Below are 116,159 nucleotides of genomic sequence, written 5' to 3'. Positions count from 1 at the left end.
ACTATTGATCATCTATTGATCACTATTGATCATCTATTGACCACTATTGACCACCTATTGATCACTATTGACCACTGTTGACCACCTATTGATCACTATTGACCACTATTGACCACCTATTGATCACTATTGACCACCTATTGATCACTATTGACCACCTATTGATCACCTATTGATCACTATTGATCAATATTGACCACTATTGGGCACCTATTGATCACTATTGACCACTGTTGACCACCTATTGATCACTATTGATCACTATTGACCACTATTAGGCACCTATCGATCACTATTGACCACTATTGAGCACCTATTGATTATCTATTGATCACCTATTGATCACTATTAATCATCAGTGTTCATCAGTATTGATAAGAGCGACCGTATTGATCAGGGCAGGCTCACCTCTCCCAGTGGCTGCAGACGTTGGGATCCTCCAGGTTCAGGCAGGAAGCCATGTGAGGCAGGAAGCAGAGCGCCACCGTCAGGAGGACTGTGGACAGGTGGCGCCACATTGAAGCCATCGCTCAGAGCTGCTCCTCTGATCTGTGGAGAGGAAACACACGAGTGACCTGAAGAGTTCAACAGAAGATCAACAAGGTGGATCTGACCCAGCAGACCTGAGATTTCTCACATCTCTTACTGTGTGTTCATGTGCTCATGTGTTGCTGTGGAGCTGGAGGAGACCAGCACAGCAACTCTCCACCACTAAATACACTCTGACTCAGACCTTCAGTTCGGCACTTCAGCAACGTAAATGTTTGATCTGAGCCGTATAATCAACCGGATTAACTCCTACACTGATCTGTCTGCTCACCACGGCAAAGCGTCTCCAGACAGAGCAACTATTCCTGAATGATTGGTGTCGATCAGGACGACAATCATTCAGTTTCAACATTACCTCCACCTGCAGACAACAGACACTAAAGTCCAGGACAATGATTAGAATCTTTTCAGTCCTGACAGACAGCAGCTAACGACGTTCAGATACGAGTTCTGTTACCATGAAGACGAGCAATTTATGAGAAGCACAAAGTCAACAGACGTGAGCAAAGAACCTGAAATGACAAAGTCAAAAAGCTGCAGCTGGAGAAGAAAGAAGCTGCAGAGTTTGATGCACAACGTGTCTCCTGTTGTCGGCACTAAGGAAACTACAAGTTCAACCTGGAAACTTCCCGGTCAACTAGGAAACTTCAAGGTCCATCTGAGCATATTTTCAGCCAGACTGTGGCGTTGCCTGTTGGCCCTGTGGTGTTGCCCCTGTGGCATTGCCAGTTGGCCCTGTAGCGTTGCCCGTGGAGCTGCCCTGTGGCTTTGCCCCGTGGCGTTGCCTGTTGGCCCTGTGGTGTCCTGTGGTGTTGCCCTGTGACATTGCCCATTGGCCCTGTGACATTGCCTATTGGCCCTGTAGTGTTGCCCCATTGGCGTTGCCCGTTGCCCATTGGCCCTGTGGCATTGCCCCGTGGTGTTGCCCTGTGGCATTGCCCATTGGCCCTGTGACATTGCCTGTTGGCCCTGTGGCATTGCCCGATGGCACTATGGCGTTGCCAGTTGGCCCTGTGGAAATGGTAAACGGACTGAACACAACTCCATGAAGATTTCCTTAAATCATACGGAAACAAACATTTTCATTTTATTTACACTTCAATTTTGCAGAAAGACTGAATGTTTTCCAAAGTCTCCACTTGGTAAAATCTCCAGGATTAAAACCAGAAAAAGAAAAGGACTTTCAGCAGCTGAATCACCTGGCGCTCAACTCGCAACCTGCTGCGAGGCTGAAGGGCTGGGACTGATGAAACTCAAATTATTATTTGAGTATTATTATATTATTATATATTACTCAAATTATATTATTATTATTATCAAATTAAATTTATAAACACCATTATAATTATAACTTCAATTAAAGAGAACATAAAGTATTAATAAAGGACATGATGTCAAACTATGAATAAAATGTCAAAAAACATGTAGAAGTAGTAGTAGTAGAAGTAGTAGCAGGAGAAGTAGTAATAGCAGTAGTAGTAGTAGTAGTAATGGAGCAGTGGTCTGAAGTGGTGCTACAGACACTTCTGAACTATAAAGGTGGTAAAACGTAATCCCAGTATCAAGCATGAAGTAATCTGAGGGTTTTACTGTCACAGGAAGTACGTCTAGTCGTCTTCCTGAACGGTGGCAACAGCTGGAGGCTCTTTACTGCTCCAGCTGCTGGTGACGGAGGAGTCTGCTGGTGATGGAGGACGAGCAGAACGCTGTGAGGTCAGTCAGGCTGTGAAGTCAAAGATTAGCAGCTCTTCTGATTGGCCTCCAGTGAAAATCTTGTTTTGTGGAGGAAACCTGAGATGTGCAGTTTGTGTCTGCAGACACTTTATGGAGCTGCACAGTCGTCGTTTCACTGAGCCGAGCCGGAGACGATCTCGCTGCAGCCGGTGGCGGCGAGAGACGACGTGGATGCAGCCGCCAAGAGCGAGAGATGACGTGGCTGCAGCCGGCGGCGGTGAAACCTCCCCCTCTAACTGTACTGCTGCACAAACAAGCCACACTGTTTGGGTGGAGGACCTGCAGACAAAAGTCCTGCTGCAGCCCATCAGACTGGGCAGCACAGCTCCATCACCTCCATCAGCCCCATCACCTCCATCACTTCCACCAGGTCCTGACTGAAGTCCTTCCAGAACCAGACACACTGACAACCAGGATCTGGTGGTTTTCTTCATTTCAGGAAGAACTTGAAGCTAAAATAAGGCTCAACAGTATTTTCACTTGCTGCACAGTTTTTCTGTTTTAAATGTCACACTGCTGCCAGGACACGGTTGTTTGTCCCCACCCATGGAGCGCTGAAACAATCTGAATGTGTCTGAAAAACAATCTGAATGTGGCTGAAGCCTCAGCATCTCATTACAGGAACATTGTCACGTGTCTGGTCTGAACACTGAGTCTCTGCACGTCATTTCTGAGCAATCAGATGAGTCCTCATGCTCTCGGGCCCTGCCCACCAGGTAGATGCGTGTGTGAGGTCAAAAAGTGTGTCGAGAGTTTAATGACTTTTACCTGCTCCACCCGCATGAAGCAACTTTAAACCGCTCCACCCGCATGAAGCAGCTTCGACTTGCTCCACCCACATGAAGCAACTTTAACCTGCAATCATATGAAGCAAGTTTAACTTGCAACCACATTGCTGTTAGCTGCTATCTGGCTCAGGCTCGTTGGAGGAAATAACTCAATAACTCAGCTCGTCACCACAACGAGCTCAGAGATCTGCTTCACTTCCCTGATTGAAACTAAATGCTAAATGCTATCCTCCAGAGTCCTGCAGGGACAATGCTAATGCTTAAACCCAGAGCCCTTCGGGGACAATGCTAATGCTAAATGCTACCCTCCAGAGTCCTGCAGGGACAATGCTAATGCTTAAACCCAGAGCCCTTCGGGGACAATGCTAATGCTAAATGCTACCCTCCAGAGTCCTGCAGGGACAACGCTCATGCTAAATGCTAACCTCCAGAGTCCTGCAGGGACAATCCTAATGCTAAATGCTACCCTCCAGAGTCCTGCAGGCAGTAAATACTTTTGAAATCCGACACGTCCCTGGAGACTGTGACTAAAGACTTCACATTTGGGGAGAAGGTTTGAAACGCTGAACAATAAATGTTTATATTTTTAACTGTTCCTGAGCTTTGTCGTGAGTTAGACGAGTCAACGAGTCTGAATAAAAACTTTCACTGTGCCGACAGCAGAGTGAGTCACCAGGAGCGTGGTTCAGGATGGTCAGTGTGTAATCATGGTGGTGGTGAGATGATGGTACTTTCCCATCGTAACTGGATGGTTGTGAGAGAAAACAACAGCTGAAGCTCCTGAAGAGGCCTGAGAGCTGGACGCTGAGGGAGCCTGACAAAGTGCAGACCGATTACAGAAGATGTGTCTGACAGCAGGGTGTTGACCCCGACGGGCCGGGGTGTCCCAGAATGACCCCCCCCCCCCCCCCCCCCACACACACACACGCACACAACTCAACACAATACGACACAACAACAAAACCCAATAGAAGAGGGCAGGCAGAGACAGGAAGTCTTCGCAGGAGAACCTTCAGCAGCTGCAAGACAAAATAGTCCAACATGTCGAGTGACGACAGCCTCAACTGGTTGAAATGTCTCTCAATTGTTTACAACAAAACATCTGTCACATCTTCTCTCTCTCTCTCTCTCTCTCTCTCTCTCTCTCTCTCTCTCTCTCTCTCTCTCTCTCTCTCTCTCTCTCTCTCTCTCTGTGTGTGTGTGTGTGTGTGTGTGTGTGTGTGTGTGTGTGTGTGTGTGTGTGTGTGTGTGTGTGTGTGTGTGTGTGTGTGTGTGTGTGTGTGTGTGTGCCAGTCAGCTGTGAGTCTCCTGCACTGTGAAATAAGACTTTCACTGGGGAACTCAGCTGTTAAACTGTTAACCTCCGTTGGAAGCTTCCAGAACTTCTGGGTTCTTGAATCGTTGCCGCGGAGATTCTCTTCAGAGGGTAAGACTTTGTCTTATTCCTGGTTTGAAGTCGCTCTCACGGCTTTCACTGCAGCTCGCCACAATCTGACGACCCGCTCTCATTACCTCTTTTATATGTTGTGTTCCATCTGTTTCTGTCTGTACTCTGTGTTCAGTACGTCTGTGTTTCTGTCTGTACTCTGTGTTCAGTACGTCTGTGTTTCTGTCTGTACTCTGTGTTCAGTACGTCTGTGTTTCTGCCCTGGAAGCTAACAGACACAGACCAAATGTTGACCAAATGAACCAGCGATGGCCTTCGGGGGCAGTGTTGAGTCCTGGCAGACCTGGAGCTGTCAGTGTGTGTCTTGCTGGACACTTTTTAACACTTTGAACACACGAACAAACAAAGTCTGTGACGTTTACTCAGGATACGTGGAGCATGAATGAATGAATGAATGATTTTAATCTGCAAATCCTACGCAAACAGAGTCAAATTGTTGCTGTGAGTGTTTCTCTCTGGCAGCTGCCGCTCGCTCTTCATCACATGAACTCTACAATCAATCCTGAGTCACTACAGAGTCACTACAGAGTCATAATAAGTCACTATAGAGTCATTAGAGTCACTATAGAGTCATTATAGAGTCATTAGAGTCACAATAGAGTCATTATAGAGTCAATAGAGTCACAATAGAGTCATTATAGAGTCTCTATAAGTCACTATAGAGTCACTACAGAGTCATTATGGAGTCACTACAGAGTCATCATAGTCATTATAGAGTCACTATAGAGTCACTACAGAGTCACTATAGTCACTACAGAGTCATTATTGTCACTACAGAGCCACAATAGAGTCACTACGGAGTCACTACAGAGTCACTACAGAGTCAGTATAGTCACAAGATTCACTACAGAGTCACTATATAGTCACTACAGAGTCAGTATAGTCACTAGAGTCACTCCAGATGAGATGTAGAGTCACATGTGGCAGCAGGTTGCACACTGCTGTTAAAGTACTCTTGCAGTTGGTTGTCTGGAGAAGTGTGTGTGTGTGTGTGTGTGTGTGTGTGTGTGTGTGTGTGTGTGTGTGTGTGTGTGTGTGTGTGTGTGTGTGTGTGTGTGTGTGTGTGTGTGTGTGTGTGTGTGTGTGTGTGTGTGTGTGTGTGTGTGTGTGTGTGTGTTCTGACAGGTGCTGCTCCTTGTAAAGCCTCTCAGCCTCTTTCCCTGTCGTTCCTCGGCGACTCTCCAACAGGTGCTGCATGTTTTCATTGCATTTAAACAGAAAGGGAGCAGAGCGACCGCTAACAACAGCTCTGCTTCTCACGATTCAACCAGGCAGCGAAGATTTCTACAGAAGCCCAGTAGTAACAATGTATATCACAACAGCAAGAATAATCCTACAAAACTTCAGAAAAAACTCAGCATGCTGAGAAAAAAACCCCAAAGCCTGCAAGTGAATAAAAAGTGAAAGTCTGGTTGATGAACTGCATATAGGGCTGATTACACTAGATTCATTCACAGTGTTGAAAAAGAAGATTATGGCTGAGAACTGGGAACCCACGAGGATTTCTGTACATCTCAGTCGTTTCTCCCTGTTTCCTGCCATCATTTAGAATCTTCCTGTTTCCTGCCATCGTTCAGAATCCTCCCTGCTTCCTGCCATCGTTCAGAATCCTCCTGTTTCCTGCCATCGTTCAGAATCCTCCCTGTTTCCGGCCATCGTTCAGAATCCTCCCTGTTTCCTGCCATCGTTCAGAATCCTCCCTGTTTCCGGCCATCGTTCAGAATCCTCCCTGCTTCCTGCCATCGTTCAGAATCCTTCCTGTTTCCTGCCATCGTTCAGAATCCTCCCTGCTTCCTGCCATCATTCAGAATCCTCCTGTTTCCTGCCATCGTTCAGAATCCTCCCTGTTTCCGGCCATCGTTCAGAATCCTCCCTGTTTCCTGCCATCGTTCAGAATCCTCCCTGTTTCCTGCCATCGTTCAGAATCCTCCCTGCTTCCTGCCATCGTTCAGAATCCTCCTGTTTCCTGCCATCGTTCAGAATCCTCCCTGCTTCCTGCCATCGTTCAGAATCCTCCCTGCTTCCTGCCATCGTTCAGAATCCTCCCTGCTTCCTGCCATGGTTCAGAATCCTCCCTGTTTCCTGCCATCGTTCAGAATCCTCCCTGCTTCCTGCCATCGTTCAGAATCCTCCTGTTTCCTGCCATCGTTCAGAATCCTCCCTGCTTCCTGCCATCATTCAGAATCCTCCCTGCTTCCTGCCATCGTTCAGAATCCTCCCTGCTTCCTGCCATCGTTCAGAATCCTCCCTGCTTCCTGCCATCGTTCAGAATCCTCCCTGCTTCCTGCCATCTTTCAGAATCCTCCCTGCTTCCTGCCATCGTTCAGAATCCTCCCTGTTTCCTGCCATCGTTCAGAATCCTCCCTGCTTCCTGCCATCGTTCAGAATCCTCCCTGCTTCCTGCCATCGTTCAGAATCCTCCCTGCTTCCTGCCATCGTTCAGAATCCTCCCTGCTTCCTGCCATCGTTCAGAATCCTCCCTGCTTCCTGCCATCGTTCAGAATCCTCCCTGCTTCCTGCCATCGTTCAGAATCCTCCTGCTTCCTGCCATCGTTCAGAATCCTCCTGTTTCCTGCCATCGTTCAGAATCCTCCCTGTTTCCTGCCATCGTTCAGAATCCTCCTGTTTCCTGCCATCGTTCAGAATCCTCCCTGCCAGGAAATCTCTCCTCACCAAGGTTTTTCACTCAGACGCTGGAAGCTGGAAGAACGACTGCACCCACTTCTATTCCCACAAAACTGTGGCCAACATGTTCCGTCCCAAAATAACAGCTGAACGCCCTCTGTGGCGAGGAGCCGCCTGCACTCGGTCTTTAGTGGTGGACGCACAAGTTCTCCAAGCTTTGCTCCCAGGAAGCAGGAGTTCAGGTCATGAGCTGTGAGATTCTCATTCGGGCTCCATCACTTTTCTTTCAGCAAAGCTCGCAGAGGAAAAGCTGCTGCTGCGGATGTGAGATAAACAACGTGGGAATCCAGAAGCGTCTGATCGGAGTGGTCTCACACCTTCAGCTGCTCACTTTCTCAACAAACACATATTTTATTATATCAATGCAAAGCCAAATGAAGCTTCCATTACTCCCCGTCAGGCAGGTGACTATATCGAGTCGCTCTCAGTCTTTTTTTTCGGAGCTTAGAACATGGAGCTGATTATTGAGGTGGTTGCTTTTCTTTGGTACTCTTCATAGCAACATACACTTCATACTGGTGATCTGCTTTCTTTGACAAACTATCCCTCAAACCATCAGCGTAATGATGGACTAATCCTAAAAATGTGAGAAACACAAATCTACTGACACACAAACCCTGTAAGTCACGTGAAAACAAGGCTTTGTCTTTGGGAGACGCTGGTTTTCATCCTGGTTCTAAACTGACTGATGATATTTACAGAGTACATGATTAAACAGTTTGAAAGGATCAGCAAACAAACAACACTTTGGTTTAAACGAATCAGGATTCCAGCTGAAATTATAACACCGTGTTTCATCCCGCTGTAAACGCAACGTCAGTTTTTATTGTAATGTCCACTTCAATAAAACTCAGTGAGAAAACATCAGCTTCAAAATACTTTCAGCAGATTTTACAGTAAATATTTAGTCTCTGTCAGACTATATGAGTGTGTTTATTGAAAGGAACATAACTGTCCATTTCCAAACATTTCAGTGTAGTGCTGTGGAGAGGCTGCGTCCAGCCTCATGGATGCAGTAAATACACAGTAAATACACAGTAAATACACTGTAAATACGCAGTAAATACAGTGCAATTATAGTGTAATTACAGTGTTATGGGACAGACTCACCTTGTGTAATGCTGAAGAGAAATTGTGTCCAGACTCATGGATCCAAGCTGCTGCTGCCAGAAATTAGTCTACAGCTTCAACTACTGCTGAGTGAAGAAAGAGGCTGGAGTCTCCTGAAAACACACACACACACACGCACGCACACACACACACACACACACACTGCTGTGTGGAGCCTGAGCACCAATCACAGCCTGCAGCTCTCTCTCTCTCACACGCACACACACACACACACACACACACACACACACACACACACACACACACACACACACACACACACACACACACACACACACACACACACACACACACACACTTAACCCTTCGCACACTGTGAACCTCTGGTCTATGTGAGAACTAGAAGCATCACTTTAAAAACGACTATATTCACACAGATCTCACGATTTGTAGTTTCAAGTGTTTTTGAAAGGAAACATTTCTCACCACGTTTCCAACACTCGTTGTTTATTGCTCTTGTGAGAGTTTTGATGTGGTGTGATTTTTCAAACTAACTGACATTAGAATGAAAACTGATGTTCACAGTGGCATTGATCATGATGTTATAATATATGTGAGGAGGGGACGTTGTTCATAAACGGCTGAATGCACTTTAATTAAGGAACTTTTTACAGCTTCAGTCTCATGTGAATGATTTCTCCAATGACTGAAACAACGTTTATTAACAGGTTCTATCGATATGTAAATATAACTATTTATATGTAATGTTAGTTTTGCATGTTTAAGTCCAAAAACTGAAAGACAGAGTATATTTTCGCCCTGAAGCTGATTTTATGAGCATTGACTCTTCTGCCCCCTGCAGGTGAAACTGTGAAGGTACATGATCTCCTGTGATAAAGAAGCCGCAGCTCTCTGCCTCTTTCTGTGTGAAACGAGCAACAGACTTGATCTGAAGACTGAAACACGTTGTTGTGCTATTGGCAGAGCTGCTGCATGTTTGTGGAACTGAGAACAAACTGTGAAGACTGCTTGTAGGTTCATTCAACCTGCAGACGAACCGTTCAGCTGTGAGGGCGGATGAAAGTCAGATTCAAAGTTTTAAAAGTTTTTATATTTATGACTTGAAAATTAGAAATTACAACAAAAATAAAAAGGTTTTAAGCGTGTCAGAATATTGTCAGAGTAAAATAAATAATGTGATCTTTATTTTAAGATAGTTTTTCTGATAATCTTTATTTAAAAAAATAAGTGAGACTTTATCAAATAATTTTCCATCAGAACATCAAATGGTTTTGGAATTCAGACTTTTTTTTTAAATGTTTGTTTTTTCAAACCAGATTAAAGTTTCAACCCTGAATTATTTTTCCACACGTTTTAGGGTCAATAAGAAAAAGTATTTACTTTAGTTTTTCTTTGTTTATCTGTTTTATTTTGCTTTGTTTGTTTGTTTTGGTAATTTTTGTTTACATTAAACAATCATACAGAAAACAGAAAACCTTCTCAAATAAAAGCAGCTGTATTTGTGGAACACCTTCGAGCATCTGAAATGAAAGAAATTGTCTTAAATTAAATTCGAACATTACATTTCCACAATTTATTCATTTATATTTAATAAAAAAAAAAAGGAGTTTAATTATATCTGTGAGTTGAACTTCAGTGAAAGTGACGGAAAGAAGGCCGGGCTCTTATACTGAAAGAAGAGACGTGTTTCCGGTTTACAGAGGAGTTTCCGGTTTACAGAGGAATTGAGGTGAATCAGCGGGAGCTCGCGGACACTGCAGTCGGGACAGATGTTCTCAGAGCGGGTCAGGAACACAGCCTGACCCCGGTAACCCCCCCGGTGGGTCCGGAGCAGGATAAACCCCCCGGTGACCGGCTGGCTACCAGCTGGCTCCCGGTGTTACCGGAGGATCGTAGAGGAGTTCCCGGGTGAGGAACAGCTTGTTGGCAGCCCGCTGAGCTCCGTGGTTCCCCCGCCGGGATGAAGCCCGGCTGAGCAGTGAGCGGACCTCCGGCCCGGTACCGGCACACGCACCGGTACCGGCCCTCCGGCAGAAGCGCCGCGGGCGTTTATTACAGGGGGAGAAGTGGAAGTTTCCGCGTCCTCAGGGCTCCATGATGCCGCTGCATCCACGTCAGCAGCCCCGCAGACAACGGCAGCATTGATCGGTCGGTGAGTCCCCGGGGACCGCGGAGCATGGCGGTGAAGGCCCGGAAGCCGTGGACCTCGCTGCTGCTCGGGCTCTTCCTTGGCTTCACGGCGTCCTCCTGGCTCCTGGTGCCGCAGGTCCTGGACGGGAAGCGGCAGAGAGCCCCGGGATGCCTGTACCGGGACCCCCCGCCGGGCCGTAGCCCGGCCCCGGGGAGTGAGCGGTTCGGCCCGGAGGCTGGGCCACCCGGTCCGGGGAACGGCTCCAGGCCGCCGCTCAGCCCGCCCAGACATTTCCTCTATGTCGGCGTCATGACGGCCAAGAAGTACGTAGGAACCCGGGCCGTGGCAGCCCACCGGACCTGGGCCCGGTCCATACCGGGGAAGGTGGAGTTCTACTCCAGCTCAGGCTCCGGGGCCGTCCCAGTGCCCGTCCCCCTCCCGGTGGTCTCCTTGCCCGGGGTGGACGACTCTTACCCGCCGCAGAAAAAGTCTTTCATGATGCTCAAGTACATCCACGACCATTACCTGGAGAAGTACGAGTGGTTCATGAGGGCAGACGACGACGCCTACGTCAGAGGTGTGTGTGTGTGTGTGTGTGTGTGTGTGTGTGTGTGTGTGTGTGTGTGTGTGTGTGTGTGTGTGTGTGTGTGTGTGTGTGTGTGTGTGTGTGTGTTCCAAAAGTGCTGCTTGAACGCAAAGCAACCAAATGAAGGGGTGAACTCCCCCCCCCCCCCCCCCTTTCTCATTTGAATGGTGGGGTTCACCCCTTCATTTGGTTTTATACCAGAAGCAGGTCGCAGGTGCAGGAGGAACGTTCAGGGGAACCTCCATGTTCAGAGGACTGGTGTGGTTGTGGTGTTGCAGGTGAAAAGCTGGAGGCCTTCCTGCGCTCCCTGAACAGCAGCAAGCCTCACTACCTGGGCCAGACGGGCCTGGGCATGGCCCAGGAGTTGGGCCGGCTGGCCCTGGAGCCCGGCGAGAACTACTGCATGGGGGGTCCGGGGATGATCTTCAGCCGGGAGGTGCTCCGCAGGATGGTCCCCTTCATCAACACCTGCCTGAGGGAGATGTTCACCACCCATGAGGACGTAGAGATCGGCCGCTGTGTGAGGCGCTTCGGGGGGACTCAGTGTGTGTGGTCATATGAGGTGAGGCCTCTGAACATCTCATCCTCAACATCTTATTCTCATCCTCTCGACATCTCATACTCATAATATCAACATCTGAACCTCTCATAACATGTTCAGAGTGTGTTGTTGTTGCCTTGTGTTCAGAGTGTGTTGTTGTTGCCTTGTGTTCAGAGTGTGTTGTTGTTTTCTTGTGTTCAGAGTGCGTGTTGTTGTTTTGTGTTGAGTGTGTATTGTTGTGTTGAGTGTGTGTTGTTGTGTTGAGTGTGTGTTGTTGTTGTGTTGAGTGTGTTGTTGTTTTGTGTGTTCAGAGTGTGTTGTTGTTTTGTGTTGAGTGTGTTTTGTTGTTGTTTTTTTGTGTTCGGAGTGTGTTGTTGTTGTTTTGTGTGTTCAGAGTGTGTTGTTGTTTTGTGTTGAGTGTGTTTTGTTGTTGTTTTTTTTGTGTTCGGAGTGTGTTGTTGTCTTGTTTTCAGAGTGTGTGTTGTCCTGTTGTCTTCCAGATGCAGCAGCTGTTCTCAGAGAACTACAAACACAACCGGAAAGGTTTCATCGAGGAGCTCCACAGTCGGAAGATCCTGAATGCCATCACGCTGCACCCCAACAAGAACCCGGCCTACCAGTACCGGCTGCACAGCTTCCTGCTGGGCCGCCAGATCTCCCGGCTGCGGCACCGGACCGTGGTTCTGCACCGTGAGGGTCTGACCATGAGCCACCTGAGCGACTCCGAAGTTCTGTGGGAGGACCAGCAGCTGGGCTCGCCTCCGTCCTACATGCGTTACCGGCCCCACGACAGGGACGACGTCCTCTCCTGGGGCTTCCTGACCGGTCGCCATGTTTACTCTGCCGTGGTGAACAAGATGGCCCGGCAGAACCTGGGGAACCTGCTGCGCACCACGCTGGACGACGTCATCCTCCAGGTCATGGAGATGATCAACGAGAACTCCAAGACTCGTGGCCGCGTGATCGACTTCAAGGAGATCCAGTACGGGTACTACAGAGTGGATCCCATGCACGGGGCGGAGTACATCCTGGACTTACTGCTGCTGTACAAGAAACACAAAGGTCGTAAGATCACGGTGCCGGTGCGGCGGCACGCCTACCTGCAGCAGTCCTTCAGCAGACCCTTCGTTGCCGAGGCTGAGGAGATCGACGTGGCCCAGCTGGTGGCCGCCATCAACTCTGAGTCCCAGTCCATTTCCTTCCTGTCCAACTCTCTGAAGTTCCTGTCCCCGTTCCAGTTCTACGAGTCCACCAGGGAGCTGTGGGAGCAGAGCCAGAGGAAGGTCAACATCCTGGTCCCGCTCTCCGGCCGCCATGACACCTTGGTCCGCTTCATGGAGAACTTTGAGAAGGTCTGCTTGGTGCCGAAGCAGAACGTGAAGCTGTCTGTGATCCTGGTGGACGGCGACGGGGAGGGCAGCAGGAAGCAGGTGGAGCTGCTGGAGGAGTACAGCAGGAAGTACCCCCGAGCAGACCTGGCCGTCATCCCCGTGACGGGGAACTTCTCCCGAGGCCTGGCGCTGGAGCTGGGCTCCTCGCCGCTCCACAACGACTCCTTGCTCTTCTTCTGCGACGTGGACCTGCAGTTCAGCGCAGACGCACTGCAGCGCTGCCGAGATAATGCGGCGCAGGGCCGCCAGGCCTACTTCCCCGTCGTCTTCAGCCAGTACAACCCCAAGATCGTGTACGGCGAGAAGCCTCCTGCCGGCGACAAGCTGGTTCTAACCACCAAGAGCGGCTTCTGGAGGGACTACGGCTTTGGGATCACCTGCATGTTCAAGAGCGATTTGGTGAGAGCGGGCGGCTTCGACATCTCGATCCTGGGCTGGGGCCTGGAGGACGTGGACCTCTTCACCAAAGTCATTAACGCTGGTCTGAAGGTGGTGCGCAGCCAGGAGCCCGGCATGGTGCACGTCCACCACCCGGTGCTCTGCAACGCCAGCCTGGAGCAGAAGCAGCACAGGATGTGCGTCGGCTCCAGAGCCGCCACGTTTGCGTCGACGATACAGCTGGCGGAGATGTGGCTGGAGAAGCACGCCGACAACGGCTACAACCGAACCTCCTCCTGATGCTGAGCAGCGCCGGCGGCGACAGACCGACTGTAACACACATCAAAGCCAAATGAAGCGACGGCCACACGTCTCTGGTACCGTCCAATCAGACGGCCCTGACCTCACTGGACATCCGGTACGCAGTCATGTTCTGAAGCTATAATGAGCCGAGAAGAATCCAGAACCTCCCGTCGGTGTTGGGGACGGTTTTACTTTGAGTATGACCCATAATGCACTGCTGTCACTTCCTGTCTGGATCCTTCCTCTTGGACAGACGTGTTGGTGGAAACACCGTCGCTCAGGACTCCTCCCTTTCTGTGTCGCCACTTTCTGACGTCCACACCCACGCTCCACACACACACACTGACTACACACACACGCGCCACACACTGACTACACACTCTACACACACTGACCACACACACTACACACACTGACCACACACACTCTACACACACTGACTACACACGCACCACACACTGACTACACACTCTACACACACTCTACACACACTGACTACACACTCTACACACACTGACTACACACTCTACACACACTGACCACACACACTGACTACACACTCTACACACACTGACCACACACACTCTACACACACTGACTACACACGCACCACACACTGACCACACACACTAACTACACACTCGCCACACACGGACTACAGACTCTTCATGAGCAATCTGATTGGTTGATTAGATTGAGTGTTTGCTGCCCGAGCACATGATTCGTTGCTCTTCCAGTGAGTCATCAGGAAGCCGGTGCGTCAACGTGATGAAGATGAAAACGGTGCGTCGACGTGATGAAGATGAAGCTGGTGCGTCGACTTGATGAAGCTGCTGGCGCGTCGACGTGACGGAAGATTAAGCCGGGGTGTCGACTCGATGAAGAGCAGTTTCCTCCACATGTTGTGCAGCTGCCGAGTGAAAGTGGCCGCAGGAGCAGAACCTGCAGTTCTGATCAGGTAAACTTCGTGCTTTCATGTTTGTGTTTGTCCTCGCGGCCCCGGTGGCAGCGACCTGCTGGACAATCAACAACTTCCCTCTGCAGAGAGCAAATGAGTAGAGACACAAGTCAAGGTAGAAGCACCGGGGGGGGCAGAGAGGCTGTTCAGGTTTCAGGACACACACTTCATGAGTTTCCTCTCCTCCACCGTCTCTCTCATGTTGACTCTGGAATGTGAAGGAATCAGACCTGAACACAACTTTGATCGCGCTTCTTCTCCAAAAAGCTTCCAGGACTAAACAGGATTTCCTCTCGTCCAATTCCATAATCCAGCTGCTTACAGAAAATAAACAAACACTTCTGTCTTCAGTTTCAGCCAAAGGTTTGTTATTACCAAACCAGATTTGACCAGGACCAGGTCACCTGACCAGGACCAGGTCACCTGACCAGGAGCAGGTCACCTGACCAGGAGCAGGTCAACTGACCAGGACCAGGTCACCTGACCAGGTGCAGGTCACCTGACCAGGAGCAGGTCAACTGACCAGGTCGCCTGACCAGGTGCAACAGCAGCTCTGTCACACAGTGAAACACTGGGATTCAGAAATGTTCAGATTGTCTATTGCCATGCACCGAACACAACCAGGGGATGTATTTTGTAATTTCTTTTGAATATGTGGAACCATGACTTCCTGTTATCACTCCACTTCGTCTCCGAGCTCTTCAGTCTGATTGGCTTGATTCTGTTGTTTCCGTTTCTGCTGCAGTGCAGCTCTGTGAGCTGTAATCTGGATTTCCATCGATCTGTTCCAGTCAGTGACTTTAACCCTTTATCAGACGCGTGACAGCCTTTTGTCATTTCCCCAGAGTCACACCTGTAAAACACCCGTCGTGTCTCAGAAGTCCTATTTAAAGTACGTTTCCTGCACAGCCTGTCGATATGACAGCAGCAGCCTGGTCCAACCTTTTACAGACGATCTGCAAACTTCAGAAGCAGTTTTAATCAATAAATTATGAAAATTGTGGGATTTTGGTGAGTTTGGCCTTTTTCATCAGATTTTATTTGTATTGAAATACACACCTGTTTTTTGTCTTTTCATTTATGTTTACACATTTTGTGTTTCTGAATATATTTATTTCAATGTGTATCTTTTGATAATGATGAGTTTGAGTACTTCAATGGTCTGATAAAGGGCTAAAGTCTGCCAGCAATAAAAAAAAAAAAGGCTGTATTAATATTTAATGCTTTGATAAATCTTTAAATCCTTTATTGATTATTTGTGTGTGTGTTTTCTTCTCACAATGTACAAATCAATTCTGCCGAGACAAAGACCTTCCACAGACAATATGTCTGAACTGAAAGAAGAGGTGTGCTTAAAAAGCAGTGGCGGGCCGTCGGGGCCTGCAAGGCCTTCTCTGAAGGCCTAAGCAAAAATATCAGTCACAGACTGATGCTGATTATATTTTGTCCATGAATACTGATTAAATAATTCCAAATGGTCTGTCGCTTCCTCTCATAGCTTCTTCCCTGGCCGGCTGTGCTGCTTCCAGACGCGTACTTCCATATTAAAGCTTTTAACCAATCAGATTTCAGCCATCACCTGTTGCCAGGGGTAAAGAAATCCGCCTTAGGCCTTCGCTTTCAATTCTGCAGGCGTCTGCAGTGTAAAATAAGTGTCTGTGATGCTGCTGCTTCAACCAATCAGATTTTGATATTGGCGACTCAGGGCCTTCTAGAAGGCCTAGCGTGATGTCAGTGTATTCTAGCCCTGTGATTGGATCATCAGAGAGTTCACTCTCCAGCGCTAGCTGACTGTAGCTGTAGCGAGCTGCAAGAACAAAAATATAGTTTTGTTTTTTTTATAGCGGTTTTATCAACCCACAATGACTAAAGGAGAAGATGAAGACATTTGGCTGCAGATTTTCCGTCAAAACTATTTTCAAGATGGATTTTTCCAATTGGTCATTGAACGCACCGCAGCACTCAAGCGCAGAGGTCCGGTGCAATTTAGCTACGCTCACTACAAACTCAATGGCAGGATTCAGGATTATGTTATTTGCCATTATATTATTTTCAAGACCACGAAAAGCTGACCTTTGTCACCGTCCTCAACCCCCAGTTTTGGGAAAAGCAGCCGCTATTTTATGCAGCTGCAGCTGAAGGTGAGACTGAACTTGGATTTTCTTTTTATTCATAAAGGTATTTATTCTGGTTATACGAGTATCTATCTGTAATGCAAAAGCTTTTTATACTGCATTTCTGCACGGTAACATGGTGTTTGGAGCCATAAATAAGTGATTGAGGGGTGGATTGAGTCAGACTAGAACTCGTGAAGGCCTCGGTCTGAAATGCATGGTCCGCCACTGTTAAAAAGTATGAACTGATGTACACTTTAAGATTTAAAAAATGACTAATCAGAGACAATGTACAAATAAAATTCCACACAACTACTTGAAATATTTTGCCCCATATTAGTAGGAAATAAGATTGGTTCATGATCTGTGAATGTTTGCGAACTGAAATAATGTCACAAGTAAATTTTTTGCTTGGCTGTGTTCAACATATTCACTTCATTCTTTGACAAAGCACTTCTCAAAACCGAATTTACCAAGTGCTTTATAGAATTTCTCAGGGATTATAAAGGGTTTCTATTACATAACATTAGTAGAAAGCCCCCTGAACGCAGCACGGAGAATCGGGTGTCCCACCCTGCCTCTGGACCCTGGAAGCAGCACGGAGTCGCGAGTGTCCCAGCCTGCCTCTGGTCCCTGAACGCAGCATCAGGTGTCCCACGCTACCTCTGGTCCCTGAACGCAGCCTCACTCCAGGAAGAAGCCGGATAAACATGGCGGCGGGGCAGCAGTGGGTGTTGGTGGAAATGGTTCAGGCTTTTTACGAGGTGGGTGTTTGTTCTTCTGATCCTGGTGAAGGGAGTCCGTTTTCACGGATCCATCCATCTAAAACCATCTTTAACTTCATTAATCCTCCGGAGCTGAATTATGTTTCTCGTCTTTCCTCACCGAGTCCACAGTTCTCTGCTAGGTGATTGACAGGTGAGCACAGCCAATCAGGTGCCCTTTCTCAGCAAGCCCCGCCCCTCTGCTCCCGCATTGACCTATCAGCTTGCAGAACGCCACAGCGCGTGAGTCGGGAGATGTAGTTTAAAGCAGAATAAACGTATTAATAACTATTTTGTTTCCCAAATATGAAGTGGAAACGGTCAGAATGACGCGTGGTGTTCCAGGATTCTATTTGAGTCTCAGCATGTGACACATGAACTGTCACTGCGAGGAGCACATTGTCCTGACCACTTCCGGGTTTGAGACCGCTACACTATGTCACGTGACTCAGGCTGGGGACCCCCCCCCTCGGAGCAAAACTGGATCAATTCAACTTTAAACAAATATGTTGCGCCAAAAAATATAGGGAACATTCAAATAGCACATCCTAGATCTTAATGAAATATCCTAGTTGATAATCTTTTTTCAGTACATAGTGGAACAAATTAACATTTTTCATTTTCATTTCCAAATTTATTTCGAGCTACACAACACACAACATGGAAATTATCAATGTACATGATGATTTCCCCATGGAGGTCAGGATTTGGGATCATACACAAAATACAAGTGGAAACTCACATTATTAGCTGATCCAGCTTCAGTGGAACTTCCTCCACACCAGTCAGAACCAGGCCCAGCAGAGGGTGTGGCCTAAACATGCCTGTACGACCTCCCTACAAAGCCTGGGACTGCTGATGAGACGGCGCATGTTCTGAGGGATCTCCTCCCAGACCTGGGTTAAAGCATCAGTCCGCTCCAGGGGCCTGGACTATGAACCGTAAAAAAAACATACCCAGGATATCTCTGTTACCGGGATTAAGTCACCCAGACATTCTGGATCCTGATCAGCATTAACATGAAGCAGGTTATCAACTCACTAGTTCAACCCAGAGTTTCCCTTTAGGATCAGTGCGTTCTTATGAAAGGGGCGGAGCTTGTAGCATGTGACCACACAGGGAGAGACTCTGCAGACCAGCTAATACTATCACAGAGGATCAGTTATTCTTTGAGAATATAAAGAATTTAAACACATCCAGCAGCCAAAAGTAACACTGCTGCTGCAGCCAAAGCCAGAACATTCCTGACTTGTTAATGCTGACTTGGTGAGATTATAGCAGATGAATTCATGGGACAATATAAACGGACGGCACTGTGATCACTCAGTTTTACTTTATTCCAGCAGAAACATTTCAGGCAGAGCTTCCTCACTGCTCTTCTTTAAGTTTACATTTTACATCCAGTTGTTCTGAGGCTGAGTTTCCTCCGTGTGCGTGAACCAAATAGTCTCAGATTTAATGTTGATTCTACTCCAAAATTTCTAGTTGTTATGAGGTCATTCCACGTCAGTGATCGTAGACCATCCCAAGATACCACTCATTTAACGTGAAGGAATTCTGATGTGCAATTTCAAAATGAAAGAACTTTAAAAAGTTCTTTTATTTTGAATTGGCACAATTCTCTAATATTAACTGGGCGAGACCCTACTAGAATGCAAGAGATTATTATTATCATTTTACTTTCTTCTTGCAAACTGTGCAAACTGCTGCCTTTCTGATGGCCCAAATGTACTCAAACCTTGTTGAAAATTCACACATGCGCCAGAAGTGTTAAAATTTACACATTTAAATGGTATAAAACAATTTTGTTATTATAAACTAACATAAAAGAAAAAGAAAGAAAAAAAGAAAAGAACATAAAATCAAGAGAGGTAAAAAAGGGAAAGTGCATACATATTTATAACAACAGTAAAAGGAAATAAAAAAAATGTACAGAGTTAGTTATGTTCAGTATTCCCTTCATCAAGGGGTATTTGTAGTTCTGTGAAATAGTTTAAAAAAGGGTCCAGGTCTCTGAAAATAGTTGAATTGTCCTTATTAAAGTAAATCTTGTTTTTTATTTTCCAATTTCAGAAAGTACATGGTCTCTCTTGTCCATCTAGTAAAGGTGGAGATTGTTGTTTCCAGTTGAGCAGAATGCTTCTCCTGGCAATGAGGGTAGTGAAAGCGATGACATCACGCGCATTGCTTAGTAAAGGGCAGGTAGATGGGGTAATTCCAAATATAGCACTCAAGGGATTACTGCTCACTTTTTTCCCCAAAGATTGTTGTAAATACCTCAAAAATATCAGACCAAAAAGAAGAAAGTGCAGGGCATGACCAAAGCGTGTATATGGTCTGCTGGTTGACCCTTACAACGAGGGCAGGAGGGGTGCGTGTCGGGATACATGCCTGCCAGCTTTGCATTGGCGAGATGAGCCTTTAAAACCACTTTCAATTGTATCAGACAGTGACACACGCAGATTGAGGACCCAGGTATACGTCTAAGTATGACCTCTCATGTTTCATCATTAATTCTCAAACCCAAATCAACTTTTTGATTTCTTCAAGTGAAGTGGGGCGAGCACCGTTTAATAATCTGTGCAGGGCGGAAATATTTTTTTTCTTTACAGGTGACAGTGAAAGAATATTGTCTAAAGTACTTTTATTTGGTATGTTCTGAAAGGAAAACAAAAAATTAACAACATTTTTTAATTTGTAGATATCTAAAGAAATTTGACTTTGGAAGGTCAAAGGTCTCACTGAGTTCTGAGGAGAAAAATTGCCCATCTAAAAACCAATTAAACAGAAATTGAATGCCTCTCGTGTGCCATAGTTGAAAAGATGCATCCAAGGAAGCAGGTGGAAAATTCTGATTTCCTCATATAGGGGCATATGTAGAGGTGTTTTTTAGGCCAAAGTGCCTCCGAAACTGCGTCCATATCTTAACAGTTTGGTTAACAATGAAATTTGACTGTATTGTCGGAGGTGCTGAAGCAGCGGATACCAATGAGCCAAGATGCAGTTGACTAGTGGCGTATTCTATTGACACCCATCAATCGCATTTGTCTTTGTTGAAATGAACCCAATGAAGAATTTTGTGTATATTTTAAGCCCAGTAATAATAAATAAAGTTTGAAAGCGCTAATCCAGCCCTACTTTTTTGTCTCTGAAGAGCCGTTCTTTTTATTCAGTGAGATCCACCTTTCCAAATAAATATGCCTATGAGCTTGTCAAGCAGATTAAAGAAAGATTTTCTGTTTATAAAAATTGGAATATTTTGAAAAAGATAAGTAAATTTTGGTAGTACCACCATTTTAATTATATTGACTCTTCCTGTGACAGACAATAATCTTGTAACCATAATAATTTTACAAAATGTAACCCCCCCCATATTCCCCGCAGCATTAACTCCCAACGTTAACCCCCCAATGTTAACCCCCCATGTTACCCCCAACATTAACCTCCCATGTTACCCCCCAACGTTTAACCCCCATGTAACCCTAACGATGACCCCCAATGTTAACTCACCCCCCATGTTACACAGACAATGTTAACCCCCCCAATATTACCGACAACATTAACCCCCCATGTTATCCTCCAACATTAACCTCCCAACATAAACCCCCCCATATTTTCCCCCAACATTAACCTCCCAACATTAACCCCCCCCATGTTATCCCCCAACGTTAACCTCCCAACATTTATCCCCCCATGTTATCCCCCAACGTTAACCCCCCCATGTTATCCCCCAACATTTACCGCCAACGTTATCCCTCAACGTTAACCCCCCAATGTTACCCTCCATGTTATCCCCCAGTGTTGACCCCGTTAACCCCCCATGTCACCCCCCAACGTTAACCAACCATCTTACACCCAACGTTACCCCCCCATGTTACCCCCCCCCCCCAACGTTACCCCCCCCAACATTAACCCCAAAATATTAACCTCCCAACCTTAACCCCCCCCCCCCTTAAACTCATTCCTAGACGTTGGCCTTGCCCTTAGAGCTGGACCTTGGTCCTGGTCTTTGATGTGGTCCTGGTCTGCCCCCCAGGCTCCGGCTTACCACCTGATCCTGGAGGGAATCCTCATCCTCTGGATCATCAGACTGCTTTTCTCCAAAACCTACAAACTGCACGAGACCTACAGGCTGACGGAGAAGGTACAGTCGCACCGTCACATTCACACGTTCACACTTCCACACATTCACACACATTTGTTGTTCATGTTCCAGGAGAAAGAGGACCTGATTGAGGAATGGCAGCCGGAGCCTCTCGTCCCCCCGGTGTCCAGAGATCATCCGTCGCTCAGCTACGACGTGGTCACAGGGTAAAACATGCAAACACTCTGGAATGATGTGAAACAATCTGAAAAGCCGTGAAACCATCTAAAACACTATGAAAAGATCACACGTTCAATCTTAACGCGTTCAATCTTAGCGTGTTCTCATCAGCGTCTGACATATTTCTTCTATATCTCAACATGGAAATAGTAACAACCAATAAATAGATCAATAAATGACTGATTAGCTGCCAGTGATTGAAAACAGAAGATAAATAACATTTAGTCTAAAAAGTCTTTTCATGAACCTTCCAAAAAAACTCGGCCCCTCTATTCTCACCATTACGGTACCCGAGTCAACTGCTCACCTGTTGATGTTCAGGGGCCCCATTTATAAAACCTTGCATAGGATTCCAATTTTAAATGTTCGTGCGCCCCAAAAAATTTGCATCTAGAAAACCGTGCGTACGCACATCTGCACACACTTTCCTTTTATAGACCTCAGTCCACCTGCAAGGTTGACGGTTCATATCCCTCGTCAACACGCCCACTTTCTACCGTAAATGGTCAATCAAAGCGCCTCGTCAATGTTTTTGCATTTTATTCAGCCTGTTGATCACCAGCATTTGACACTAAATCCTGACAGAGAAGATGAAGAAAAAGAATTTTACGGAGAGAGAAATAGTCATGGAGGAGGTGGAGGTCAGGAGAATGATATTATTTGGTGTCACGGTCGTGGAATCACTAATAAAAGAAAATATAAGTGATTGTCAGCGCTTCGTCACTGATGGAAATAGTGTGAGAGTCACAGGGAGATCTGAGACTGTAGAGGTGGAGAAGAAGAGTCTGATCTGAAGGTGGAGGCCAGAGGAGAGTGACATCAAGGGGGACAGCACCCAAGCTCACTGCTGGACACCATAACAGCCCTCATGGTTGTGACGGCCAGAGTGTGTGTGAGTGTCGGAGAGGGAAGGAGACATTTTGGTGGAGACAGAGCAGACCGATAAAGTTCAGTTTTATCTGTTTATTTAATGTATAAATTAAATATTTGAACAGGGACTTGTAAAAAGGCTCGGAGAACATTCTTTTATCCTCAGTCACTCGAGTTGGAGGCGGAGGGTGGAGGAGGTCGTCTGTCTCCAGCAGCAGTGCTTCTCGAGCGCATGACTGAACCACAAGCTGCCTTTATCAGGATTTACAGGATATACTAAACTGTATTACGGATGTATGACGATAAAATAAGCAGCTCGTTTCTCTGCAACCAGACAGCCCCATCTAGGGGTGATGGGAGGCATGACACCCCAATTGTCCCGTCTGCTCCGTTGGTTTAGTTTTAGTTGCTGTCGCTGTGGAAAACCCTGCTTCACACAGAGGGGACGTGGGAAAAGCTTCCCGTGACTTTGTTTGGCTGTTGCCACGGTTACGAGCCGTAGTTCTGTCTTTCAGTTTTGGCGTTGGTTGTCGTTGCTTTATCGTTTTATGTCTTTGTTGGTTTTATTTAGTTGCATTCTGTGTTGCAGTGTGAGTTAAGGAGAAGCTGTGGGGGAGGGCTTCCCTCTGTGCTCAGGGTTTGTGTGACTGTCAAAATAAAGTTCAGGTCTTCTTTCAGCTATTATTTTGGCTCGGCTCTAGAATATGAAATGGTTTTACCTCCAGGAAGGAAATGGACGTAGGTGAGATGTGACGGGCCGAGAGGATCCGCGACTTTCCAAAATAAAACATTGTTCAGATTCAAATAATAAATTAAACCGAAGTACTGTAAGTTATGAATTCTGTTTGTGCCGCCCGGTACGAACTGCCCTGGGCGTCGGGGACTACTGCTTTAATCTGATAAAATATTGACACTGGTGCAACAAAAGAAGAAACAAGTTTTGTTCTTTATCGTCTCAGCAGGTGAATTTGTAGAGAAATCAGGCGCTCAACAGGCTGATTTAATCCCACTGACATTTAATCCCACTGACATTTAAACCCACTGATTTGCTCCCCGCATCGGTTTTATTCTGATTTCCTGCCACAGACCTCCGAGCCATAAAATCATCATCAACGGAAAAGAGTGCATCAACTTCGCCTCCTTTAACTTCCTGGGTCTGCTGGACAACGAGCGCGTGAAGGTCGGGATTAAACGCTGACGTTTCAAACGGGACGTTCATATATTAATCTGGTTTCTTCTTCCTCTCCTGGCAGGAAAAAGCTTTGGTGTCGCTAAAGAAGTACGGCGTGGGAACGTGTGGACCGCGAGGCTTCTACGGAACGTTCGGTGAGTGAACCTTCAACCTGTCATCAGCTGCTTCCCCCCAACGCTCCGTCACCTAATCTCAACTTTAATCCAGGCGTTTGTGGACTTTCTCCTTAAGAAGCATCAAACATGAATATTAATGAGGGTCAGATTGAGTCTGTATATGAAATAGTAGAGGAGAGAAAATGAGTGTAAATTTTAGCGCTGGCGCCCCCATGCATGGTTCTTTAATAAAGTGGCAGAAGTCTTGTATCGTCACGTCTCACTCACACAATTTGGAGGGTCCCCCATCTAATCTGTAATCCTGTATACAACAATAATGATAATCCCGTGTGGTTTTCCATAATAATTAAGGTTAACACATTAAAATCAATAAAAAATCTGGGGCCTGTACTACGACGCTGGATTTTCTCTTATCGAGATAACTTCAAGGATTAACTCTGGTTTTCTGTACTAGGACGCTCGCTCACTTCTCACCAGGATAAATCACCATGGTAACTGACGCTGAAAGTCTAACCTGCTCCGGAGCAGGATATGTTCTCGATAAGAAGTCAGAGCTCCGCCTCCTGACCAATCAGATCTCTTGGAAAATGACCCGCCCATTCTTAAATGATGGTGATTGGTGAGCAGGTTCAGCGCTGAGCTGCAGCGGAGAGGAGATGGGAAAGTAATTTAGAGTAATCTTTTTTTACATAATAAAATAAATCCTGGTCACTGAGGCTCTGAAGGATGTTTTTGTTCTTCACTTGTTCCAAGTCTGTTGATCTTTATGAGGTTAATGATCACAACTGACAGAACTGCAGAAACATGAATTTATGGAACGCAGAACTACTCCTGTCGTCACGGTGATGAATTAATATTCCAATACTAGAGAAACTCAGCCTCTAAACAAGTGGATGTAAAATGTAAACTAAAAGAAGATCAGTGAGGAAGTTCAGCCCGACACGTTTCTGCTGTTTATATTGCAGATTAATTAATCTGCTATAATCTCTCCAGTCAGCATTAACAAGTCAGGAATGTTCAGGCTTTGGCTGCAGCAGCAGTGTTGAACCAGCGAGTTGATAATCTGCTTCGTGGTAACGGTGATCAGGAATCGCGCACGTCTGGATAAGTCAACCCAGGAAACAGAGAGATCCTGCATATGTTGATCACGATTGGTAGTTCAGTATTTGAATAATCTTTAATCCTATATTACATTTAAAAAGTTCACATTGGATTCTGTCCTTTATAATCCAGATTACAGGTCAGGATGACCAGCAGCGGCAGCATTCTGTGTGAACAGATGAATGAATGAATGCTTTGCGTTTTGTCCTCAGACGTTCACCTGGAGCTGGAGAGTCGCCTGGCGGCCTTCATGAAGACGGAGGAAGCCATCATCTACTCGTACGGCTTCGCCACCGTCGCCAGCGCCATTCCCGCCTACTCCAAGAGGGGCGACATCATCTTCGTGTGAGAGCCGCTCGCTTCCCCGTCAAACTCAAACACGCCACACGTCATCTGGGCGGAGCTTCAGTGCTCTGTGGTTTATATATTTTATAATGAATTGAATAAACTTTCTGTAAATTCTTGATTCTGTCAAAACGATTGTATTTGATCACATCTATTGTTTAATCGTGATCAATAGCGCCACCATAAACATTTATAGGTTATTACACATTAGTAAGGGTATTTGTGTGTTGATAACAGTTTGAAGCTCTGATGATTATTAATGAAGGAGACGAAGGTCTGATCCTCGTCTGCCTCTTCTCTTCGTGGAGCAGAACGTTCTAGACTTAATGAAGTGTGTGTGTGTGTGTGTGTGTGTGTGTGTGTGTGTGTGTGTGTGTGTGTGTGTGTGTGTGTGTGTGTGTGTGTGTGTGTGTCTGCGCGTGCCTGTGTGTGTGTGTGTGTGTGTAGGGATGAAGCAGCCTGCTTCTCCATCCAGAAAGGCCTCCAGGCGTCTCGCAGCTTCATCAAATACTTCAAACACAATGACCTGGACGACCTGGAGCGGCTGCTGAAGGAGCAGGAGGTGGAGGACCAGAAGGTCAGAGCGCCCGCCTTCCGGGGCAGAGGAGCAATAAACTCTACTCGGTAGAGCGCACACCTTCACCAACGCCACATTTGTTTGCGGAACTGAGGTAGCCTCGCTAGCAAGGTAGCTCATATTGATGCTAACTAGGAAGCTACAACACTGTGTTAAACCTGACTTGTTGCTATGGAAACGGCTCAGCTACCAGGTTCCAGAGAAGCTGCAAGGCTCTCTGGGAGATGTATTGGTGCTGCTATTACTAGAAACGTTTCGTGGGATTTGATGAAGAGAATGTATAGAACATTTTTTTTTCAGTTTTTTGGGATTTATTTAGAAACAGTTAGCCGTTAACATCCCAAACTCTACGTGATTGGTCCTTGGATAATGACAAATTGTCCCTGGAAATTTAATGTAATTCGGTTGAGTAGTTTTTGCGAAAAGTTGGTAAAATACATACATACATACATACATACATACAAACAAACAAACCAATAAATAAATATATACATGCAGACCAAATCATAACCTTCTTGGCCAGGTTCGTTGGTCACCTAACTTCCGTTGGTCAGCAGGTAAGCAGGGCTGCTGCTTCAGCTTTCTGGTATTCATGAACTCATGAACCCAGGAGAGGCGGGGAGAAGCTCCCTGAATGGATGTGTGAATGGGGTCAGCTGGGGAAACATCTGAGGGGGTCAAAGTTCATGTCGGTCCGCCTCTCAGCATCAGGACTACAGTCTGTAGAATAAATCAAGAATTCTTCGCAATTAACTGTGTGTGTGTGTGTGTGTGTGTGTGTGTGTGTGTGTGTGTGTGTGTGTGTGTGTGTGTGTGTGTGTGTGTGTGCGTGCGCGTGTGCAGAATCCCCGTAAAGCTCGAGTGACGAGGAAGTTCATGGTGGTGGAGGGTCTCTACATGAACACGGCCGACATCTGTCCCCTGCCGGAGCTGGTGAGGATCTGCTGCTCACCACTGCTGCAGAACAACAGGAACTAGCCCAGTAGAAAGGACGGTGTTCTAGAACACACCTGGTGGTAAAGCTACAGTCTGAGACGCTGTGCGTTGATGGCTCACGTGACCTCCTGACCGCCTAATCCTATTATTGACCCCGTTTGACCTTCAGGTGAAGCTCAAGTACAAGTACAAGGTTCGGATCTTCCTGGAGGAGAGTTTGTCTTTTGGCGTTCTGGGGGAACACGGCCGAGGAGTCACCGAGCACTTCGGAGTCAATGTGAGTACCTGCAGGTACAGGTACAGCTACAGCTACAGGTACCGCTACAGCTACAGCTACAGCTACAGCTACAGCTACAGGTACAGGTACAGGTACAGGTACAGGTACAGGTACCGTATTTTTTCCATTTAAAGTAGGTATGTGAAGATCTCAGCCGATCGCGGCCGTTATTTTCTTCCCGATTCGTCTGCCACATTTTGGACAGGGACACACTGCGTCTTACCCGGAAATTCTGCATTTTGATTGGATAGCGTCGCGTAATTCCTCGGGATTCCCTCAAATTACGTAGTCGGGGAAACTCCTCGTCGTCCGCCATTTTTAATTTTCACTTCCGTCAATATTCAGATTCTCCAGAACGTATTAAAAACTCACTGGACTTCAACACATAAAACAACTTCAACGGATGAAGTGACGCTTTTGAAAGGTGAAACAACGTATTTGTTATTATTTTGACTTTCTAATCCTGAAGATTCATAACTTTATGGTTCAGAACAAAAGTTGACTGAGCAGGAATAGGAAGAGGAGGAGGGACAGGGACAGGATTTGATCTGTTATTGACCAATATAATAAAAATACATGACACACATTTACCAGGTTATTAAAAAAAAAAAGTACATGGATAAAAAGTGAGTAATACAATAAATATGGTGTGGTAGTAGGTAGTATGTTGTCATAGAGTGTGGCAGCTCCAATCTTAATACTATCAAATTTATTCCAGACGAAGAACAAACTCAAAATATATATTATTATTCCTTCAGATTGAAGAGTATAAAGAGATATACCTTTTCTGAAAGTTTCATTGAGACATCTTGATTATTAAAGAAACTACAAGTGTTTCTATGTAAGAAGTTTTTGGTCCCAGATTTGTGTACTAATTACCTTTAAGAAAACTGCACTAATTCGTAAACCTCTTTTGCCTATAAATTCCTTATTTGTTATCTCTGTGTCTCTGCAGATCGACGACATCGACCTGATCAGTGCCAACATGGAGAACGCCTTGGCGTCCATCGGAGGGTTCTGCTGTGGACGCTCCTTCGTCATCGACCACCAGGTGGAGACGTAGAGCTCAGAGTGATGGGGTCGATCCCTCATCAATACGTCTCGGCTAATATCGATAAAGATCCGACTGAAGGTTTAGATTCCTTCCAGACGGTGTTTCCTCTGGTCCCACTGCTCCGATGAAAACATGAAACCAGAGTCTGAGGACTGGAAACCTGTAGAACCAGGGTCTGAAGACCGGAAACCTGTAGAACCAGAGTCTGAAGACTGGAAACCTGTAGAACCAGAGTCTGAGGAGGAGGAACCTGTAGAACCAGGGTCTGAGGACTGGAAACCTGTAGAACAGGTCTGAGGAGGAGGAACCTGTAGAACCAGAGTCTGAAGACTGAAAACCTGTTGAACCAGAGTCTGAGGACTGGAAACCTGTAGAACAGGTCTGAGGACTGGAAACCTGCAGAACCAGAGTCTGAGGAGGAGAAACGTGTAGATCCAGAGTCAGAGGACTGGAAACCTGTAGGACCAGAGTCTGAGGAGGAGAAACCTGTAGAACCGCAGGAGGAGTCTTCCTGCTGTTCCAGTCGGGGTCAGAGGACCAAAGGAGAAAAGGGGGACAGATTGTCGGGGGTTCAGGCCCTTTTTCAGGTCTGGGGAGGGACTGTCCACTCAATTCAGCAGACAAAGGTTCTGGTTCTGACTCAGGATGTGGTCTGTGCACAGCGTCTGTCCGGTCAGGGTTACTGGTCCTGACTGGACACACCAGAACCTCAATAAGAACCAGAACCAGAACCTGGACCAGGACACACAGCACCTATCTGGTCAGGGTTACTGGTCCTGGTCCTGGTCCTGGTCCTGGTTCTGGTTCTGGTTCTGACTCAGGTTCTGATCTGTCCACAGAGCCTGTCCGGTCAGGCTTACTGGTCCTGGTCTAGGTTCTGGTTCTGGTTCTGACTTAGGTTCTGGTTCTGGTTCTGGTTCTGGTTCTGGTTCTGGTTCTGGTTCTGACTCAGGTTCTGATCTGTCCACAGCGCCTGTCCGGTCAGGGTTACTGCTTCTCCGCTTCACTTCCTCCCATGTTGGCTGCTGCCGCCATCGAAGCTCTGAACATCATGGAGGAAGATCCAGGTACCAGACCTGATCCTGGATCCACAAAACCAGACCTGCTGCACCACGTCATTACATTACATTAGCTCACATTACATTACCTTAGATTACATTACATTACATTATAATACAATACAAAATCTTACATTAGATTACATTATCATCATTATTACATTACATTATAGTCGCTACAGACCCCCCCACAACAGTTCCAACCACACCCAGTGGACAAACCACACACACACACACACACACACACACACACACACACACACACACACACACACACACACACACACACACACACAAACACACACACCTTTTCACTCCTCATCAATGAGATGTGTTGCTGCCATCATTCGTTCCTGCTTGATAATCATGTTCCTGTCTAGATGGAGCTGCTCAGGCTGGTTTAATCTAACAACAGTCGGAAAGTATTTGGATCAGTGTGATAACTGTAAATACTATTTGTAGCACTAACAAGAGTATTGTATGTACGAGATTGTGTATTGTATGAGACTCTTAGTCTCTTCCTGTTGCAAGAGCAAAATCTGTTCTGACACCGGAAGGCTCTCAATCACATCATATTGTTTGCCCAAGCTGCCGAACAGGAGAAGGGAAGAGGAACAAAGTGAAGAAGGAAAAAAAATCTGCAGTAAATTGTAACGGTACTTTTCCAGTTTGAGGTGAAACGTTTCAGTTTTAATCCTGTTTGAAGGAAACGTCACATGAAGCCGCTTCATCTCCTGACGTTTGTTTCCTGCAGACGTCTTCAGCCTTCTGAGGCAGAAGTGCCGGCAGCTCTACCAGGCCTTACAGGGGTGAGTGAGTTCACCTCTCTGGAGCTTAGCATTTAGCATTAACATTGTCCCTGCAGAGCTCTGTAGCTTAGCATTTAGCATTGACATTGTCCATGCAGAGCTCTGTAGCTTAGCATTTAGCATTAACATTGTCCCTGCAGAGCTCTGTAGCTTAGCATTTAGAATTAGCATTGTACCTGCAGCGTGTATTTAGTTTCTCAATTTCAAGTATGCAAGTACATACTCGCAAACTTGGTGAATACGTACTACGAGCTAGAACACATCTGGGTGTTTCATCCGTACTCTGTTTGTACTGTGAATTGGATCAGTACTTGATTTTCAACTGATGATTTTGCTCAAGCACACCAGAACTGAAGTACATACAAGTTCACATGTTGAGAAACACTGAATCTCAGAAACCACGCTGTCCTCCAAACGCTTGTTAGCATTAGCTTTAGCTTTGTTCAGTGATCAGTCAGGAGGCTAAAGGTCAACATTGAGAGCGCCCCCTGTTGGGTCACACATGACATTGCTCCTTCAGAGACATTTCAAACTGTGTGTGTGTGTGTGTGTGTGTGTGTGTGTGTGTGTGTGTGTGTGTGTGTGTGTGTGTGTGTGTGTGTGTGTGTGTGTGTGTGTGTGTGTGTGTGTGTGTGTGTGTGTGTGTGTGTGTGTGTGTGTCAGTGTTCCCGGTCTGAGATTAGAGGGCGTCCCGGTGGCTCCTGCTCTTCACCTCCAGCTGGAGGCGCCGTCGGGCTCCAGAGACGGAGATATGAAGCTACTCAGGAGCATTGTGGACTACGTGAGTAGTTCACGCCGTCTGAGCTCCGTAACCATGGCAAAGGAGGCGAAAACGAAACATTACAGATCATCAGAGTCTTTAGAGACCAGGGCCCGGTTGTTCAAAACTGGGTTATTTTAACCACTGGTTAAGCCCTAACCGCCGGTTAAACCTTTAGCCAGCCGTTAGCTAACCGATCGTTAAAGATGCGTTATTTAAAACATGGTTAGTCATCCCGTTCGCTCACATTGCCGTCAAAGTTAACTGTGAAGTTAACAACAGTGGTTAGCGTCTCTCATAGTAACTCGGTGTGCCGAGTTACTAATTTGAGGTTACTACTTGTTATCTAATTTCCACACATTATATATATTTATTTTTAATTTTTCAATTTTTTCTATTCCTACTCTGGGGCTCTGTAGATCAGTGTTTTTCAACCGCTGTGCCGTGAGAGGTCGTCAGGTTTGCCGTGGAAAATTATCCAATTTCACCTAACATTTTTTGAAAACAAATAATCATCTGCAAATAATATGCCATTGTCGAGCGTCTGCGCTGTTGTAGTGACTGGCAGCATGTAATACTCTTCCACATCACTAGGTGGCAGCAGGTAGCGAATTGCATTGTACGTTGAGACAAGAGAATTAGTGATGCATGAATGCGACAGGTGGCGGTGACAGCATTGTGGTGAGCAAGACTGTGGTGACAGTGATGGAAACGTTTTTTAATAATAATAATAATAATAATAATGGCTTAGATTTATATAGCGCTTTTTTTGCACTGACTCAAAGCGCGTACACTACAGAGACCATTATTCATTCACACCGGTCCCACCAGTGATGGTAAGCTACGTTGTAGCCACAGCCACCTGGGGCTGCTGACAGAGGCGTGGCTGCCATTTTGCGCCAACGGCCCCTCCGACCACCACCAACACTCATGCACCATTGATACCCATTCATACGAGGCAATGTGCCTGGCCCAAGGACACAACAACAATGACTGTTTTGATAGAATTCGAACCGCCAACCCTCCGGTTATTGGACGACCGACTCTACCGCCGAGCCACCATCGCCCCACGAAGAGGAAAAAACTCTGAACTGGGCCCTGGACAAAATTCCGACCCGGATGAAAGCTTTAGTATGAGTGGAGGTCAAAAGAAAGCAAAGACGGTGAGCTGGAGGCAATACAGCCAGAGTGACCTTTCATTTGGATTTACTTTCACCGGGGATGCAACGACACCGATTGGGTTGTGCTCGGTGTGTGGTGACAAGCTGTCCAACAGTGCTGTGGTACCAAGCAAGCCTAAACGCCGCCTCTAAACCAAACACCCTTTGCTTCAAAACAAGAATGTGGACTATTTTGTTCGAGAAATAGGCAACATTTATGAGAAAAACCACAAAGGTAAATGAAAGAGCCCTTAAAGCCAGCTACCACGTAGCCCAATCAAAAAGGTCCCGCACCGTGGCAGAGACGGTAATGTTACCCGCCTGCAAAGCCGTTGTAAACGAGATGCTCGGACCTTAAGCGGTTAAAGAAATAGTCCCTCTCCCAGATAACATGTCTGCAGGCAGCCAAAGTGTGGTTTTGGAAAAGATCCGCATCAGTGAGGAATTTTGCGCTGCAACTTGACGAGTATACCGATATTAGTGGACATGCTCGACTCTTGGCCAGTGTGCGTTTTGTGGATGGAGACGCAATCAGAGAAAACTTCATGTTTTGCAAGACACTGCCAGAAAAAAACAACGGGACAGGAAATATTTCGGGTCACGTCAGAATATCTTGAACAAGAAGGACTTAAGTGCACGAGTGTCAGCGCTGATGGAGCCACAGCCGTGGTCGGGCGCACTAAAAGCTTTGTTAGCAGAGCGATGGGAATAAACCTAGATGTGATTGTTACGCACCGTTTCCTACATCGTGAGGCCCTTGTGGCCCAGACTTGACCAGCAGACCCAGCCCCTGCGTTGGAAGATGTTGTAGTGAACTTTGGTAAACACGGTAAACTTTGTAAAGACACCACCTGTGAAAAGCCTCATGTGTGTGAGGGAATGGGAGCGGAGCATGAGGCCTTGCTCCTCCATATGGAGGTCCGATGGTTGTCGCTTGCCAAGGTGCTGGCCCGCGGGTATGACCTGCGGGAGGAACTCAAAAAGTGATTCTGACAAATGAGGGATCCGATTACGCAACGCCGCATGCAAGTGATGAGTGGTGTGCAAAGGCTGGCGTGTCTGGCGGATTTTGTTCATCATCTGAATGAACTGAACACACGAATGCAAGGCCGAAAGGAAAAGCTGCTCACAAGGACGGATAGAGCAACCTTGAAATGTTCCCACTCGCCAAGAAATGGTAACGTGTTTACATCGCTGCACTGTGTGAGACGATGGTAAAACTCTCCAGGAGAAGATGTCCTCTTATTTCTCTTCGGCCTCCACTGACAGTCTTGACTGGGTTCGGGACCCAGACAGCTCAGCAGGAGAGACTAACTGAACTGAGACCAAAGCCTGGTTTAAAGCTTTGCTGATCTACCGTTGGACATGTTTTTCGGTTGACTGCGTCCAAGGAGTTCCCCATTCTGGCAAACAAAGTTATTTTGACGTCGCTCTCATTTTCCACTACATATCTGTGTGAGGCGAGCTTCTCAAGCCCGACTGCCATAAAAAGTATAAACAGAGAAAGACCGAGGCTGTTCAGGAACAGCTTTGTGTGTCTTTCTTCAATCCCTGCCAGGATATCGGCACTGTGTTCATCCAAACAGGCGCAGGTTTCACACTGAGTGAGTAAAATACACTGAGATTGACATTTTGTACGAGCAACTCTTCATGTTTCTCAGTGTGGAACAGTGAAATCTTTCTCAGATATTATTCCCTCTGTCAGAATAATCACTATGATTCCGTATTCCTAATAATAGAAGCCTTTAGACAGAATTAGAATTTGCAAAACACTTTGAAGTTTCCTACTACCTTTAAGACCACATTGTTGTGGCATTTATGTTGAAGCTGTTTATTTAAAGTGGACATGTTTAGTGCACTTTTTATTTGAAAGAAGACATATGATAAAGTACTTTTTTGGTTGATTTGATTCCTATTCGAGACATTTTGATGAGAATGGCTATATTGTTAATTAAATTGCACTTTTTATTTGAAAGAAGAAATATAAACGATGATAAAGTACTTATTTCTTTGTGTTTATTTGATTCATATCCAAGACACTTTGATAAGAACGACTAAATTGTTAAAAAAGGCTCCAGAGTATCATTTTCTAACATTGTTGGTTGGTGGTGTGCCTCGGGATTTTTTCAATGAAATAAATGTACCTTGGCTCAAAAAAAGGTTGACAAACTCTGCCGTAGAGGCACAAGTCTTCATCACAGTATTGACTTATATCAAAGTTCAGTCCACGGTCCAGCCTGTCCTTCCTTAGTTGAGCTGGTATCATGAACGCAGCGCTGCCAGTGAACGCCATGGTGAGAGTTAACCACTGTTAAATAGTTAGTGGAGGTGCGTTAACTTTAACATCAAGATAACACCCGGTTAAAGTTAACCCAGTTTTGAACAACCAAGATAACAGTGCTGTTAAAGTTAACCTCCATGATCCTGGAGGTTCTCCCAGACCTGGAGGTCCTCCACGGTCCTGGAGGTTCTCCAAGACCTGGAGGTCCTCCACGGTCCTGGAGGTTCTCCACGGTCCTGGAGGTTCTCCTAGAACTGAAAGTCCTCCATAGTCCTGAAGGTTCTACATGGTCCTGGAGGTCCTCCGTGGTCCTGAAGGTTCTCCGTGGTCCTGCTGAAGGTCCCACAGGGTCCTGTTGTGTGACACTCTCTGTTTGCTCTGCCAGTGCCTGGACCGGCAGGTGGCTCTGACTCTGGCTCGGTACCTGGACAAGGAGGAGCGCTTCCTGCCCCCCCCCAGGTGAGACTCAGCTCCTGATCCTGGATCCGCGAGGTCCCAGAGACGAGATCTCTGCTTAACATACCAGGATATCTCTGTTACCTGGTTTCTCATCTCCTCAGCGCTGAACCCGTGCACCAATCACCATCATTTAAGAATGGACGGGTCATATCCCATGAGATCTGATTGGTTAGGAGGCGGAGCGTTACACTCAGCTGTGATCTTATCCCAAACATATCCTGCTCCTGAGCACTTAGACATTCAGGGTGATTTATCTACCACAGTGATTTATCCTGGTAAGAAGTGAACCAGGGTCGTAGGACAGAAAACCAGAGTTAATCCTGAAGTTACCTCCATAAGAGAGAACCAGAGTTAATCCTGAAGTTACCTCCAGAAGAGAAAATCAGGTGTTGTACTACAGGCCTCTAGAAGGTCAGAGTCAATCTGACCTTTCTGTTGGTAACCCCCCCCTTTACTCCCCCCTCCCAGTATCCGTGTGGTGGTCAGTGTGCAGCAGACTGAAGACGACATCCAGAAACTTGTTGGTTCTATCAGAGAAGCAGCCGCCGTCCTGCTGAAGTGACGACAGTGGATCTTCTGGAGGGGTGGGGGGGTGGTTCGGTGGGGTTCTGGTGGGATTGGGAGGGAGGGAGGGAGGGGGGGGGGGGGGGGGGGGGTTGCAGCAGTGATGAAGACTGAAGCCTTCCTCATATGGACACAGACCAGATGACTGACGGTCCAGCTGCTGACCGGAGGCTCCGACTGGCCTGCAGCTCGGGGGCTGAACACGATGGTGCTTTTACCTGCTGACCAATGTTTTCCTGCGAATAAAGACATTTTACACCCAGAACGTTTTGTGTCTTTACTCCCACTTGGAATCAACATTCCCTTTGATCACGTTTGATCTGCTCCTCCCCACTTCGACTCAGCGCGGTCAAACCGGTGGCTCCAGGGTCAAACCACAGAGCGAGGAAGAGTGTAAAAGTAACTGCAGTTACTGATTAATCTACTCTGGCTCACACCATGTTGGTTGGAGCTGCTCAACGTACTGAAAGGTTAAAATGCCCGAAACTGATGAAATGTGATGTCTTAGTAAAATATATGGAATCATTCAGGATGGACACGCACATCTTGGGAGACGGGGGAACCTGACGGCGCTGATGGTGAGGTGGAGAATTGAAGCCAGATTCACCTCATACATTTAACATCTTCATCTTACAGATCCACATAATCATAAACAGCCGAGCTGCAGTGGTATAGATGTTTCTTTAGTGGAACATTACTGCTGAATCAGCAGCTCGACGTTCATATGTCAAACTTTCATCTTCAAATGATCCAGAGCGGTGGATAGAACTGACTGATTATCAATCGTGACAAAGTGAGTAAGAATCAGTCTAATTTCAGAGTGAACACAAACAGCATGGTGACAGCCACAGTGGGTAAAGCTGCAGTGATGCGCCGGTGTTGAGCAAAAAGTGATTCTCGTCCACTGGAGGACACTGTCTGTCTGTCTCCACTGGAAGACACTGTCTGGCTGTCTGTCTCCACTGGAAGACACTGTCTGTCTCCACTGGAGGACACTGACTGTCTGTCTCCAGTCACTGGGGACGTCTGTTCTGCTCCAGCTGCTTTTATTAGGATTTACAGCTATAACGTACAAATCTACTAAACTGTATGTACACGGTAACAACTAACGTGAGTCTCTAGTCTCATGTAAAAAAAAACTGCAATTGAGATGATTTACCAATGGGTCACATGTAAAATAAAGAAATTATAGATTTTATATTGCTTATTTTATCATCATACATACGTGATACGTGATACAGTTTAGTATATTTTTACGTTATGGCTGTAAATCCTGATAAAAGCTGCTCGCGGTTCGGTCATGTGCTCGAGAAGCACTGCTGCTGGAGACAGACGACCTCCTCCACCCTCCACCTCCACCTCTCGAGTGACTGAGGATAAAACACAAAGTCCACTGAGCCTTTTTACAAGTCCCTGTTCAAATATTTAATGTATACATTTAATAAACACCAGTTTATACCAGTATTCCAGGTTCAGAATTATTATTACAGAATTATTAGTCAGTAGTTATTAGTTAGTTATGACAGTGTTTAGTCAGTAGATAGTAGTTATTAGTCTGTAGTTATAACAGTGTTTAGTCAGCAGATATTAGTAGTTATTAGTCAGTAGTTAATATGCAAGATATTTAGCTAAAGTGATGAAGATGAAAGGTTTACCAGCCTGCCACTCTAACTCACCACCGAATGGAAACACAAGAATGTCCCTGATGGAGCCTCGACAGCCGCAGGAAGCAAAACACACAGCAAGTTTTCATTCAGGCCTCACATACTAAGACACTAACTCCTGCTGCCAGCAGTGGCGTTTCCAGATGTAAATACTTGGTGGGGCACGATTTTACTTCAGGTCTAGTGACTCCACTGAATTCCAAAGTAAAGTGTGTGCACAACCTTTTAGCCACAACATCATAACAACCATATAGGCGTTGATCCCGTCAAAATGTTGAGCCATGGGAGAAAGCCGATAAAAAAATAAAAAAATATTCCAATAAAAAACAAATAATGATAGGATTTGAACCGGGTCATATTGTTTGAAAGACGGCAGCTCTGCCGCTCAACCACTGGTAAACATTCAAATCCATGAGATTCTGAAAAAGTGTTCCTCACCACGTCACACAGTTTATAACTAGATACTTTCATTTTCTTTGCTAAAGTTTCAAACTCGTACTCGTAAACTATCAACCTAATTAATTTTGACTCTTAACTGTTTGTTAGCTTTAGCTGCTAACAAGTTGGTATTTGTTACGACTCGCTCTGGTTCAGTGAAGCGGTGACTAAATCAGCGCCAGCCAATCAGCTCCGAGCTTCTAAGGGGGCTTTTCCACCAGAAAGAACCAGGTGCTAGTTCTGGTCCAGGGCCAGACTTAGCACCAGTTATTTGTCTTTCCACTGCCACGCTGATGCTACGCTGGCGCCACTTCGTTGCGGTGCTAGAGCGGGGCCAGAGCGGGGCCAGAGCAGGTCCAGACGCATCATCAGCTGGGGGCGGAGCTATCGCTGCAGTTACGCTGAACCGGCTTTCTGAAATCTACAGCGAACACGGAGCCCTAGAGGGGTTGTAGAGAAAATAATAGTAATTTGTGGGAACAATATAACAAGTCGTTCCCTCAAGTTAATAATACGAAGGAACGAGATGATTTAATCCTCGATGGCGTAGCTGGAGGTTCTGGAGGTGCAGAGCTCCTGCTCTGTCTTGTCAACTGTGTCGGATATAGAATTTAGAAGCAGATTTCCATTGTGGTTTTTTTCAGGCTTTTCATGGTGACATCACTGTAACTGACTTCACGTCCAGGTCTTGTATGGCGTTCTGACCGCAGGCTGAGGTCTGCGTGAGGCTGCAGGGGGCGCTCCGCTCAAGACGCTCCACTATTTTCTAACCCACAGAACTTCTTTATAATGAAGCCGTACTTTTGGTTCATCAGTAACTACAAAACAAACTACATACTACTGTAAATGAATGCTTGGATTATTTAGCCATAAAATGAGACTTTTACTGGCTTCATGTGAAAGAGGACTTTAATCCAACATGTTTATGTAGGTTACCATGGAAACAGCTTTTAGAGCTGCATTCTATCATTCTACACCTCCATTATATAATGTCCAAATGTTGAAAAATAAGCCTCAAGCTCATTCACGTTATTATTATTATTATTGTTTTTCTCTCTGGCCACTCCGGGGCTCCAGACTAAAGCAAGATGGACGTGAAAAAACACCAATAGAGCAACGAGGAGACTCAATGTCTTCTGGCTCTTTGGTCTGCATCCGAGGTTCAGGCCAGACTAGATGGAGCGACCCGGACCAAACCAGTGTTACAGTCCGTCTCCTTGTTCCTGGATGCTGCCGGCACTACGTTGGTGAAATCAGTGACGTATCACGTTTTGGAGTGACGCAATGACGTGGCTCTCACTGGTTCCGTTAACGATGGAAGAAGAACCGGTTCTTTGGCGGTGCTCGTTTAGGAACTGGCCCTGAATTGAACACCTGGTTCTTTTTGCTGGAAAAGCCCTATACATGACGTTGTTATTGGGGCTTCAGGCTTCGAGCCCCACTCGGCATCAAACTCATCTCAACTAAATGAATGGAGCCACAGCCTGAGCATGCGCACTTGCACTTTACTGCATGCAATACACACTGCATGGTGAGAGAGGGGCGAGCTACACTCACACACTATTGGTGTGGATCAGGAGGAAACAACCTGAAACAGCAAGAGGAGACAAGAACCAGGGAGTACAGGCCTCACACAGTAATCATGTGCTATATAGGAGGAAGTGTTATTCACAGACAAGATATGAATATCTACAAAATATTGTAGATGACCTTAAAGAATTAATAGCATACTTTGCATGCAGTCCTTTCTGATGACACCAGGTGGGGCTCAACCTCCACTGAAAGAAAAATATTTGGTTCAATGGCTCTACTGTCATATTAATAAACACTGCATAGAGAAAACCAGGACTCAGAATTCGCATCTCAAACACGGAATAGGCAATAATCATGCACTCACCATGAGAGGTCATAAGAAAACGATACGTCGGTTGTTGTGCTTTAGAGCGAACGCATCAGTGATTTTGTCGCTTTTTTTTTTTTTTTGCAAAAGCACTCCATGTTTCATTACTAATTAGTAAGTTATGCAGTCACCAGAAAAAATGCGCTCAATAACAGGAAGTTGTAAGTTCAAAGATTAATGCATGGGCTGAATCACATTACACTGTTTTTTAGTTTGAAAAACTACCACAAATACATGTTTTATTGGTGTATTTATCAATTAACCAGGCAACAAGTTGCCAGCCCCATGACCCCCCCCCCCCCCCCCCCCCCCCCCCCCCGGCGCCTCCAATTGATATCAGTGGTTAATAGTCATTAGTTATTAGTCAGTAGTTATTACAGTGCTTAGTCAGTAGTTACTATAGTGTTTGGTCAGGAGTTAAAAGTGTTGATTAAGTTGTTGTTACACAGCTCGTCCAGCAGATGGAGCCCTCCAACCTCCCTCCCGCCTCCCGGTCGCTCCGCTCGGACTCTTCTCGGTATGAACGCGCCTTTGTTTCGCTCTGACCCGCATCAATCCCGCAGCTCGGAGCCCGCGTGCGTGAGGACGTCCAGTTGGAGGAGCAGTGCGTGGCGTGCGGGCTGCTGGAAGCTGCACAGAGCGGCTGGATGAGAGGGTGAGCTGCTGCTGCTGCTGCTGCTGCTGCTGCTGGATGAAACTCTCCCCGGAGCTGTGAAACTTTCTCCCCGGCTCGGAGTGCAGGAACTCCGCACTGATGGCTCCGCTGCTCCCGGCGCTGCTTTGGATCTTCTGCGTGGCTCCGAACCTCCCGGCGGACGGTCAGTTTCTCTCCCGGCCCTCAAGAGCCGCTTGGTCTTATTCTCTTCACTTTCCTCTGGTAAACCTGGAACAAGCTGCTCTCAGTCCTGCAGGCTGAAAGTCTAACCTGGGTCCGCAGAAACAGTCTGAAGAAACAGTCTGAGCTGCAGAAACAGTCTGAGCTGCAGACACAGTATAAGAGTTTAGAACCCTCCTGATTGATTGATTCCTGTTTCAGAGTTAAAGTGGAGTTTCTCCTCCACGTTTCAGCTTCAGCCACTTTATGTCTGTTCCTCCTGCAGCTTGTTGACCTGTTTCTGCCTGGGGGGGGGGGGGTCTGGATCGGACTGAGAGTCTCTGTGTCTTTGTCATGTTAATTGATGAATAGCTGGAGGTGACCAGAGTCTTTGTCAGTCCTGCTGATTCATTTAGGGCTTGGTGGTGGTGGTGGTGGAGGAGGGTGGTGGGGGGTGGTTTCCTGTTTGTAGGACCCACCATTTGGTTTGAAGTGAAAGGGGCTGTGGGGGGTGGGGTGTGGGGGACCTTTACCACCTCTCTGCTCCTCTGGTCTGCAAACAAGCTTCTCTTTCAGTGTTTCAGAGTTTCAGTTTTCCTGCTGAGTCGTTCAGGAGTCTGAAGAAAAGTCATGTTTCTGTATCATGTGGATCGTTTGACGTTCTGCTGTTTGCATGTTCTTCATTTGCCGGTGTTTGGATTTGACTCCTTAAAAACCTTCCTGGTGCCAGGTCTGGGGAGCTGGTGGCCCCTGTCCACACAAACATGGCGGAGCCGTTTGACTCACGGTCGTATTCTACCCACTGAGCAACAGCCGTCCAAATCCCATCTTTAATGGGCCTTTCACGTTGGATAATCCAGGACTCGGTTCACTTGGGAGGCGGAGCTGACATTGTTCACCCCTTCGTTTGGTTCAGGTGTAGTTCACGTTCACTTTTGAGACCGGATCGAACCTCATCATGCAATTACACTAGCCGCTGTTTGGGGGCGCTGTCGCCTGAAAGAAACATTGGCCAGAGAGGAAGTAAAGAAAAAACAAGGCTCATTGATTGGTTTGGATAGAAAGAGGAAGTCCCGCCCCTTTAGCCTGTGGTGGCTCGGCGAGTTAGCTCATGTCCAATGGGAAGCCACAAAAAACCTGATATCGAGTCTTCAGACCAGATATCAATGAGTCTTCCTCTACTTCCTCCTCTCTACTTCCTCATCTCTACTTCTTCCTCTCTACTTCTTTCTCTCTACTTCTACTTCTTCCTCTCTACTTCCTCATCTCTACTTCTTCCTCTCTACTTCTACTTTTTCCTCTCTACTTCCTCCTCTCTACTTTTTACTCTCTACTTCTTCCTCTCTACTTCCTCATCTCTACTTCTTCCTCTCTACTTCCTCCTCTCTACTTCCTCCTCTCTACTTTTTACTCTCTACTTCTTCCTCTCTACTTCCTCATCTCTACTTCTTCCTCTCTACTTCCTCCTCTCTACTTCTTCCTCTCTACTTCCTCCTCTCTACTTCTTCCTCTCTACTTCCTCATCGCTACTTCTTTCTCTCTACTTCTTCTTCTACTTCTTCCTCTACTTCTTCCTCTCTACTTCCTCATCTCTACTTCTTCCTCTCTACTTCTTCCTCTCTACTTCCTCATCTCTACTTCTTCCTCTCTACTTCTTCCTCTACTTCTTCCTGTCTACTTCCACATCTCTACTTCTTCCTCTCTACTTCTTCCTCTCTACTTCTTCCTCTCTACTTCTTCCTCTACTTCTTCCTCTCTACTTCCTCATCTCTACTTCCTCCTCTCTACTTCTTCCTCTCTACTTCCTCATCTCTACTTCTTCCTCTACTTCTTCCTCTCTACTTCCTCATCTCTACTTCTTCCTCTCTACTTCTTCCTCATTACTCCATATCTGAACGCAAGATATATTCAAACCTTTTCTTTCAACATCTGTTACTGCTGATTCACGCAGCTCGCTTTGTTTACTACCCAGAATGCATTGTGCACTACGTCCCGTCCTCTCACCCTGCCTGCTCGAAATTTAATTGGTGAACAAACCGAGACCTTTGTTTTCAAGGGGACCAGAGATGTCGTTAGCTCCAGTTCAGGATTCGTGGGCATGTTCATGGCCAAACAAAAAGTTTCATCCCCAAAGAGAACTGTGGTCTGGACCAAACAGGAGAATGTGAACATGCCCTTAGACGTCCTCTCTATACCTCCAGAAGACGTCTCCAGGGAAGCCCTAACCCTAACCTTAACCGTAACCCTAAGCCTTTTATTTATTTTGTTCATTGTGTCACGACATCCGGAGGTCTTGTCTGGACGTCCATATGATGTCCAGACAAGACGTACGTGTAATGTCCAGGAAAGACGTACAAAAACCTTTCATTCTGGCTTCCCTGAAGACGTCTTCTGGAGGTATAGAGATGATGTCTTAAAGACTTGGCCTGCTGTTGCTCAGTGGGAAGTTTTATTGTCCATATCAGTAATTTAATAGTTGAGACTCTCCCCTGATAGCCTCCGATTTCGCATCAGTCCACTAGAACGTTGGTTCTCTCCATTTTATTCACGTTTATAGCGTTTTGTTCTCTGCACACACGTCTGTGTGGTTTCATTATAAAAAAGCGACAGCGCCCTCCTGTGGACCGGCAGACTAACTACATCACCAGTGTGCCCACTGCTGCACTTTTCTATAATGGATTAGGTCTTGTCATGTGAAACGTTGTCATGGAAATGTTGCCTAAATCTTAACTCCGTGTGAGACGATGATATGTGGGTGTAGTTTGAGTCCAGACCACTAGGTGGTGTTTGTTGACACCTGGTCCCATCTGATCGTCCCCCTCCTCCTCCTCCTCCTCCTCTTCCTCATGAGAGTCAGCAGGACCTTGAGGAAGACCTCCATCATCTCAGAGGATCACAGCTGCAGCTCATCATCTTGTCATCATGATGTTATTTCATCATAAACAAAAAGTGAAACACACTGTTTACATTCCTCTCAGGCTGCAACACACACACACACACACACACACACACACACACACACACACACACACACACACACACACACACACACACACACACACACACACACACACACACACACACACACACACACACACACACACACAATGAACAAGGAACAACAATAAACAACAGCAGGAGCAGTTGTTCATAACTTCATCCTCACAAACACTGGTTCATGCTCACGAAGGTCAAAACTTCCAAAGCGCCGTGAAAACATGAATGGACGAATCGGCAGAAGCAGCAGGCGCCATGTTGGGGACTTGAATTCCCGTTTCCATGACAACGTTTCAAGTGAAGACGCATTACTTACGCTTTCCTTTCAGAAACGTTTCTTGTTTACACAGCATTGTTTTGAAAACGATTTGTGTTTACATGGCAACAGCAGAAACACTGAAAACGATGTAGTTTTGATGTTGATCCACTAGTTGGTGCTGTTAGTTGTTTTTGTGATGAAAACACACATGCAGCAGAGAACAAGGGGCTGCGTCAGTCCTCTCATGGTCTTCTCGTGGATTTCTTCTCATGGTCCTCTCATGGTCTTCTTATGGTCCTTATGGTCTTCTTCTCATGGTGCTCTCAGGGACTTCTTCTCGTGGTCCTCATGGTCCTCATTGTATTATCATGGTTCTCGTGGTGCTCTCATTTTCATCTCATTGTCTTCTTATAGTCCTCATGGTCTTCTTCTCATGGTCCTCATGGTCTTCTTCTTATGGTCCTCTCTTGGTCTTCTCATGGTCCTATTATGGTCTTCCCATGGTCCTCTCTTGGTCCTCTCATGGTCCTCTCTTGGTCCTCTCATGGTCCTCTCAGGGTCTTCTCATGGTCGTTCACTCGGTGCCTCATCACAGAGCTGCTTTGTTCAGAGCTGCAGCTCATTGCAGGCTGCCGACACACTCAGGAGTGTGAAGCCACTAAAGCACGGCTGCACATACACAAGCACACGCACGCACGCCCGCCCGCCCGCCCACACACACACACACACACACACACACACACACACACACACACACACACACACACACACACACACACACACACACACACACACACACACACACACACACACACACACACACACACGCACGCACACGCACACGCACACACACAGTGAGTTTGAGTTTTTGAGGGGCTGCTGGCAGCAGGCAGGTATGTGTTGAGGAATGTGTTTTCTTGAAGTGCAGTGAACACTCAGGTATCATCAGTGTATCATCACAGAACCAGTGTGTGTGTGTGTGTGTGTGTCATCATGTATTACTAAATAGCACAATGGGAATGATCCAATCTGATTAAACACTGCATCCATCTGCTGTCACTCAGCATGGAAATGAGTCCACACAGGAAGGAGAGTAGGGACTCTACAGGTCATACATGTACTACTGCAGGTCATAAATGTACTACTACAGGTCATACATGTACTACTGCAGGTAATACATGTACAGTCTCCAGTGGAATCATAGTGAGAAAAGCTGCGAGAAGCCAGAAGTGTGAAAATGATTGTAGGAAGAGTTGAAGCTGTTATTCATTTCTAATTTCAGTATCTGCTGTCCAGAGATTAATTCTTTCACCTGTAAGTATTTCACTCCCAGTATATATTTAAGAAACACATGCTTCAAACTCCAAACACTTGAACTTTTATATACTATTATTTTACTTTTATTGTAAAATACCAATTTAACCCAAATATTGTGGAGTATAAGCAACAGAAACTCTTAATTTAATTTTTTTTCTGTTTGAACTGAAAACAAATGATCATCTTGTAAATATTAGAAGGTGCTGCGGTGTAGTAGTGTGTGTGTGTGTGTGTGTGTGTGTGTGTGTGTGTGTGTGTGTGTGTGTGTGTGTGTGTGTGTGTGTGTGTGTGTGTGTGTGTGTGTGTGTGTGTGTGTGTGTAATCTCCACCTGTCCAAGTGTCGTTGGGCAAGACGTTGAAAGGCGCTATAAGTGAAGTCCATTTATCATTTGTCCGTTTACATGACAGAGTGTTTTCGAAAGTTTGTTTTTTCAGTGACTGTTACTGTGTGAAGTGATACTGAAACACAAGGTGTAGTGTTTTCACTTGAAGTACATGGGAGGGGTCATCATGGTGATGGAGGAGTGAATGTGTTAGGCCCCGTGGAGCCAATGAAGCTCTTTGTTCTAGTCATTTGGAAGACTTTCTACTATGTAACTGTGTGGACCCCCCCCTGGGTTTATCAGTTGTTTGAACAGGAAGTAGTCCCCCTCACCTCTTGAACTGGGTTATATAAACTGTATAGTCTACCAGGAGACCCCTCACCCTACCCCCGCCACGTTCTTCTTGACCTCTGGAGTGGGACTGTGGAGGTTTTGTCTGCAAGAGAAGTTCCCCGGTGCTGCTCACTGTGTTTCCTCTTCTCACTGTGTTTCCTCTTCTCACTGTGTTTCCTCTTCTCACTGTGTTTCCTCTTCTCACTGTGTTTCCTCTTCTCACTGTGTTTCCTCTTCTCACTGTGTTTCCTCTTCTCACTGTGTTTCCTCTTCTCACTGTGTTTCCTCTTCTCACTGTGTTTCCTCTTCTCACTGTGTTTCCTCTTCTCACTGTGTTTCCTGCTCACTGTGTTTCCTGATCACTGTGTTTCCTCTTCTCACTGTGTTTCCTGCTCACTGTGTTTCCTCTTCTCACTGTGTTTCCTCTTCTCACTGTGTTTCCTGCTCACTGTGTTTCCTCTTCTCACTGTGTTTCCTCTTCTCACTGTGTTTCCTCTTCTCACTGTGTTTCCTGCTCACTGTGTTTCCTGCTCACTGTGTTTCCTGATCACTGTGTTTCCTGCTCACTGTGTTTCCTCTTCTCACTGTGTTTCCTCTTCTCACTGTGTTTCCTGCTCACTGTGTTTCCTCTTCTCACTGTGTTTCCTCTTCTCACTGTGTTTCCTCTGCTCACTGTGTTTCCTGCTCACTGTGTTTCCTCTGCTCACTGTGTTTCCTCTTCTCACTGTGTTTCCTGCTCACTGTGTTTCCTCTTCTCACTGTGTTTCCTCTTCTCACTGTGTTTCCTGCTCACTGTGTTTCCTGCTCACTGTGTTTCCTGCTCTGGACTAGAGCAAGACCTGCAGCCGTGTGTCGAGTCTGTTAGTAATTATCCTGTTACAGCGTAGCAAGAAGTGTTCTCATGTTTTATTGTACATTCTTCTCTACCGGTGTAACTCTATTGTGGAACTGATTGCATTGAAGTTGACATAACAGTGGAGCTCAGCTCACATTCCTGTTTTAACTCTCAAACACAGTTTACTCAACCCGTGAGACTCTGCTGTCAGTCCACTGCTCTGTCAGTCCACCGCTCTGCTCCATCCACCGCTCTGCTCCATCCACCGCTCTGTCAGTCCACTGCTCTGCTCCATCCACCGCTCTGCTCAGTCCACCGCTCTGCTCCATCCACCGCTCTGCTCAGTGCACCGCTTTGCTCCATCCACCGCTCTGCTCCGTCCACTGCTCTGCTCCATCCACCGCTCTGCTCCATCCACTGCTCTGCTCAGTCCACCGCTCTGCTCCGTCAACCGCTCTGCTCCGTCAACCGCTCTGCTCAGTCCACCGCTCTGCTCCATCCACCGCTTTGCTCCATCCACCGCTCTGCTCCGTCCACTGCTCTGCTCAATCCACCACACTGCTCCATCCACCGCTCTGCTCCGTCCACTGCTCTGCTCCATCCACCGCTCTGCTCCATCCACTGCTCTGCTCAGTCAACCGCTCTGCTCCGTCAACCACTCTGCTCAGTCCACCGCTCTGCTCAGTCTTCCACACTGCTCAGTCCACCGCTGGAACTTAATCTGCACCTTGGGTGTTGAGCCTGACACTGATGCAGTTTCTTATTAAGTCACTGCTGCAGGAAGAATCACGGCACAGTCTGTTCCTCTCTGGACCTGCTGGAACAGACTCACATGAACTGATTACAGTTGTTTTCTCTGAGCTGCAGTGGAAACATTCAGATTTTTGATGGAAAAAACAGCCGATGTTCTGCTGACTGGATTCAGTGATTCTCCCAGGAGCTGCTCAGCTGCTAGCTGGTGAATTATTACGGTCCGTGCAGTGGTTTAGTACCCAGTCTGGACTGCCTCATTGACTCTGGACTGTCTCATGGACTCTGTACTGTCTCATGGACTCTGGACTGTCTCATGGACTCTGGACTGCCTCATTGACTCCGGAGTGTCTCATCGACCCTGGACTGTCTCATGGACTCTGGACTGTCTCATTGAGTCATCTCGTTACAGTTTGACCCTGGACCATGTCGTTTCAGACACAGGCTGGTAAAGAGCCTGGACCTGCAGGTTTTTACAGTCTGATGCTCCGTTAACAGAATAACAGCATAACAGAACATCGTCCTGCTGGCACGTCTCATCCTCTCATCCTCTCAGCCTCTTATTCTCAGTTCCTCTCAGCTTCTTATCCTCTCATCCTCTCACCCTCTCATTGTCACAGCCTGTCATTCTCTAAGCCTCTCATCCTCTTATTCTGTCAGCCTCTCATCTTCTCATCATCACATCCTCACATCATCTCATCCTCTCAGCCTCCCATCCTCTCAGCCTCACATCCCCTCATCCTCTCAGCCTCTCACCTGCTCATCCTCTCAGCCTCCCATCCTCTCAGCCTCTCACCTGCTCATCCTCTCAGCCTCCCATCCTCTCAGCCTCTCATCCACTCATCCTCTCACCCTCTCATCCTCTCAGCCTCTCATCTTCTCATCTTCTCAGGATTTTCGATGCCCCCCACCTCCAACTTGGTTCGTGTCTCATCTCTGTGCCTCCAAATGGCAGAACATCTGAAGGGAAACGCTAATTTTTATGAGAAGACTGTTCCTGTTTTTACTCAGTCATGGGGATTATGTTACCCTGGGGGGTGGGGGTGGGGGTGGGGGTGGGGTACCATCTGAGGACCTGTACAGGACCCAGAGATGTCCTGATGGTCAGTAGTGGGAGAAGATTCTCCACGCTAATGGATTCTTCTAGCATTTAGCAGATCAACCAGCTTCACTTCCTGCACATTCAGCAAAAACTGAGGGATCATCCTAAACATCACCAACGTCCTGAACCTGGACTCTTAATGAGCATTAAACTCTTAATGAGCATTACATTTTTAACCCTTCGAGTCATGTGGACTTCTAATATCATCCTGAAGACGTTCTGTTCATCAACCCTCCTGCAGGGTTCTGTCATGTTCTCACTGCTTATCTGCTCTGGAAATGAAATTGTGAATGGTTTTCCATTGGTTTGGTAGAGTAGGAGGGGGGTGGAGGATGAGGAAGGGGGAAGGGTGTAGCAGCAGGGGGAAGGGTGTTGCAGGAGATAACGTGGAGATGATGAGGTCAGAGGTCTGACCAGGACTCTGAGCAGCAGCTCCATCCTGTGGATTCTCAACATTCATGGACTGATGGAGCCTCAACGACTCACAGGATGTCTCCCCTCTTTCCTACAAGGTTTTTCACTCTGGTTCAATAAAAGAGTCGAACTGCGTCACAAACGTCTGAAGGAGGATGAAGAAATCAAACTGCCTCTCTGCAGCGTTCAGCTGCTCGGCGCTATAAAGCTTTAACCGCCGCAGGGTTACAAAGATCCAACTTTCAGGACATGAGAGACTTAAAGTTCATATGAAGTCCGGTTCTTACAGCTGGAGTCATCAGGCACAGGACCCAGCTGGAGAGCAGAACCAGAGACACAGTCAGAGGGAGCAGACACATAAGAACAACCTCTACAGTCTGGCAGGAAGTAAGAAAGTGACAGGAAGTAACTGTCAAATAGAGAGGAAGTAACTGTCAAATAGACAGGAACTCCGGTTCCCAATAGTCCCTCCTATTTTCTTTACTATCCACTTCACCTCAACCCCGTGGATGACATCACAGGGTTAAGGAAAGGTGTTGGGAGGCTTCCTAAAGGAGTTAGGAAAGTAGATCTTGTTGTTGTAACAATCGGACCGCACTTCCACTAGGTGGCGTAATGTTCATCTGACAGCGGTGCAGGTTAGTGACGTCAGTCATGAAAAAACAAAAAATTTCCCAAAATTACTATATAAAACACATTTCTACCATATTCCCCTGAGGCTCTAACCACTGATATAATCTAAAATATCTCAAGGTCTGAATGTAAATCAAAGGAAAAGAGGAACTGAAGGTAAAGAACCAGGTGAATAAAGAACCAATCTAACTGAGAATAGGCTGTATAAAAACTGGACTTTACCGTGTTGGTTCTACAACATCCAGAACATTCCTAAATTGGGATCTGGGTTCTAGATGATTTAAAGTTGTTCAAGGCAGATTATTGCTTTGGTAACTTACATGATCTGCTCCCTATTCAGTCATCCTGAGTTAAATGTTGTCGCCGCAAGGAATTGTGGGGGAACATGATCTGGTCTCCTTCGGTAAAGGAAGCATCAGTGTTTCCTAGGCTGAAGGAGGTTCTAAAGGAAGCATTGAGCCTCCGTTCCTTAGCTTAATGAGAATTCCAATGCTCCTTATTATGGCCGCCACTTAAACACTTCTGGGGTTAAGGAGAAGTAGATAGGAAAGGAGATAGGAGGGACTATTAGGATGCACCCAAAGTAACATTTAAAAGGACAGGAAGCATTAAGGCTGAAGGAGAACCTGCGTTAGGCTGAAGGAGAACCTGCGATAAGACTGAATGAGAACTTGCGTTAAGGCTGAATGAGAACCTGCGTTAAGGCTGAAGGGGAACGTGGGGCATGGGGGTCAGTCTGGGCTGTTTTCACTGGAGGGGCTTCAGACAGTTTGACCTTTAAACTTTACGAGGGGTCATAACTGCAGTGTGTCCACAGTTTGTTGAAATACCAGTCACATTCCTGCAGGTTGCGTTCAGAGTTTCCAGCCGCTGTTGTCTGGCCTGGGAGAGTAATCATATAGGATTTCCGTCTCGTTTTTCATTTCGTCTGATTGGCTTGAGTTTGTGTGGCCACGGCCCGGCCAGCAGGACGGCACGCGAGCTGCTTTTGTTTCTGGAGGAGCCGGTCAGCTCTTCGTTCCTGGGCTGTTTCTCTGTTTCCTCGTCACACTGGGAGCTGCTCAATTCTGCTCCAGATAGAGATTCTATTGGGGAGGAAGGAGGAGGCGAAAGAACTCGTTCTTGTCTCAACACGGAGAATTCGATTGTCTCAGGAAATTAAAACGGCGGTAATATATGGCTTTTTTTTATTTATTAATTTTTTCCTTGTCCAATTCGGCAGCTTGGTCAAACAATATGATGTGATTGAGAGCCTTCTGGTGTCAGAACAGATTTTGCCCTTGCAACAGGAAGAGACCTGTAGTCACACTAGCTCCTGGAGCTTAACTCCCCCCTCATCCCTCCCCTCTCTCATCCCTCCTTCTCCACCTCCGTAGGAACTGGACTGCTTCGTTCACTTCGTCCTTCGTCTTCCAGCCTGAAGCTCAGGCTGACTCGATGTGTAGAACTGAAGCGACGAGGCTCCTGTTGAATCTCAGTGTCTTTCTTTACTGCACTTAACTCTGTAACCTGAATAGGTCCCGAGAGAGAGAGAGAGAGAGAGAGAGAGAGAGAGAGAGAGAGAGAGAGAGAGAGAGAGCGGTCTGACGCTGATCACAGACAGGAGCTTCACTACTCTATAATGAATAAGATTGAAGATTAGAAAGATGAACGTGGTTCTCATCACGATGTTTTCAGATGATGTCAACCTTCACAATAAACATCATGTTTGTCTTCGAAGAAAAACAATAATAACCAAAAACAGACAATGTTTCTCCGGCGCGATACGTCCACGCTCTACAAATTCAGGAATGACATAAATAACCTTCGAATCTGAGAGCAGCTCTCAATTATTATTGAATTAAAACATTTTGCTTAAAGTAAATGCTGAAGGCGCTTTGCTTTATATATTGTGTTAATTTAAAATTACTTACGATTTCCATACAGGCTACTTTTGTTCTATAATGTATATATTAATGTGTCTGACACTGGCCAGTACGCTGTGAAGCGCCCGGTAGTTTGGGCTCTTTTTTTAATGTGAGCAGCAGCTTTGGAGGTTTGAACAGGCTGGATCGTAGTGCTCCACAGTATTACTGCACAGGGTCGCCTGATATCATCCAGCTCCGATCACAACAGTCCTCATCCAGCAGCATCTGTGCTGATGTTCACCTGAGACAATGGAACGGAACCAAACAGAACAGAACAGAATAGAATGATAAAGATATCAAATGACTCAGTATAAGAATAATTCATATTCTTACATGTACAGGTTCAACTAATATAAAGATAGAAATGTAATTGATTAGTCGAAGTGAAAATCTCAGCTCGAGTTATTAACTATATTTCCATGTGTTTAGTTTGGCTCCATCATGCAACATCGACAGAAGAGAAGCAGAGGTTATGTTTACCTGCTGCTCTACTGCTCCTCTACTGCTGCTCTACTGCTGCTTTACTGCTCCTCCACTGCTGCTCTGCTGTGGCTCTACTGCTCCTCTACTGCTGCTTTACTGCTCCTTTACTGCTCCTCTACTGCTGCTCTACTGGTGCTTTACTGCTCCTTTACTGCTCCGCTGTGGCTCTACTGCTCCTCTACTGGTGCTTTACTGCTCCTTTACTGCTCCTCTACTGCTGCTCTGCTGTGGCTCTACTGTTCCTCTACTGCTGCTCTACTGTTGCTCTACTGTTCTGCTGCTGTCTATGAACCATAAAATCAGGCCACAGTCCATTCTGGCACACACACACACACACACACACACACACACACACACACACACACACACACACACACACACACACACACACACACACACACACACACACACACACACACACACACACACACACACCGTTTCACTACTTCACTGTAAATCTGTCAACACTTCATCACTTTCAGATCTAATTATTTCTGTAACGAGGACTAACTTTTGTTCTCCTGTAGGAACACGCAGGTCCACATGATGATTTTGCAAACAGAATTAGGTCCCTACAACGTCAGAAATACACGCATGCACGCACGCAAACACACACATACACACACACACACACACACACACACACACACACACACACACACACACACACACACACACACACACACACACAAACCGCAGCGTGAGCACTTTCACAGCGGAGAGAAGGAAAGTGTTGAGGTGTGCCAGGATGCCTCAGTCAAATGCCGGTCGCTGCAGCGGCAGCTCGGCCTCGCCGCTCTCAAAGGAGTCTTTCATGGCGGAGGCAGCAGACTGCAGGAATGCAGCAGGCAGCTCCACATGGAAAAGCATCCTATTGCCTTCAGTCCGCTGCTTTACGAGGCTTAAGAGGAATCGCAGCGTCCACTTTCCTCTGAATGCACCATACAACAACATCACACAGTATCTGGAAAAACCTTGCTGATTCAAATGGGAGGTGCGTTTCTGATGCTGGTGGATCTGAATCGAGCTATTTGGTGTTTTAACGCGACGCTTCGGCTCAATTATAGGCCGAAGCTTCACAGCCGCTCTAGGAGAAGAAGCTGCTTTGGCCTTATTTCAACGAGATCCTTCATGAAGTGGCTGATTTACACACTTACCGATATGCAAGTAGATTATGGTCTCAGTTTGTTTGTTTTGTGGCTGCCCGACTGAGACTGAGACTACAAGTCAAGTATTAGAGCGGACGGGAGGAAATTAGGGTTCAGCTGCGTTGTTGCTTACTCAAAGTCCAGTTTCTCGTCGTTTCTATAGCAGAAACATCGTTTCTATGATGGAAACATTGTTTCTTCAGCAGCTTCATGAGGAGGAAACACAATATTGTTTCAAGGTTTTTCACCCACGCGACAAAGTGATGTCATAAATCGTTGGTGTCGGTAAACACAATGAATCACAGCAAACACTTTGATAACACAGCGGTGAGCAGGAGCGATCAGGAGCGATCAATGTATTTTGTGTGTTAAAAGTTCCTCGCCCAGAATGCCCTGGGAATGAAAACTTAGGATCCAGTTGTAGTTGTTGATGTTCGTCTCTAACACGTCGTCAAAATCTTTCTGAAGGAAATTCCCCATCAAACTCGGACAAATTTGTATTTCCAGCATTTTATTTTGGCGGGACATCCCCAGTTTATTGACGTCTCAGCATCACAGAAACTCCTGAAGATTCCCGAGGCTTCGTGTCACAAGATCCTGTTTGTCCACTGGATCTCTCCACATCTGGATTCTCACTGGAAAAACCATCAGCCATCGGTTTTACTACATTTCAGACTTTTCTCGTTGTTCGAAGACTCTTTCTTTGAGAACGTCTGGATTTGTTTCACCCTGAATCGGTCAAATGTTGATATTCTGGCTGGAGCTGCCGCCACGCCACCTTTGATATCCCAGAAACCCTTGCGGCAGGTTTCCCAAGATGACGTCAGTCAGGAAACATAAACGGGTTGATGGATACAGATTCTGGTTTGTCTGTAAACATCTGGACTTTGGTGTGACGGATTTGGGAAACTGCAGGTTGAAATGAGAGTAAATGAGAGGAGATGGTCTGGTTTTGTGTATTTGGGGGGTCAGCAGACATTCTCTCCAATGTGAGTTGATCCAGAAACTAAGTTTATGTTTAGATTATCTTTGGACTCCCAGTTCATGAGGAAAGAACATTTTTTGCAACGCTTATGGAGACCAGGAGCATTAGGACTCATTTCTCTCTCTTTTAATATCTGTGAGATCACCTAACAGGCAAAGTGCAGGTGAGACCCAAATAGGGTGGCCCAGGCGATGGAATAGGGTGGCCAAGGCCCTGGAGTAGGGTGGCCCAGGCTCTGGAGTAGGGTGGCCCTGGTATAGGGTGGCCCAGGCTCTGGAGTAGGGTGCCCCTGGTATAGGGTGGCCCAGGCTCTGGAGTAGGGTGGCCCTGGTATAGGGTGGCCCAGGCTTTGGAGTAGGGTGGCCCTGGTATAGGGTGGCCCAGGCTTTGGAGTAGGGTGGCCCTGGTATAGGGTGGCCCAGGCTTTGGAGTAGGGTGGCCCTGGTATAGGGTGGCCCAGGCTTTGGAGTAGGGTGGCCCTGGTATAGGGTGGCCCAGGCTTTGGTGTAGGGTGGCCCTGGTATAGGGTGGCCCAGGCTTTGGAGTAGGGTGGCCCTGGTATAGGGTGGCCCAGGCACAATGACAGGTCTTCAGGAGATTCTTGGTTTGGGAGTCTGTGGTAGGGGTTTGCGGTTTGCTGTGGAGGACTGATGATGACGTTGATGGAGAGCAGATCGGAGCAGCAGTGACTAGGATCAAACATCCCAGCAGCTTGAAGCTTTTGCTCCGTCCTTTTAACGTGGCTGTCGAGGTTTAGGAGCTTTGCAGCGTCTCTTGAAACTGAGTCGAGTCTCATGCTCGTCCCAAAAAACAGGTCAACAGGGACAGACCAGAGACGTTCTGACTGAACAGACACGGGAGGTTTCCCTGGGTCTGCAGTGTACCTGTGTCTGCAGTGTACCTGTGTCTGCAGTATAGCTGTGTCTGCAGTGGACCTGTGTCTGCAGTGTATCTGTGTCTGCAGTGGACCTGTGTCAGCAGTATAGCTGTGTCTGCAGTGGACCTGTGCCTGCAGTATAGCTGTGTCTGCAGTGTACCTGTGCCTGCAGTATAGCTGTGTCTGTAGTGGACCTGTTCCTGCAGTCTCGCTGTGTCTGCAGTCTGCAGGCCAGTGGCTCCTCCAGTGAACGCTACACGCTTTTCCTCTCAACCCTTCAGCGCCACACCTGGGAAGCACATGCTGTGTGAGGAGCAGCAGCCCACGCCAAGCAGAGCGGAGCTAAAGCCTGATTCTGATTAGTTCCCAGAGAGATCTGCAGCCAATCAGAGGAGCAGCCAATCAGAGGAACAGCCAGTCAGAGGAACAGCCAGAGTCTCGGTTACTCAGAAGAAACAGCAGGAGGGATTGTAGACGGCACAAAGCTCGGCCGAGGACAGGAAACACACGACATTTCCCAGAATTCTCAAAGTCCAGTCACCTCTGAAGACATTGTTGCTGCTGTGCTTGTGGACTGTACTATCAGCCAAAACATTAGAACCAGGCTGGATGCTGGTGAACACGTTAGCTCAGTGCCACGGGACAGAAACCGAGAGAAAGTGACAGAAATCTGGTTTGACAGTTTGCGACTCCGCTGCGTTTTTATTTTATCTCCATCACACATAACTGTGGGCAGTGAGCTGGTTCTCATCAAGGGGTACTCCAAGTGAGGGATCCAATGTGATTAGTGAAACCCGTCAGAGCTGAGAAGAGTGATATAAGACCATGGTTCAATCTGGGATTCAATTGACCGTGTGCTGTTAGCTTTTGTAGAATGCTCTACGAGAGCTCCACCACATGTTGAGTGTTATCGTGATTGTTGTCAATGACTTTGAGCTCCGAGGCGTTTTCTTCTCGGTACCAGTGCTTTTTTTTTTTGCCCCTAATTTGCACTAACTGGGATTTCTTTTTGTTTTTGTTTGCTTCATTCTTTCTGTCACATGTTTGTGTGATTGCAGTTTCCCCCAGCAAAGCATCGTTCAATTTGCTGTTTTGGGTTTTTGGTCATATTTCCTTGGTTTGTGTGCTCCTCTTTCTGCTCTGTGGCCACCAGGTAGAAAACAATCGGAGCTGTCAATGCATGTTTAGAGTCCGGTTTTTCTCTGCTGCGTGGGTGTGGTTTCATTACGAAAACAAGTAACAGCACAACTAGTGGCCTAACATGAAAACTACATTGTCTTTTCAGTGTTTCTGCCGTTTCCATCGAAGACATTATTTGTGTTATATGATCTGATTCTTCCTGCATTCATACGTAAGATTATTTATTCTCTCAGCCTCTCAGGTGAACTAGAAGTCTAAAACGTCAGCAGATTGATTAGTAATAAAGGCTCTGGACACGTTCCCTCTCCCGGCATGTTGAGAAAAGCCTTGTGAAGCTCTGTTCTGTTTTTGTTTGAGTAGAAACCTGACAGATTCCATCCAGAAACACTGAGGAGCAAACTGAGGTTATGGCCTTCCCAGAATCCCTCCAGGGATTTATTAGTCTCGATGTATACAGTGTCTGTCGACCCCCCATTCCTCAGCCCTGGGTAGTCAGTCAGGGTGTAACAGGCAGGCGGCCCTGTACAGTCACTGCACTTGTTTATGCTTGTCCGTCCTCGTATTAATGTCTGGTGGGTTTTTCTTGCCCGGCGCTCAGACTTACACATGTTTGGTCCCTGGAAACTCTTCCTCCTGCCGTCTCCTTCAGCCCAATGTGTTGTTATGTTGGAGGTCTGCAGTCTACAGGGCCTCTAGGGACTCCATGGGACTCCAGGGTCTCCAGAGTCTCCAGGGGCTCCAGGCTCTCCAGGGTCTTCAGGGTCTCCAGAGTCTCCAGGGGCTCCAGAGTCTCCAGGGGCTCCAGAGTCTCCAGGGGCTCCAGGGGCTCCAGGGACTCCAGAGTCTCCAGGGGCTCCAGGGGTTCCAGGGGCTCCAGGGGCTCCAGGGACTCAAGGGTCTCCAGGGTCTCCAGGGTCTCCAGAGTCTCCAGGGGCTCAAGGGGCTCCAGGGGCCGCTGGGCTCTGTGTCAGCCTGCTGTGGTTGTGGTTGTAACTGTGTCCTGTCTGTTCCTGCAGCTGACCCGGGCCTGTCGCTGGAAACTGACGGACTCCTGGAGGCTCAGAGTGGAGCTGCTCCCACGTCTGAAGGTCGATAACTCTCCTCTTCCTCCTCCTCCCCCTCCTCCTCCTCCTCCTCCTCCTCACCCTGTTCCTCTATGACGCTTTACAAAAGACGGCTTTGAATCGTCAGTCAGCATTAACAGCAGCGTTCATCCATCGGCTCGTTATGATGCTGAAACAGAAGCGTTACGGACTGAAGTGTTCGGCATCTTCATGAAAACTGTTTTCTAACATCCCGTGTAAATCCTGCTGACGTGACAGAAACAGTCTGTGTTCGGTTTGTACTGTGTTGGTGATCAACTCATGATGCAGACCAGAGGAATCAGACTAGAGAAATCAGACCAGACTGTTGCTGCATTAGTGCTTGTTTCCGTGCAGTGATTGGCTGTAGCTCTGAGTCTGTACAGCACAGGCTGATGATGATAGTATGGAGCTAAATGAGCTGGACATGAAGTTAATGGTCTCATATTATATTTTAGATTTTCACCAATTTCACACTAGTCTCTTTTGTTCAAAGACTATTCAGAGTTTATTGCCTCAATAATCCAGCATTTCTTTGATTTTCAGCCGTTTGAATGGTCGATCCTATGATACATTATTGAGAAGGGCTATGGCTATCAGGGAAGAGGAGGAAGTGCCTCGTGTCAATGTTTACAATCCATTGTAGAAACGCTGTCGTTCAACCAGTTTGAACCAGAATCTGACCAGAAGGACAAGCTCCTGAAGAAGTTCAGATTCTGCGGCTGCAGCGGGACGTTTCAGAATGTTTAGTTAAAAATATTAATGATCTGAATATGTTACTTAGTTTGGTCGTGTGTTTAGTTACAGTTACTAGCAAGCAGCTACCGCGAGTCCCTGCTAAGTGTTATGGTTTTCATATCACACTGAATTTATTCAGCCTGTTGCTCTGCATAGAACTCAGAGCTTCTTTTTAAGAAGCACAACACACATCTTATGTTGAATGTCTCCTGATATTATTTACTCTTGCATACTATTGAAGGAGCTACGTTAGCCGCAGTGCTAATGCTACAGGAACTATCACACGGAGTAGACTAGCACAGTAAAGCAAAACAAAACCAAATAACTTACAGCCCCATGTTCGGAGTTTTTTTTTTTTTCAATCAATCTTTTTTATTATTTCATAATACAGCACCACAAAGTAAACACACACAAAACATAACAAGACCAAACAAAACACTAATACAAAATAACAACAACAACAACAACAACAATAATAATAATGTTATGTACTCACCAAATATGAAAATGAATAAATTCATACAATCCCTTATTCTGTTTTAGCTGAGAGTTCGATCCAAATCACTTTTTTTCATTCCTCCTTAAAGTATAGAGCAAGGGGAGACCAATTGTTTTGAAAAGAATTCAGAGACCCTTTAAGTACAAAGGACAGCCTTTCTAAAGGTATTACTGAGAAGATATTTCCACGCCACATCCGAAGATGTGGTGGTTCTTCATCTAACTATCTTCGTAAGATTGCGTAGCGGGCAGCAAAAAGTAGAATTCTCAAGATATATTTATGATGAGTAGTTGTTTCCAACCCTAGAACCATGTGACACGGGTCAAAGGGGATATTGATAGCCAATACTTGATTAATCTCTGATTGGACAGATTTCCAAAAAGTATTGAATCCAAGAGCAAAACTACATTAAATGACTATATGTTCCCATACTGCTTTTGCATTTTGGGCACAAGGGGGAGCTCTCTGTGTCATATTTACTATGTATCACTGGTGTCACCTGAAGTCTGTGAATCATTTTATATTGGGTGTAGTATGATTTATTTGAACATGTGATTTTCTTTGCATTTAAATATATGTTTTTCCATCCTATGTCATCCAGGTGAGTACCAAAGTCCTCATTCCGAAGATTTTTAGTTTTCATCAAGGCAGGTTTCCAATAAATTATAATTCGGAGCTTTTCTATATGTTAGACTGAATATAGTTTCTGATTTGTAAATATCGAAAGAAGTGCGTCTATGGAAGATCATATTCAGTCCTCAGTTGGGAGAAAGATTTTAGGTTCTCACCTGAAAATAGATTATGAATCTGAGTTATTCCAGCCTACAGTCCTACAGTCCATCGATGCAGGAAGGAAAAAAGTCAGGATTTTCATAGATGGGAGCCAGAAACGAACGAAGTTCTGGTGTTCCAAAATGACGTTGCACTTGTTTCCATGTTCTAAAAGTATTTTTAACTTTTGCATTATCATTGAGCTCATTCATTAGAGAAGTCTTCTTTATAAATGGGAGAGTTGAAAGTCCTGTGTTTATTGCCTCTGCTTCAAGGTCGAAGTAAGAAGATGCACCATCACTTTTGAGCCATTCCAAGATGTATTTAATTTGAGCAGCCTGGAAATAGCCTTTAATATTTGGCAGTGCTCAGCCTCCTTCATCCACTGGTAGCTGCAAATTATCCAGTTTCATTCGTGGACGTCGACCGCTCAAAATAAATGTTCTTATCAGGTGATGTATTGACCTAAAGAACATTTCTGGAACTTGGATAATAACTGCAATGGGTATAATAATCGTGGCAGTATATTCATTTTAATGACAGCCACTTACCGATCAATGATAATGGCAACGGGGTCCATCTTTGTAAATCATTTTTAATCTTTTTCATGACTGAGGTCAGATTCATTTCTATTAATTCATCAATTCTGGGTGAAGTGTTAAAACCCAGGTATTTAAATCCGTTGGTCGATAACCTAAAGGGCATTGATTTTGTTAAATGAGAATATTCCATATTCCCCATTGGTAGAGCCAGAGATTTCTCAAAGTTTACTTTATAACCAGATAACTGTTCAAATTCATTTATTATTAGGGATGTCCAGGTCACACTTTTTTGCTCCTGATGCCGATCCGATTTTTCAGAATTGAGTATCGTCCGATACCGATACTTTCCCGATCGGATACTTACGTTGCTTTTGCAAATATACTCAATAGTCTATTTTTGGAGCAACTAAGATGTCTGAAGCTAAAAGCAGTATTGGCAGAAGCTTCGTTTAGCTAGAAATTGTTGTAAAACTCACTTATTAAATCAAAATTCTTCTCAGAATGACTTAAGAACTTATTTAAACTATATTCAGTCATTACAAAAACAAAAAACCAATTACACTCTGCAGTCTTGTATCTCTTATTTATGTTAACTTAAACAACTTCACCTGGATTTTGTGGCAAATTAAATTTTTTTTAAAGGAAACCCAGTGAATCAGTTTGACTAACGTATAAACTATAAAAAACTACAACATAAACAGTATTCAGTAAAACCAATTAGAAGAACCCAATTCCACTTCAAAGTGTATTTGGCTGGTTGGGTTGAAAAGAAGTCCTAAAAAAGTGCAAATACAATAATAAAAATAAATAAATAAATCTTAAACATAAATGCTCTTAGGCTCTAATGTAACTTCTTTGTGTATTACATTTCAGTTTCCCTTAAAGCAGTATGAGACGTTTGACCTGAATTGTCACAAAACATTTACATTTCAATGTGAATTATAAACACTTAATTCCTCTTCAAAGTGGTAAAACCTGTTTGACAAAAGTAGTCTGATCATAGTTCTCTCAAAAACTTAATCAGAATACGATCTTTGTCCTCCCTGGCCTTCTCCCAAAAAACTCCCGTCCACACCTCACTATGAACACGGGAGGAAGGTTCATAATCGGTGCGATGTGATCTGGGTGACGGTGCTCGGACTGCCACCCCAACGACCCGGAAACGGATAAGAGGGAGAAAATGGATGGATGGATGGATGGATGGATGGATGGATGGATGGATGGATGGATGGTACGGGAGGGAATAGTTCATTCTTTTTATTTGTTTGTTTTATGCGTTGTACTCATAACAATGTGTTTGTACATTATGGTATCCAGTTTGTTTGTCATACAATGGTGTCATGAGCAGTCCCGAGAGCAGCTCTGATGGAAATAACATTATTCATTTAACTTCCTGGAATGTCAGAGGTTTGAATAACCCAGCCAAAAGAGCCAGAGTATTTTCTAATCTACAGAACCTCCATAGCGACATTGTTTGTACAAGAAACACTTATCAAGCATAAAGACGCCCGAAAATTGAAATGTGCTTGGATAGGACAATCCTTTCAGTCAACTTTTTCAGCTAAAGCACGTGGTGTAGCCATACTAATTAAAAAGACTATTCCTTTTCAACACAAGACCACCAAAACCAATCCTAAGGGCCGATTCATAATTGTGACGGGCGCCATTTTAACACACCAGTTCACCCTGTTAAACATATACGAGCCGAACTCTGATAATCCAGCCTTTTTCTGGGGTGTGTTTAAGGGGGGGGGGGGGGGGGATTTTAACTGTGTCTTAGACAAATTTATGGACAGATCCTCCCCTCGCCCCGCCAACCTCTCGAACTCCACGGTTGTGCTGAACAATCTGATGACGTCGCTTAACCTCATTGATATCTGGAGAATACAACATCCCACCGAGAAAGAATACTTCGTTTTTTCCCCAGTTCACAACACCTATACAAGAATTGATTATTTTCTAATCGATTCTAAACTAGTGTCAGCAGTACCTTCATCAAAATATCACAATATCTTGATCTCAGATCACAGTCCTGTTACTATCGGCCTGGATGCAGGATAGAAGAAGGCTCAGTACTACGGGCGATTTAATCCCAACCTACTTAATAATGATATATTTGGCGAGAAATGCTCAGTCTTTATCAAGGAATATGTGGCTTTCAATGACACAGGGGACGTCTCAGATTCAACTCTGTGGGAAGCCTTCAAAGTGGTACTGAGAGGGTTTGTTAATATCATATGAAGCTGCACAAAAAAAAGCAAAGGAGACACAAGCTGGTGGAAATAGAACAACATCTTACCTCACTGGAAAAACTGTATAGAGAATCTCCTACTCCACCTGTACTTAAGAACATTATAAAACTAAAACATGTATATAACAGTATTATTTCTAAGCAAGTTACCACTTTGCTTCTTAAAGTAAGACATAGGCAGTATGAACTGGGAGATAAACCTGGTCCGCTGCTCTCTCGGCAGCTGAAAGGTGCACAAGCCAACGGCCATTCATAAGATCCAGCCTGCCTCAACCGCTTTAGTCACAGACCGTGTTGAAATAAACAATTGTTTCAGGAATTTCTATGAGGGGTTATATACATCCCAAACTCTTACAAAGGAAGAAGATATTCTTCAATTCCTGCGATCTGTTCCGCTCCCCAAACTAGATTCAAATGCACAAAATGAGCTTAACTCGGACATTTTACTACAGGAAGTACTCACAGCAATAAAAGAGTTCCCAAATGGGAAGGCAGCTTGCCCAGATGGTCTTGGTATTGAGTTCTATAAGGCATATGCAACTGACGTGGCCCCTTTACTGCTAAGAATGTATAACGACTCAATTAAAAACGAAAAACTGCCAAAGTCACTATATACAGCAAATATCTCCTTAATTTTGAAAAAAGACAAAGACGAGACTGATCCATCATCTTATCGGCCCATCGCTCTCCTGTGTAGCGACTTAAAAGTGATCACCAAAATCTTAGCCAATAGACTAAATAAACATATATCAACCATAATTCACCCAGACCAGGTGAGCTTCTTCCCTAGAAGGTTCTCTTTTTTTAATACTCGCAGACTATTAAATATTGTATACAATAGACAGAATGTCCCAAAATGTGGAGTCCTTACACTTGATGCACACAAGGCATTAGACCAAGTGAAGTGGAGATACATGCTGCTTACCATAGAGCAATTCGGTCTGGGCAAGAACTTAAATGTATGGATAGAAATGTTATATGCCTTCCCAACCGCTTCAGCTCTCACTAACTCAGAGTCATCGCTCCCTTTTAACCTACCCCCGCTTTACATAGCCCCAAAGCGCTATGTAAAGCACTTTGGGGCTGTTGTCAGCTAAAAAGCGCTATATAAGTTAGTCCATTTACCATTTTTACCATTTACATTGTTGGGTTTTGGCAGGGCTGCCCTCTAAGCCCCCTGCTGTTCGACATATGCATAGAACCCGTGGCTGTCTGCATCAGAAACAACCCAAAAATTTCTCCCATGGACCTTGGACAAATAGACCCCCATATAGCTCTATATGCTGATGATATAATCTTGTTTTTCTCACAATCTGAAACCTCGATCCCATCTCTACTAAAACTTGTGAAAAAGTTAGGAAGGTTATCAGGCTACACTATAAATTGGCAGAAATGCGAATTTATGCCTTTGAGCCAGGACCTTGACCCTGACTTCCTAAGCAATCTTCCATTTAAAGTCACAGACGACATAAAGTACCTTGGAACCACAATTCTGAAAGTCAGACCTGCTTTACAAATTGAACTATAAAGTGATGATTGATAAAATTAAGAACGATATTGACCACTGGCGGACACTTCCTTTACCAATGATTTGCCGAATTAACGCCATAAAAATGGTGACTCTATCTAGGTTCTTGTACCTATTCCAAAACATACCCATTTTTTTGGCCAAAAGCATTTTTCAAGTCATTGGACTCAGTAGTTATGCCTTTTATTTGGGGGTACAAAACACACCGTTTAGCTAAAAAACACCTTTGCAAACCTAAAGATCTAGGAGGACTGACTCTACCTGTTTATCTGCTCTATTATTGGGCAGCCAATGCTCGTGCGCTAATTTACTGGCATGACGCATATCCTGATGGACTCAAAGAATCAACACCACCATGGGTGGCCATAGAGCAGAGGATCACGGGCACTTCTCTCCCAGCACTACTTAATGCGGAAAGTAAACCTCTAGGATCATTCAAAGGGAAAATATGGTATCGAATTAAGAAAAACTTTAAATTGCCCAAAACCTCTGTTTTAGCGCCTATCTATCACAACCATGCATTTCTCCCCTCTCGGTTGGATGCTGTCTGTTCAACGTGGAATAGGAAAGGTCTTGTTACAATTAAAGACTTATACACTAATAAGGTATTCTCTTCGTTCACCCAACTCCGAGATAAATTCACTCTGCAGCCATCTAATTTTTTCAGGTATCTGCAGATAAGGAACAATGTCAGAGGAAAGATTTCAAATTTTGAAACCCACGATCCCCCCAACGACTTCCTGTCCCTGCTAGTAGCTAAACCGGATACTACAAAAACTCGTCTCTAAGTTTGTAGTTGTATTTGCGTCAGACCACCCCACCTACCCAACACTTCAGGGAGTCCTGGGAAGGTGAATTTGTCGTGAAAATCTCGAGGCCTGGGCTGAATGTCTTCACGGAATAAACTCATGCTCAATTAATTCAAGGCATCAGTTAATTCAATATAAAGTCATACACAGGCTCCATTACTCGCGTGTTAAATTACATTCTTTCTATCCATCCTCTTCTCCACTCTGCATTAAATGCAAACACTACGACGGAACCTTAAGCCACATGTTTTGGTTTTGCCCCAGGCTTAAGAACTTCTGGTCAGGCATCTTCCATTTTTACTCAGAAGTGTTTGGACTTGACCTCCACCCTGGCCCAGAGATAGCCATTCTAGGCTGGTCACAACAGCTATTAACTTTAAGCCGTTGGAAAATCCAATCGATCCCATATGGGATGGTAATCTCGAAGAAAGCCATTCTTAAGGTCTGGAACAAAGGAATATCCCCGTTTCGCCACTTGGCTCATAGAGTTTTCGAGTACTTTATATATGGAAAAAATCCGATATGAGACCTGTGGGAACACAAATAAGTTTAAACTAATTTGACAACCTTTCCTTGACTACATCTCAGACCATAGAGGGACCACATGACACCTGGAAGACTCATTTTTAACTAAATGATTGCTCTTGTTTCTTGAAAATAATATATCTGAATTAATGGATGAACCATATAAACTCATGTAGCAGAGTACGCCACCCATTTTTTTTTTTCTCCCTTGTTGTTGGATCTGTAGGGTTCTCATTATCATGTGGTGGAAACTGTTTTATTGTTCTGGATTTATTCTGTCATACTCGTACTGTCAGTCAACCAGCTTGCACACAACACGACGGTCAAGCTGTTTGACACACACACACACACACACACCTTCAGTGAACCAGGCTCAACGTGTTCAGTCCTCTCAACAATCTGCTCCTCAGAACAAACTTTAGCTGATTATCCACCTGTGGTGAGCCGGGAGACCAACTCTGCAAAGAAAGAACAAGAAACAGGAAAAAAAACGCTAAAGTCTTCAAGCAGATTTGTTTAGATTTCTCTTTAAATAAACATTTGTGCTGGCTGTCAGCAGGTTTTGGTTTGAACTGTAGACAGAAAGTCGTCTTCCTGCAACACTGAGATCCTCAGATCAGATTCCTGCTGCCTCTCGTCTGGACCAGGAATTTCTGGCTTGTATTACTCTTGTGTTTGTGGCCCACAGACTTCATTTAACATGCCTCACTATTTACAGTGTGGTGAAGCAAATATCAAACACGTTTGATTACAACTGCATGCAGGGATCTTGGTTTACCTTAGTTTACCGTAGAGTGTTGATTACAGTATATTCCCACGTGATTGCAAATAAACCCAGTCTGTGTAATCACATCAAGGCTAAGAATGGAGGGAACAAAAACTATTTGTTTGTTGTTGGTTGGGGGCGTCACCTGAAGCGTGTTGGTCCACTAGTTGGTGCTGTTGTTAGTTTCAGTAATGAAACCACACACACATGCAGTAGAGAACAATGGGCTCTAAACATTAACACTGGGAGAACATGGACATTCTAGTGGACAGACCACCATGTTGGATTGTATTACGGTGACTGTCAAAATAAAACTACCAAGTTGGATTGTTATTACAGTGACTGTCAAAATAAAACTCCCAAGTCCCAGGAGAATATGGACTGGGTGACATGACACCACAGAGGAAACATTGTTCTGGGGCCCTCTGGTGGCAGCGGGGCCCTCTGGTGGCGGCGGGGCCCTCTGGTGGTGGGGCCCTCTGGTGGCAGCGGGGCCCTCTGGTGGCGGCGGGGCCCTCTGGTGGTGGGGCCCTCTGGTGGCGGCGGGGCCCTCTGGTGGCGGCGGGGCCCTCTGGAGGCGGGGTTGTTCTTGCAGTTCGTGGGTGTTCAGCAGGCCTCTTGGCCTGCAAGCATCAATCAGGCGTTAATTTGAGGGGACGCTCCGGCGCAGCAGCAGCAGCTCAGTTTAATACCAGGGTGGGAGATGAAACGGCGCATTGTGAGGAGAGTCTGACCAGCAGCCTGCCGCAGGCTAAAGAGAGCAGCCGTCCTCAGTCGTCACTGCAGAGCTCTAGTGATCACTTCCTTGTTGTAATGATTATTTAAGGTGCCGTTTGAAGCACTGATGTAACTCTGTTCACTCAGGAATGAGGCTGGTGTGTGTATGTAGGTTATGCAGCTCACTTTGTGCACAGGATGGAGTTTTCCTCATGTTGGTCTTAGTTTCTCTGCCCAGATGTAAAAGCAAAGCTGAACACAATTCGCATGCCGACTTCCTGTCATTTCAGGGATGTGTGTGATCTTCTCATTAACAAATCAAACCTTCATAGTCTGAGACTTCATTCACACTTCTACTGTTTCCCCTCACAGTCAGACTCATCTGAAATCCATTTCTGTTTCATTTGGAGCAATTGTTTCTTAGAAAAACAAGCTGGTGGTCCTGGTGGGCCAGGCTCTGGAGGGACTGGAGGAATTGGGGGCTCTGGAGGCATTCCATCCATCCAGCCAGCCAGCTTGGAGAGAAAGCTGCTTTTCATTACCTCTATCTCGTGGGGATAAGACTAATCAATCAAGCACTTGGGCCTTGATATTTGAGACAGCCTCGCTTTAAGTACCTCGCTGGACACAAAGTAGTTTGCACTTGGACCAGGAAGGATGTTTTCAGAATCTCACAGTTGATCAGTGATTGTGAGCCGATAATACACGCAGGCATGCTGTAGTTACTGCGCTGCATCGGGGGGAACAGACGAGGTTTAACCCAGGCCACCTTTTTTCCAGGAAACAAAGAGTCACGGTGACCAGCCGGAGGTGACGGCACACAACAAACCACTAAAGTAAGACTGACTGTGAATTATGTTCTGACAAAATGTCAAGAGGAGAAAGATAGTTGGTACAACAGCAGCAACTTCACCACCAGCAACTTCATCACCAGAAGAGTTAGCCCAATGTCGCTCAATATTTTAACTGCTCAGTGGATCGAGTAGCGCCAAGCCATAGGATGTAGGATGTAGGGTGTATGATGTAGCGTGTAGCATGTAAGATGTAGGATATAGCATGTACCATGTGGGGTGTAGGATGTAGCATGTACCTTGTAGGGCCTACATGGTACATGCCACATTCTACACCCTACATCCTACATGCCACATCCTACATGCTACATGCTACATCCTACACCCCACATGGTACATGCTATATCCTACATCTTACATGCTACGCGCTACATCATACACCCTACATCCTTCATGCTTCATGCTAAAGAGCTTCAGCTGTCACACATGCTGAACTTGAGTGGCTGACGTGGGGCCGAGTTGCTGCTCCAGCTTGTTGTTTTATATTAGAAGCGTGTGTAGCATCGACGCAGAAGCTAGTGGCGGTTCACAGCAGCGTCGAGCCTTCAAGTACCGTCTGCGTACGGAGTGTGAACTACGCTGACGTGATGCTGCCGTTATTGGACATTTCGAACGATAAGCCAGCTCCTGACTCCAGCAGGACGTCCAGACCCGTTAGAACAGGATGAAATAACGTGACGTGCGGAGGGCGTTTTCATTCAGTTAATAAACTGGGTGAGGGGAGGAGCCCTAAACAAAAGACACAAGATCATCAGATTCGGCTCTCAGACAGGTCGCAGAATCATTTAACAAATACACAGTAACGAAAGAGATCAACACAATAAAACCTGTTTGTACGAATACTGTACACACTGTGTATTTAGAGCCCCTGTTTACTTCCTTGTTCTGTTCTTCTTTATGGTTTTTGTCCAGTATATCGATTCGGAGCAGCGCCTTCTTGTGGTCTGAATGCCAGTTGCTCATTTATCCATTGGACCCTCCCAGTAACTTTTTCACAGTTTTCAGTGTTTTTACGGGACCACAGATCATAAATGATTCTTCAGAGCTGCAGAGATCTTCTCCGCTGACGACTCCATGGCAGAGCAACACTCCACCATCACTCTCCTCATTTTATGTTCCCGTCTTAGGAACGATGAGTGGAATGGAAGCACTACGCCAGGGCTAACACCTACTAAAGCTGTGTAAGAGGTGTAGGTTTGATGAGCCGTTCAGGGTGTTTAGATTATCATCGTCTTCTACAACAGAAGTTTCCAGAACACGTAGAAACATCAGAAACCTTTGTGAGCCGTTATATCTCCTGAACTGACTTATGGTTCCTGCAGGTCAGTAAGATACCAGTTTTAGTAGCTGGTCAGCTGTTGGATGTTTTGGTACCTCCCACAGTCAGCGAGTCGCAGAGCGGCTGAAGACTTTATAATTACAGACTGTGTGGTGACATGAGTCATGATGAGCCGGCTCTGAGCGGAGCTCTGCTGAGCCAGGGCAGGAATCCGGCCACACTTCTCTGTTTTTCCATTGCGTAAACTCCAGAGCGACGCTGCTGCTTCAAACGCAGATGTTCGCCAGAGCCACAGGACTTCTGAGCATCTGCGAGTGTTTATCATCGCCTCTGCTCATCAAACCGCTGCGTTATTCCCTTATACAGTCATACGTGCAGCGAGAAGAAGAACATCAAACAGGCCGGAGGAAAATTCCAAACTGTGTTACAGCTGTGAGGCTTCACCTCACTGAATGACTGAGGAGGCGAGTTTCACTCATCTTACGATCCTCAATGCAAATCAAACCCACATTATTCGGCTGCAACAAGAAAATATAATCATAAAGTAGTTATATGTTATAAAGTAATGAGCCTTGTGTATGTGTCTGTCTGCACGTCCATTGAAAGCAGATTAGTTTGAATCACTAGTCGTTCAGTCACCAGTTCTGCCTCCGGCCGCCACAGAGAGGAAACACTTTCCAGCTGGAGCCAAGTGGCCTGCTTCACGTTACCTTGGCTTTTCATTGCTCTGCCCTGGTGCCTCCCTCTCTCTCTCTCTCTCTCTCTCTCTCTCTCTCTCTCTCTCTCTCTCTCTCTCTCTCTCTTTTAGTCCATCTGTTTTTGAAACATGTTTCAACAAAGTACAAACACATTTGTTTGTCACAGATTTGGTAAAGGAGAGCTTAACCTCAACCCCCCACCCCCCTCAACATCCACACACAGGCCCCCCGACATCTGACCCCCCCCCCATACAAACATTTTCCTTCATTATTTATTTATTAGTTATTTACTTTTTTTTAGACAATTCAGCTTTTTTTTTGTAGAAAGTAGCAGAGGCACTTAAAAGAGTAACTGGTTGGAAAAGTAACTAGTATGTTATGTTCCATTTCTTCTGCAGGGTTTTGTTAGTGAGTACGAAGCTGTACGGTCGTTGTTTCTGTGACATGATGTAACAACAGGCGTGCGAGCACACCGCGTGCACACCGTATGCACACTGTATGCACACTGCATGCCCATTAATCAGAACCACGTGTGAACGTCAGGGCTCCATCCGTCCTGCTCCTATCAGTCAGTGGCTTGTTCCCCGCAGTTCATCTCGTCCTCAGTGCCCGAATGAAGATCATCATAGCAAACGGCACAAAACAAACAAGAAGGAGAGGTGTGAAGCAGTGGAGGAGGAGGGAAATCAAACAAATCTGTTTTCATGTGGGACTCCATCACAGGAAGGAAACATTTACTCCATCATGAAAGTAAATCCAGCAGATCCTTGTCGTCCAGACAGAAACGACTGCAGGACAGAGATTACGCCGCAACAGGAAGTCCGGGCTTATTAGTGGTGGACTATGTGGCGACTGTAGACTGGAACCAGTCTACAGTCACCACATGGTCCACCTCTTGAATCTAGGTGTAAATATTATAAGTAAAAAAAACAAGAGAACAATGGTATGAACAGTACCTCTGCAGCTGGAATGAGATGGAGGATTGCAATGACGTGACGCGATTGTGTGTCCATGAGAATTTTAGGTGTTTTTCATGTGATGTAGATCAGAGCTTCTCAGTCCTGCTCCTGGACCGAGTCCTGATGTTTCACACATCTGGCGGCTCCAGTTGTCCTCCACCTGTACATGTGATGGTGGAGGTAATAGTAGAAATGTCCTCCCCCCCTCACAGGTGATGGTGGAGGTAGAAATGTTCGCTTTGTTGGAGAAGGGCTGTTAAATTCTAACAAACGCTGAATCCTTCCTGAGCAGAAGGAATATTTACTGCGATGGTGGAGCTCCTGTTTGGGTTTTCCCTGTTTAAACTGAGCTGTTTGGAAAACGTTGCACTCTGGAAGTGTTTTTTAGAGACTAAATCACTTTTTTGTAAATGAAAACTAACTGACCTGAAACCAAAAGCTGCGTGTTACCAAATAACCCGTGGAACTTCCTCTACACATGAGACGAGGTTCTCTCCTGACCGGAGGGGCGGGTTTCTACCTGGAGCACAGCAGAGGCTCCCCAGTTCGATTCCCAGCTGAATGTCTGTCCTCACTGAGTAAATCTTCTGAGGATCTGTGGCGCTCTGGTCTCCGTTACAAACAGCTCGTAAATAATCTCACGTCAAAAAAAGCCTGAACTGTTTCTACGGGAGCAGAAAGTCTGAAGAACAGGATACAGATGTTTACTGAACTGCTGTTTCAGGCGAAATTCACAGAATCGTCCTTTAGATATATATCATTGTGGTGATGACTGAGTAACAAGCAATGGATTACAATTCATAAACCGAGGGCAGAAAAGTTCATTACATGATATGTACTGTCTATATGTTGTTAAACTGCTTTTCCACCCTGGCTGTATTTTCACAGTAAAATGTCTCATATTCTGTTTGTGCAGTTTTCTGAGGATTCATTCCACCTAGAGGATGGAAGCTGCATTCCATTGATCTGTGGACAGGAATCATTTCAGTGTCATTTTGCAGGCAGCTGTTTGTGGTGACGTTCAATCTCCAGTCATGTTGTCCTTAAGTTTTGAGCCAGAGGGTTTTAGGCTATGAGCAGATGTTCAAACCAGCAGCTGTCGAGGTTCCATGTGACATTACACTGTGCATCATCACGGGGGTTCATATGTACTGCCAGATTTTATATAATATTTTGCATTCATATATAAGTGAAGGCCTCACAGACTGCTGGAGTCTTTTCAGCATGGCAGCCATCTTGGATGAGGACTCTTTATTTTCTTCTATTGAAGAAGGTTGTCTCTTGACACACTGAGTTGTGCATACAATCTCACCTGGTTTGGTTTGTTTCGAACTGCAGACTTGGAAGTCATCATCAAGGTGAAAATATCATATTAATTCAGTGAGTTGTGAATATTTCATTGTGTGAGAAGACCTTAAGCCAAACCGTGCAGTACGTGCCGGAGCACTATGGAATGGCAAAACGCACCCAGACCCAACTCTGTCGCGCGGTCTCACCGCCGAAAGTGCAGTTAGGATGTGGGCGGGTTTGTGAACGATGCGTCGAGCCAAGAACACGGAAGCTCTGCGGCCGTCCGTAAAAGTCCGTGTACCTTCCAGCCATTTGATTTCGTTTTTATATTTGATATTTTCCATTTTAAAACGAAAAACCGGAGACAGCTCGTCTCCCGTTTTTCGTTTCCCAATACCAAATCCAAAAACAAAAATCGGTTTCCGGTTTGTCGTTCTCTGATATCAAAACGAAAATCAAATGGCCGGAAGGTACACGGACCCGTAAAGCCTTGATCCTCGCTCTCTGTGACACCGTTTGAATGTTGTCGTTGTGAACAGCAGCGTCCAGCTCCTGCTGAATCTCATTCTCTCCTGTGAGAGGAACGTCTGCACCTCGTTGAAAGACGCAATGTCGGATGGTTTGAATAAACCCCGGTTAACAAAACAACACGTGAGGACAAAGCAGTGTTTGTAAACAACAACGGGAGGGATTACAGCCGACGAAATATTGAAATATTGCGGGCAAGTGGAGCGTGACGATCGTCACTACCAATCAGCAGATGGCTGCGTTATCACTCCCCCTCACAGACCTGTCCCTCGATGCTGGGTACCTCAACGGAGCGGTTGCAGAAAATCGTAGCCGGTGGTCGTGTTTTCTTCCGTACCATCCACAACTTTTTCGGTGGGACCATGCAGAATAATTGTGGATGGTCCCGGCACAAAAAGTGCGGTGGGACGGCGACTTTTGATTCATATGTGCAAGGTACCCGTCCCTATTACACCCACACACGTACATTTCATTGGTCGGTTGGTTGCTTTGTTGTTTGGTTGCTTGATTGCTTGGTTGCTTGGTTGTTTGCTTCATAAACAGAATAACTCAAAAACATTTGGACAGATTTGGATTTTTTAAAAAGCAGGCTGACCGTTAATACAACAAGGACGAACTGACTAAATCATCTGGTCGTTTTCTCTTGGGGGCGGAGCTTCAAATTCTTCTCTCATTACCGTCACGGTTGTACTGATCATGATGACGTCGTCAAAGCTGCACGGGTTTTATGTCAACAGGAAACATCTGAGACGAAAAGTCTCTCCTTGGATTCTTGCTGCATGCGTCCTGTTACTGCCATTTCACACATTTAACCACGGCTGTTCAATCTCAGTTATCTCTACTGTTTCTTTTAGAAAATTAAAAAGGTCTGTTTGTCTACATTCAGACCCTGATTGGTTCAGATGAGGCGTGGAGCCGATCCAATCCCTGTGCAGCTCATTGTGCTTCCTGTTAATGTGTTCATGTGACAGTAACATGTTCACTCTCCCAGGTTTAGTTATTTAGAGCTGAATTCAAAGATTAATGTTATTTAAAATTTAACATCAGCTCAGAAGTGGAAGAAAAGTGACAAATACTCAGATTACTGTTATATAGTAGATTTCCTCCTGTATATTGTACTCATAGTTACATTCAATATAAACCGTGTAATCTCATAAAATTGGCTTCTGAGTACAATTTAATGAAATTCAAACTTCATGGAAACAATTAGTTTGTCAATCTGAGCAAGAAGAGGGTCTTTACATGAAGATTAGTGGCAGATTTCACGGAAGCAGAGTCGAGTTTAAAGTGGAGAATGAATCTGTCTTTAACAGAAAGCATCAGGATGAGAAGCTCTGTTACTACATCAGTGGATCTGTGTGGATGTGAGCAGAATTGACCAATTAATGAGCCTGGAATGAAGCTTGAACCAAGTTCTGGTCTGAAAAATCCCAGTGATCTCCTCCGTACCTGTTCCTCAGCCAAACACAGCTTTATCCTCATATCAACATATGCAATATACAATCACAAAAGATTGACTGAACATGGATCTATCATCTTTACATAACAGTTTTAAAAAACAGTTTTAAATATGAGAGAAAAGTTTAACTTTGAGCAATCAGAAAAAAATTAAAGGTCAAAAACATTTCAAGAGCACAAAACTGACCCAAAAGAACAAAGTCAAGTGAAAGTGGTTTGAGGTACAGACGCACGCAATGAAAGAAACAGGATACAGGAAGACTTTTAAAATACAACGACTGATCAGGGTCTTCGTATTGACCTCAAATCATGTTGTTCTTACAACAATGGCCATACTGTAAATACATATCAGATGTAATCCTGCAGCTCACTGTTCCAACCCTGTCACCTCCTCAGGTTACTTCCTGGAGTTCCAGGAGCCCGTCAACAACATCACTCACTTCCAGGGCCAGACGGCCACGCTGCACTGCAAGGTGAGCGGACACCCGCGGCCATCCATCCGCTGGCTGAAGAACGACGCTCCGGTGGTCCAGGAGCAGGGACGCATCACCATCCGCAAGACGGAGGCAGGCTCCAAGCTGCGCATCCAGGACCTGGACACCACCGACACTGGCTACTACCAGTGCGTCGCCGCCAACGCGCTCAAGGTCATCTCCGCCACCGGAGTGCTCTACGTCAAGCTGGGTGACTCAAACTGAAGTCTTCTGTGTCTTTGAGTCTCTTCTAAAGTAAGAATGCGGACTGGAGCTAATGCTGGTTGTGTTGTGGATTCACAGGACAGATGCCCACACAAGGCCCAGATGAGCCGTAAGTCACCCGCCGCCATGCTTTAGAACAACCCGATGGTCATGTGTTCACTGCTTATCACAGCCCTGCTGACTGAGACTGTGAGGAGGCTGGACGCCGTCTAGCCTCTTGTGTCTGCTATCAAACTCTGCACGTTGAGTATTTGAGGTATTTCAGTTGGTTGTCAGCTGACGGGCTGCAGACGTGTCACACAGTCACATGATGATGGTGATGCGTGTGTTAAACAGAAAAACACTCTTCCAGGACGCCATGCTCAGGGACAACTGACGCCAGGGGTCAGCGACCTTTTTTAATCCCAGAGACGCTTCAGTGGTAATGACATTAATGAGTGGCCTGTATATGTAGAGTAGCGTGGTTAGAACCTTATTGACAGTAAAATAAGTGTTAGTTAGCAGGGGTTTAACACGGAGGCGTCAGAAATAGTAGAATATTCATTTTCTTTCAATATTTTAACGTCGTTGATCACACCTCAATATTATTCTGTAAATATCTTTGTTGATAGTTCTTTGAATAAGTCATTTTATTGTATTTATTCAAACTGTGGCAAAAAACGAGCAGAAACCAACCTGACATCGACCATCACTGACATCTACTGCCTCTTAATAATGAAAGACTGAGTCCCTGTCCACATCAGAAAAACCATCCCTTTTCTCCCCAACGTTCTTGGCCTGGCATTGGTCCTAGGCCTATAGGGGGCACTGTAACGCTGCACAGAAATACACCAAAAGCAGAGAAGAAGAACATAAAAAATCCTCGTATTGGAGAAATAACGTGACCTTATTAAAGCGACAATCAGCAACTTCTGCAGCTCCACCTGGAGAAGGTAGTCCGCCATGTTGATGTTCAGTGACATCACATAGAGGGCGGCAGGGTTATAGGTCGAGAGACGAGCGATGACATCATCGTTTTGAGCTAATGAGACTTCTGTGTCTGGACTGGCCTGTCCTCCACCGCTCCGTGGTCAGGACAGGTGGAGACTCCTCCACCTCACCATCGTCTGGACCAACCTGTTGTGAACCAGAATGAGTCTAGTGCTCAGTCCGACCTGCAGTTTCTCAGTATTTCCTGAAAGCAGCCCGTCAGCCAATCACAGGACAGATCTGTTTCCTCGTGTTCGGGAGCAGCGGCCACATCTTCTCTTCAAACGATGAGATAGCAATTATTGAGAAGTGCTGGAGTTCAGTTCTGAGTGCCGATGTAGTATGTACAAATGTAGCATGTACAGGTGTAGCATTACAGGTGTAGCAGGTGAAGTATGTACAGTTGTAGCAGGTGCAGGTGTAACATGTACAGGTGTAGCATTGCAGGTGTAGCATGTGCAGGTGTAGCAGGTGTAGATGTAGCATGTACAGATATAGTATGTACAGGAGGTGTAGCAGGTGAAGTATGTACAGGTGTAGCATGTAAAGGTGTAACATTACAGGTGTAGCAGGTGTAGCATGTACAGGTGTAGCAGGTGAAGTACGTACAGGCGTAGCAGATGCAGGTGTAGCACGTGTAGTATGTGCAGGTGAAGCATGTACAGATATAGTATGGACAGGTGTAGCAGATGCAGGTGAAGTATGTACAGGTGTAGCAGGTATAGCATGTACAGGTGTAGCAGATGCAGGTGGAGCAGGTGAAGTATGTACAGGTGTAGCAAGTATAGCATGTACAGGTGTAGCAGATGCAGGTGTAGCAGGTGTAGCATGTACAGATATAGTATGGACAGGTGTAGCAGATGCAGGTGTAGCAGGTGAAGTATGTACAGGTGGAGCAGGTACAGGTCTAGCAGGTGGAGCATGTACTTGTGTAGCAGTGGGTGCCATTTCAAACAGGAACCATCTAACATGAGGGAGGTCAGGATGGCTACAGGCCGGTGTGAACAACCGAGAGCCTGAGTCTAGATCAAACTGAGAGAAGAACAAAGTCAGTCCACTGAGCAGGACCTGCAGTCCACCGTGTCTCTGGATGGACATGAACTCACTGTTTACTGTCGGACTGACTGAAAATATTTTCACTGAATCTGCGGCTCAGCAATCAAACAGGCTTTTCTCATTGAGAAGAGAAACCGTTTCATTAAGGTCCAGAATCATCGGCCTTCTCTTCTCTCTTCCTCGACATCCTGGACTTCCACTGTAAATCAACTCAAATCTTAGAATCCGGGATGTCAACTTCTCTCTGACCTCTGACCTCGTGTCTTAGTGTCACGTTGTCTGTGGTTACTTAAGCAGTGGAAACACTAAACCCTCAGCCTGCCTTCCCTTGACTCTGTTGGCCTGTTCCGGGCAGCCGGCCTCGTGTTGGACACCGAGCGTCTGGAAGACGTCCAGCTAATTTGTGTGGTTTCTTCTTCCTGCTGTTGGTTGAAATATATGTTTAGCTGCTCTCACGTGTTCAGAAGGAAGAATCCTTCATGTTTTTATTAGAAACTGGAGTTTGGTGACACGGGTGTGTGTGTGTGTGTGTGTGTGTGTGTGTATGTGTGTGTGTGTGTGTGTGTGTGTGTGTGTGTGTGTGTGTGTGTGTGTGTGTGTGTGTGTGTGTGTGTGTGTGTGTGTGTGTGTGTGTGTGTGTGTGTGTGTGTGTTGGTTCTCTACCTCGGCTTCTCTGTGTTTGTTTTGTGGATTAAGACTTAAGTCCAGCCTGGGAAACTAAACCTGCAAAAACAGGACCTGCGAACTGACCTCAGGGAGGAAGTTTAAAAACCTTGGATCAGACGGTGAACAACAACTTCCTGTATGTGGAGCTGTGACCCCCCCAAAACCACAACAACGTCCTGTATGCAGAGCCGTGTGGGCAAACTACCCTCCACCACCTCCAGACCCTCCACCACCTCCACCAGATGATCCACCACCTCCAGATCATCCACTACCACCTCCAGATCGTCCACCACCCCCTCCAGAACCTCCACCACCACCACCTCCAGACCATCCACCACCACCCCCAGACCTTCCACCAACACCTCCAGATCCTCCACTACCACCAGATGCTCCACCACCACCTACAGACCCTCCACCACCTCCAGACCTTCCACCACCTCCTTCAGACCCTCCACCACCACCTCCAGACCATCCACCAGATGCTCCACCACCACCTACAGACCCTCCACCACCTCCAGACCTTCCACCACCTCCTTCAGACCCTCCACCACCACCTCCAGACCATCCACCATCTCCAGACCCTCCACCACCACTCCAGACTCTTCCACTCCTCCAGACCCTCCAGACGGGCTCCAGGGTGGTACCGGTCGACTCTCAGAAAGTATTTTTGAACATGTTTGTTTGGATCTTCACTCCAGTTTAGTCCTCTGAGGGCCTGCCAGGGTATGTTGCTGTGCTGATCACTAGACCACTCCTGACCCCCAGAGGGAGGAGCTCCACCCTCCAGGAGGAGCTCATGGTGGAGCTGCTCCACCTCCACACTGAGAGGAGCCAGAGGGAGCTGAGCAGGGTGCCCCCTGGTGGAGGAGACCACAACAGCTGCTGGAGAGATTCTGTCTGTGGTTAGGGTGTGTGAAGCGGATCTCTTGAAGATCTGCAGGAACTAGCAGAAGAAAGGAGGTCTGAACCTCTCCGCCCTCCGATTGGCCACCACGGTCCCTCGTGGAGAGGACCTTTCCTCTGCTGCTTGTCCTTCACACTGTAGTGTGTGAAGCTTCATGGTTGCTTGTTGAGGTCAAACACAAGCTGCTGGAACTTCTCTGATGCAACCGAGTTTCAGTACAAACCAACACCAGTCCAGCAGATCAATTCCACCCACTGTCACTCTGCAGGACACATGTTGGACCGACTCTCTGGTGGAAGATAGAATAGAATAGAATAGAATAGAATAGAATAGAATAGAATAGAAGCAATAAAAACATACATAAATGAAAATTGAGCAGCTGCAGATTAAAGGCCTGCCTAAATAAAAACATTTTTAACTGCTTCATAAAAGTCGCACAGGAGTCGACAGATCTCAGCTGAAATGGAAGAGAATTCCACAGCTTTGGTGCAAAAGCTTCAAATCCCTCGTCACCTGAGGATCTGAGCTTCGTCTGTGGGGCTGCAAGCAGCTTTGGTTGTTCAGACTGAGTCTCTATTTGGGTGAAGGACGTTGGAAATATTAAAAGCTGTTCGCCCTTTAAAAGTTAGAACTCGTATTTTAAAATGAACACAGAAGGTAACCGGGAGCCAGTGAAGAGAGGAGAGGATGGAGTGATGTGGAGGGAGGGAAGGATGGAGTGATGTGGGCTCTCCAGGTTGTTCCTGTTAAAACATGAGCAGTTGCCTTTTGGACGGTTTGAAGGCGGTTTAGAGAAGAACTGGTTTAAACGGCTAAAAAGACGTTACAACGAGATAAAAGCAGTAAAATCTTCTCCAGCTCCACTTTGGACACTCTTCCTTTTAGTAGCAATGTTGCTTTGGTGGAAAAAGCAGGAAGGCGTCAGCAGGCTGACATGGCTGTCTATCTAATGGCCCAATATGCTGCATCCAGTTTTGGGGGGGAAGAAGAAGAGCCTCTGTTTTGCTTTTGTTTAGTTGAAGGAAGTTGTCAGACGTCCAAAGTTCGATGGCCTGGAAACAGTCATTTAAAGTGGAAAGTTTATTGCTCGCTTTGGGTTTGAAAGAGTCATATAACTGAAGATCATCTGTATACAGATGTATACAGAAATCCTACTAGAACTGCTAATTATTCAACCCAGAGGCAACAAGTACAATGGAAATAGTAATGGGCCCAGGACAGATCCCTGAGGTACACCACAGGACAGAGGGACTGTGTTGGACATGAACTGGCCCACTGGAACAGACAACGTCCTGTGGGAGAGGCAGAACCTGAGATACCCCCACCGGCCTTCGTCTGTCCAGCAGAATACGGTGATCCGCACTGTCAGAATACTGTAATCCAAAGTGTCCGAATACTGTGATCCACAGTGTCAGAATACTGTGAGCCACAGCGTCAGAATACTGTGATCCACAGTTTCAGAATACTGTAATCCAAAGTGTCCGAATACTGTGATCCACAGTGTCAGAATACTGTGATCCACAGCGTCAGAATTCTGTGATCCACAGTGCCAGAATTCTGTGATCCACAGCGTCAGAATACTGTGATCCACAGCGTCAGAATACTGTGATCCACAGCGTCAGAATACTGTGATCCACAGCGTCAGAATACTGTGATCCACAGCGTCAGAATTCTGTGTTCCACAGCGTCAGAATACTGTGATCCACAGCGTCACAATACTGTGATCCACAGTGTCAACAGCACAATAGTGTTATCCAAAGTGTCAAAATACTGTGATTCACAGTGCGGAATACTGTGATCCACAGTGTCAGAATATTGTGATTAACAGTGTCAACAGCAGAGCTGAGGTCCAGAAGTACCCGTATGAAGTATTTCCCATCATCTGCTGCCGTCAGAAGGTCATTCGTGACTTCAGTCAGAACAGATTCTGTGGAAAGTAGTTTACAGAAGCCAGATTGAAACGGGGCGTACAAACCATGTACGTCGAAAGCAGATGGAAGCTGCGTGGCGACAACCTTCTCCAGTATTTTAGAGACAATGGCAGTTTGGAGATTTGGCCAACGGTTCAAATGAAGGGTCCAGATTTGTTTTGTTCAGCAGAGGCTGGATTATAGCTGCTTAACAGTGTAGAGACAGAGCCTCTGTTGATAGGGAGAGATTTATTACATCGACAATGATCCTGTCTCTGGTGGAAGATCTGTTAAACTCACATTTATTTGCTGTAATGTTGAGATGTTTGATAACTTCCTGAACCAATGTGACCCCTGAACCAATGTGACCCCTGAACCAATGTGACCCCTGAATCAATGTGACTCTTGAACCAATGTGACCCCTGAACCAACGTGACCCCTGAACCAACGTGACCCCTGAACCAATGTGACCCCTGAATCAATGTGACCCCTGAATCAATGTAACCCCTGAATCAATGTGACCCCTGAACCAATGTGACCCCTGAACCAATGTGAACCCTGAACCAACGTGACCCCTGAACCAACGTGACCCCTGAACCAATGTGACCCCTGAATCAATGTGACCCCTAACCAGTGTGACTCCTGACCTGACCTTTAGTAGGTGTAGTGGGTTTAGCAGGTGCAGCAGTTATAGTAGGTGAAGCAGTTGCAGTAGGTTTAGTAGGTGCAGTGGGTGTAGCTGGTGCAGCAGGTGGAGCAGGTGTTATAGGTGAGGTGCAGCAGGTGTTTTAGGTTTAGCAGGTGCAGCAGGTGTAGCACCAGTGTAACAGCAGTGTCTCCCTGCAGGTCTGGTGATAAAGGCTTCTGCCAGCCGTACCGCGGCATCGCCTGCGCGCGCTTCATCGGGAACCAGAGTATCTATGTGGAGTCTCTGCAGATGCAGGGCGAGAGCGAGAACCGCATCACGGGTGAGGACTCTCTCCACGGCAACTCTCCACTTCAGCTCTCCACTGCAGCTCTCTCCACTTCAGCTCTCTCCACAGCAGCTCTCTCCACAGCAGCTCTCTCTACTGCAGCTCTCCAATTCAGTTCTCTACTGCAGCTCTCTACTGCAGCTCTCCACTGCACCTCTCTCTACTGCAGCTCTCCACTGCAGCTCTCTCTACTGCCACTCTCCACTGCAGCTCTCCACAACAACAAACTGTCTAACGCTCTCTCTTGTCGCTTCCAGCTGCCTTCACCATGATCGGCACCTCCACCCACCTGTCTGATCAGTGCTCCAAGTTTGCCATCCCGTCCTTCTGCTACTACGTCTTCCCGCTGTGCGACGAGGGCTCTCGGGTTCCTCGCCGCCGCCAGCTCTGCAGAGACGAGTGCGAGGCGTTGGAGAACGACATCTGTCAGGCGGAGTACACCATCGCCCGATCAAACCCCATGATCCTCATGCAGCTGGAGCTGCCCACCTGCCACCTGCTGCCCCGCCCCGGCACGGCGGACGCCGCCTCCTGCATGAGGATTGGCGTTCCCTCCGACAAGCTGGGGTCATGTAGGTGGAGCTCCGCCATGCCACAAACACATACAAACACACACACACAGGCAGAACTCCACGGCCACGTGGTGCAGTGGTTAGCACCTGTCAGAGTGTAGAGTTGAAGTCCGGGTCAGGAAGGCTCCCACTGAGGCCTCATCATCATCAGATCACAAGTTACATCGCTGGTTTATCCTGGTCGCGGAACACTGGACCAGCTCTATACTCTCCACCTGGTACTCGAGGGCTCATGGGAGTTCGCCCAATCAGTCCACATGTGTTTTGTGGACCTGGAGAAGGTGTTCGACCGTGTCCCTCGGGACATCCTGTGGGGGGTGCTCCGGGAGTATGGAGTCCAGGACCCTTTGCTAAGGGCTGTCCGGTCCCTGGACGCCCGGAGCAGGAGTTTGGTTCGCATTGCCGGCAGTAAGTCGGACCTGTTCCCAGTGCACGTTGGCCTCCGGCAGGGCTGTCCTTTGTCACCGGTTCTGTTCATAACTTTTATGGACAAAATTTCTAGGCACAGCCAGGGACCGGAGGGAGTCTGGTTTGGGGACCACAGGATCTCGTCTCTGCTTTTTGCAGACGATGTGGTCCTGGTGGCTTCATCAAACCTGGACCTTCAGCGTGCACTGGCGCGGTTCGCAGCCGAGTGTGACGCAGCTGGGATGAAGATCAGCACCTTTAAATCTGAGGCCATGGTTCTCGACTGGAAAAAGGTGGCTTGCCCCCTTCAGGTCGGTGGAGAGCCCTTGTCCCAAGTGGAGGAGTTCAAGTATCTCGGGGTCTTGTTCACGAGTGGGGGGAAGATGGAGCGTGAGATCGACAGGCAGATCGGTGCAGCGTCTGCAGTTATGCGGTCGCTGTATCGGTCCGTCGTGGTGAAGAAGGAGCTAAGTCAAAAGGCGAGGCTCTCGATTTACCGGTCGATCTTCGTTCCTACCCTCACCTATTGTCATGAGCTTTGGGTCATGACCGAAAGAACGAGATCCCGGATACAAGCGGCTGAAATGAGTTTCCTCCGTAGGGTGGCTGGGCGCACCCTTAGAGATAGGGTGAGGAGCTCAGTCACCAGGGAGGAGCTCGGAGTAGAGCTGCTGCTGGGTCGCGGGGGTGTCAGTCTGAGCACCGTCACCCAGATCACATTGCACCAATTAAGAACCTTCCTGCAGGTGGTGAGCCCACAGGAAAAAGTCAAAGCCTCTTTTGAAATTTAACACAAAAGATCATGGTTGATGACCAAAGGGCTCATCCGGGAATTGAACCCAGGACCTCTCGCCCGCAGAGCAAGAATCAGACTCCTCGACCAACGAGCCAGTGTGTATCACTGGTTTATTCACTTCATAATGTGCAGGTCGACATGAAATATGAAAATGGGAAACGTCTGATGAGTTGAAACCTTTTTATTGGCAGTGTCCAACATTGATACGTCCTGGCTCCTGCTTTGTTTCGATCCCGACTCGCTGTTGGTGAACGGTGGGACATTCAGGCCCCGTTGCCACGGCGATGGTTTCAAGTGGAAACGCAAAACATCGAGTTTTAGGTCTGTTTACAACAACGGAGCTCAGAGCCACTAAAAACACAACTTTTGAAAACGCTCCTCCTCTGGTCCTGGTCCTTGTCCTGGTCCTGGTCCTGGTCCTATTATTGTTCCTGGTCACTATAGTAACTAGTAGTTTTGCACATGCTCAGTCAGAACAATGTTTTCTCCATGGTGTCATGACACCCAGTCCATAGTGTCCTGGCACTTTTTTTTTGTTTTTTTCGACAGTCACCAGAATAACTATCCAACTTGGTAGTTATATTTTGACAGTCACCATAATAACAATCCAACTTGGTGGTCTGTCCACTAGAATGTCCGTGTCCTCCCAGTGTTAATGTTTAGAGCCCATTAGTCTCTGCTGTATGTGCGCGTGTGTGCTTTCATTACTAAAACTAACAACAGCACCAACTAGTGGACCAACATGGAAACTACATCGTCATCATCATTTTCAATTTCTCTGCTGTTTCCATGGAAACATATGTTGTTTTCAAAACGTTGGCGTGGACACACAAAACTTTTCTGAAATGAAAACAAAGCGTTGTGTTTTCATCTTGAAATTCCAGATTAACCACTGCCAACTCCACGAAAGGTGCAGTGGTGTGCAGTGGTTTGCACAGGGATGTCACTGCTACAGGGAGTGTGTGATGCTGGACCTCAGTGTGTGTGACGGCGTTATAGTGCGGCCTGACCACTGCACCACCGTGCTGCTTGACCACTGCACCACCGTGCGGCCTGGCCACTGCACCATAGTGCGGCCTGACCACTGCACCACAGTGCGGCCTAACCACTGCACCATCATGCTTCTTGATCACTGCACCATCATTCTGCTTGACCACTGCACCACAGTGCGTCCTGACAACTGCACCACAGTGGCTGACAGATGGACGGGTCCTGGAGGAACAATCAGTGCTGTGAGCTGTGTTTCCATGACGACCCCTTGTGCTCCACAGATCCCCCCTCAGAGTTCACCTGCTACAACGGCAGCGGGGCGGAGTACCGCGGCTCGGTCAGCAAGACGAGGTCCGGTCTGCACTGCCAGCCGTGGGCCGCTCAGTACCCCCACAATCACCACCTGGCCAGGGACTACCCCGAGCTCTGGGGCAGCCACAACTTCTGCCGCAACCCTGGAGGCCAGATGCAGGCGCCCTGGTGCTTCACCCTCGACCCTGACGTCCGCCTCGACCTCTGTGACCTCCAGCCCTGCAGTGAGAGCCGTCTCTCACACACACACACACACACACACACAAACACACACACACACACACACACACACACACACACACACACACACACACACACACACACACACACACACACACACACACACAGAGGTCCAGTTGTCACAGATACAGTAGATAGAAGCAGTTTTACTCGTCAGTAGCAAAAGCTATCAAACGTTTCAGAGCTGATCTGTCCACTTAAAGCTGAGAGGAGATGAGATTCAGAAAGATCCATCGACCATGTGATCGTCTCACCCCGACCACTCTGCTTCTAGAGCCAAGCCAAATTCACATTGACCACTCTGCTTTTAGAGCCGAGCCACACTCACCTTGACCACTGTTCTTCTAGAGCCGAGCCACATTCACCCTGACCACTCTGCTTCTAGAGCCGAGCCACACTCACCTTGACCACTCTGCTTCTAGAGCCGAGCCACACTCACCTTGACTACACTCTGCTTCTAGAGCCGAGCCACACTCACCCTGACTACTCTGCTTCTAGAGCCGAGCCAGACTCACCCTGACCACACTCTGATTCTAGAGCCGAGCCACACTCACCCTGACCACTCTGCTTCTAGAGCCGAGCCACACTCACCCTGACCACTCTGCTTCTAGAGCCGAGCCACACTCACCCTGACCACTCTGCTTCTAGAGCCGAGCCACACTCACCCTGACCACTCTGCTTCTAGAGCCGAGCCACACTCACCCTGACCACTCTGCTTCTAGAGCCGAGCCACACTCACCCTGACCACTCTGCTTCTGGCTTCTTCGTGGATCCACTGAGTTATTCTCTGTCGGATCATCCACAGTGTGTGAAAACAACAAACCTGGAGTTGAAAGTGCAACTTTAAAAAGAAACATGAGGAAACACTGATCAGCACAATCAGATGTTTTCCTTCCAAATCATCACCAATAAACTGACATTTATAAAAAAAAAACAAAGAAAGAAATAGATTGCTTCAGGTGGTTTTTCACCCTTGAATGTCCTGGCGTCTTCATGAACAGAGATGACTGCTCTGATTGATGTTATTCTCTTTCATGGAGACGAACCCGAGCAGTTTGTGTGCTGGCAGATGGAAGCTGCAGCTTTACTGCCTCCTGATCTCCTCGGTTTAGTGTTACCGCTGGGTTGTGTCTCACTGCACAAACTGAAACTGCAGCTTCAGGAGCTCCATCACTGTCGGATCGTCATTGTCTGCAGGAGAACTTAGAGCTCATCTTTTGTAGTGAATTAACCGGCCGGTTCCGTCAGAGCTGGAACAGGATCAGCGGTGTAACTTGTGCTCTAACGGTGTACGCCGTGACGGGCTGTCTGATGTGCAGGGCAGTTATTGGAGGTTGGACGGCCTGTCCCAAGTTGAATCTCTCTGTGTCAGACGGTTAATGTTCTCTGACGTTTTCACTTAATGTCCGTGGAAAGAAAACCTGAGGCCACCTCAGATGTTTGGAATGCTGTAGTTTTTAGCAGTGAATAGTGCTGACATGTGATTTGATCGACATTACATACGTATAGGCGGAGAGAGAGCTGTGACTTACGGAGATCCTCCTGAAGGTTGGCTGAACTGCAGGTTCACACATATCTCAGTGCTTTCTGCAAGTGATTCACTCAGAGGGACACCCTGAGGGACACCGAGCCCAAACAAGAGCGTTTCGTGAGGGCTTCGATTACATCAGGACTGTGTGACTGACTGACCGTCTGATTGTGTCGGACTCAGTGTGTGTTACTGTGTCAGACTATGTGTGTTAGCAGCTGCAGGATCGTGAAGCGTCTGTTCACACACACAACTTCACTGGTTTAAGTTTAATGGCTTTAATTCGCCGCCACACAATGTGCTCGGAGGTCAATTAACACAATGTTGTTGTCAACAAGCGAGTGGCTCAGTGGAAACCAACTAAAGTCATTATTAGAAATGTTTCATTCAAGGGTTCACAGTGAAGTGACACTGCCAGAAATCAGTTCATCAGAGGTCAGAGGAGTTCTCTGTACATGTTCAAACATGGAGTTAGTGAAAGAGGCATTGTTCATGATCAGTCAACCTGAGGAAAAACAACAAGATCTGTGTAAACGTCTCTGAATTCATATGAGCAGATTCTCCGTCTGAACCTTAAAACTTCGCTCTCACATCCATTTGACTTCTTTATTTAGCATCAGCTAAACATTTAGAAAGGGCTTGCATGCTTTCCGTCACTCATAAACTCTGGTTCAAACTATACGATCTTTCATTGGGCTCACCGCTTTCATTAAAAAAGGCCTTAAAGGAGCAGCTGTGACTTTCAGCAGCAGTGAACGTTGCCCTGAAGCTGCTGGTTGACTTTAGCCTGCAGCGCCGCAGTGAAGTGACGACAACCTCTCCGGTTGCTTTATACAGATCCTCCTGAAAACCCTCGGAACGCCATCCTCCTCATCATGATCCCCGCCATCTTGGCCCCGCTGGTCACCGCCTGCCTCCTCTTCCTCGTCTGCATGTGCCGGAATAAACAAAAGGTTTCGACGGAAACGCCGCCGAGCTGCCAGCGCAACAGCTCGCCGACACAGGACCTGGAGCTGTCGCTGCTGGGCCAGCAGAAGAACCAGGTAACACACCAGGTAACACACCCAGCAGACGCCGTATTTCACATCTTGTGTGTCATTTTAAAGTCACGGCTTCACACCCGCCCCACAAACCCATGAATCTTTGCATACATTTGTCAGAAACGGGCTTTTTTTGATTGTTGTTCTGTCCACACGGTGTCGCCACTGAGCAGATTGAAACTGATATTTTAAGAAACGGTTTCCACTCCCAATGTGAATTCATCTCAAAACATTCACTCAGCTTTTTAAAAGCACTGACATCTTCGCCTCTTTAAACTTTCATGAGTTTGCTTCATGTCCGTCTCTTTTTGGAGTTTTTGTGTTTTTCCAGCTTCACTGCAGGTCTGATACAAATACTTGGTCCATGGTCCATGGTTTTCTGTAATGTCGATGTTCTCGAGGTCTGAGGTAGAATCTCCTAAACTCAGAAGTGAAGGTCACATTTCAATAATGTGGAAGTTTAAAAAAGCAGCTGCCAACAGCTGCTGAGTAATTTTCATAAAAACATGCAGGCAGAAACTTTAGGTTCTTCATAAAAGGTATTCTAACCATCCTCATATGCGGCTACACGTTCTAATCCTCCCGATGCTGTGTGAGGGTCTGACCCACTGCGGTCACACACTGAGTTTAGTGTAACAGAGGAAAGTTGAAGTTCTGGGACTTTGGCCTGATACAGGAAACCCTCAGCAGGCAGATGAAAACAGAGCAGATCTCCCAGTCAGAAGTGTTACAGGTTTTATTGCTGCTCGTACACTTTGATGACGTGTGTCCGTGTCTCTTTGCCTGCAGCCGAAGCTCCGGGAGATAAACATGTCAGCCGTGCGATTTATGGAGGAGCTGGGCGAGGACCGGTTTGGAAAGGTTTACAAGGGCCACCTGTACGGCACCGCCCCCGGCGAGCAGACCCAGGTGGTGGCCATTAAGACTCTGAAAGACAAGGTGGACGCCACGCTGTGTGAGGAGTTCCGCCACGAGGCCATGCTCCGCTTCCACCTGCAGCATCAGAACGTCGTCAGTCTGCTCGGCGTGGTCACCAAGGAGCAGCCCATGAGCATGGTCTTCACCTACTCCAGCCTGGGAGACCTGCACGAGTACCTGGTGGTTCGATCCCCCAACTCCGACGTGGGCAGCTCGGACGACGACAAGACGGTGAAGTCCACCCTGGAACAAGCCGACTTCCTCCACGTGATCACGCAGGTCGCTGCCGGGATGGAGTACCTGTCCAGTCACCAGGTCGTCCACAAAGACCTGGCTGCTCGAAACATCCTGGTGTTTGACAAACTCTCCATCAAGATCCTGGACCTGGGCCTGTACAGAGACGTCTACTCCGCTGATTATTACAACCTCATGGGAACGAGTCCGTTTCCTATTCGCTGGATGTCGCCAGAAGCTCTCATGTATGGGAAGCTGTCCACCGAGTCCGACATCTGGTCCTACGGCGTGCTGCTGTGGGAGACCTTCAGTTACGGTCTGCAGCCGTACTGTGGATACTCCAACCAGGACGTGATTGAGATGGTGCGAAGCCACCAGCTGCTGCCTTGCCCAGACGACTGCCCCGCCTGGATTTACACCCTCATGCTGGAGTGTTGGAGCGAGTTTCCCGCCCGGAGGCCTCGCTTCAAAGACATCCACGCACGCCTGCGCTCCTGGGAGAGTCTGTCCAACTACAACAGCTCCACCCAGACGTCGGGCGCCAGCAACATGACCCAGACCAGCTCCCTCAGCACCAGCCCGGTGAGCAACGTCAGCATGAGCACCGCCAACACCTCCCGCTACGCCAGCCCCAAGAAGAGCTCGCCGTTCCACCAGCCCCAGTTCATGCCCATGAAGGGTCCGATGCACCGGCCCATGGTGCCCCCCCAGCTCTACATCCCCGTCAACGGGTACCACCCCATGCCCGCTTACCCGTACCTGCAGAACTTTTACCCCATGCAGATCCCCATGGCCATGCCCCACCAGCAGATGCACCAGCCGCCACACCTGGTGAACAAAGCTGGCTCTCACCACAGCGGCAGTGGATCCACGTCTACCGGCTACGTCACCACCGCCCCCTCCAACACGTCCGCCACCGAGCGAGCCACCCTGCTCGCTGAGGACTCCAGGACCACCGAGGGAGAGGGTGCGGACCGGGGGTCCCAGGAGGAGGCGTCCCGCCTCCAGGACACGTCTGTGCCTGAGACAGAGCTGCTGGGCGACAGCGAGGCTGCTCAGACTGACGACTTCCTGCTTCACACGTCCCCGGACACATAAACCGTCGCGAGCGGCTTCCGGTGAAGCAGCAGAGCCTCAGCGTCTAGTTGGTCTTCCTTAGATAGTGTTAGCTGCTTCATTCTCAACCCGTCGCAGATCAAACTGTGCAATTCCTCTTCACGCCTTGTTTTTTATACGTCGCCGTTCAGACGTTGCTGTGCAACACAAAGCTTCTTCTGGACTCCAGGAACCTTTTTGTCCAGCTTTCCTTTAGTGGCTCATCAGTGAAGTACTGACGGAGTTAAAACCTCCACAACCAGAACCAGAACCGGTGACCGGGCTCAGACACACTGGGTGGACCTGGTACCGGCGCTGGGTAAGAAATAGAACCAGAACCAGAACCGGTGTGCTCCCCTTTGTGAGAAGAAGAAACGATTGAGAGGAAAAGGATCAAAATGAGCCGACGTGTTTAATGTTTAATGTTCACCAATCAGCAGGAAGCGCTGAGCTCGGTGTTTTTAACTCTGAATCCATCAAAACCATTTCATTTGTCATTTCTGCACTTTGGTTTGAACTTTTTCTTTGTTTGAAGGTTGCCAACTGGGTGTTTATACGATGATGTTTTTTGCTGACATGTACTGAAATAATGAATAAAATCTGTGTTTTTTTTAACGTCACCTGTTGCTTTGAATTCAAAATGATCATTATCAGTGTTTAAATCAAATTAAATTCATCTGGAGCCACAAGACAGGTTTCATCTTTAAAACATGGCTCATAGAGATTTATTTATAGTTTTACTCTAAAAACTGAATCTCACATTGCATTTATGAAGTTTGGTAAATACAATTTAGTACAATATTCAATAACAGCAGTTTAGAGCTTTTCTTTAAAAAAAAAAATCTGTTTTACTATTTTTATCCATTTAAGCTCAGTTTTCTTGATAGACACCATTGCTAGTGTTGTTACGCTGTTTTAGCTGCCATCTTTTTTAAACCATTTTTGTTATTTTTGCTGATTCAACTTTTTAAGGGTTTTTAAGCCATTTCGCCCTTTTTGGCTGTTTCATCTTCCCCCCAGTCATCGCCAGTGTTTCATTCCTTCCAGATGTTGGGCAGTGGTGCCCTAGAGGCTAGGGGATGGGACCGCTGTAGGTCCCCCCCACCTTTGACCCCCATCAGCTCCTCGGAGCGCCCTCATGTGGCCGCTCACCTCACCATGGAAACAGAAGGAGTCGATGTGGAAACAAGGAATCTTCCCAAGGGGCTTAACAAAGTATGATGAAATGAAAACAACAAACGCTTCAGTAGTTTAGTTCTCATGTCAGAGCTGCAGGTGAAAGTTACTGTGTGAAACTAGATTTTCTATATTTAGTCCCGGTGATGTCAGCTCCAGGCTGAGGTGAAAGGCAGGAAGAGGATCAACTGTTCAACCTCTCTTTACTTTAAATGAAACATTTGAAGCTTCAGCTGGAGAGAAAACACATCTAGAAAGATAGAAATGTTCATCCTGTATGAATGAGTGAAATCTTGGAGCCTCTGTTGGAAAAAAGGTGTTACAGATCTTTGCTTTACACCGAAGCCCTGCGGTCTGAGTCTTCATGTTTCAGTTCGATGCCTTCAACACACACTGCTACGATTGTGCGGTGGATTATTGGAAGTCTGACCTCTGAACTCCAGTACTCACCAAACACGCCGACTACCAATAAACAAACCGCACCGACAGACTGAAAACCTTCCAACCAGCAAACTGCTCAAACTAAAACCTTTCAAACCAAAGAACCAGACAATATGGGACAAGTCATTCAGATGGAGTCAAACTCGTCTGTAGGATCAGATGTAGAGTGAGATTCACTCAGGAACAGGATGCCAAACATGTGAACACAGTCGTTGCACGACTTTACAGCCTGCAATGATTAGAAATACACATAAAAGATGTTTTTAAAGTAACAGCATGTAATTAGTTCTCCGGGATCCGTTTCAATGAGCCAAATGATCAGTATAGAGCCGCTTCTCTAAAAACAGCTCATTGCAGCCAGACCGTCAGTGTGAGGGTGAACTGGTGAAAACATGAGGAACGTTTTCCTCCAGAGGAGAGACGAGTCAGGAGGACGAGGTTTCAACTGAGGAAGACAAATAACACTGAGGAAGACATCGTTGTGAACACTTCAGTAGATATTGTTTAAAATGACATTTGTGGAAAAGCTTTTGTTACCATTCGCTTTGTGAAATGATTACCGTATTCTCCAGGATATAAGTCACAGCTCAGGAAGTACATCAAGAAGAGAAATAACACATTTATTCTCCAGATGTAAGTGTGACGATCCAGATCCAGCAGCTTCCAGAACCTTCTGTGTGTTTCCTCCTCAGATTTCCGTCCACGTTCGTCTTCTTCGTTTCTTCATCACGGCAACAGTTTCATTTCTCGTCCACAAGTTTCTCGCTTGTCTCTTTTTCTGCTGCTTTCTCTGTCTTTAATTCTGCTGTAGGTGATTTTCTTTCTGGAGACGTTTTTCTTTCTGGAGACGTTTTTTTTGAGACAAGACAGAGACTTGTTCTGTGAGTCATTATCTTTTATCATCATTTATAAAGTTGTGACCTTTAGTCCAGAATATATGGTAATGTTTATACCGTACCATAACATGCTGAAACAAGTCATTAATTAAAGGAGGAAGCTTATTTTCATGGGTTTATTGTTTAACTATTATGTTTAATAGCACAGCTTATTGTGATTCTCTTTATGGGTTATTATGTCCAAATTCATGTCTTGCTTGTTTTCACAGGTTTTGAAGCCTGTGGATTTATTTATCTGTGAAAGATTGTTATTCATATATTCTGTGCACATTCCTGGGTTATAGTGTGTTTATTCATCGGTTTGAGTTTGTTTGTTTCTGGTCCGTTCCACTGAAGTTGAGGCTGCACTGCGTGTGGTGAAATCAGATTGGTGTTTTAAACTGTACAACGAGCAGACATTCAGGAGGGGGGCTCAGGACCAACGTTTCCACATCATGGAACAAGCAGCAGTTCATCTGTGCAGTTCATGAGGGCCTGGTCCTGCTGTCAGTGAGCAGCCTGGAGAACCCCAGAGCAGCACAGCGAGGAAACAACACCACACGGTTTCTTTTGAGGAATGCTCTTGTGGTTTATTCCAACGACCAGAAAATATGTCTGAGGATGTGAAATCTCAGACGTGGGTGATTTCTGTCGGGTAGATAATCCGAGGTTTATTCAGAAGAGGACAGATGATTGAAAGTTAAAGGGCCTCGGCACACATCAGATAAAAACACAATACGAGCTCAAACTGCTCCTCTGAACCAGGACACATGATGGGATCCCCAATGTGTAACACAACTGAATGTAACACACCTGAATGTAACACACTTGGTTGTAACACACCTGATTGTAACACACCTGAATGTAACACACCTGGCTGTAACACACCTGACTGTAACACACCTGGCTGTAACACACCTGATTGGAACACATCTGACTGTAACACATCTGATTGGAACACATCTGACTGTAACACATCTGATTGGAACACATCTGACTGTAACACATCTGACTGTAACACATCTGATTGTAACACATCTGACTGTAACACACCTGACTGTAACACATCTGACTGTAACACATCTGACTGTAACACATCTGACTGTAACACACCTGACTGTAACACATCTGACTGTAACACACCTGACTGTAACACACCTGATTGTAATACACCTGGCTGTAACACACCTGGCTGTAACACACCTGACTGTAACACACCTGATTGTAATACACCTGGCTGTAACACACCTGGCTGTAACACACCTGACTGTAACACACCTGATTGTAATACACCTGATTGTAATACACCTGGCTGTAACACACCTGACTGTAACACACCTGATTGTAACACACCTGATTGTAATACACCTGGCTGTAACACACCTGACTGTAACACACCTGATTGTAATACACCTGGCTGTAACACACCTGACTGTAACACACCTGATTGTAATACACTTGATTGTAATACACCTGGCTGTAACACACCTGACTGTAACACACTTGACTGTAACACATCTGAATGTAACACATCTGAATGTAACATATCTGAATGTAACACATCTGATTGTAACATATCTGAATGTAACACACCTGACTGTAACACACTTGACTGTAACACATCTGAATGTAACACATCTGAATGTAACATATCTGAATGTAACACATCTGATTGTAACATATCTGAATGTAACACACCTGACTGTAACACACTTGACTGTAACACATCTGAATGTAACACATCTGAATGTAACATATCTGAATGTAACACACCTGAATGTAACACACCTGATTGTAATACACCTGGCTGTAACACATCTGAATGTAACATATCTGAATGTAACACATCTGACTGTAACACACCCAGATACCACACATTCACTATTTACACAGTAAAGAAAACAACACGGTGCAACAGAGACAGGAGGTTTTGTTCCAGTTAATCCAGATTCCCTCTGTTTGTTGTTCGTCTTGTTGTTCTTCCACATCTAAACACATTTAATTGATTCCCATTAAAACACAGTGAAGGTTTGTTTCTACATACATCCCTCTTAGATCGTATTTGGAACAACATCTGGACACAGGGAGGATTCTGCAGGGTATTTATTCTGCAGGGATTGAAAGGTTTTTTGAAATTTGTCAGATTATTGTTTTCATTTTATTTTTTTATTATCGAAGTTGGTTTTTTTTTGTTTGTTTTTGTCATTTGACGAACAGGGTTTGGTAGATTTATTCACATAAAATTAAAAGAGACTTTGAGGCGATGCTCTGAATGTCAGAACGTAACGTAATGTGGAGATCTCAAAGGTTTCAGATGTATTTCAGTTCAGCTTTGTAATATGTGGAGGGACAACCTCACAGCCAGAAGGTTGTGGGTTTGAATCTGGGCCGGGTTTCTGTGAGTGGAGTCTGCATGTTCTCCCTGTGGCTGTGATTCTGACCTGGATGAAGAAGTGCAGGAGATCACATGATGTTACGTTCCTGTGTGCAGCAGCCATTTTGAGTGTGAACGTGCAGGAATCCTCAGCTGCTATACAGCAGTGAGCCCTACTGGCGTGTATGAGCAAGTGCAACCTGAAGGAGCCGCGCAAACACGGGTGCACAAACAAATAAAAACATGTAAATACAACAAACACAGTTAAAAGATTTCCTTTGTTTTCACGCATTAAGGACTTTCAATTTTCCCTCAGCAGGCCTGCTGATCAGACTTTTACCTCATAACCCTCGGGCCTCCAGTCCAGAGGGTCTGCACCGTTAAAAACCAAGTTTCTCTTTCCACAATATACAGTTTCCATGTCAGTCATTCATCAGTTTTCACCTCATCACCATTTCTCTTCCATTACTTGTCAACAGGTTCTTTCTCTATCTGGATCATTTTAAACTGTTTCACCTCCCATGACCTCAAATCAAACCTAATCCACCATTAGGAAAACCTGCAGATTATTTTCTTTTTTTTTTAAATAATTCTCATTAAGTTTCACTCAGCTTCATTCACCTCGATTGACATTCTCAAAACATTTAATTTATTTCTTTATTTCAAATGTCTTGATATTTTTGTGTCCTGCAGTGAACAAACACTGAAACTCATTCAGACACTTTATGGTGATCCTGACAGAGCTGACTCTGTGTTTCTGTTGTTTTTATCTAAAACATGTGGCGTCATGACTAAAACCTGAAGAGTGAAAACATACAGGGATGTGTTATTTTACATCATTGAGAAGTAAAAAAAGAAAAAAGAAAGAAAAACTTGAACTGTCACATAGTCACACCCAGAGGGTTAGTGCTCAGAGGCGTCGTGAGAGGGTGACGTGTCTGTGAGAGGGTCTGTGAGAGGGTGACGTGTCTGTGAGAGGGTGACGTGTCTGTGAGAGGGTGAAGTGTCTGTGAGAGGGTCTGTGAGAGGGTGACGTGTCTGTGAGAGGGTGACGTGTCTGTGAGAGGGTGAAGTGTCTGTGAGAGGGTCTGTGAGAGGGTGACATGTCTGTGAGAGGGTGACGTGTCTGTGAGAGGGTCTGTGAGAGGGTGACGTGTCTGTGAGAGGGTGACGTGTCTGTGAGAGGGTGAAGTGTCTGTGAGAGGGTCTGTGAGAGGGTGACGTGTCTGTGAGAGGGTCTGTGAGAGGGTGACATGTCTGTGAGAGGGTGACGTGTCTGTGAGAGGGTCTGTGAGAGGGTGACGTGTCTGTGAGAGGGTGACGTGTCTGTGAGAGGGTGAAGTGTCTGTGAGAGGGTCTGTGAGAGGGTGACGTGTCTGTGAGAGGGTGAAGTGTCTGTGAGAGGGTCTGTGAGAGGGTGACGTGTCTGTGAGAGGGTGACGTGTCTGTGAGAGGGTGACGTGTCTGTGAGAGGGTGAAGTGTCTGTGAGAGGGTCTGTGAGAGGGTGACGTGTCTGTGAGAGGGTGAAGTGTCTGTGAGAGGGTCTGTGAGAGGGTGACGTGTCTGTGAGAGGGTCTGTGAGAGGGTCTGTGAGAGAGTGAAGTGTCTGTGAGAGGGTCTGTGAGAGGGTGACGTGTCTGTGAGAGAGTGACATGTCTGTGAGAGGGTCTGTGAGAGGGTGACGTGTCTGTGAGAGGGTGACATGTCTGTGAGAGAATGACGTGTCTGTGAGAGAGTGACGTGTCTGTGAGAGAGTGACGTGTCTGTGAGAGGGTCTGTGAGAGGGTGACGTGTCTGTGAGAGAGTGACGTGTCTGTGAGAGGGTCTGTGAGAGGGTGACATGTCTGTGAGAGGGTGACGTGTCTGTGAGAGGGTCTGTGAGAGGGTGACATGTCTGTGAGAGAGTGACGTGTCTGTGAGAGGGTCTGTGAGAGGGTGACATGTCTGTGAGAGGGTGAAGTCTTCTTTTTTATCGTGGAGGGTGAAGTGTCCATGATAGGGTGAAGTGTCCGTGAGAGGGTGAAGTGTCCGTGAGAGGGTGAAGTGTCCGTGAGAGGGTGAATCCAACAGAGTCTTCAAAAAACATGAGCAGAGGTCAGAAAACACAAAGAAAAGACAAGGGAATTGTGTGATATCAGTAGAAAACTGGCAACTGACAGATGAAGGAGGGGAAGTTAGATACACTGGGGAGGAGGGTGGAGAACACGAGGGTGGGGAACATGAGGGTAAAGTGTTTCTAGGTGGCGCTAGAGAGCACAGTTTGGCACTCTGGGGTTCATTTTTACATTTTCTTATATTTTTCATCAGTCTTGATGAGCGCGCCAGATTTGGTGAGTTTTTAAACGTGTTTAGGGGGTCGAATTCAGAGCTAATGACACGGTGGAATAAGAAACAATTAAAAGAAGAAGAAGAACAAACATTACAAAAACAATAGGGTCATTGCGGGCTCAGTCCCTAATAATATTTTTAATATTGTTATTGATTTATAAACTGAGCTTTAGTAGAGAATGTATTCAAAAAGTGTGTTTTAGTGTAAAATGTGTGTATAAAGTGTGTTTTAATGTAAAACGTGTGTTCTAGTGTAAAATTTGTTTATAGTGTGTTTTAGTTTCAAATGTGTTTATAAAGTGTATTTTAGTGTAAAATGTGTGTTTTAATATCAAACGTGTTTATAAAGTGTATTTTAATGTAAAATGTGTGTTTTAGTGTAAAATGTGTTCATAAAGTGTTTTAGTTTAAAATGTGTTCATAAAGTGTGTTCTAGTGTAAAATGTGTGTTTTAATATTAAACGTCTGTTTTAGTGTAAAATGTGTTTAAAAAAGTGTATTTTAACGTAAAATATGTGTTTTAGTGTAAAATGTGTTTATAAAGGGTGTTTTAATGTAAAATATGTGTTTTACTGTAAAATGTGTTTATAAAGTGTGTTTTAATGTAAAATGTGTTTTAGTGTAAAATGTGTTTGTAAAATGTGTTTTAGTGTAAAATTTGTTTCAGTGTAAAATTTGTTTCAGTGTAAAATGTGCTTATAAAGTATGTTTTAATCTAAAATTTGTGTTGAAGTGTATAATATGTTTTTAAACGTTTCGAGCGGCTCCATATCAGTGACGTTCCAGATTTGAGCGCCTGCTCACAGACGAGGCCTCTCATTGGCTGAAGCGCCAGCAGGCTGCGCTCTGATTGGCTACACAGCTGTCCGTCAGTATGACGCTAAGGTACAGTTATAAGCGGTGACCTACTAACACACATCCTGAGTGGAGCCTCCTCGGCAGGAGGCACCGGTAGTTGGAGCAGTCGCAGGAGGTTGCGGGGAGGAGGAGCAGCAGGAGGAGCGGGGAAGAGAGCGGGATCCGGTCACTGCTGGAGGACCTCGGCTGTGCTCGGTGCCTGGTCCCGGGGGGAGGGAGCGCCTCGGAGCTCCAGCTGGAGGAGAAGGTGAGTGAACCGAGCTGAGTTGAACCGGTCCGGGTGTGTTTGTTGTGTCTCCGCCCGGGTCCAGCTCGCAGCTCCCCGGAGCCATGTGGCCTGTGTCCGGGCTGCCGTCAGGCTGGAGGACGGAGCGGGTCCGGGGTGGAGCGTGGAGGCCTGCCGCCGGACCGCCGCGCCGTGCGGGACCGGCTCGGAGGACGCTGTGTACCGGTCAAACAGCTCCTGTGTCCCCCGGGAGGAGGACCGGAGCGGGAAGCTTCTGTTTGCGGCGTGTTGAAGCAGTTTTCCGGACACTTTGTGAGTGGCTCTGACCCATTGACTCAACCTGCAGACACAGAGCCTGCCACAGAACCTGAGTGAGACATCTTTCAGTCACACTGAGATGAACTGTTAAAGACACTTGACCTGGAAGTTAAGCCTCTTCATCCTCCACATGAAACACTCTCAGAACACACACTGAAAACACACACTCTCAGTAGCACAGCTCAGGAAACCAAGAATGAATGAATCTTTATTTCAAACTACAAACAAAGTCAAAGAAGAAGCGTCGAACTGAACCAGAGTTTCAGAGTCTGTGTGACCAGATGTGCCAGTCTGGGTCGACGTGTCGGAAAGGGAGGAGGAGAGACTATAAACTGATTTAATCCCTCCCCTTTGCATCTTTGTCATTACTTAAATTTCACACAATAATATTTTTCTTCACCAGAGTCGATGTCATTACACACAAATATCCACAGTTAGGATTTCTACTACAGCTCCTCCATCAGTCGGTGCATCACCATAAGCACCTGGTTGTCGTGACCAGACCCTAACCCTCCCCACAATCAACTCGTTGCAGGCGTTTTTAAACAGAGTTCAACTTGACCCTTGTTCAGTCTGGACACATAACTGGATCCATAGTTTTCCACCAGGATGGTGACGCAGACCAGAAGCATCACTTCTCTGCAGGAATCTACCAAATATCACAAAGCTCCAGTTTTCTCACCAGTTTACTCATTTTAATAAAAAAATATTGTCGTTGTGCAGCCGTCTGGATCTGCTGTGTGTTTGCTGGTGTAATCTGATGTAATCGGAGTACCATGTAATCTGTCTGTGTGGTTATTGCCGCATCGGTTGATGTTGCGTAATGTCTGGGGGCCCAGAGCCGCGGTGGGGGTATCATTGTGTAACACTGACACAATGAAGGAATCAGGGGTTGATCCCCCCCTGCTGAGGTATCAGCTCGCTCTTCATCACATGTGTCTAAATTTAGTCGTGAGGTCACAGCGAGTCGAAGCGAAACAGTGACGGACTGCAAACGTCAGCGTGTGAAGTCTGATGTCTGGAAGAAAAACACACCACCACCAGACCCCCCCCCCCCCCCACCCCCCAACGGAAACTCTCACGGGGAAAAACACTGAAGTGATTCATGATGACGCTTCAGTCTGACGGTCCGGAGCAGCAACCTGCTCCTCACTCATTAACTCTCTAATAACCACCACGTCTGGTAACTTCCTCGTTCTTTCTGTTTCGTCCAAATTAAAGATGAAAACATCCTGATGATCACAGAAGACGTCTCCAGAGAAACGTTTCTCTTTACCACCCCACCCCACCCCGCCCCCCCACCCACCCAATCACAGAGGTAACAGCCACATTACGGGCCTGTTCATGACGGGTTATGACTCCTGGAGAAACACTGAGAAATATTCTACTATGAGACACTTTAACCTGAAAAATCATGAAATATGTCCCATTGTGGTCATTTTGTCCTACTTCCCACAGATTTGTTGTAAATAAATGGAACATAACGAGGCTGATTTTGTGACTTTAAAGTGTCCGATAAAATGTGACCCTTCATGAAGTATTATGAGGGTAAACGGTGTTTCCTGTGTGAGTGACAGAATCCGTGAGGCGTTGGGTTTTCCAGACCTTCTCTACGTCTTCCTAACGCTTCACAGAGCTCCTATTCACCACGGTCACACTCTCTAGAAACATTTCAATAACGAACGTGCGTCGATTGTTTCACGGAGCAGAACACAACAACAACGGGGCCGGGAGAAAGAGCACTGTGAGCTTGATGGTCCACTGACGTCTTTGTGTTTGTTCCAAAGCTTCACTTCTCCAGAAATCCTGTTTCTAATGGCGGCTTGTGAATCCAGAACAGCTTGAATCAGACCCAGAATGAAGTGAGACCCCCAGAGAAGGTCTGGTGGTGAATGGCTGATGACTCGGTGATGAATCAGTGATTCGGGAACACGTTGCTGAGGTCAGTGTTCTGTAGCTTTAAGAGTTAATCTGAGTGTGTGAGTACAGCCAGGAAGAATGTGACAGAATAACTAAATCTGAAGAACACACATACACACACACACACACACACACACACACACAGTTTGAGTTCCTGCTGTTACCCAAGAAAAGTGAAACCGTGAATGTTTTCATCAGAATGGTTCAGGTGTTTGATTTATTTCATATCAGTTAAAGTCTTTAAAAGTTTCTAGGGTTTCCCTGACTGATGTGACCCCCCCCCCCTGTCCACCTTGTCCCTTATTTTAGTGAAACAGAACTGAATAAAATTCAGTGAAGACAAATTGAAGAATGTAAAAAGCTTTGCAGGGATAAAACCTCCCGCAAGCATATTTCAGTTGTTTTGTCTTTAAGTCTGAATAAATTATTTCCCTAACATAGATCTTGTCTTTGGAGCAGTCCCAAAGCGCTTTACATCGTTACCACATTCACACGTTCACACACACAATCACGCACCAATGGAGGCAGCGGCCAGGCAGGGTGCCCAATCCCTCCAAGGAGCAATATGGGGTTTAGTGTCTTGCTCAAGGACAATTCCACATGTGGAAAATCGAACCTGTAACCTTCCGATTGTGAGACGGCCGCTCCACCAACTGAGTCACAGCTGCCCGTCACATGGCGTGTTCAAATTCTCCTGTTTGGTCTCGTCCGCAGTTCTCTTCAGGGAAAAACTGTTTTGTTTGGGCAACGAGAACACGCCCACAAACTCTGAACCTGCGCTAAAAAGATCTCTGGTCCCTTAGAAAGCCTTGGATCTCTGTTCGTTTACAAACGATCTTTCTCGTGGGCGGGACGAGAGGGCGTGGTGTAATGAAGCAATCCATTCTGGGTAGTAAAACTAACAATGCTAACTTTCCAAATCAGACGAATTAGATGCAAAAAGAACCAGTTGGAAAATATCTTGCAGGTAGAGTAGTGAGAAAGGCGCTTATTGATATCTGGTCTTAAGACTATCGCTGTTGTTTGTGGCTACCCATTACCCACGAGCTAACTAGCCTTGCCACCAAGGGCTAAAACGATTTTGGTCCGGACCAATCAAAGAGCCGTGTTTCTACTGTACTTTCTCTCTGGTCACTGTTTCAGGAGACAGCGCCCCCAAACAGCAGCTGATGTAATTGCGTGACATTTTCCAGGCGGTTTGATCCGGTCTCAAAAGTGAACGTGAACGCCACTAAACCAAAAGAAGGTGTGAAAGTTCTCGGCTCCCCTCCTTCCCAAGTGAACCGAGTCCCGGACTATCCGAATGTGAAAGGCCTCAGAATCTGTGATAAACTGTCCAAAATGTCTAAAACGACTCACACTCAAACAAAAAGCTCCATTTGATGAAAAATCTCCACAAACTTCAGCCTATCAACCTTTCAGTAAGTGATATTTCAGCACTGACTCTTTCTGTCTTTACCTCCTCAGACTTCGTCCCCAGCCGTCGATTTTCACAGCAATGAGCATCTAGACCGGCGAGCCCCGTGAGGGCGGCGGACAAACGGACAAGATGCAGTCCATCAAGCAGGAGCTGGACTCCAGCGAGTCCTACAGCGGAGACGACGCCCTGATGCTGGCAGTGGCCCTGGGGGGCGGCAGCAGAGACCTTCTGGGACGCCAGGCTCCCCCGCTGCCCTACAAGGCTAAAAGCAGCTGTCGCAGGAAGAGGGAGTTCATCCCGGAGGAGAAGAAAGACACGGTTTACTGGGAGAGACGTCGTAAAAACAATGAGGCGGCCAAACGCTCGCGAGAGAAGCGACGCATCAACGACATGGTGCTGGAGAACAAGCTGCTGGCGCTGGGGGAGGAGAACGCAGCCCTGAAGGCCGAGCTGCTCTCCTTGAAGCTCAAGTTCGGCCTGGTGACCTCAGCAGTTTATGCTCAGGAGGTCCAGAAGCTCTCTAGCCCCTCCCCCGTCAGCCTGTACCCGGACCTGGTTCCCTCCGGCGGAAGAGAGGGGGTGGAGCCTCTGCACATATCTGTCATCAAGCATTCACCTCACATGCCTGCGGCATACGCTGCAGCTCAGGGAAGCTTCGCCACCTGCAGGTCAGCTGAGGTCAAGCAGGAGCCTGCAGACGGGCGGCGGAGCCCCTGCGACTTGTACCAGCACTGCGGGGCCGGCGCCCTGACCGCCGCCTTCTCTCAGCCTGCTGCCTTCATCACCCGCTCATCCAGCAACTCGCCCCGCAGCTCCGACGACGGGGCGCTCGGCAAGTCATCAGACGGCGAGGATGAGCAGCAGGTCCCTAAAGGCCTGACCCCGTCTGCCGCCGACCCCCGAAGCGTCATCGTCTCCACACACAAAGTTCCGGACGCCACCGCTGCCGCTCTGCCCCACAAACTGCGTCTCAAGTCCAGAACCGTCCAGATCAAAGTGGAGGCCGTTGACCCCGAGTACGAGTCCGCAGCAAAGGTCACTGTTCCTGACGGAGGTGGGTGCCAAGCCACTTGGGACTCCTCGAGCTGCATGCCGACCCCACCCTGCCCCCCGTCACTCCAGACCCCACCCTGCCCCCTGTCGCTGCAGGTCAGCAGCATGCAGGACTGGAGCAGAAGTTCCAGCCCGGCCTCACACACACACGAAGCAGCTTCCTCTGGACACACACACTGAGGGCTTCGTCTGCTTCACAGTACCGCTGACCACCAGGGGTCCAGTGTGTGTGTGCGTGCGTGTGCGTGTGCGTGTGTCCGTCAGTCTCGGTTTGGAGGCGTTTCACCCTCATGTAGATTCATGTTGATTCACTCGCACACGGTTATTCAGTTTGTTCAATCTGGTGAAGTAGTTTAATATTTGGAAGCTTTGAACAGGAAGATCCAGGAGAGACAAGAGAGACTTGACCTGCAGCTGCTTCTTTCTGCTTTATATTTTCTTGAAAGTGAAAATGCATCACGGGATTCTAGGTCGTAATTTCTATTTGAAATCTTTATTTCAAGCATCAGTGCAGCTTCAGCTTGTATGTTTACACTGAATTCACCCTTGCAGTGATGCTGCTCTATGATCAATAACACAGGCAGAGTTACATCCTCTGATCCAGCAGAATAAATCCAGAAAGTTCCAGTGAGAGTTTCCTCTAATCCAGCAGAGAATAATATAATCCGGGCCAGTTGTTTGACACCCTGCTGTGAATAAGGACTGATGCTGCTGCATCGGATCCATTCCTCCAAGTTCAGCAGATGAAAACCGAAGCATGAAGCGGAACCATGAATCGGTGTCTTACAGACCTGGATCAGAACCTTGTTCTGAGTCCCTGCTGCTGCTGTGATGGTTCTACCTGTCAGGACTCCCCTGGCTCACTGGTCCAGGATCAGGGTCCAGGCTCCAGTCAGGATTTGTCCAACAGCTTCATCTTCCCTTTAAATGAAGTTGTTTGGTGATTGGATGGAGGTGAGTCCTCACAGTCACAGAACGCGTTTGTTTCATTCTGAGAAAAGTTCTTTCAATCTGCTGGTTTTGTTGCACTGGAGGATTGAATCTGCAGCCCAGTGGGTTCAGCTCAGGACCGGTTCCTGCAGGTCCACACTACTGATTGTAATGTTCTGAATTGATGAACATGAACTGATGAACCAGTGAGCAGTGCTTCAACGAGTTCCAGTGTTGTTGAGTTGATCATTAAATAAAACAGGAGCTTTCTGCTGAGGAGGTCCAAGGGTTCATGCTTCTGCTGCTTCACTGGTTTCGCTTGCTTCCTTTTGACCTTTATTTTGGTAGTTTGTAGACGACTGAAACCTTCCAGGCTGCTGGTAAAGTGAGGCCACGTTACTCAGCGAAACGTCCTGCCAGGGTTCAACTCCTGGACCCTGGATGATCCCTGTGACACGCCCAGAAGGCGGTGCCACGGTGCTCAGCAGCTGGATTATTAATCTGTTATTATTATGGATTATTAATCTGTTCATCCAGACGAGACGCCAGCTCATACTGGGACGAGAGTTTATTATAACCAATGTGCTTGTTGAGACAGACTAACCAGAAATTGCGATGCTGCTGATGATGATGATGATGATGATGATGAGTCCTTTGCCAGCAGCCTCAGCACTTCTTGTAGTGTTGAGTTTTTTTGTTTACAATAAATGTCCTGTAACTGACCGACGTCTACGAGTTTTTATGATTCAAATCAAACTGTTGGCCTGAAACGGTGAAACACGGTGAAAATCTGAAACACACACACACACACACACACACACACACACACAATAAATCCATCTCTATCATCTATTTCTCTCCTCTATCCCTGAACCCTCAACCAGAACATCACAAAGTCTGAGTCTGGTTCTGCGAGTTTCTTCTTGGTTTTTCTTTCCTGTCTCCTCGAGTGGTTCATGTTAAATTATTGTTTTTTGTCTTCGTGTAACCGTTGGATTTGAAGCTATACAAATAAAATCTAATTACATATTTCTACAAGTCTACTTCTATATACGTACATATCTAGTATAACTGTCTAGTGCATATCCCTCTATATTACGTCTATACTTATATACTTTATGTATTTATGGGTCTTTTTCTATAGCGTGCCTCTACCGCTGTAGTGCTACAGCCTACTAATTAGCATTTCATCTACCAGTTTACCGGTTAAGTCTAGAATCTACCTCTTTAGCTCTACAGTCTACTGGTTATCATAGACATATTAAAGAGTAGACGCCTCATCGACTGCTGCCGCCTACTAGAGCGGTGTGTTTACAGGGCGGCCATCTTGGACCGGTGGCGATCGCTCCGGCAGCGCGTTACATCTATAGAGGAATGATGCACTTACACTATTAAAGTTGTCATAAATCACGTAATTCTCAAACAATTTTCACAGAGTTTGTTTACAACAAGAGTCAGACATGATATATATATATATAGAGAGAGAGAGAGAGAGAGAGAGAGAGAGAACAAAAGAAACGCTCAGATGTGATCAGGTTTTTATTTGACATGGCTATACATTGCATTTGATAATTATTATTGTATAATTTTACTACTGCAGTATTATTGTTATTGCTGTTCTAATAATTATTATATTCTCATATTATTTTATTTTATATTTACTGGTATTCTCATTGTACTATTATTATTGCTATATTATTATATTATATAACCTTATTATAATTATCTAATGTGGTTTATTATTATTATAGTGTTTTCTTATTGTATTATAGTTCTTGGATTCTTATATTATTATTGATATTATTATTATAACCATTACTACGGCTGACTATAGCCAGTAACCTATTTGCCCACGATAACAGTATTATCACAATACAGCGATTCTGCTCGGTATATTGCTGGAAATTTCATCCACGATACTTTACGATATCTGTCTCGCTGAAGAAATTTAGAATTAATTGGCTGCACCTATTTCACATGAATTACAAAACACTGTCAATCAATTTCACATGAATGACGGCCCAGCAAAACAAAGTGTGTACTGCACATTAACACGCTTTAAACAAAGTGTGTACTGCACATTAACACACATTAAACAAAGTTTATACTGCACATTAATGCACACAAAGTGTATTCTGCACATTAACACACACTAAACAAAGTAGCTACGTGTATGACGTTTTCCAAAAAATCAAACAGTTTGGAAATCGGTTTAAAATTCAACTTAGAGATTGAGGAGTACCACTTTCCATCGTAGATACAGGTACTTCTCAAAAAATTAGCATATTGTGATAAAGTTCATTATTTTCCATAATGTAATGATAAAAATTAGACTTTCATATATTTTAGATTCATTAAACACAACTGAAGTAGTTCAAGCCTTTTATTTATTTAATATAGATGATTTTGGCAAAAAAGTAAAGAAAAACCAAAAATCCCCATCTCAAAAAATTAGCATATTTCATCTGACCAATAAAAGAAAAGTGTTTTTAATACAAAAAAAAGTCAACCTTCAAATAATTATGTTCAGTTATGTATTCAATACTTGGTCGGGAATCCTTTTGCAGAAATGACTGCTTCAATGCGGCGTGGCATGGAGTCAATCAGCCGGTGGCACTGCTCAGGTGTTCTGGAGGCCCAGGATGCTTTGATAGCGGCCTTGAGCTCATCCACAGTGTTGGGTCTGGTGTCTCTCAACTTCCTCTTCACAATATCCCACATATTCTCAATGGGGTTCAGGTCAGGAGAGTTGGCGGGCCAATCGAGCACAGTAATACTATGGTCAGTAAACCATTTGCCAGTGGTTTTGGCACTGTGAGCAGGTGCCAGGTCATGCTGAAAAAGGAAATCTTCATCTCCATAAAGCTTTTCAGCAGATGGAAGCATGAAGTGCTCCAAAATCTCCTGATAGCTCGCTGCATTGACCCTGCCCTTGATAAAACAAAGTGGACCAACACCAGCAGCTGACATGGCACCCCAGACCATCACTGACTGTGGGTACTTGACACTGGACTTCAGGCATTTTGGCATGTCCTTCTCCCCAGTCTTCCTCCAGACTCTGGAACCTTTATTTCTGAATGACATGCAAAATGTGCTTTCATCCGAAAAAAGTACTTTGGACCACTGAGCAACAGTCCAGTGCTGCTTCTCTGTAGCCCAGGTCAGGCGCTTCTGCCACTGTTTCTTGTTCAAAAGTGGCTTGACCTGGGGAATGCGGCACCTGTAGCCCAATTCCTGCACACGCCTGTGCACGGTGGCTCTGGATGTTTCCACTCCAGACTCAGTCCACTGCTTCCGCAGGTCCCCCAAGGTCTGGAATCGGTCCTTCTCCACAATCTTCCTCAGGGTCCGGTCACCTCTACTGGTTGTGCAGCGTTTTCTGCCACACTTTTCTCTTCCCACAGACTTCCCACTGAGGTGCCTTGATACAGCACTCTGGGAACAGCCTATTCGCTCAGAAATTTCTTTTTGTGTCTTACCCTCTTGCTTGAGGGTGTCAATGATGGCCTTCTGGACAGCAGTCAGGTCGGCAGTCTTACCCATGATTGCGGTTTTGAGTAATGAAACAGCTGGGAGGTTTTAAAAGCCTCAGGAATCTTTTGCAGGTGTTTAGAGTTAATTCGTTGATTCAAGGGTGGGTGTGGTGCTCCAGATGATTAGGTTAATATCTCATTTAGAGTACCTTTTCATGATATTCAAATTTTTTGAGATGGGGATTTTTTGCCAAAATCATCTATATTAAATCAATAAAAGGCTTGAACTACTTCAGTTGTGTGTAATGAATCTAAAATATATGAAAGTCTAATTTTTATCATTACATTATGGAAAATAATGAACTTTATCACAATATGCAACTTTTTTGAGAAGTACCTGTATTCATTCACCCCTGCCGCCACCACCACCGGTCCAAGATGGCGGCGCTATTGACGTGTCCCACCCCAGTAAATTAGGCGTCTAATCTTTATTATGTCTATGCTGGCTATGTCTGGAATCTACCTCTTTAGTTCTACAGTCTACTGGTTATGTCTGGAATCTACCTCTTTAATTCTACAGTCTACTGGTTATGTTTTCAATCTACCTCTTTAGTTCTACAGTCTACTGGTTATGTTTTCAATCTACCTCTTTAATTCTACAGTCTACTGGTTATGTTTTCAATCTACCTCTTTAGTTCTACAGTCTACTGGTTATGTCTTGAATCCTCGTCTTTAGTTCTACAGTCTACTGGTTATGTTTTCAATCTAACTCTTTAGTTCTACCATCTACTGGTTATGTCTTGAATCTACCTCTTTAGTTCTACAGTCTACTGGTTATGTCTGAAATCTCCCTCTTTAGCTCTACAGTCTACTGGTTATGTCTGTTTGCCTCTAGCTGGATGCAGAGTCACGTGACGGGTCGGAGTTGAAAGTCACGCAGTGCGGCTGCTCTGCATCATGGCGGCGCAGTTGGGACGCAGAGTCCTGTGGACGTCACTCCGCCTGCCGGTGCCGGGTCGGACGGCGGGCAGCTTCTCCGCCTGGGACCGGGCCGCGGCGCCGCAGTGCTCCCGCCTCAGCGTCGTCACACGGCACTACAGCTCCGAGCACAAGGAGGACCTGCGGGTCCGTTATCTGGACGGAGATGACTCCGGTAAGTCCGGAGCTCCGAGCACCGCGCTAACCCCGCTGGACGGACCGAACCGAGCTGACCTCTGCCTCGGTCCGGCGGCTCTCCGGGTCACGGCTCCGTAACGGAGCCCCGCCCACTCTACCTTCCTGGCGACGTAATGACGTCACCAGGTCAAGCGCTGCAGGTGCACTCCAAACAAAAGTCACTTTATTGCTGCAAAACAACTGACAGCTTTTAGAGGTTTTTATTATGTTTTAGAATTAATAAAGGAATAAAGTTTGTTTATAACCTGGAGCTCGAGTTCATCACAAAGCTCCACATACAGTCATCGGAAGTAAAGACTTTACACTTACAAAACCACGTTCAAGGTTAATACGATCAACTCCTTAAGAATAACACATAGAAATCTAAAGCATGATCTTTCCTGTGGCCAGCAGGTGGTGCTATGCCTGTGAATGGATTGTGGCATACACCTTTGATCGGAGGAGGTTTTGATGTCAAGATTTAGGCCCATTGCAGCATGTCGGGCAGAGTTACACGTCACTTCCTGTTTCATGGCGAACCATCAGATTTTCGGCAGGCTGCCACAGGCCTCCTGTTTAGTTCAGAGTCTGTCCGGGTGTCAGGGACAATGTTGTGTGGCTCAACGCACAAGTTTCTTGGACGTTCTGGAAACAAACGGTTTTAAAGTAGTACTAGGTGGTAAAAATGTGAAAACAATATAGGGGGCGCTGTAGAGCCATTTTGCCAGACACATGCTCAATGACCATAGAGTTTTAAACGGTTTGCCACTTTTCAGGAAGGTCTGAGCTCGCTTAGGTCGTCGGACATGCAGAAGTTTGCGCAGCAGCCACTGATGAACACGACAGGACAATTTCCTAGTAAAATGAAAACTGCTAAAGTTACTGCATCGTACGAGAACAATAGACAGACTTCACAAACTACAGTCCGGTATCTCTTCTCCCACGATCCTCCAAAGTCCTAGAAAAACTCTTCAATGACCGACGAGACACATTCATAGAAAAATGAACTTTCATACCCGGCAGTCTGATTCAGAACGGACCGGTCTGATTCATAACGGACCGGTCTGATTCAGAACGGACCGGTCTGATTCATAACGGACCGGTCTGATTCAGAACGGACCGGTCTGATTCAGAACGGACCGGTCGACGACACGACCGTTAACTGAACTTGTTGACGAGCGCCGTGGCTCGTTGGTAGAGCGGTCGTCTCCCAATCGTAAGGTTGCAGGTTCAGTTCCCTGTGAATCCAGTGTGGGAGGAAGTGGTTGGAGGGGCCGATGGTGCAGCTCTCCTCCGTCAGCCTGCCCCCAGAGCAGCTGTGGCTACATACGTAGTTTAACCACCATCCAGTATGGCGGGAATGAATAACGCAATGTAAAGCACCTTTGAGTGTCAAGAAAAGCGCTTTATAAAACCCGTGTATTATTATATACCTGTATATAGGTATATTATACTGCATATTATATACCCGCATATAAACATACATGCACAGTCATAGTTAAAACCTAAATGTAAAGTAGATGTAAAATAATGTAAAACACTAAATGCTAGTGCTCATCAGTAAAGGTACAACGTGAACGCCAACGGCTGCAGGGAGGCTCTGTTGCTGTCCATCACTTCCACTGATCCCCAGTCAGTGACGCTGCCGGGATCCAGATGTTGTCAGCTGGGACACGCTGGAGGACTCTGAGCTTTCAGGTTAACTCGGGGCAGTTTGTTGCTTGGCGGTGATCAATAAAGTCTCTCTGCTGCTGTTTCTGAATAATCATTTCCGTGTCTCCTCTGTTTCAGGGATCGTTGTTGTCGGGATCAATCGGCCAAAAGCCAAAAATGCCATCAGCAAAAATCTTGTTAAACTGGTACGTGTTGTTGTTGTTGTTGTTTTCTTGTTGTGGTGCTCAGTATTGTGCTGGACTTCCTGTCTGGCTTGGGGGCCGACTGATGGACGTCTGGGGAGACGCTTCAGCCTTGAAGGAAGCGGATTTATTTACACGGGCGGCTCCACTGTCGGGGGACGATGCGTTCTGACCGCTGCTCTGGAATTGTCTCCGCGTTTCAGATGTTGGAGGCCGTGGAGGACATCAAGACGAACAACCGAGTGCGCAGCGTCATCGTCTGCAGCTTGGTCCCCGGGATCTTCTGTGCAGGTACGCTGCAGGACCTCGGTGTGGTTGCGGACGACAGGCTGGGCTTCGTGGCCTCACAGTGTCTGTTCCTGCAGGCGCCGACCTGAAGGAACGGGCCAAGATGCATCCTAGTGAGGTGGGACCGTTTGTGTCCAAGGCCAGAGCCCTGATCACCGAGCTGGGTGAGTCGGAGTCCAGCCTCCACCCTCCACCCTCCACCCTCCACCGCGCTGATTCCCCGAAGTGTGTGCGTGTACTCCGTCAGCTGGCTGTGTGTACTCCGTTAGGCCCGTCGCGATCATCAATAAATCAATTAATTGCAGGATAATTAAAAGTGAGCTTGATCAGTTTGCCAGGCTGGATAATGTTTAATTTACCAAAGACGTCACTGTGAGCGGCTCATTCTGGTGTTAGTGAACGGCTCTCTCAGTTTATTGTTGTTTTAGAGAGTTGCCAGATTTCTGAGCCTTCCAGTGAAAAGTAAGGCTCACTGTAAACGGGCCTGAACATGTCGGGGGGAAAACAGCCAATCTGGCAACAGCAGCCACCAGAGTGGCTCCGCCGCATACGTCATCAAAATGTGAAGCATCATGACAAAAACAAGTAGAAGACAGCAGCTCTACCTCAGACTCTGTCTCCACCATTAATACTTCATCTTCCTATGGTTACCGTACTTTCTGGACGACAAGCAGCTACTTTTTTTTTTTTTACATGCTTCGAACGACTCGACGAGGACGACTCGGCTTTTTAAGGGTTAACAAGCTTCATGCTGCTGATACTGGGTGATGCGTTCAGGTGCATCATGTACCTCCAAAGCTCGCCGCAACATATTGAAAAAAAAAAGAATTATAAACTAGATAATTTTTGGAACTATGAATGTAGAACTATTAACTGAACTAGTTCATATTAAAATTTGTGAACTGAACTTTGAACTGGTTCATGTAGAAACTGAACTTTCCCAACACTGCCTGTCAATCACTCTAGTGGGGGGGGGGGCACCTGGCACACCTGAGAGCAGCATGAGAGCCCAGTGAGGAGGGGAGGGGGAGAGATGAGGTTGTTTTGATTCTTTATTTTGGATATTTACAATCTCTTTTTTCAATATACAATTCCAATTTTAAATATTCTTAAGAAATAAAAGTAAATTTTTCTTTAAAAGGGTATACTTGCATTATTATACCATTATTAATATATTAGTGGAAAAATGGTATCAAAACGGCAATATTATCGTTTATCGGCATAATTTCTGGGACAATTTATCGTCCAGCAAAATTTGTTATCGTGACAGGCCTGTACTCCGTCAGCTGGCAGTGTGTGTATGTACTGCTCCATCAGGTGTGTCTGTGTGGGGGGTGTGTGTGGGGGTACTCCGTCAGCTGGTCGTGTATGTGTACTCCGTCGGCTTGGGGTGTGGGTGTGTACTCCGTTAGCTGGCTGTGTGTGTGTGTGTGTGTGTGTGTGTGTGTGTGTGTGTGTGTGTGTGTGTGTGTGTGTGTGTGTGTGTGTGTGTGTGTGTGTGTGTGTGTGTGTGTGTGTGTGTGTGTGTGTGTGTGTGTGTACACTCCGTCAGCTGGGTGTGTGTTGACCTCCTGACCTGCGTTCACAGGGAACCTGCCGGTTCCGACCATCGCCGCCATCGATGGCGCAGCGTTGGGTGGAGGTCTGGAGATGGCCCTGGCCTGTGACATCAGAGTTTCCTGTGAGTCTTTTTAAAAGTTTATGAAGAAACAAAAGGTCAAAGAAACGATTGTAATAAAGCCCCAGTTTAGGAACAGTTTGACTCCTCTGAAAGGAAATAAAGTATTTCTTTCTCTATTTCAGCCAAAACTGCGACGATGGGACTGGTGGAGGCTCGACTGGCCATCATCCCTGGAGCAGGTCAGTAGACCAGGAGACCACTAGACCAGGAGACGACTAGACCAGGAGACCACTAGACCAGGAGACGACTTGACCAGGAGACCACTAGACCAGGAGACCACTAGGCCTGAAGACCACTAGGCCTGGAGACCACTAGACCAGGAGACGACTTGACCAGGAGACGACTTGACCAGGAGACCACTTGACCTGAAGACCGCTAGACCAGGAGACCGCTAGACCAAGAGACCACTAGACCAGGAGACCACTAGACCAGGAGACGACTTGACCTGAAGACCGCTAGACCAGGAGACCGCTAGACCAGGAGACAACTAGGCCTGGAGACCACTAGACCAGTATATTTGAAGACCACTAGACTTGGAGACCACTAGACTTGGAGACCACTAGACCTGGAGACCACTAGACCAGTAGACTTGGAGACCACTAGACTTGGAGACCACTAGACCAGTATATTTGAAGACCACTAGACCTGGAGACCACTAGACCTGGAGACCACTAGACCTGGAGACCAGTAGACCTGGAGACCACTAGACCACTAGACCTGGAGACCACTAGACCAGGAGACCAGTGGACCCGTAGATCCGGGTCCAGGTTAAATCCAGGTTTGTCGACGCTTCATGTAAAATGACCAGAGACGATATTTGTCAATAAGAATCATGTTAATTTCTGATGTTGAGGTTTTTAACTGCTGCTGAAGAAACATGAGGATCAATGAAAACATGATCAATGTTCTGATCAGCTTCAAGTTTCATTCTAAGTTTGTAAAAGTGTGTGAAGCTGCTGTCAGGTCGTGGTGTCCCTCGGGGCTGGGTTCAGGTACCGGGGCAGATCCTGTGGTTATTTGCCCCCGCAGGTGGCACCCAGCGCCTCCCGAGGGTGATCAGCGTCTCCCTGGCGAAGGAGCTGATCTTCGCGGCCCGGGTGGTTGACGGGACGGAGGCGTGTCGCCTGGGCCTGGTCAGTCACTCTGTGGAGCAGAACGACAGTGGAGACGCCGCCTACCTGCGAGCTCTGGAACTGGCCCGGGAGATCAACCCTCAGGTAACCACACCTGCACAGTGAAACGCCGTCGTCGGGGCGGCTGCAGAACGCCGCCGCCGCTGGGCCGGCTGCAGAACGCCGCCATCAGAAGGCCTTCGGCGGCTGATGGTTGTTGTTTGGCTCCACAGGGCCCCATCGCGATCCGGATGGCTAAACTGGCCATTAACCAGGGAATAGAGGCGAGTCTCTGCTCCACAACTTGAACAATCCGCTCTGCTGTGTCTGATTCTCAGCTCACAGCTTGAAGGTCAGAATGTCCTCAGTGTGACGTCTCTCGCTCTCTTTTGCAGGTGGATCTATCTACCGGTCTGGCCATAGAAGAGGCGTGCTACGCCCAGGTGAGCTCCACCTCTGCTGCTCAGACCTTCTAAAAACATCCTTCAGCAGGCCGAGCTTCGTGGTCACAGGCGTCGGCGGTTTCACCCGCCAGGACTTCAGTCACACATATTAACTACAACCGGAATTTCACAGCAATAATGAAGGAGCAACCAAGTGAACAATGTTATGATTCTACAGCATTAACATGTAAATAAACTAAATTAGGATCAGGTCACATGAGGATCAGGTCACATTAGGATCAGGTCACATTAGGATCAGGTCACATTAGGATCAGGTCGCATTAGGATCAGGTCGCATTAGAATCAGATCACATTAGGATCAGATCACATTAGGATCAGATCACATTAGGATCAGATCACATTAGGATCAGGTCGCATTAGGATCAGGTCGCATTAGGATCAGGTCGCATTAAGATCAGGTCACATTAGGATCAGGTCACATTAAGATCAGGTCACATTAGGATCAGGTCACATTAGGATCAGGTCGCATTAAGATCAGGTCGCATTACGATCAGGTCACATTAGGATCAGATCACATTAGGATCAGATCACATTAGGATCAGGTCACATTAGGATCAGGTCACATTAGGATCAGGTCACATTAGGAGCAGGTCACATTAGGATCAGATCACGTTAGGATCAGGTCACATTAGGATCAGGTCACATTAGGATCAGATCACATTAGGATCAGGTCGCATTAGGATCAGGTCGCATTAAGATCAGGTCACATTAGGATCAGGTCACATTAAGATCAGGTCACATTAGGATCAGGTCACATTAGGATCAGGTCACATTAGGAGCAGGTCACATTAGGAGCAGGTCACATTAGGAGCAGGTCACGTTAGGATCAGATCACGTTAGGATCAGGTCACATTAGGATCAGGTCACATTAGGAGCAGGTCACATTAGGAGCAGGTCACGTTAGGATCAGATCACGTTAGGATCAGGTCACATTAGGATCAGGTCACATTAGGATCATGTCGCATTAGGATCAGGTCACATTAGGATCATGTCGCATTAGGATCAGGTCACATGTCTAAAAGTCTTTGTTCTTCAGAGATTTTGGTCAGAATCACTTGATGCCGGACTGATTCAGGACGGGGGGGGGGGGGGGGGGGGGTAAAGTTTCTTGCTGTCATTGAGAGTAAAGTTTCATTAACATCAAATCGTATCAAAACTAAACGTTCTGCTAAAATCTCACCAATAGGAGATGAGCGTGTCTCAGGACAGGGATCAGCGATTGGCTGAGGAGGAATGAATTTGGGCCAATGAGAATGCCTGATTGGTTTCACCCTCAGTCAGATTACCAGCAGTTTGGACTGGACTGATGTTGGAAAATAATTAAAAAAATTTTTTTAAAACATTTGACACTGACGAATCAAAGAGCTTTACAGCTCAAATGTTTCTGATAAATTGTTCATTGATAAACTTTATTCTGGACTCCACGTCTGTAGCTTAAATCAAAAATACATGAACAAGGAAATTCTTTGTTTATACATATTTTTGAAATTTAAGAAAATAAACCCAAATTTATTAATCTTATTCATCTTATTCATTCGATATGATTTGCATCACATGAATGCAATATGATGTAATCCATTACTTACTATAACTAACCTGAATTATTATTATTAACCAAATTTGAATCATCAATCTAGAAAATTCTAAATAATCTAGCATAATGTGCAGCTTGTATTGTTACAGAACCCCCTCCGCACAGCTACCCCCCCCCCCCCCCACCCCCCATAGAAATATGATAATAGATACAGTAGATAATGTGTGTGTGTGTGTGTGTGTGTGTGTGTGTGTGTGTGTGTGTGTGTGTGTGTGTCAGGTGATTCCCACCAAGGACCGTCTGGAGGGTTTGGCTGCGTTCAGGGAGAAGCGGCGTCCGCACTACAAAGGCGAGTGACGAGCTCCGCCTCCTGCTCCGCCTCCTCCTCCTCCAGCGGGAGTGAAACTGCTCCATCAACCCATCAACCCGAGGGGCGTCGGTATGACGGCGGCTGGAGCGCCGCCGCCCCAGACTACTATCCGTTACCCGAGAAACCAAGCAACTAACCGAGTCCCCGGCCGCGGCGGGTGGAGAACCGCTGGAGGCGATCGGCCTGGGGAGGATCAATCACGAGCTTCATCATCTCACTGGGGTCTGCATGAAGTCACCCCCCCCCCCCACATTCTGATTCTCATTCAGATTAAAATCTCTTCACCAGGATCCGTCGCTTCCAAACTGATTACCTGTGATTATTCTGCTGAGATTAACCTGAACTGTCGCCGCGCTGAATTCTGCCGCTGGAGGTCGAACTCCTCCTGTGGGACGTCGCTGTGACCTTTCACCTCTGATCTCGGAGCAGTGTTTTACCGGGTTTAATCTGCGTGTAGCTTTAGTGCAAAACTACAGTGAAGCCAGATTGGGATTGAATGTCTTCCAGATTATTCTCTGCAGATGTAATGGATGATGGAGACCAGGAAGTAATCCTTACTTTGTTAGGAGGCATATCATTCACTCCTTCATCAAGCCAAATAAAGATTTCCCACTAATGATTCTTGTCTCGGTTTCCTGATATCGAACTTTTATCAACACCAGAAGACTAATCCACGAGGAGTAAAGAGTTTTCTGAGGTTCTGAAAGCCGCAGATTAAATCTATTATAACCGTTCAACAGAACTTCTCTGTTCACACTGTGACTCATGATGTTGATGTGCCCGTTACTCGCCCAGGTGGAACTCCACACCGGCTGAGCAGCAGCACATCTGGAATCACTGCAGCTTGTAGGGGTGTGATCGATCAACCGATCGATCGATCAATCAATCAATCGATCAAACTATCAAACTAAAGAGCCAGTCTGGGGATAAAACATGTTTCACACCCAATCAGATTATTTGGAATTATTGATCACATTGATGGTCCAGTTCACTCGTCCTGTTTTTACACTTGAAGTCATGAAATAATCTCAATGTTTCTTCTCTTCGGATCAATAAAAACTGACTTCCACCCAAAAGTGGACTCGTGGTTTTTGTTTGTATTTTTAAAATAATATCTGTCTTTATTCATGGCTGCTGACAGGAAGCAGTGTGTGTGTGTGTGTGTGTGTGTGTGTGTGTGTTAGTTAATCTGGTTCTTACAGGAGACACTAACATCCATCCATCTTCTCCCTCTTATCCGTTTCCGGGTCGCGGGGGTGTCAATCTGAACACCGTCACCCAGATTACATTGAACCCATTAAGAACCGTGAGCCCACAGGAATGACACTAACATCCAGATTATAGATAATTATGACTGGATAAAGTGAGTTCTGTCTTGTTTCTGCTGAAGATGGAGTGATGAAGAGACTTGAAGTCACTCAGGTTCTGTTCAGTTTGTTTCTGTTTCAGGCTGCAGTGAAACCTGACGGACGTTTCTCGAGCGGCGATGAAGAGGTGGAGTGGTGAAGCACTGTCCCACCGAGCTAGCAACGTCCATAGACTCTTTCTTCCATCCATCCATCTTCTCCCTCTTATCCGTCTCCGGGTCGCGGGGGTGTCAGTCTGAGCACCGTCACCCAGATCACATTGCACCCATTAAGAACGTTTCCTGCGGGAGGTGAACCCCACGGGGAAAGACGCTTTCTTTTGAAATGTACTTTCATTGATGTCCAGAAAGGAAATCCAAACAACGTCCAAGAAAGACGTGGACGATCCTTTCATCCTCTGAAGACGTCTTCTGGATGTAAAGAGACAACGTCGTTTGGCCTTTTCTGCTCAGGGAGGCTTGTGGTGAAGTGGTGAAGGGAGACGTGTTCTGGTGAAATGGTGAGGCGGTGAGTGAGCGGTTGAAGCTCTGGCACTCCGACCCTCTGGATGGTTTTTTTTGTTTTAACTGTTACTGTTTGGGGTTTTGATGAAGGTTGGTGTTGGGAGGGAGTCAGGCCTCTGTGTGTGTGTGTGTGTGTGTGTGTGTGTGTGTGTGTGTGTGTGTGTGTGTGTGT

General features: G+C 46.4%; 5 protein-coding genes across 11 annotated transcripts in view; 4 read left to right on the top strand and 1 right to left on the bottom strand.

Moving 5' to 3' along the window:
* The window catches only part of megf10 (multiple EGF-like-domains 10), a 46,798-nt gene extending 38,400 nt beyond the window's left edge, over window positions 1-8,398 (bottom strand). Inside the window, exons 1-2 of the mRNA XM_080476214.1 lie at window positions 8,314-8,398; window positions 409-549 (exon numbers count right to left, since the gene is read on the bottom strand). Coding sequence (XP_080332340.1) covers window positions 409-527 — 119 coding nt within the window. The 5' untranslated portion in view covers window positions 528-549; window positions 8,314-8,398. The remainder of the gene's footprint in view (window positions 1-408; window positions 550-8,313) is intronic.
* Window positions 8,399-10,078: 1,680 nt separating this feature from the next.
* Window positions 10,079-15,830, top strand: LOC308118045 (chondroitin sulfate synthase 3-like). Its single transcript, XM_080477257.1, has 3 exons — window positions 10,079-11,003; window positions 11,291-11,574; window positions 12,054-15,830. The coding sequence occupies exons 1-3, from the start codon at window positions 10,472-10,474 to the stop codon at window positions 13,620-13,622; spliced, it is 2,385 nt and encodes a 794-aa protein (XP_080333383.1). The 5' UTR covers window positions 10,079-10,471; the 3' UTR covers window positions 13,623-15,830.
* A 1,559-nt stretch (window positions 15,831-17,389) lies between these two features.
* Window positions 17,390-35,607, top strand: sptlc1 (serine palmitoyltransferase, long chain base subunit 1). Of its 4 annotated transcripts, none has more exons than XM_080476418.1 (15): window positions 17,390-17,461; window positions 21,498-21,605; window positions 21,678-21,772; window positions 23,742-23,835; window positions 23,909-23,981; window positions 25,277-25,409; window positions 25,857-25,986; window positions 26,830-26,919; window positions 27,092-27,199; window positions 28,155-28,250; window positions 29,224-29,320; window positions 30,066-30,120; window positions 30,784-30,901; window positions 34,707-34,780; window positions 35,249-35,607. In XM_080476418.1, the coding sequence occupies exons 1-15, from the start codon at window positions 17,408-17,410 to the stop codon at window positions 35,340-35,342; spliced, it is 1,419 nt and encodes a 472-aa protein (XP_080332544.1). In that variant the 5' UTR covers window positions 17,390-17,407; the 3' UTR covers window positions 35,343-35,607. The 4 variants fall into 4 exon arrangements, with proteins under 4 accessions (XP_080332544.1, XP_080332541.1, XP_080332542.1 ...); XM_080476415.1 differs by having other exon boundaries at window positions 21,430-21,605; XM_080476416.1 differs by lacking the exon at window positions 21,498-21,605 and having other exon boundaries at window positions 17,390-17,449; window positions 21,714-21,772.
* A 4,258-nt stretch (window positions 35,608-39,865) lies between these two features.
* ror2 (receptor tyrosine kinase-like orphan receptor 2) lies at window positions 39,866-88,884 on the top strand. Of its 2 annotated transcripts, none has more exons than XM_080476276.1 (9): window positions 39,866-40,164; window positions 56,680-56,751; window positions 73,351-73,638; window positions 73,731-73,761; window positions 80,004-80,125; window positions 80,389-80,703; window positions 83,179-83,433; window positions 85,815-86,032; window positions 86,807-88,883. In XM_080476276.1, exons 1-9 carry the CDS (start codon window positions 40,101-40,103, stop codon window positions 88,265-88,267), a joined length of 2,826 nt encoding a protein of 941 aa, XP_080332402.1. In that variant the 5' UTR covers window positions 39,866-40,100; the 3' UTR covers window positions 88,268-88,883. The 2 variants fall into 2 exon arrangements, with proteins under 2 accessions (XP_080332402.1, XP_080332403.1); XM_080476277.1 differs by having other exon boundaries at window positions 39,872-40,164; window positions 85,815-86,020; window positions 86,807-88,884.
* Window positions 88,885-96,372: 7,488 nt separating this feature from the next.
* Window positions 96,373-115,190, top strand: LOC308117933 (methylglutaconyl-CoA hydratase, mitochondrial-like). 3 transcript variants are annotated; one of them, XM_080477055.1, is made up of 11 exons: window positions 96,451-96,564; window positions 106,553-106,810; window positions 108,604-108,671; window positions 108,872-108,959; window positions 109,034-109,120; window positions 110,545-110,637; window positions 110,760-110,816; window positions 111,667-111,854; window positions 111,983-112,033; window positions 112,145-112,192; window positions 114,027-115,190. In XM_080477055.1, the coding sequence occupies exons 2-11, from the start codon at window positions 106,615-106,617 to the stop codon at window positions 114,102-114,104; spliced, it is 954 nt and encodes a 317-aa protein (XP_080333181.1). In that variant the 5' UTR covers window positions 96,451-96,564; window positions 106,553-106,614; the 3' UTR covers window positions 114,105-115,190. The 3 variants fall into 3 exon arrangements, with proteins under 3 accessions (XP_080333179.1, XP_080333180.1, XP_080333181.1); XM_080477053.1 differs by lacking the exons at window positions 106,553-106,810; window positions 108,604-108,671; window positions 108,872-108,959; ... (5 more) ...; window positions 112,145-112,192; window positions 114,027-115,190 and adding exons at window positions 98,649-98,803; window positions 100,249-102,901 and having other exon boundaries at window positions 96,373-96,564; XM_080477054.1 differs by lacking the exons at window positions 106,553-106,810; window positions 108,604-108,671; window positions 108,872-108,959; ... (5 more) ...; window positions 112,145-112,192; window positions 114,027-115,190 and adding an exon at window positions 100,249-102,907 and having other exon boundaries at window positions 96,410-96,564.
* The last annotated feature ends 969 nt before the right edge of the window (window positions 115,191-116,159 follow it).

Source organism: Lipophrys pholis (assembly GCF_963383615.2).
Source record: "Lipophrys pholis genome assembly, chromosome: 12".
NCBI classification, from domain to species: Eukaryota; Metazoa; Chordata; class Actinopteri; order Blenniiformes; family Blenniidae; genus Lipophrys; species Lipophrys pholis.
Note: the sequence above shows the minus strand (reverse complement) of the source record. Positions and strands in the feature narration are given on the sequence as shown.

Coding starts and splice junctions, on each gene's coding strand:
- ror2 (XM_080476276.1), top strand. CDS start 40,101: ATGGCTCCGCTGCTCCCGGCGCTGCTTTGGATCTTCTGCGTGGCTCCG. Junction 80,126..80,388: donor GAGCGAGAACCGCATCACGG/GTGAGGACTCTC, acceptor TGTCGCTTCCAG/CTGCCTTCACCATGATCGGC. Junction 83,434..85,814: donor CTGTGACCTCCAGCCCTGCA/GTGAGAGCCGTC, acceptor TGCTTTATACAG/ATCCTCCTGAAAACCCTCGG.
- LOC308117933 (XM_080477054.1), top strand. CDS start 100,331: ATGCAGTCCATCAAGCAGGAGCTGGACTCCAGCGAGTCCTACAGCGGA.
- LOC308118045 (XM_080477257.1), top strand. CDS start 10,472: ATGGCGGTGAAGGCCCGGAAGCCGTGGACCTCGCTGCTGCTCGGGCTC. Junction 11,004..11,290: donor CGACGACGCCTACGTCAGAG/GTGTGTGTGTGT, acceptor GTGGTGTTGCAG/GTGAAAAGCTGGAGGCCTTC. Junction 11,575..12,053: donor AGTGTGTGTGGTCATATGAG/GTGAGGCCTCTG, acceptor GTTGTCTTCCAG/ATGCAGCAGCTGTTCTCAGA.
- sptlc1 (XM_080476418.1), top strand. CDS start 17,408: ATGGCGGCGGGGCAGCAGTGGGTGTTGGTGGAAATGGTTCAGGCTTTT. Junction 25,410..25,856: donor AGGGGCGACATCATCTTCGT/GTGAGAGCCGCT, acceptor GTGTGTGTGTAG/GGATGAAGCAGCCTGCTTCT. Junction 27,200..28,154: donor CCGAGCACTTCGGAGTCAAT/GTGAGTACCTGC, acceptor GTGTCTCTGCAG/ATCGACGACATCGACCTGAT.